Here is a 144,179-nt window from a genome sequence, read left to right as displayed (position 1 = left end):
GCGATTTAAACTGGGACTGGTTATCTCCAACGTTGAGACCATGTCATTTGTTATATTTCACCCAATTGATAAAGGAAGCTAGAAGGCTGAACCCAGAAGACAACTTTAAATCAACACTTACTGATATTATCCTAAAATCCTTTCACTCATATTGTTGTGTCTCTTTGTTCAACGGACGTCGGGTAGCCTGTGATATTAATATTGTAGCAAACAGCGGGGCAGGGCAGTGAACCCAGGTCGCTGGCCAAAACTAGGTTAACCCTATTGCTGCGATGGGAATTGTAACCTGTCTCTTACTGCCCCCTATAAAAGCAAGTCTCGTGCTTCGACTACTCAGACCCCTCACACATCCGGGCCGTGCAATCTGATGGCCTCACAGACACCATACTACTTCTGACACCAATGTAGCAAACAGCGGGGCAGGGAAGTGAACCCAGGTTGGACTTGTAAAAAGGCAAACAACCTACGCATCGCGCCACTGGCGCCAATTGGGTTACTTGGTTGGAATTGCATCATAGTACATGGGAATAATGATGCATTTTATTTAGTAAAGTGGTTTCTTGCATCAAACACAACAACATTTTCAGTCACCTCCTCCTTGTTTGAAGGACAAGTAGATAAACAGGTTAATGTCAAGCTCTGCATGTTTTTTGGAATGTCTCATGGAATGTAGGCTTACATTGAACACCACACATTGGCTGCTACTGTAGGCTGAATGATAGAACAGCTATTTCCATGTTAAATGTTATTGGAGGCCTTTTTTACATTATGATCAAATAGCCTACTTGGTCTCTGTTAAAACTGTAACTTAAAGTGGGTACAGCCTCAGTGTTCACAGTAAACTCACGCCGGAAGTTGCACAGATCGCTACACTATAGTAGAACTATGATACAATTACATTTATCATACGAAATGTGAAATGTAGAACTATGACGAATGAATATTGATGTATTGAATTCACAGGAGGTTGGTGGCACCTTAATTGGGGAGGACGGGCTTATGGTAATGGCTGGAGCGGAATAGGTGGAATGGTATCATTAATATGAGCCGTCCTCCCCTCAGCAACCTCCACTGATTGAATTTGACTTGCCCACGTCCAGTTAGCGCCATTTTGTATGATTAAACTGTCAAGTCATTATATATTTTCAGTTCTGAGAGCACCTTCCTGATGACTGGCACTCTGTACATTCCTATGGAGGAGGCCTGAGCTGGAATGTGAAGCTAACTGAAGCTAACTTTAGAAAACCAGTATATCTAGCTAGCATCATAGTCCACCCCTCAGGCTAAGTTCAGGTTTCAGCATGAGGCAGACATCAACAGCCGAGTTGTAGGCTACAACCTGGGTCGTATTCATTAGTTTACTCCGCAGCCAACAGTTTTAAAATGTTGCATAAACAGTTTACTCCAAACGCTGTACAACGTGACCTAAACGATGTCTGTTGCCAAACGTTTTGCTACGGTGGGCACTAATGAACACACAGTCTTTCCACAGTATTTATTTGTCTCTCTTTCACACAAAATACCTTCCTGAGTGAAAAGAGTTAACAGTAGATTAGAAAGAGAAAATGTTGTTGCTTGTTGTGTTTTAAGCCTGTTTTGAGAAGACAAGTCTATAGACCTATGATACAGTACACTCTTAGAAAAAAGAGTTCCAAAAGGGTCCTCTGGCTGTCCCCATAGGAGAACGCTTTTGGGTTCCAGGTAGAACCCTTCTGGCTTCCATGTAGAACCCTCTGTGGAAAGGGTTCTACCTAGTACCAAAAATGGTTCCACAAAGGGTTCTCCTATGGGGACAGCCAAATAACCCTTTTAGATTCTAGATACTGTAGGAGTGATCACCCTGGGGCACACAATGGGCACAGAACGAATTCACATCCCGCATCTAATTTATATTTAAAACATGTTAAGGAGAGTAGGCCTATTATAACACTATAACAATATCATCAACTATATGAATACACATAACAATATCATCAATTATATAATTACACATAACAATATCATCAACTATATTAATACACATAACAATATCATCAACTATATTAATACACATAACAATATCATCAACTATATGAATACACATAACAATATAATCAACTATATTAATACACATAACAATATCATCAACTATATTAATATCATAACAATATCATCAACTATATGAATACACATACCAATATCATCAACTATATGAATACACATAACAATATAATCAACTATATTAATACACATAACAATATCATCAACTATATTAATATCATAACAATATCATCAACTATATGAATACACATACCAATATCATCAACTATATGAATACACATAACAATATCATCAACTATATGAATACACATAACAATATCATCAACTATATTAATACACATAACAATATCATTAACTATATTAATATCATAACAATATCATCAACTATATGAATACACATACCAATATCATCAACTATATGAATACACATAACAATATCATCAACTATATGAATACACATAACAATATCATCAACTATATTCATACACATAACAATATCATCAACTATATTAATACACATAACAATATCATCAACTATATTAATACACATAACAATATCATCAACTATATTAATATCATAACAATATCATCAACTATATTAATACACATAACAATATCATCAACTATATGGATACACATAACAATATCATCAACTATATTCATACACATAACAATATCATCAACTATATTAATACACATAACAATATCATCAACTATATTAATACACATAACAATATCATCAACAATATTAATATCATAACAATATAATCAACTATATTAATACACATAACAATATCATCAACTATATTAATACACATAACAATATCATCAACTATATGAATACACATAACAATATCATCAACTATATGAATACACATAACAATATCATCAACTATATTAATACACATAACAATATCATCAACTATATTAATACACATAACAATATCATCAACAATATTAATATCATAACAATATAATCAACTATATTAATACACATAACAATATCATCAACTATATTAATACACATAACAATATCATCAACTATATTAATACACATAACAATATCATCAACTATATTAATACACATAACAATATCATCAACTATATGAATACACATAACAATATCATCAACTATATTAATACACATAACAATCGTCGTCTTACCTTTTATATGTCTCTCAATAGAAGCAGAGTCTGGAATGATCATTCGGTCACTGAAAGTTACTTTCGTTTGCTGAACTCATTTACATATCTGGTTCCTCCCTCTCACTCTCACTCTCACTCTCATTCACACCCACACTCACACTCACACTCACACTCACACTCTCTCACACACACACACGCACACGCACACGCACACGCACACGCACACACACACACACACAGCCAACCAATGGAACAAATAACTAATTGACTAAATAAAACAGACATGTACAGAAACATATCGTTGGCTCAAAAGTTCCAAGAAATATTATATTGTATTACTGTTGTGTCAATTCCTGACTACAAGCTATACCGAGCACTCAAGCCTAAATCCACCAAGGGTGCTCAAAGCACTCCCAACCTGCAGGGGGCAACCATGCAACCGGAGCTGTTAAAACCAACCACCAGGAAGTGCTCTGGGGACCATATTAACCTGCGCACCCACAAGCAGTGCATGTGCATGGCATCGAAATGTTTGGTAAAAGCTTACTTGGCTCTCACTCATTCCTGAGAAGAGATACCAATGACCACAGCTCCTGATCATCCAAAGACGCAACTGGTAGGACAGAATGTGTTGTGAATTCATGCTTCTATATGCCCTTTTGGTTTGGTTGTAACATACAATACAATTATTAATTAAATTAAATAGTGAAGACTTCATTATGTGAACGTAGAACTTGACAGTAACGCTACTATAATCATGTGTATTGTTAAATGTTTAATTATGATATTGATATTTAATTATTAACTTGCAATGATCCTAGGTTAATCTAAATGATGAAATGATTGTTTGGTTAGGTTTGAGGATTCAGTAACATTAGTTTATGCTTATTTTTGAGAAAGGGAATTGAGAGTTATTTGTAACTAATCCATGGTTTTTTGTTTGTGTGGTTTGAAGGTTATCAACCTATTCTGTTCCATCTTTATGACAATAAAAAATCATAAAGTGAACAGTTTTGAGTTGTCCTTTGCGTTCATCAAGGATAAAGCCGTTTTCAAGTTTGGGCAGAGCTGTGGTCAGCCAGAAATCACGCAGAACTTGACAGTTGATAACCAGCGCGGCAGTGAAGACGAGGATCAAAGGGCTGAAGTCAAGCTGTCGACGCAAAGGAAGAATTGCCTGTGAAACTCTACACCATGGCCAAGGAAACTTTTGGGAACAGTCAAGCAACTGAAGCAAGAGCGGACCTTAGCCAAATCTGCTTTCACCAGACAAGCGAACTACCTGAGTAAAGCTGCAGCTGGTATGATTAAGCATGAACTACAAGAGGAGTTCAGCAAGCTCAGTTCCCTGGCTAGAAGTGTCAGTGATTCAAATGATGACTACGCGGCTGGCCTACTGGCTGAAGCGGGAACTAAGGGAGATGAAGAGGTCAAGCTCGACAAGGACCAGCATGCTGATCTTGAAAGGACGATTGAAGAGTGCAACATGAAATTGGAGGAAATCCGAGAGGCAGTCCAATTCAACCTCTGGCCAAGATACGGTAAAGAGGAGGTAGACTTTGCAATCCAAGAAGCGGAGAAAGCCTGTGACAGAGCCAAAGAAACCCCCGTCACTGCTATTAACAGGGACGGCTATGAACTACAGCTGGAAAGAGCGAGGAAGCTAATCCATGATGCAAGTGAAAGCCTGAAAGACTGGGAAAAATGGGTCCCACACGATGAGACTGCAGATCTGAAAGGCAGAGTAAAAGATCTGAGAATATTCGGCAGTAACCTCGAGGCCAAAAGAACAGAATTCCTCATCGCACAGAGAATTGCAGAAGAGGACAGAAGACCTACAGAGCTTCAACCAAGAGCAGTCCCACAACCAGTGGTGAGAATAAAACCAACCAGTCTACCTAAATTCACTGGGCTTAGGAGGAATTTCCACAGATGGAGGAAAGACTGGGAGAGCCTGCAAAAGCAGGGAGAGCAGACTGGTTCAGTGGAGGTGAAGAAGTTTCAACTTCTTGACAGTGTGGACGAGAGAATATGTAGAGACCTGCGCCTGTCATCATATAACAGTGCTGAAGACATGTTTAGAGTACTCCAAAACCGGTATGGAAACAAGCCAACCATTGCTTTGGAGATAATTGAGGACCTGGAGAGGATCCCTCCTTTAAAGTCACACCAACCAAGGAAGGTTATTGACCTGATTCAAGCTGTGGAAAAGGCCCTGAATGACCTCACGGAGCTCGAAAGCAGTGGAGCCATAAAGAATCCCCTTGTCATCAGATCCATAGAGAGCAAGCTGCCGGATAACATGAAGAGGGACTGGCTGACATTCATGGTCAACCCAAGAAATGGAGTCACACCTGACAATCACTTCGACAGCCTTCTAAGATTTTTAAAGACACAAGAGGACATACTGGAGAAACTAGACCAGTTGGGTGTAAGTGAAAACCCTGAAAAGAAAGCTACGTACCCGGAGAAGCGGTATGCTTCCACAAGGTCCACGAGAAAGGGAGGATGCGTTGTGTGTGGAGATGAAAAGCACCGTGAGAAGATTTTCTTTTGTAAGCAGTTCAAAGAACTAAAGCCTAGTGAGAAGCTGAATGCTGTCGAAAGACTGGGAGCATGCAGAAGATGCCTCAGATGTCATGGAGAGGATGAGGAATGTACGGACACTTACCTTTGCAGAAACAGAGACTGCAAAAGAGGAAGCTCCTCGGATCACCATTTCTTTCTCTGCCTTAAAGGAGGGGCTAAGAGGAAAGAATACGTGAAAGTGGAAAAACCCAGCACCAGGAGGCAAACATTCACAGAGGAGCAAGAGAGATTAATACGTGAGCTCACCCCGGACGTGGCAGAAAAATTCAGGAATGCTTTCACCAACATGGCAAAATCACACTGCACTGGAGGAAGCCTTCCTGGGGTAATGGACTCAAGCACACGTGAATTACCAGTTATTCTTATGCTTCTCGAAGTAACTACTAACGCAGGGCAGAAAATTGGAACTCTCATTGACTTAGCATCAGACACCAACTACATCACTCACACAGCCGCCAGGAGACTGAAGCTTCAAGTGAAAGGATCACACTAGTCGTCCATGGAGTTGGAGGCATGGCCATGAGGGTGAAGACCAAAAGATACTTACTCAAGGTGAGAGTCAAGACACCAAGAGGCACGGAGAAAGCTCATGAGCTGATCTGTTATGGGTTGGATGAGATTGCAAAAGTTCACAGAGCAATCAAAGCACAACACCTCAAGAAGTTCTTCCCCGATACCAACCTGGAAGACCTTCACAGACCAGAACATGTTGAGCTTCTCATAAGCCACCGGGAAGGAAGACTTGCTCCACAGAGAGTAAAGGTAGTAGGAGATCTTGTCCTGTGGGAGAGCCCTTTAGGAAAGACCGTTGGAGGAGCACATCCAGACCTCTGTGAAGTAGTGGACATGGCCCTGCACAATTCTGAAACTCATTTTGCACGATCTATGAGAATCACAGCAGTAAAGTATCAAGAAATTGCTGAGATGCAAGAATCTAGAGCTGAAACTAAAACCACTGTTATTGGCAAAGAGTTCTTGGACTGGTGGAAGTGGGACAGCATTGGTGCGGCCTGTGAACCCATGTGTGGAGGATGTCGTTGTGGTAACTGTCAACCAGGAGGCAAAGACATGACTCTTAGTGAAGAAAGAGAGCTTGAGATAATCAAGCAAGGTCTCAGTTACGTGGAGTCAGATGTGCATAGTCAGGAGCCTCACTGGGACACAAAATACCCTTGGATTGAAGATCCAAGTTCCCTGCCCAACAACAGAAGCGCAGTGGAAGCCACGTTTCTGAGGACGGAGAAACAACTCAAGAGAGAACCAGATTGGCGTGCAGCATACACAACTCAGGTTCATGAGATGGTGGAAAGGAAGGCAGCAAAGAAACTCACTAGAAAGACCATTGCCGACTGGAAAGGTCCAGTATGGTACGTCAGTCACTTGATAGCACCAAACCCACACTCTATAACTACACCTGTCCGACTGGTATGGAACAGCAGCCAGAGGTTTAGAGGAAGCAGCATGAATGACCTTCTTCTGAAAGGGCCTGATGTACTTAATCCTATTCGAGCGGTACTGCTAAGGTTCAGGAGAGGAATCCATGCTGCTCTCGGCGACATCAAAAAGATGTACAATTCTGTGTGGCTCGAAGACCTGGAGATGCACCTCCATAGATTCCTCTGGAGAGACGGTGATGATGGGGACATTGAGGAATATGCCATCACCAGGGTCAACATGGGCGATCGACCAGCAGGGTGTATCGCACAACTAGCCATGAGAGAAACAGCGAAGTTGCCCATGTTCACACATCTGAAAGAGGAACGGAGGGTCCTTGAAGAGGATTCCTACGTAGATGACATCCTGACATCCCATAATGACCTGGAAAAGCTAGACGGAACCACCAAAAAAGTCGAAGAAATCCTAAAGGCAGGTGGATTCTTCCTCAAGCCGTGGGTCCGATCAGGCCAAAGTGGGAGGCAAACATCTACATCAGAACATCCAACATCATCAGATGAAGTCTTCATCCTCCCTAACCAAGTGAGAGAAGGAGACAACAGAGCCCTTGGAGTTGGTTATTTAGTCGAATCAGACAAATTGTACCTCATGACCTCGATAAACTTCTCAAAGAGACAAAAGAAGATGAGGATCAGTCAAGATCTCGTTGGAGAGGAAGTGAGAATGAAAACTCCAAACCCACTGACCAGAAGGCAACTGCTTAGCCAAGTAGCTAGTTTGTATGACCCAATAGGCCTTGCAACACCTGCCAAACAGAAAGGAGCCATTTTAGTCAGAAAAGCATTCCAAGAAACTGGAGGCAAAGCTCTAACAAGAGACACATGGGACACACCTCTGTCTGAGAAACTTAGAGGAGAAGCAATCCGCCTGTTTGAGGAATACAGACACCTCAACCAAATTACCTTCCATAGAAGCCTGACTCCAGTCAAAAGGATTGGAGAACCCTGGGGAATAACATTCTCAGATGGGAGCGACCAGAGTTATGGAGCAGTGGCATACTTCAGGTGGGAGACCGAGCAAGGCATCCTGGTCCGTCTTGTTGAGTCCAAAGCCAAGCTTACACCACTTGACCAAAAGGGAGAACCAGTGAAGGCTGAAGTCTGTGGTGCTGTGTTCGCTGCAAGACTCAGGAAATACATTGAAAAGCACAGTCGGATGCAAGTAGGACGTTGGATCCATCTGTTAGATAGTCAAACTGTGCTGGGTGCAATCCAAAGGGACAGTTATGGGTACCAGACCTTTTTGCAAACAGAGTGGGAGAGATCCAGAAGTCCACATCAGTTGAGGACTGGAGATGGATTCCAGGTGAGCAAAACATTGCTGACCTCATGACAAGAGGAGCAACCCCAGAGGACCTCAGAGAACTCTGTGTGGCAGAACGGCCCAGAGTTTCTGAAACGACCTGTAGAGGATTGGCCGACAAAGTCAGCCAAAGAAGTCGCTGCAGATGCCAAAGAAGGCATAAACAAGCTCCAAAGGAAATGTTTTACAGCAGCACTGACCCGAGCGCAGGTGGGGAAAAAGATCCAACATGCTCCACGTATACCAATATCTCCAACCTCTGACAAAGGTAAAGACCTGCAAAGCAGCCCTAATGGAAGAGGGCAACAAATCCAAGTCCAAAGACCACCTTCTGGTTATTCAGTGGGGAATATCCTTAACATCAGCAAGTTCAGCAGTTTAACCAGGTTGACAAGAGTCATTGCCTGGGTGTGGAGAGCTGCCACAAGGTGGAAAGAAATGCTAGCCAATACCACCACCACAAGCAAGCCAAAGAAAAAGGAAATTCCTTCAGCTCTTGAGATCAAGTCCAGAATCAAGAAAGCTACACTTACCATCATGGAGTGTGAAGATGCACTCAGGGATCTCTTCCTTGCAGCCCAAAAGGATGTAACCTGGCCAGACACCACACTCAGCAGGCTTGCTGTGGTCAAAGAGGAAAACACTGGACTCTTGCTCTGTGGAGGAAGATTCCAAATCTTTAATGAAGAAAAAACTGCAGTACCAATCTTGCCCTGCACGTCATGGGTATCCTCCCTTCTAGCTCAAGAAGCCCACAAGACAAATCATGAAGACATCGCAGGCACACTCCTCCGGATGAGAAGGAAAGCGTGGGTGGTAAGAGGCCGGAAACTAGCTCAAAAGATCGTGGATAACTGTGTGACATGCAGGAAACTTAAGGCCCGGAGATGCCAACAGATCATGAGTGACCTTCCATCGGAGAGAATAACACCAGCCAATCCCTTTGAGTACACCACAGTGGACTTATTTGGACCTTATGAAGTGAAGGATGAGGTGAGAAGGAAGGTGAAACTTAAGGTGTGGGGAATTGTCTTTTGCTGCATGGTGTCAAGAGCTATGCACACAGACCTTGTCAGCGACCAGTCAGCTGAAGGCTTCCTGTTAGCCTACCAAAGATTTACGGCACTGAGAGGGCATCCAAGGAAATTGTGGTCGGATCCTGGAAAAAACTTTGTCGGAGCCAGACCTGCCCTCAAAGAACTCTACATGTTTCTGGACCGGCTGGAGAAGTCGAAGCTTGAAAACGACGTTTCCAAGCATGGCACAGAATGGAGCTGGAGGATCCATCCAGCAGACTCACCTCACAGAAACGGAGCTGCTGAAGCCGCTGTCCGAACTGTGAAGCGGGCTTTACACAATCTGGGAGGTAATGGAGTCCTCACATGGGGTGAATTTCAGACTTTCCTTTATATGGCTTCCAACCTTGCCAATGAGCGGCCTATTGATGCCAGGACTCAGAGCAGAGAGGACTGTGTAGAATACATTAGCCCAAATTCACTTCTACTCGGACAAACCGGACCCAGAGGAGATCCAGGGACATTTGACTTTGAAGGTTACTCCTACAAGAGATTAAGAACCATCCAAACAGAAGTTGACCGATTCTGGGGGAAATGGAGTCAGTTAGCCGGACCAAACCTGTTTGTCCGGACCAAGTGGCACACCGCTCACAGGAATGTGGCAATTGGAGATGTCGTCTGGCTGGCCGACCAGAACGCCTTGAGAGGTCAGTACAGGCTTGCCAGAGTTATTGACGTTAACACTGACAAGAAGGGAATTGTGAGGGATGTATATCTCCGATCCTTCCCAAGCTACCCAGTCGCAACTGTGAAGCCCACTAAAAAGATGGAAAAACATTCAATCAAGATACCAGCAACAGTTCTTCACAGGGATGTCAGACGGATAGTTGTCTTGCTTCCAGTTGAAGAGCAGCAGCAACAGGATCAAAAATAGAGTAACTGAATCCAACACATCGCAGTTCTGTGTGACCTCCTTGGGTTGAAGAACCAGGAGGTCAAGTGGGAGGTGTTGTGTCAATTCCTGACTACAAGCTAAACCGAGCACTCAAGCCTAAATCCACCCAGGGTGCTCAAAGCACTCCCAACCTGCAGGGGGCAACCATGCAACCGGAGCTGTTGAAACCAACCACCAGGAAGTGCTCTGGGGACCATATTAACCTGCGCACCCACAAGCAGTGCATGTGCATGGCATCGGAATGTTTGGTAAAAGCTTACTTGGCTCTCACTCATTCCTGAGAAGAGATACCAATGACCACAGCTCCTGATCATCCAAAGACGCAACTGGTAGGACAGAATGTGTTGTGAATTCATGCTTCTATATGCCCTTTTGGTTTGGTTGTAACATACAATACAATTATTAATTAAATTAAATAGTGAAGACTTCATTATGTGAACGTAGAACTTGACAGTAACGTTACTATAATCATGTGTATTGTTAAATGTTTAATTATGATATTGATATTTAATTATTAACTTGCAATGATCCTAGGTTAATCTAAATGATGAAATGATTGTTTGGTTAGGTTTGAGGATTCAGTAACATTAGTTTATGCTTATTTTTGAGAAAGGGAATTGAGAGTTATTTGTAACTAATCCATGGTTTTTTGTTTGTGTGGTTTGAAGGTTATCAACCTATTCTGTTCCATCTTTATGAAAATAAAAAATCATAAAGTGAACAGTTTTGAGTTGTCCTTTGCGTTCATCAAGGATAAAGCCGTTTTCAAGTTTGGGCAGAGCTGTGGTCAGCCAGAAATCACGCAGAACTTGACAATTACTAACTGACTTATAAAATAAACTTTAATTTGAGGCATTAGAATGTATGTAAGAGACATGATTGTGTGAAATCTATGTCAATGTAGAGCAGCATAAAGTACAAGAACAGATGGATTGCAGTGATGAGTGACATACACCTCCAGGTAACTGCCAAAATAAAGGAGACACCAACATAGTGTCTTAACAGGGCGTTTTGCCTCCAGGAGCCACCAGAACAATACTCCTTGGTGTAGATGTGTCTTGGCATACATTCTACAAGTGTCTGGAACTCTATTGGAGGGATGTGACATCATTCCTCCACAAGAAATTCCATAATTTGGTGTTTTGTTGATGGTGGTGGAAAACGTTGTTTCAGGCGCCACTCCAGAATCTCCCATACGTTTTCAATTGGGTTGAGACCTGGTGACTGAGACGGACATGGCACATTGTGAAACATCAGCAAGTTGAGCAGTCTTAATCACTGAAGCTCCTGCCAAACGTGCCCCAACCATCACCAATCGTTAAGCTCTTCCCGAGCAGGGTTGCAGTCTCTCCTGGTTGCAGCCCCTCTCTTCCCAGGGGTAGCAGCTCCTCTCTCCCCAGGGGTAGAAGCTCCTCTCTCCCCAGGTGTAACAGCTCCTCTCTCCCCAGGGGTAGCAGCTCCTCTCTCCCCTAGGATGTGAAGACATTGGTGGCTTAGCCCATAGCAGTAGGAGGGTCCGGGAAGGAATTTCAACAGCTAAATCCATGAATACATCACTAGTGTATTGCCAAAAAACACTCAAGAACTTCAAATATAGACTCTGACCTGTCCAATGGGCCAAACTGATTAAATAATCCCACAGTACCTAAACACCCTCTCTCTCTCTCTCTCTCTCTCTCTCACACACACACACACAGTGCAGTAATTCGAATCCCTATATCAGCTTTTAGTGATAGTCTACTGTGTGTTCTCCCCTCCTCCGTCTCTCTCCATCACTTTCTCTGTGTCATCTGTTGATGTCTTTCATCTTGTCTGGTGTCTCTCTCCATCATATCATATTCTTCTGTTGCTGTCTCTATGTCTTGTCTGGTGTCTCACTCCATCACTTTCTCTGTGTCGTCTATTGATGTCTCTCATCTTGTCTGGTGTCTCTCTCCATCAACAGAAATATTGGTGAGGGTTAGGCCAACTCCAATACAACATTGAAAACATGGAAACACGACTCCATAACACCATTAAATACAGTTGGAATATAGTTAAAACACTCCAACTGTTTCCATCAAACAGAAAAACAACAAGAAAGCTGGATAAACACATTTAGATTTTCTACATACTGCACTTTGCTTCTGCATTACCCATACAGCTGTTTAAGGTCATACAAAGGCAGAGTGCAGTATCAGCATTTAAGGGGTCATAGGTCAGATCAGTGGTCATGGTTGATATGATTGGACAAAAAACCCAACTTTAAAGTCATTTTTCTTAGATTCACTGTTTGCGTAGACTGCTCTTTGCCTTTGTAGGGCAGTAGTTCAGGTGGCTTCCCTTGCCCTTAGTCTGCCTCCTGTCCCTCCTATCGCCATGGAGACACCTTCCTGAAAACAATGACTCCATACTTTGCTGAAACCTGTTCTGCCAGTTCATGTCCTTAAAGATGAATGTTGGAATGTTCCAATGTGGTTACCCCAAAAAGATGCCAAGATAGATCACACATCCATACCTTGTTTCCTGCTTGTAGCAGGCCGCGTTCACAGGAATCCTTTTCTCTAACTATGAGTCATATGATTTCATGAGAATATTTTTCTGGAGTGAGAGTGTAATGCAAGTCAAGGTGTCCTTGGATGAATGTCAACAAGATTTATAACCAGCATTGTTAAATGAACTGTTGTAATAAATAAATAAAAATATTTGTAAATGTATTGTCACAGACACCGGATAGATGCAGTGAAATGTGTTTGTCAAGTCCTCCTCTTGTTCACCATCCAAAGGACACAGGGACAACTCAAATTTCTGACTCAATCTTTTTTATTTTTAAATGAACTTAAATTAGTTTAAACATTTAAATAAACATTCTAAATAACTTAAGTGAATTAACAATTTACCATTGGCGTCTTTGGACTGAACCTTTGAGTGAACTTGGAGTCTTCTCTCTGAAGTTTGTTCTTCTGAATGACTGAGCCCTGCCATGCCTTCACAGGTGCTCCAAATTAGTGAAAATGACTGATCAGGTGACAAGCAGCTGGTTTGCTGCTGCTGGTGCACTCTGGGAAGTGTAGTTCTTTGACTCACTCCTTAGATTCAGCTCAACACCTCCCACTTGAGCTCCTGGTTTTTTCAAATCCAGAGAGGTCACACAAGCCCTTCCCACCTCTGTTTGTTCTTCAATGGGAAGTAGAATGACAAGGCGTCTGACATCTCTATGAAGAATTGTGGCTGGGATTTTGGTTTGAAGCCTCTTCGTTCTTTCACCGTTTGCTCTTGTGGGCCCTTTTTTGCTGTATGACTTTGTGATGTGAACAGGATAGCTGGGAAAAGTCTTCACCAGCACATCTCTTACGATGCCTTTGCTGTCAGCATTGGCACCGACCACTCTAGCCAGCTTGTACTGTCCTCTTAGGGCGTTTTGGTCAGCCAACCAGACCACATCTCCAACAGCAACATTTCGCTCTTTGGTGTGCCATTTGTTCCTTATGAACAGATTAGGTCCAGCCAATTGGCTCCACTTCTTCCAGAAATGGCTTACCTCTGCTTGAATATGTTTAAGTCTTTTGTAAGGGTAGCCATCAAACTGGAAATCTCCAGGGTCTCCCTTTGGATATGGTACATCCTAAAAGCAGAGAATTCGGGGTGATGTACTCTACACAGTCTTCTCTGCTTTGAGTTCTTGCATCGATGGGTCTCTCATTAGCAAGGTTGGCTGCCATGAAGAGAAAAGTTTGGAATTCTCCCCACGTGAAAACACCATCTCCACCAAGGTTGCTCAACGCCCGCTTCACTACTTTGACAGCTGCCTCTGCGGCACCATTCCTATGGGGAGAGTCTGCAGGGTGGATCTTCCATGACCATTCTGTACCATGCTTGGCAGCTGTGTCTTCAAGTTCAGACTTGTTTAGTTGGTTAAGGAATTTTTGAAGTGCGGGTTTGGCTCCCACAAAGTTAGTGCCAGGGTCTGACCAGAGTTTCCTGGGGTGTCCTCTCAGTGAAGTGAACCTTTGATAGGCTAGCAGGAATCCTTCAGATGACATGTCACTCACCACTTCAGTGTGTATGGCTCGGGAAGCCATGCAGCAGAAGACTATTCCCCATACTTTGAGTCTAGTTCTCTTCTTGACCTCATCTTTCACTTCATAAGGGCCGAACAGGTCCGTGGTGGTGAATTCAAAAGGTGCAGCTGGGCCTGTTCGCTCTAGAGGCAGGTCAGCCATGATTTGTTGACACTGTTTTGCCTTGTTTTTCCTGCAGACCACACAGCTGTCAACCATTTTCTTGGCAAGTCTACGGACTTTTATTACCCAGGCTTTCTTCCTCATCCGGAGAAGGGTTCCCGCCACTCCCTCGTGGTTTGCTTTGTGGGATTCTTGTGCCAGCAGTGTAGACACCCATGCTTCAAAGGGTAAAACTGGCACTGCTGTCTTATCTTCGTTGAATGTCTGAATTCTGCCTCCACAAACTAGCAGCCCAGAGTTCACATCTTTGTACACTGTCAGTCTGCTTAGAGTTGTGTCTGAAAAATCTGTACCTTCTTGAGCTGCGAGGAAAAGGTCTTTGAGTGCATCTTCATGTTCTTTGACAGTCAGCACAGCTTGCTTGGGTGATCTTACCTCCCTCTTTGCCTGTTTAGGGGCCTGGCCCTTCCTCTTCAGCCACTGCTTGGCTGCTAGACAAACCCAGGCAACGACTCTCACCAGTTTGGACAGGCTACTGAATCTTCTTACTTCCACAAGATCTTTAACCCAGCCAGTGGGCTTCCTTCTAAGAAGAATTGGGTTTACCACAGGTATTCCCTCTTGAGTCTCACTCTTTGGACATTCCTGAGTGCCTTGTAGGTCTTCTTTCTGCTGACTACTTCTTGCTTGAGCTCTTGTTAATGCACCTGAGAATGCCTTCCTCTGGAGCTTGTCTTCATCCATTTGGTAGCCGATACCCAAGGCTTTGTTGTCTTCATCCCTCATTTGATTTGGTAGAATTAAGGTTTTACTTTGTGTCTTTGTTAGAACCTCCATCTCCATTCCTTGCCTCCCACTTTGCCCTGACCGGACCCATGGTTTGAGGAAGAACCCTCCAGCTTTCAAGATCTCCTCGACCTTTGCTGTGATCTTGTCAAGTTTATTCAGGTCATTTTGGGAGGTTAAGAGGTCATCCACATAACTGTCCTCTTCAATGACTCTGCGCTCATCCTCCAAGTGAAGAAAGTTGGGCAGGCGTGCTGTTTCCCTCATAGCCAATTGAGCAATGCAACCAGCAGGTCTGTCCCCAATGTTGACTCTGGTTATTGCATATTCACTTATCTCTTCATCTGGGCTGTCCCTCCAGAGGAACCTGTGAAGATGCATCTCACGCTCCTCCAGCCATACAGAGTTGTACATATTTTTGATGTCTCCTAGAGATGCATACGTCCCTTCTCTGAACCTCAGCAAGACAGCTCTTATAGGGTTGAGAACGTCTGGTCCCTTCAGAAGAAGATCATTCATACCCACGCCTTTGTATTTCTGGCTACTATTCCATACAATACGAACCGGTGTTGTCACCGAATGAGGGTTTGGTGCCACCAGGTGGCTTACGTACCACACTGGTCCGTTCCACTCGTCCATGATTTTGTTGGTGAGTTTTATGGCTGCGCCTCCCTCGACCATTTCATGGATCTGGGTAGCATATGCGACTTTCCAGTCTGGCTCTCTGCTTAGTTGCTTTTCCATCCTTAAGAAACAAGCCTGGACTGCACTTTTGTTGTTCGGGAGAGAGGCTGGATCTACCGTCCAAGGATACTTCGCATCCCAATGTGGAGCCGGTGTGTGAGCATCCCCCTTCTTGTAGGTGAGGCCTTCTTTAATGATCTCCAGTTCCCTCTCCTCTGCCAGGGTCATTTCTTTTCCTCCTGGTGGACAGTTTCCACATCGGCATCCTCCACATCTTGGCTCACATGCAGCTCCGATGCTGTCCCAGTGCCACCACTCAAGGAACTCACGGTTACTGGCAGCTGTAAATTTGGTCTGAGTCACATCCTCCTGCTGTAGCTGGGCTGTGTCAGTTGTTGGACTTGTGATTTCTTGATATTTGACAGCTGCTGTCCTCATGGAGCGAGCGAAGTGTGTTTTGGACTCATATGCTGCAACCTCCACTTCTTCAAATAAGTCGGGATGTGCTCCACCCACTGTTTTCCCCAATGGACCCTCCCACAAGACGAGGTCTCCGATGATTTTTACCCTCTGGGGAGCGAGTCTTCCCTCTCGGTGGCTAATGAGAAGTTCAACCTCTTCTGGCCTTTCCAATTCTGTAAGTTTGACTTCTGGGAAGAATTTTTTCAACTTCTCAGGTTCAATTACTTGATGCACTCTGGCGATTTCATCCAAGCCGTAGCAGACCATTTCATGAGCTCTCTCTGACCTTTAGGTGTCTTGCAGTTTGTTACGGATACAGGTATCCTGTGTTTTTGTGTGTTTCTCTCCTTCTGCCCTAATCACAGGTGTCCTGTATGTTCCTGATTGGTGGTCGTTGAGGTGTCTGCTGATTGGACCAATCAGGGAACATTCCTGTGCATTGCACCACCTGTTACTCGTTTGTTCAATCACACATCCCATTATATAAAACCAGTCACTTGTGTTTGTTGAGAGAGAGAGACTTTTTGCCATATGTGAGTATGGACACGGTGGTGTCCTGTGTGTTGTGTACGCACTAAGTTGTTGGTTACCCTATTGGTAACGTTATTAGAATATATTTCTTTACCTGAGTGTGGATACTGTTGTATCCTGTGTACTTATTTAATTGCTGATTACCCTGTTTAGTAGCTTTGTGTGTTTTTGGGAAAAGGGGAGTTTAAGCTAGTTGCCCTTGGGCGTACATTACCCGTAGGAAGAAATCTGTCTATAAACACCAGTTAGACCTGAGCGGACCACCCACTGTATTTTTTGTATGGTAGCAGTAGCCTAGCGGTTCTTCAGGCAGGCTAGATCAGTTTAGGGGGTTTTACACTATTGTTTCATTTCTTGGGTCCTGCTCAGCCCTTTTTCCCAAACCTTTACCGTGTGTTTAGCAATAAACCATTTAAGTTTGACGGTAGTTCATGGTTGTTGTGTCATTTTTGGTTCTCACTGTTCCATGTCACACTTATAATTTGCATAATTTATGTTACGGGTCTCATGTCCATCCACCCTAGACGTTTAGAGCCACGGGGTTCGTAACATGAAGTGGGGGTTCGTCCGGGATCTATCCCATGCTACTCGTGCAAATTAGTAAGTGTCTGGTTCAGTGTTGAGCTTGGCAGCTGTACTACCTGTTTTTTGTGTGTTCAGTAGTCGACGGCTCGTGTTGCTAGTAGAATGGCTACTTTTGAGTTGGAAGCATTTTTGGAAAACCCTACGTGGGAGATTTTTGAGATTTGTCGTAGAGTGGATCTACAGGCTTTGGCTGACCACTTTTCTGTACCCATACCGAGGGGTTTAGTGAAAGCAGAAGTTAGGGAAGTAGTGTTAGCGATATTGTTAAACGAGCGAGTGCTTGAGTTACCGCCGCCTGAGTCTGCTGCTCCTGTAGGGGATGTGGTTGATGTTCCTGTAAGCCCATCAGTGTCTGAGGACGAGACTAAGGCTCCAGCCACATTGCCCCGTTATGACCCCCTCTCCCCACTGACTGACAGTGATGCCAGGATGGATGTCCGCTCGACACGGCTCCAAATAGAGGCGGAAGAGCGGGCACAAATCAGGCAAGACAAGCTGGAGATGCGTAAAATGGAGCTAGAGGCAGAACAGGAGACGCGTAAGACAGAACAGGAGACGCGTAAGATAGAACAGGAGACGCGTAAGATGGAACTGGAGACGCGTAGGCTTGATCAAGAACTGGAGACGCGTAGGCTTGATCAAGAACTGGAGACGCGTAAGATGGAACTGGAGATGCGTAAAATGGAACTAGAGGCAGAAACAGCGAGGTTAGTCTCTGCTAATACTATGCCTGCTAGTGAGCCATCCTCACCAGCTGTGTCATCTGCTACGTTTGATATTAGTAGGCAGATCACCTTGGTACCTGTGTTCAGGGAGTCAGAGGTTGATTCCTATTTCAGTGTTTTTGAACGTATAGCGGTAGCATTGAAATGGCCCGACGAGGTATGGTGCCTATTACTTCAGTGTAAGCTAACAGGTAAAGCCCAAGAGGTTCTGGCAGCGCTACCTCTTGAAGACAGTTTGAATTATGAAGTGGTCAAAGCTACTGTTCTTCGTGCCTATGAGCTTGTTCCTGAGGCATATCGACAAAGATTTAGGTCTCATAAAAAGTCTCCTACTCAGACTTATGTGGAGTTTGCTAGAGACAAAGGAAATCTGTTTGACAAATGGCACAGTGCTAGTAAGGTAACTGATTTTAACTCTCTACGGGAGTTAATCTTGTTAGAAGAGTTTAAAAATTGTTTACCGGAACGCATTGTAGTTTATCTGAACGAACAGAAAGTATCCTCACTGTCGGAAGCGTCTGTATTGGCAGACGAGTTTGTGTTGACGCATAAGAGCGTGTTTTCGGCTCGTACGGAGAGCAGGGCTGCGGAGTTGCTAACTTTTAATCCTAGTCGACCAGCAGTACATCCAGCACGCCCAAAAGATGTGCGTCACTGTTTCTATTGTCATAAGGTGGGAGGTCATGTTAATGATGTGGACGGAGATGGTTTGGAGTTGCGCAATACTCAGCAGCAGTGTGCTAGATTGCCCAATTCAGAGATGCTGCTGTCTCTCCCGGCAAGCCTGATTCATTTAACGGACAGACAGTCAGATGATATTGTGAGACTATTACACAGCTTTCCATGTCTTTTTAATGATGTTCCTACATGTACAAATGTGTTAGAACATGACATTAATGTTGGAAACGCTGCACCTATCAAGCAACATCCTTATCGTGTCAACGTCGCTAAGAGAAAGATAATGAGGGGTGAGGTCGGTTATTTGCTGGAGAATAACCTGGCTATGCCAAGTTCAAGTCCTTGGAGTTCTCCGTGCATTCTGGTTCCTAAACCTGATGGGACATCCAGATTATGTACGGACTATCGGAAAGTCAATGCGGTCACAGTGCCCGACTCGTTCCCGTTACCCAGACTGGATGACTGTATTGATACTGTTGGTGCTGCTACTTATGTAACCAAATTAGATCTTCTAAAAGGTTACTGGCAGGTGCCGTTAACCCCACGTGCCTCCGACATCTCTGCATTTGTGACCCCAGATCACTTCCTACAATATGCTGTCATGGCATTTGGGATGCGGAACGCACCAGCCACTTTCCAACGCCTGGTTAACACAGTATTGGCTGGAGTTCCTAATTGTAGTGCTTACCTTGATGATCTGGTAATTTATTCAACTGAGTGGTCTGATCATGTTAACACTCTAAGGGTAGTGTGTGAACGTCTAGCAACCGCTTCTCTAACCCTGAACTTAGCAAAGTGCGAGTTTGGGAAGGCTACTGTTACTTATCTTGGTAAACAGGTCGGCCATGGTCAGGTGCGCCCTGTAGATGCCAAGGTTTCAGCTATAAACGCATTTCCCGCACCTACCACCAGAAGAGAGCTACGCCGTTTTTTAGGGATGGTTGGCTACTACCGTAGTTTCTGTAAAAATTTCTCTGCGGTAGTTGCTCCATTAACGGATTTGCTCAGTCCGGCGAGAAAATTTGTATGGTCTGAAGATTGTTGTACTGCTTTCAACACTGCTAAAGCACTCTTGTGTAGTACTCCTGTTCTTGCTGCGCCAGATTTTGAGCGGCCGTTTAAACTGGAGGTAGATGCAAGTGCCAGAGGTGCTGGTGCTGTTCTACTGCAGCAAGACCAGAGTGGAGTGGACCATCCTGTCTGTTATTTTTCACGGAAATTTAACAAATGTCAGACAAACTATTCCACCATTGAACAAGAAGCTCTAGCTTTGTTGTTAGCTCTGCAGTACTTTGAAGTTTATGTTGGTTCCAGTGCATTACCAGTGGTAGTGTATACTGACCATAACCCCTTAGTTTTTCTCCACCGGATGTACAACCAGAACCAACGCCTTATGCGTTGGGCACTTGTCGTGCAAAATTATAATTTAGAGATCCGCCACAAAAAGGGGTTAGATAATGTGTTGGCAGATGCTTTGTCTCGTGTGTAATGATCTAGGTTTTTTTTGTTATCCCGGTAGGATGATTTGTGAATTTGGGTGTTGTGATAGTACGTGTGTCGCAAACCATTGTGGTTTGCTCTTTTAAGGGTGGGAGTGTTACGGATACAGGTATCCTGTGTTTTTGTGTGTTTCTCTCCTTCTGCCCTAATCACAGGTGTCCTGTATGTTCCTGATTGGTGGTCGTTGAGGTGTCTGCTGATTGGACCAATCAGGGAACATTCCTGTGCATTGCACCACCTGTTACTCGTTTGTTCAATCACACATCCCATTATATAAAACCAGTCACTTGTGTTTGTTGAGAGAGAGAGACTTTTTGCCATATGTGAGTATGGACACGGTGGTGTCCTGTGTGTTGTGTACGCACTAAGTTGTTGGTTACCCTATTGGTAACGTTATTAGAATATATTTCTTTACCTGAGTGTGGATACTGTTGTATCCTGTGTACTTATTTAATTGCTGATTACCCTGTTTAGTAGCTTTGTGTGTTTTTGGGAAAAGGGGAGTTTAAGCTAGTTGCCCTTGGGCGTACATTACCCGTAGGAAGAAATCTGTCTATAAACACCAGTTAGACCTGAGCGGACCACCCACTGTATTTTTTGTATGGTAGCAGTAGCCTAGCGGTTCTTCAGGCAGGCTAGATCAGTTTAGGGGGTTTTACACTATTGTTTCATTTCTTGGGTCCTGCTCAGCCCTTTTTCCCAAACCTTTACCGTGTGTTTAGCAATAAACCATTTAAGTTTGACGGTAGTTCATGGTTGTTGTGTCATTTTTGGTTCTCACTGTTCCATGTCACACTTATAATTTGCATAATTTATGTTACGGGTCTCATGTCCATCCACCCTAGACGTTTAGAGCCACGGGGTTCGTAACACAGTTACTACGGTTTTCCTTGGTATTCTATCAGGCTCTGAGTTCAGGCCATCCCGACCATGACACTCACCCTCACACACTCCATGAGACAGCCAGTGATCCAGTTATTGTCACGCCCTGGCTCTGGGACTCAGTCAGAGGCAACGAGTATCAGCTGATGCTTGTTGTCTCTGATTGGGAACCATACTTAGGCAGCCTGTTTTCCACAGTGTTTTGTGGGATCTTGTTCCGTGTTGGTTTTGTGTTGTAAACCAAGGACTTCACGTATCGTTTTGTTGTTTTGTTTGTGTGAATCTAAATTAAAAGTATGTTCGCAAATCACGCTGCGCATTGGTCTACTGTATTCGACGATCGTGACAGAAGATCCCACCAAAACTGGACCAAGCAGCGTGTCCAGGAGCCAACACCAGAGGTAACTCTAGCGGATATCCACCTCGACTGGGTCAAGCCGCGTGAGGAGGAGAGAGGTTGGACTTGGGAGCAGAGGATGGAGAGTCTGGCGAGAGCCATGGAGGCCATATCCACGGGGGAGAGACAAACCCAAAAACATTTTAGGGGGGGGGCTCACACCATGGACGACGGGGCTGCTGGAGGCAGATAAGGGGCGAGTTAGTGGACGAGGAGAGAAGGCCACCGGGTTACGGGAGCCATTGGAGAGTAGAGGGAGGGAAAATGTAGAGGCACGGCGAGAGGTACTGAGGTGTGTTGCCAGTCCGGTCCGGCCCGTTCCTGATCCCCGGGTAAGACCAGTGGTGTGTGTTCCCAGTGCGGTCCGGCCTGTTCCTGTCCCTCGCACCAAGCCTGTGATGCGCGTCGCCAGCCCGGTCCGGCCTGTTCCTGCTCCCCGCACCAAGCCAATGGTGCGCGTTGCCAGTCCGGCCCGGCCTGTTCCTGCCTCTCGCACCAAGCCTATGGTGCGCGTCACCAGCCCGGCCCGGCCTGTTCCTGCTCCGCGCACCAAGCCAATGGTGCGCGTCACCAGCCCGGCCCGGCCTGTTCCTGCTCCCCGCACCAAACCAATGGTGCGCGTCGCCAGCCCGGCCCGGCCTGTTCCTGCTCCCCGCACCAAGCCATTGGTGCGCGTCGCCAGCCCGGCCCGGCCTGTTCCTGCTCCCCGCACCAAGCCTGTGGTGCGCATCGTCAGCCCGGTTCGGCCCGTCCCTGCTCCCCGCACCAAGCCTGTGGTGCGCATCGTCAGCCCGGTCCGGCCCGTTCCTGCTCCCCGCACCAAGCCAATGGTGCGCGTCGCCAGCCCGGCCCGGCCTGTTCCTGCTCCCCGCACGAAGCCATTGGTGCGCGTCGTCAGCCCGGTTCGGCCCGTCCCTGCTCCCCGCACCAAGCCAATGGTGCGCGTCGCCAGCCCGGCCCGGCCTGTTCCTGCTCCCCGCACGAAGCCATTGGTGCGCGTCGCCAGCCCGGCCCGGCCCTTTCCTGCTCCCCACACCAAGCCTGTGGTGCGCATCGTCAGCCCGGTTCGGCCTGTCCCTGCTCCCCGCACCAAGCCTGTGGTGCGCATCGTCAGCCCGGTCCGGCCCGTTCCTGCTCCCTGCACCAAGCCTGTGGTGCGCTTCGTCAGCCCGGTTCGGCCCGTCCCTGCTCCCCGCACCAAGCCATTGGTGCGCGTCGCCAGCCCGGCCCGGCCCGTTCCTGCTCCCCGCACCAAGCCTGTGGTGCGCATCGTCAGCCCGGTTCGGCCCGTCCCTGCTCCCCGCACCAAGCCTGTGGTGCGCATCGTCAGCCCGGTCCGGCCCGTTCCTGCTCCCCGCACCAAGCCTGTGGTGCGCTTCGTCAGCCCGGTTCGGCCCGTCCCTGCTCCCTGCACCAAGCCTGTGGTGCGCGTCGTCAGTCCGTCACAGCCCGTGCCTGGGTCACCGGTGCCTGGTCAGGTACCGGTCAGCTGCTCCACATCGGAGCCTAAGCATTCCGCTCCACCGATGTCCAGCTCCAGCCAGCGGGGCCAGACCGGACCAGGGGCGCTACGGAGGGTGGTGGTCAAGCCCGGAGCCGGAACCGCCTCCGAGGAGGAATGCCCACCCGGCCCTTCCCTGTTCGGTTTATGTTTGGTGCGGTCGCAGTCCGTGCCTTTGGGGGTGGGTACTGTCACGCCCTGGCTCTGGGACTCTGTTATGTTGAGCCAGGGTGTGTAGTTTCTATGTATTTGTGTTCTAGGTTGATTATCTAGCTCATGTGTTTCTGTGTTGGCCGGGGTGGTTCTCAGTCAGAGGCAACGAGTATCAGCTGTTGCTTGTTGTCTCTGATTGGGAACCATACTTAGGCAGCCTGTTTTCCACAGTGTTTTGTGGGATCTTGTTCCGTGTTGGTTTTGTGTTGTAAACCAAGGACTTCACGTATCGTTTTGTTGTTTTGTTCATGTGAATCTAAATTAAAAGTATGTTCGCAAATCATGCTGCGCATTGGTCCACTGTATTCGACAATCGTGACAGTTATCACCAGCATAAAAATGGCACAATCACGCGGAAACATTATGGTTTAAGTCGCATTGAAATGCAAATACCCAGATAATGGTAAGAAAGATAGCAAACAAAATATTGAAACGCTCGCTAACATAAAGAAAAGGACAGCATTGACAGTAATACAAAGTCACATAAGGATAAACATTCTCCGTGATTAAATAGTTCTTACCTTATGGATAAAAACAGCTTGAGGGTTGCTACAATACAACATTCAAAACATGAAAACACAACTACACAACACCATTAAAAACAACAAGAAAGCTGGATAAATACATTTAGATTTTTTAGATACTGCACTTTGCTTTTGCATGACCCATACAGATGTTTAAGGTCATACAAAGGCAGAGTGCAGTATCAGTATTTTAGGGGTCATAGGTCAGATCAGTGGTCATAATAAGGTGATACATCAGTGCATTTACACTTATCTACCTACGACATATTTGGCTAGACAGCAAAAACAACTTTTATAGCCTTTTTTGTCTTCAGTTGGACTGTTTTCTAGTTGATGCTCTTTGCCTTTGTAGGGCCGTTTATTCAAGCGGTCAACGGACAACAACTCTTAATGCAATCACGGGGAAAACACTTTTGAAAGCAGTTTTGACCTTTGTTAAAAAAGAGGGGGATCCAAGCTTTCCATTGATAACACGTTTATTTTCTATACTCCTACAATCGCGCTAATGCATTGTTTTAAAAATGCAGTTACAACCGGAGTGTCAAGCATGGTTTAGGAACATTCACAACAGAGCTCTTAAAGGGGCAACAGCATCTTAAAACCGGAGTATCAAGCATGGTTTAGGAACATTCACAACAGAGCTCTTAAAGGGGCAACGGCATCTTAAAAGGGCAATTGCACACTTTGTAATAGAAACCCCCCCAACAACAATTCTGAGTGAATAATAATAATAATAATAATAATAATAATAATAATAATAATAATAATCAGGAAGTTGTGTCCAATGGGGTAAATGCAGATGGACAAACCCCATGCTTCATTTATAGCCACTATGCTGCATCCGTTGGGCTACAGGTGATCACGCTTATTGCTAATAGAACATCTGATAATAGACCATGAATATAGGATATATGGTTCAATATGTTAAAATCATTTACCGTCTGATAATAGATCATGCATACAGGCTATATGGTCCAATATGTTAAAATCATTTAACATAATCTTTACCAATATCTTATAGGGCTCATTTTTAGAGGTGGAAATTATATTTTAGATGGTGTCAGCATCATTGTATTTCCATTCATTCTGGAGTAAAACTGCCTTTTTCTTGTCACCAGAACTGAGCTTGTTAGAACTGAGCTTCTCAAGAAGTTTCCCCAGGAGCACCCTGGGAACCCTGGGCAAGGGGACTGGAATTGGTCACATTTGCAGTTTTAATACATTTACAGAAATGATCCTCTTTTCCTAAAAGCATGACGGTTGTGACTTGTTTACGTGAAAGGGGAGATTAATTTAGCACAAGACAATCAATCTGAGATTGACGTAAATATATATTTTTTGGTTTAACCCCTGAGATTTGGCTGTTCTATGAGTACGAATGGTCTGAGGCAGGCGTTAGATTATAAGCGTTTTCAAGTGTAACGTTAATAACGATGGTTTTGGGGAACTGCTCAGATATTTAACGATGCTCCTACAAAGGTTCTAACGATGAACTTAGCCTTAAGATGCTTTTGCGAAACCGGATCCTGGATGAGACCATCTGCTAAATTACTAAAATGTAAAATGTAAGGTTTTAAATACAAATATCATATTGCTGTATTTTTTGAAAACATTTTTTAAATATTGATTTCACAAATATAATATTTGTACAGTTCTTTATTAAAATGTTTGTTATTTTTACATTTGGCTGTGTAAAACCTAGCAGTACTACTTATTTCTCTGAGAGTGAGGCAGATATATTATTACTGTGTAAAACCTAGCAGTACTACTTATTTCTCTGAGAGTGAGGCAGATATATTATTACTGTGTAAAACCTAGCAGTACTACTTATTTCTCTGTGAGTGAGGCAGATATATAGCATTTTGCAAAAAAACATGATTATTTGTCTCTCTGAAATGAAAGCATCAAGTGATAGATTTTAAACAAATACATTTCTGTCATTGAACAACCCCATACCATGATTAGATAGTGAAAAAACACACCAATCTCTTTCATAATTTCTTTAAAACAATAAAGGCTAATTTACCAAAACTTCTGAAAAGTGATATGTAGCGTTTTGGAATGAAACTCTTCTCATGTTTCCCCATCTGAGCTCAGAGTAGATGAGAGACTGAGGGGCGGTTTCCCAGACAGAGTTGAATTGAAGTCAGGACCAGGTAAATTCTACTGAAGTATCTCCACAATATCCCCACACGTCTTATTACCTGTTCTGTCTGTGTCCCGTATACTCCCTCTCCGGCGTTCCAGGTCACCAGTCTGCTCATTATTATGCACACCTGTCACCATCGTTACGCCCCCTGCAACCAATCAGACTCCCCTGGACTCCATCCCCTTCCTGATTACCTCCCCTATATCAGTCACTGCCTTTGGTTCCTTCCCCAGGCGTTATTGATTCTGTTTCAGTGTTTCATGTCTGTACGCTACTCCTGTTTCTTGTTTTGTTCTATGTATTATTAAATTCACTTCCTGTACTTGCTTCCTGACTCCCAGCATACACGTTGCAGTCTGGCTCTAGCAGGCTGCCTAGTAAATTACATGTCTTTGGCCCCATTACACTAAAACATGTAGGCACAATGTTGTCCTCATCAATGTAATTTGCAAGAACAAAATATTCAAACCGTTCTGTATATGAGCTCCACTACTCAATACTTTCATCAAACTGTCCAATGTTTCCAACAATTCCAGCCATTTTACATTTCTCAATAAGCTCCTGATTGTCACTCACTTCAGGACTGTCCTCAACCACAGCAATATTTTCCTCAGTCACGTGATCTTCATTCACTTCACTCACTGACGTTTCCTCCTAAGTTAGCTCATAAAGGCAGTTTTAATTAAAACGTTTTGTCACAGTTTAATAAATGTCCTTTCCTTTAATCAAATGTATATTGCTCCCTTTTAATCACGTTGTTTTCCCGCTCCAACGTCCGTCTCAAGTCCTTTTCTGCCGTCCATGACGATGCTAACTCTCTCTTAGCTAGCTCGACTATGCACTTGCCTCTGCTAGCAATACACTGTGCTAATATTAGCCTAGACTGGACCACAGAAAATAACTGTTTTAAACAGTTGTAAAAACCCACTTCTTCCAGACAGAATAGTTCCTGTAGATTCAGACTTACTCATCGCCAATCTGTTGTTATGTCTCGTGGGTTTCATAACCACGTCTGTATAACAATTCAATAATGATGAGACAGGAGACAGGAATCAGTTCAACCATTTATCTGGAACGTGATCATCTCAACACATACAAACCCCCATGATGCTCTGCAGCACAACCCCAATATACAACAAATACATAGATAAGTAAATGGACACTAAACAAAACTCATAGAGGAATTTAAATGTTCAGTTGTAGAAAGTAGGGCCATGGGATAGGGTCAGAAAGGTCAGTATGTTTGATAACTGGTTACAGAGGTGACATAACAAGCATAAGGTCCATTATAACACAGTGAAGTAGAGGTGGGAGCTAAAAGCAGACATGGACAGTGAGACGGTGTGAGGAGGTCAGGGGTGAAACACTAGATCAGGACAGGTAGAAATGGCAGGGCTGGTTGTGTTCAGTGTGTGTGTCCAGTGTGTGTGTGTGTGTCCATGTGTGTGTGTGTGTGTGTGTGTGTGTGTCCAGTGTGTGTGTGTGTGTGTGTCCTGTGTGTGTGTGTATTCAATGTGTGTGTGTCCAGTATGTGTGTGTGTAGAGTGTCAGTGTGTGTGTGTGTGTTCAGTGTGTGAGTGTGTGTGTTTCCAGTGTGTGAGTGTGTGTGTTTCCAGTGTGTGTGTGTCCAGTGTGTGTCTGTCCAGTGTGTGTGTGTGTGTGTGAGTCCTGTGTGTGTTTGTCCAGTGTGTGTGTGTGTCCAGTGTGTGTGTGTGTTCAGTGTGTGTGTGTCCAATGTGTATGGATGTGTGTGTCCAGTGTGGGTGTGTGTGTGTGTGTGTGTGAATCCAGTGAGTGTGTATGTGTGTGTGTGTCCAGTGTGTGTGTGTGGATGCTTGTCCAGTGTGTGTGTGTGTGTCCATTGTGTGTGTGTCCATTGTGTGTGTGTTCAGCGTGTGTGTGTTCAGTGTGTGTGTGTATCCAGCGTGTATGTTTAGTGTGTGTGTGTCCAGTGTGTGTGTGTGTGTGTGTGTGTGTGTGTGTGTGTTCAGCGTGTGTGTGTTCAGTGTGTGATCAGTGTGTGTGTGTCCATTGTGTTTGTGTATCCAGTGTGTGTGTCCAGTGTGTGTGTGTCCAGTGTGTGTGTGTCCAGTGTGTGTGTGTGTGTGTCCAGTGTGTGTGTCCTGTGTGTGTGTGTGTGTGTCAGGTGTGTGTGTCCAGTGTGTATGTGTGTGTGTGTCCAGTGTGTGTGTGTGTGTGTGTCCAGTGTGTGTGTGTGTCCAGTGTGTGTGTGTCCTGTGTGTGTGTGTGTCAGGTGTGTGTGTCCTGTGTGTATGTGTGTGTGTGTCCAGTGTGAGCGTGTGTGTGTGTGTGTGTCCAGCGTATGTGTGTGTGTCCAGTGTGTGTGTGTGTTTGTGTGTGTCCAGTGTGTGTGTGTCCAGTGTGTGTGTGTGTGTTCAGTGTGTGTGAGTGTGTGTTTAAGTGTGTATGTGTGTGTGTCCAGTGTCTGTGTGTGTGTCCAGTGTGTGTGAGTGTGTGTGTCCAGTGTGTGTGTGTGTCCAGTGTGTGTGAGTGTGTGTGTCCAGTGTGTGTGTGTCCTGTGTGTGTGTGTGTCAGGTGTGTGTGTGTCCTGTGTGTGTGTGTGTGTGAGTGTGTGTCCAGTGTGTGTGTGTCCAGTGTGTGTGTGTCCAGTGTGTATGTGTATGGGTCCAGTGTGAGTGTGTGTGTGTGTGTGTGTGTGTGTGTGTGTGTGTGTGTCCAGCGTATGTGTGTGTCCAGTGTGTGTGCAGTGTGTGTGTGTGTGTGTGTTTGTGTGTGTCCAGTGTGTGTGTGTGTGTGTGTGTGTGTGTGTCCAGTGTGTGTGTGTGTCCTGTGTGTGTGTGTGTCCAGTGTGTGTGAGTGTGTGTCCAGTGTGTGTGTGTGTGTGTCCTGTGTGTGTGTGTGTGTTTGTGTGTGTCCAGTGTGTGTGTGTCCAGTGTGTATGTGTATGGGTCCAGTGTGAGTGTGTGTGTGTGTGTGTGTGTGTGTGTGTGTGTGTGTCCAGCGTATGTGTGTGTCCAGTGTGTGTGCAGTGTGTGTGTGTGTGTGTTTGTGTGTGTCCAGTGTGTGTGTGTGTGTGTGTGTGTGTCCAGTGTGTGTGTGTGTCCTGTGTGTGTGTGTCCTGTGTGTGTGTGTGTCCAGTGTGTGTGTGTGTGTGTCCAGTGTGTGTGTGTGTGTGTGTGTGTCCAGTGTGTGTCCAGTGTGTGTGTGTGTGTGTCCTGTGTGTGTGTGTGTGTGTGTGTGTGTGTGTGTGTCCAGTGAGTTTGTGTGTCCAGTGTGTGTGTGTGTGTGTGTGTGTCCAGTGTGTGTGTGTGTGTGTCCAGTGTGTGTGTGTGTGTGTGTGTTTGTCCAGTGTGTGTGATCAATGTATGTGTGTCCTGTGTGTGTGTGTGTGTGTGTGTGTGTGTCCAGTGTTTGTTTGTCTGGTGTGTGTGTGTTCAGTGTGTTTGTTCAGTGTGTGTGTGTGTGTGTGTGTGTACAGTGTGTGTGTATCAAGTGTGTTTTTGTGTCCAGTGTGTGTCAGTGTGTGTGTCCAGTGTGTGTGTGTTCAGTATGTGTGTGTGTGTGTCCAGTGTGTGTGTGTGAGTGTCCAGTGTGTGTGTGTGTCCAGTGTGTCAGTGTGTGTGTGTGTGTGTCCAGTGTATGTGTGTGTGTGTGTGTGTGTGTGTCTAGTGTGTGTGTGTGTGTGTACAGTGTCCAGTGTGTGTGTGTCCAGTGTGTATTTAACATAGGGACACCGACTCCCAAACCTTAAACCCTGGATAGAGGAGCTCAGTGAATGTGGAGTGGAATGTGTTCAGGTGGGTCAGTGTGTCAGAGGAGACTCTGTAGAAGGACAGAGTGCCGGCTGGCCAGTCCAGATACACTCCTACTCTGTGGGAGCTGGAGGGGCGGACGTCTATGGTAGTGGACTTATTATTGTGACAGGCAGAGTAACTGTTGTCAGAGCAGTCCAGACTCCAGGACTTGTCATTGTATCCAATCCTACTGTCACTACCCCCTCCTCTCCTGCTGATTCCTTTATATGCCACTCCTATAACAGCCCCTATCCCACTCCACTCTACCTCCCAGTAACAGCGCCCAGTCAGACCCTCTCTACACAGCACCTGTCCACAGACCTCAAATCTCTCTGGGTGATCAGAATGCGGCTGCTCCTCTCTCCTCCATGTCACCTTTCTGTTCTCCTCAGACAGAGAGAGGAATCTGTGTACTGTGTTTAGGTCCAGTGTGAGATCACAGACATCTGATGGATGAAACCAGACACAATATTAGAAATCATCATCATTCACTTTAGAATGTTAACTCGCTTTTCACTAATTCATTTAATGTAGATGTTTCTAGGTATCAAAAGGAGAAGTTAAGGTAACTTGAGACTTGTTGAATGATCATATGTTATAATGTATGGTAATATAAAACACACTTATTCCCATTAATTACACACACACACACACATCTTGAACACACACACACACTGGACACACACACACACACACACACACACACACACACACCTTCATGCATGCATGCATGAACACACACACACATTTCTAAAGTAACACAAACACATCACACACACACAGACACACACATTGTCAAAGCAACTCTTTGTAAACTTTGGTGTCCCTGATTTGTGCTTCTGTAGAACTACAGCTGATATTTAATATGACCAAGTAAGTAATGATGGTGGTCTTTGACTTTGACTTCACTTGAATTAAGACTTATTCTTAGTCATATTCTTCACAGCAGTCAACACTCACATTTTCTAAGTCCAGGTTTCATTGTGTTCTCTCCACCATGTTCCACACTGTAGCGGTAAGCAGAAGAACAGACAGTCATTGAGGGATACACCTGAACTCTCACACACACACACACACACACACACACACACACACACACACACACACACACACACACACACACACACACACACACACACACACACACACACACACACACACACACACACAGTCAGCATATAACTTAGTCCAAGTGGTGGTCAGAATGTTTGTCTTAACTAGCCTGATAACTCCAACATGTCTGATATGAACATTGACATAAACCCTCTACATACTTGAGTTTCTCCAGTCTGCAGTGTGGATCCTCCAGTCCAGCAGAGAGCAGTCTGACTCCTGAGTCTCCTGGGTGATTGTAGCTCAGGTCCAGCTCTCTCAGGTGTGAGGGGTTTGACTTCAGAGCTGAGATCAGAGAAGCACAGCCTTCCTCTGTGACTAGACAGCCTGACAGCCTGCAAAGAGTCAAATCATATTAAAACCACACTGCTATTCTTTGGTGGCCAAAATAGTGGCAGTATATTTTTTCAACATATTCAGATACATCAGTGTCCTGAAACCTGCCATATCTATTAATATATTAATGTATCATTATTAGAAATTATCAGATTATTGCTTCTAGATAGAAACATGTACAGTGAGGGAAATAAGTATTTGACCCCCTCTCAACCAGAAAGATTTCTGGCTCCCAGGTGTCTTTTATACAGGTAACGAGCTGAGATTAGGAGCACACTCTTAAAGGGATTGCTCCTAATCTCAGCTTGTTACCTGTATAAATGACACCTGTCCACAGAAGCAATCAATTAATCAGATTCCAAACTCTCCACCTTGGCCAAGACCAAAGAGCTCTCCAAGGATGTCAGGGACAAGATTGTAGACCTACACAAGGCTGGAATGGGCTACAAGACCATCGCCAAGCAGCTTGGTGAGAAGGTGACAACAGTTGGTGCGATTATTCGCAAATGGAAGAAACACAAAATAACTGTCAATATCCCTCGGCCTGGGGCTCCATGCAAGATATCACCTCGTGGAGTTGCAATGATTATGAGAATGGTGAGGAATCAGCCCAGAACTACACGGGAGGATCTTGTCAATGATCTCAAGGCAGCTGGGACCATAGTCACGAAGAAAACAATTGGTAACACACTATGCCAGGGTTCTTCAATTCCGGTCCTGGAGGGCCGAAACACCTCTGTTTTTCATCATCTCCTTCTAATCAGGGGCTAATTCAGACCTGGGACACCAGGTGAGTGCAATTAACTACCAGGTAGAAATAAAAAACAGAAGTGTTTCGGCCCTCCAGGACCGGAATTGAAGAACCCTGCACTATGCAGTGAAAGGACTGAAATCCTGCAGCGTCCGCAAGGTCCCCCTGCTCAAGAAAGCACTTATAAAGGCCCGTCTGAAGTTTGCCAATTAACATCTGAATGATTCAGAGGAGAACTGGGTGAAAGTATTGTGGTCAGATGAGACCAAAAACTAGGTCTTTGGCATCAACTCAAATCGCCGTGTTTGGAGGAGGAGGAATGCTGCCTATGACCCCAAGAACACCATCCCCACCGTCAAACATGGAGGTGGAAACATTATGCTTTGGGGGTGTTTTTCTGCTAAGGGGACAGGACAACTTCACCGCATCAAAGGGACCTTCCCTCAGTCAGGGCATTGAAAATGGGTCGTGGATGGGTATTCCAGCATGACAATGACCCAAAACACACGGCCAAGGCAACAAAGGAGTGGCTCAAGAAGAAGCACATTAAGGTCCTGGAGTGGCCTAGCCAGTCTCCAGACCTAAATCCCATAGAAAATATGTGGAGGGAGCTGAAGGTTCGAGTTGCCAAACGTCAGCCTCGAAACCTTAATGACTTGGAGAAGATCTGCAAAGAGGAGTGGGACAAAATCCCTCCTGAGATCTGAGCAAACCTGGTGGCCAACTACAAGAAACGTCTGACCTCTGATTGCCAAAAAGGGTTTTGCCACCAAGTACTAAGTCATGGTTTGCAGAGGGGTCAAATACTTATTTCCCTCATTAAAATGCAAATCAATTTATAACATTTTTGACATGCGTTTTTCTGGATTTCTTTATTGTTATTCTGTCTCTCACTGTTCAAATAAACCTATCATTAAAATTATGGACTGATCATGTCTTTGTCAGTGGGCAAACGTCCAAAATCAGCAGGGGATCAAATACTTTTTTCCCTCACTGTATATTTTCCCGATTAGAAATGAAAGTACTTTATTATGTTGTAGAAATTATCATATATTGATTGTAGAGAGAAACATGTATAGTACAGATATTTGAGTAGACTGACCAGAGCAGTTTAAAAAGCAGTATCAGTCAAAAGACAGACGGTGAGGTATCAGATTTAGATTGTATGAGTATACAGTCCACACCATATCTATTTTGACAGAGAAGCCTATTTGAAGAAGTCAAAAGTATTCTGACCAATTCACTTATAGTGTATTAAAGTAGTCAAAGTTGAGTATTTGGTCCCAAACTCGTTGGTTGCATTTGCAGTTTGTTTTGGTTGTGTTATGGGTTATGTTTTGCCCAATAGTAACTGAATGGTGGATGATGACTGGAGTAATTTTCTGTCTAAGTGAGTAGATAACATGTTTCTAAACACTACTGAATGAATCCTGATAATGCCATGATTAAGAAAAATCATGAATGAATCATGAATAATAATGAGTGAGAAAGTTACAGAGGCTACAACAAAACATGCTAACCTCTCACCATTACCAATAACAGAGGGGGTATGATCCTTGTTCCTCTGTAACTTTCTCATTCATCATCATTCACGATTCATTCATGATTATTCATAATCATGGTAGCGTCCACATGAATGTGGCGGCAGGTAGTCTAGTGGGTAAGAGCGTTGTGCCAGTAACCGAAAGGTCGCTGGTTCTAATCCCTGAGCCGACTAGGTGAAAAATCTGTCGATGTGCCCTTGAGCAAGGCACTTAACCCTAATTGCTCCTGTAAGTCGCTCTGGATAAGAGCGTCTGCTAAATGACTAAAATGTATGTAAATGTAATGTAGAAGTGTTCAGAAACATCTTCTATTCTTACTGACAATACAAGTGAAGTGACTCCAAAATGACAGGACATTATTCACCATTCAGTTTCTATTGGGAAAAACATAATCCAAAACACAACCAAAACAAACGGCAAATGTATTCAAGAAGTTTGTAGAATCACAAGCTTGATGTAATCACTGCAGGTAAGGAATATTGGACCAAATACTAAACTTTGGACTAAATTAATTTGTCCAAATACTTATGACTTTTTCAAATGGGAGAACTAGATACATTAAGTGCTTTCATTTCTAAACAGTAAAACAGGTATGTGTGAATACCTTCAAATAAAAAGTGACATTCTGTACGGTCGCCTAATATGAAACAATTTCATATAAAAAATTATGGAGCATAGCGCCAAATTTAAAACGGTAAACTTCACTGTCCAAACACATATGGTGTGGACTATGTGTGCCTGGTAAACACATGTGGATCTGGTGAACAGTTATCACTTGTTGACCAACTACAGGAATACTGACCTCAGAGTCTCCAGTTTACAGTGGAGATTCCCCAGTCCAGCAGAGAGCAGCTTCACTCCTGAATCCTTCAGGTCATTGTTACTCAGATCCAGCTCTCTCAGGTGTGAGGGGTTTGAACTGAGAGCTGAGGCCAACAGTTCACAGGATGTGTCTGTGAGTTTACAGCCAGTGAGTCTGTCAACAGAGTAAATACCATGAGGGACAGGTTGTATTAAAATGTTACATTTAGCTTTTCCTGCTTACAGTTACCCCTGCACTAATAATGTGAACACTGTGTATAGATGTCTCAATGCTACAACTTTTCTGATCCGTTTGTATTACAGTTTAAGACTTTTCAGCTGATAGAAAGTTTAGTCAGCCAATGAAAATATTGTTGTTCTTACATACAGTAAAGTTTGGTCTGAGGGATAGTCACATGAGTACTTACAGAGCCAGTCAGCCAATGAAAATGCTGCTGTAACTACAATGTATTTGGTGTGGGATATTTCCATGAATACTTACAGAGCTTTCCTGCAGCCTCTCACAGCTGGGAGCAGTCTCCTACGACCCTCCTCTGATGTCTTGTATACCTTCGGGTCAAACACATCCAGAACCTCCTCTGATATCTGTAGCATGTAGGCCAGTGCTGAACACTGAGAATGTGTGAGGTTTTTGGATCTCTTCTCTGACCTCAAGTACGCTTGGATTTCCTCCTGTACTGAATGGTCTTTCATCTCTATCAGACAGTGGAAGAGATTGATGCACCTCTCAGGGGAGATGTTCTTCCTCTGCATCACCTTAAGGGATCGGATTGTTTTCTGGACGCTGTCTGGACTGCTTTCTGTCTGTGTCACCAGACCTCGTAGGAGTTTCTGATTGGACTCCAGTGACATGCCATGAAGGAAGCGGACAAAGAGGTCCAGGTGTCCGTTCTTGCTCTCCAAGGCTTTATCCACGGTACTCTTCAGCAGCTCATGCAAGGTTAGCTCTTCAGATGCAGCTCTAGACTTTCTCTTGAGGAAGGGCTTCAGTGCATCCATGTTCTTGGTTGTGTAACAATGGTACATGTAGACAGCTGAGAGAAACTCCTGAATGCTCAGATGAACAAAGCAGTACACCACTCTCTGAAATAACACAGACTCTTCTTTAAAGATTTGTGTGCACACTCCTGAGTACACTGAGGCTTCTTTGACATCAATGCCACACTCTTTCAGGTCTTCTTCATAGAACATGAGATTACCCTTCTCCAGATTTTCAAACGCCAGCTTCCCCAGCTTCAGAAGAATTTCCTTATCTGACTCCATGAGCTCCTGTTGATCCATCTCATCTCTTCCATGATATTTCTGGTTCTTCAGGCTGGTCTGAATGAGCAGGAAGTGTATTGACATCTCAGTCAGAGTCGTGGGCATCTCTCTCCTCTTGTCTGTACTCAACATGTGTGCAAGGACTATTGCAGAAATCCAACAGAACACTGGCATGTGGCACATGATGTGGAGGCTCCTTGATGTCTTTATGTGTGAGATGATTCTGCTGGCCAGGTCCTCATCACTGAATCTCTTCCTGAAGTACTCCTCCTTCTGTGGGTCATTGAACCCTCGTACCTCTGTCACCTGGTCAACACATTTAGGGGGGATCTGATTGGTTGCTGCTGGTCGGGAGGTTATCCATAGGAGAGCAGAGGGAAGCAGATTCCCCATGATGAGGTTTGTCAGCAGAACATCGACAGACGATGTCTGGGTGACATCAGACACCTTTTCATTGTGCTGGAAATCCAATGGAAGTCTGCTTTCATCCAAACCATCAAAGATGAACATAGCTTTACAGGCAGTGAGTTTCTTTGCATTGCCTATGTCTAGTTCTGTGTGGAAGCCATTTAAAAGTCTGAGAAGACTGTACTGGAGATCTTTAATCAAGTTCAGCTCCCGGAAAGGAAGCACAAATATGATATCCACATCTTGGTTCGCCTTCTCTTCAGCCCAGTCTAGGATGAACTTCTGCACAGAGACTGTTTTTCCGATGCCAGCGATGCCCTTCGTCAGCACAGTTCTGATGCTTCTCTCTTGGCCTGGTAAGGGTTTAAATATGTCATTGCAGTGGATTGCTGTGTCATGTGAGGTTGGTGTCCTGGATGCTGTCTCTAGCTGCCACACCTCATGTTCATTGTTAACCCCTTCACTCTCTCCCTCGGTGATGTAGAGCTCTGTGTAAATACTGTTGAGGGGAGTTTGATTCCCTGCTTTTTCCATGCCTTCTATCACACATTCATACCTCCTTTTCAGACTGTCTTTATGGTTTACTATAGCTCTCTGCAGGCTGTCATCCACTACAAGGGAAGAGGAAAAATGATGTGTATCAGAAACATTCATTGACAGGATGAAAAGTAGGCCTTCCACAACTACAGTAACTTCTATTATCTCATAATATTGTAGTTACCTACTGTAAATCATATTAAGGTATTGACTTGGCCCACGTGTGCAAGTGGTCTTACTGTTTTCAGAGCCTCTTGTTTTATTGGGTTGACTCAGCTGCTGTAGTACAGGACGTGTTCTGGATCTCTTTCTACACTGAGGACAGTCATAGTCTCCTGAAGGAGCAGGTTTCTCCCAGTATCTGGTGATGCACTGTCTGCAGAACCTGTGTCCACAGGTGATAGAGACTGGATCCCTCAGCACCTGCTGACACACTGCACACATGGACTGATCCTTTAACAGAGTAGACCTTCCACTACAGAGATAAAGGAGAGAGAGAGATTGTAGATGTTAATACTGATCCTCTAACAGAGTAGACCTTCCACTACAGAGATACAGGAGAGAGGGATTGTAGATGTTAATACTGATCATAGACAGACAGCTGGGAACAGAATACTCTGCTCTCTGAGTGTGGTAATAGCCTCTGGAATGGATAACATGTCCACAGTGGTATTACTAAACTATATGAACTCAGAAGGTTGTAGAAACATGTCCACAGTGGTATTACTAAACTATATGAACTCAGAAGGTTGTAGAAACATGTCCACAGTGGTATTACTAAACTATATGAACTCAGAAGGTTGTAGAAACATGTCCACAGTGGTATTACTAAACTATATGAACTCAGAAGGTTGTAGAAACATGTCCACAGTGGTATTACTAAACTATATGAACTCAGAAGGTTGTAGAAACATGTCCACAGTGGTATTACTAAACTATATGAACTCAGGTTGTAGAAACATGTCCACAGTGGTATTACTAAACTATATGAACTCAGGTTGTAGAAACATGTCCACAGTGGTATTACTAAACTATATTAACTCAGAAGGTTGTAGAAACATGTCCACAGTGGTATTACTAAACTATATGAACTCAGATTGTAGAAATCTTCAAAAGTATATAAAGTACACACTAAGAAAAGAGGGTTCCGCAAGGGTTCTTTGGGAAGGGTGATGGTTCTATGTGGAACCATAATGACTCAAAGAACCCTTCAAGCCATTCAATGGTTCTTTGCAGTTCACAAAAAGGGTTATTTGCGTTTTAGTGATAATTAAAATGTAGGGGCTGTCACGCCCTGGCTCTGGGGACTCTTAAATGTTGAGCCAGGGTGTGGATTTGCTATGTTTAGTTTTTCTATGTTTTTGTTCTAGATCGTTTGATCTATGTTGGCCAGGGTGGTTCCCAATCAGAGGCAGCTGTAGCTCGTTGTCTCTGATTGGGGACCATACTTAGGCAGCCTGTTTTGCACTAGTCTTTGTGGGATCTTGATCCGTAAAGGTTTGTTGTGTTATAACCTCAGGACTTCACGTATCGTTTGTTTGTTGTTTTTGTCGTTAAGTACGTTAAATAAAAGTATGTACGCTTATCACGCTGCGCCTTGGTCCGTGTCTTCAGTCAACGACCGTGACAGGGGCAGTGGCTCATTAGAATATGTGTGTGGTTTGTGGTTTGTTCAAAGCTCTTTTTGTGTAACAGTGAGTGAATGCCATTGATGTTTATCTAATGTGTTGTGTTATGCAATGACTGTTAATAAACACAGTTATGTAGGACTATGGCCAGTGACTGTGTCTTGTGAACGACTCACGTATGGCCTTGTGTCAATTGAGAACGGTTGACTAAGTCAGTGGTTCTCAATTCTCTCCTCAGTGATCTAGTGATGTTACGTTTCATACTGAAGCTCCAAGGCATGCGTTGAAATCGCTAAGCAGCTAACTTCGAATCAATGTGCCGATGCGTGTATCACATTATCAGAAGTACGTCATCAATGATGTCCGAAGCTTCGTTTGATCACATGCTTTTTCAAACCGTGTGTTGCAAAATGCGAGATCCCACTGATTTCACCGTGGTTCCGATGCTTTCTTCGATTAAGCTGCTTTCATACACCGACCGCTACTGGATACCATACTTATACATTTAGTTAGGATTTTGTACAAATAATTTCACCTGACTGGTGTCTTAGCTGGTAGAGTAGGGAACTATGGAACATTCCAGGATGTGGGGGTATGAGTTCGAATCCCGTTGAAGAGACACTATTTAGAAAATAGTTTTGCGAAACCACACTTTCTGCACTGTTCAAATCATTTGTTTTATTTAGTATAGTATAAGCTTCTCTCTTAAGCATCCTCAATAATGCCATAGATTCCATTTTTGAAAAATAGTCAACTTGAAGGCAGAGAAATAAGCATGTGTCACGCCCTGACTCTGGGGACTCGTATTTGTTGAGTCAGGGTGTGTATTTTCTGTGTAGTATTTTCTATGTTGCATTTTCTATGTTTAGATCTAGAATGTGTAGATCTATGTTGGCCGGTGTGGTTCCCAATCAATTGCCCTATGTTGCTCTGCATAAGAGCATCTGCTAAAATGTTAAATATAACACCTATGGAATTTTAACAATATAGTATATGGCTAACCAGAATACAAAAAAAACCTGTAATGTAAAATTTAGATGGATAACTCCTTCCTTCTGTCACTACAGATTTAGATGGAGAACTCCTTCCTTCTGTCACTACAGATTTAGATGGAGAACTCCTTCCTTCTGTCACTACAGATTTAGATGGATAACTCCTTCCTTCTGTCACTACAGATTTAGATGGATAACTCCTTCCTTCTGTCACTACAGATTTAGATGGAGAACTCCTTCCTTCTGTCACTACAGATTTAGATGGAGAACTCCTTCCTTCTGTCACTACAGATTTAGATGGATAACTCCTTCCTTCTGTCACTACAGATTTAGATGGATAACTCCTTCCTTCTGTCACTACAGATTTAGATGGAGAACTCCTTCCTTCTGTCACTACAGATTTAGATGGAGAACTCCTTCCTTCTGTCACTACAGATTTAGATGGAGAACTCCTTCCTTCTGTCACTACAGATTTAGATGGAGAACTCCTTCCTTCTGTCACTACAGATTTGGGTAAAACAGCTTTTCATTTCTTTGCACCTCACTTATGGAACAATCTTCAAAATACCGTACAGTTTGATGCATGGGGGCCTTTCGGTCAATTCAGATTGTTAGTAGAGGACCTCTTCACTGAGGAATGTGGTTGTTTTTTATCATGGGGTTTTTTATCATGGTGTTTTTTATCATGGGGTTTTTTATCATGGTGTTTTTTATCATGGTGTTTTTTATCATTGGTGTTTTTTGTATTTTTCTTTTTGTGTTTCCTGCCTTGATTGTAGCATCTGTCTCTCTAACTTGTATTGTGTGATTACTGTAATTCATTTTATTGTGTAATTGCTGTAATTACTTTTGTGTAATTGCTGTATTTCCTTGTATTGTGTAATTGCTGTAATTACTTGTAGTGTAATTGCTGTAATTACTTTTATTGTGTAATTGCTGTAATTACTTTTATTGTGTTCTTGCTTGGTCTTGTCATGCAGGTCTCCATTTAAAAAGACCTTGGTCTCAATCAGACTACCTTGCCTTAAATAAAGGTTAAAAGGTGCAATATGTAACTTTTTGGGTGACCCGACCAAATTCATATAGAAATGTAAGATCTGGCATTCAAAGCAGGTCTAGGAAGCGGTACATCTGTTCTATGTGAGCTATTTCTTTGCTTCCCGGTCGTAAGTTTCGGTTTTGCGTCTTTTAATTTCGGTTTTGTACACCAGTTGAAAATACAATATTTTTGTTTATGGAAAATATATTTCATATCGGTTTTGATGATACAATGATTCTCTACACTATACTTGCTTGTTTTGTCACATAAACTGAAATAACGTGAACAATTAGAATTTTAGCAACCAGCAACTGGCAGAGCGATTTTTGCAAAACATATGATGTTTTGATTTAGTATCAAGGCGATTGGATTTGTCTCGTTTCCACAAGAGCTACTGTATCTGTGTTATATCAATAAAAAAGGGGGGGGAATAAATAAACCACTATGAAACAACATGTTAAAATATACACTGATTGGACAAAACACACAAAGCCCCCTCCTGCTTTACAGTATATACTCAGATACACAAAATACATCTGGTTTCAGATCTAGAAGATTCTCCTCTTCAATAGTAATATCATAAATTCTGACCAGTAACTTACCTGGGGTCAAAGGTCACTGGTCCATCACTAAAATGTATAGGACGATCAATAGAGAAGTCACTCTTCATGGACAGATGACTGGGTACTGGAGAGACTGATCTCCGAATTTGGTTGGAGATTCTGAAAAACATAATAAATCACCATTAAACTACATTTTAAAATATATCAAAACTATATCTCAATAGGTAAAATACATTACATGAAGTGACATCAATAAGAGATCATAGCTTTCACCTGGATTCACCTTGTCAATCTATGTCATGGAAAAAGCAGGTATTCATAATGTTTTGTACACTCAGTGTATTCAAATATATTACATAAACAACTAATTATAAGCAGATGCCTTATAGTATATACTCAGATACACAAAATACATCTGGTTTCAGATCTTGAAGATTCTCATCTTCAATAGTAATATGATACAATTTTACCTAGGGTCAAAGGTCACTGGTTCATCACTAAAATGTATAGGTTGATGCATAGAGAAGTCACTCTTCATGGACAGATGACTGGGTACTGGAGAGGCTGATCTCAGAGTTTGGTTAGAGATTCTGGAAAACATAATAAATCCCCATGAAACTACATTTTAAAATATATCAAAACTATATTTCAAAAGAAAAAATACATTACATGAAGCAATAAAATATATGCCATTACATAAAGCAAAAAACATACACTGAGTATACAAAACATTAAGAACACCCTCCTAATATTGAGTTGCTGCCCCCCCCCTCCCTTTTCACCCTCAGAACAGCATCAACTCGTCAAGGCATTGACTCTTCAATGTGTCGAAAGCGTCCAACAGGGATGCTGGCCCATGTTGACTCCTATGATTCCCACAGTTGTGTCAAGTTGGCTGGATGTCCTTTGGGTGGTGGACCTTTCTTGAGACACACAGGAAACTTTTGAGCGTGAAAAACCCAGCAGCGTTGCAGTTCTTGACAAAAACCTGTGTGCCTGGTACCTACTACCATACCCCGTTCAAAGGCACTTAAATATTTTGTCTTACCTATTCACCATCTGAATGGCACATTTACACAATCCATGTCTCAATTGTTTCAAGCCTTAAAAATCATTAATTAACCTGTCTCCTCCCCTTCATCTACACTGATTGAAGTTGATTTAACAACTTACATAAATAAGAGATCGTATCTTTCACATGGATTCACCTCATCAATCTATGTCACAGAAAAAGCAGGTGTTCCTAATGTTTTGTACACTCAGAATATTAAAATATATTACATAAACAAATAATTATAAGCAGATGCTTTACAGTATATACTCAGATACACAAAATACATCTGGTTTCAGATCTAGAAGATTCTCCTCTTCAATAGTAATATCATCAATTCTGACCAGTAACTTACCTAGGGTCAAAGGTCACTGGTCCATCACTAAAATGTATAGGTTGATGCATAGAGAAGTCACTCTTCATGGACAGATGACTGGGTACTGGAGAGACTGATCTCAGAGTTTGGTTGGAGATTCTGGAAAACATAATAAATCCCCATGAAACTACATTTTAAAATATTTCAAAACTATATTTCAATAGATAAAATACATTACATGAAGCAATAAAACATATGCCATTACATAAAGCAAAAAACATACACTGAGTAAACAAAACATTAAGAACACCCTCCTAATATTGAGTTGCACCTCCCCTCTCTTTTGCCCTCAGAACAGCCTCAACTCGTCGGGGCATGGACTCTACAAGGTGTCGAAAGCGTCCCACAGGGATGCTGGCCCATGTTGACTCCAATGCGTCCCACAGTTGTGTCAAAATGGCTGGATGTCCTTTGGGTAGTGGACCACTCTTGATACACACAGGAAACTTTTGAGCGTGAAAAACCCAGCAGCGTTGCAGTTCTTGACAAAAACCTGTGTGCCTATATTTTTTTTTTTTCACCTTTATTTAACCAGGTAAACCAGTTGAGAACAAGTTCTCATTTACAACTGCGACCTGGCCAAGATAAAGCAAAGCAGTGCGATAAAAACAACACAGAGTTACATATGGGGTAAAAAACATAAAGTCAAAAATACAACAGAAAATATATATACAGTGTGTGCAAATGTAGCAAGTTATGGAGGTAAGGCAATAAATAGGCTATAGTGCAAAATAATTACAATAGTATTAACACTGGAATGCTAGATGTGCAAGAGATTATGTGCAAATAGAGATACTGGGGTGCAAAAGAGCAAAATAAATAACAATATAGGGATGAGGTAGTTGGGTGGGCTAATTTCAGATGGGCTGTGTACAGGTGCAGTGATCGGTAAGGTGCTCTGACAACTGATGCTTAAAGTTAGTGAGGGAGATAAGAGTCTCCAGCTTCAGAGATTTTTGCAATTCGTTCCAGTCATTGGCAGCAGAGAACTGGAAGGAATGGCGGCCAAAGGAGGTGTTGGCTTTGGGAATGACCAGTGAGATATACCTGCTGGATCGCAGACTACGGGTGGGTGTTGCTATGGTGACCAATGAGCTAAGATAAGGCGGGGATTTGCCTAGCAGTGATTTCTAGATGGCCTGGAGCCAGTGGGTTTGACGACGAACATGTAGTGAGGACCAGCCAACAAGAGCGTACAGGTCACAGTGGTGGGTAGCGTATGGGGCTTTGGAGACAAAACGGATGGCACTGTGATAGACTACATCCAATTTGCTGAGTAGAGTGTTGGAGGCTATTTTGTAAATGACATCGCCGAAGTCAAGGATCGGTAGGATAGTCAGTTTTACGAGGGCATGTTTGGCAGCATGAGTGAAGGAGGCTTTGTTGCGAAATAGGAAGCCGATTCTAGATTTAACTTTGGATTGGAGATTCTTTATGTGAGTCTGGAAGGAGAGTTTACAGTCTAACCAGACACCTAGGTATTTGTAGTTGTCCACATACTCTTGGTCAGACCCGTCAAGAGTAGTGATTCTAGTCGGGTGGGCGGGTGCCAGCAGCGTTCGATTGAAGAGCATGGATTTAGTTTTACTAGTGTTTAAGAGCAGTTGGAGGCTACTGAAGGAGTGTTGTATGGCATTGAAGCTCATTTGGAGGTTTGTTAACACAGTGTCCAATGAAGGGCCAGATGTATACAAAATGGTGTCGTCTGCGTAGAGGTGGATCTGAGAGTCATTACATAAAGCATTAAATTATATGACATTACACAAAGCATTTAAATATCTGCCATTACATAAAGCAACAAACAAACAGTGTAAAAAACATTAAGAACACCCTCCTAATATTGAGCCTCCTGATTCACTTCCTCATCTCAGTTCCACTTTAATCCTTAAGAGTCTATTCATGCACATACTGTATAATATGTCCATATATAGTTATAATCTGTTCTAGGAACATCTACCCAAAATATTACACCTTCTTTATTACTTCACCAAACAGACACTACATGATCAAAAGTATGTGGACACCTGCTGGTCCAACATCTCATTACACCTGCTGGTCCAACATCTCATTACACCTGCTGGTCCAACATCTCATTACACCTGCTGGCCAACATCTCATTAAACCTGCTGGCCAACATCTCATTACACCTGCTGGTCCAACATCTCATTACACCTGCTGGCCAATATCTCATTACACCTGCTGGTCCAACATCTCATTACACCTGCTGGTCCAACATCTCATTACACCTGCTGGCCAACATCTCATTACACCTGATGGTCCAACATCTCATTACACCTGCTGGTCCAACATCTCATTACACCTGCTGGTCCAACATCTCATTACACCTGCTGGCCAATATCTCATTACACCTGCTGGTCCAACATCTCATTACACCTGCTGGTCCAACATCTCATTACACCTGCTGGCCAACATCTCATTACACCTGCTGGTCCAACATCTCATTACACCTGCTGGCCAACATCTCATTACAGCTGCTGGTCCAACATCTCATTACACCTGCTGGTCCAACATCTCATTACACCTGCTGGCCAACATCTCATTACAGCTGCTGGTCCAACATCTCATTACACCTGCTGGTCCAACATCTCATTACACCTGCTGGTCCAACATCTCATTACACCTGCTGGCCAACATCTCATTACACCTGCTGGTCCAACATCTCATTACACCTGCTGGTCCAACATCTCATTACACCTCCTGGTCCAACATCTCATTACAGCTGCTGGTCCAACATCTCATTACACCTGCTGGTCCAACATCTCATTACACCTGCTGGTCCAACATCTCATTACACCTGCTGGCCAACATCTCATTACACCTGCTGGTCCAACATCTCATTACACCTGCTGGTCCAACATCTCATTACACCTCCTGGTCCAACATCTCATTACAGCTGCTGGTCCAACATCTCATTACACCTGCTGGTCCAACATCTCATTACACCTGCTGGCCAACATCTCATTACACCTGCTGGTCCAACATCTCATTACACCTGCTGGTCCAACATCTCATTACACCTGCTGGCCAACATCTCATTACAGCTGCTGGTCCAACATCTCATTACACCTGCTGGTCCAACATCTCATTACAGCTGCTGGTCCAACATCTCATTACACCTGCTGGCCAACATCTCATTACACCTGCTGGTCCAACATCTCATTACACCTGCTGGTCCAACATCTCATTACACCTACTGGTCCAACATCTCATTACAGCTGCTGGTCCAACATCTCATTACACCTGCTGGTCCAACATCTCATTACACCTGCTGGTCCAACATCTCATTACACCTGCTGGTCCAACATCTCATTACACCTGCTGGTCCAACATCTCATTACACCTCCTGGTCCAACATCTCATTACAGCTGCTGGTCCAACATCTCATTACACCTGCTGGTCCAACATCTCATTACACCTGCTGGTCCAACATCTCATTACACCTGCTGGTCCAACATCTCATTACACCTGCTGGTCCAACATCTCATTACACCTGCTGGTCCAACATCTCATTACACCTGCTGGTCTAACATCTCATTACACCTGCTGGCCAACATCTCATTACAGCTGCTGGTCCAACATCTCATTACACCTGCTGGTCCAACATCTCATTACACCTGCTGGTCTAACATCTCATTACACCTGCTGGCCAACATCTCATTACAGCTGCTGGTCCAACATCTCATTACACCTGCTGGTCCAACATCTCATTACACCTGCTGGTCCAACATCTCATTACACCTGCTGGTCCAACATCTCATTACACCTCCTGGTCCAACATCTCATTACAGCTGCTGGTCCAACATCTCATTACACCTGCTGGTCCAACATCTCATTACACCTGCTGGCCAACATCTCATTACACCTGCTGGTCCAACATCTCATTACACCTGCTGGTCCAACATCTCATTACACCTACTGGTCCAACATCTCATTACAGCTGCTGGTCCAACATCTCATTACACCTGCTGGTCCAACATCTCATTACACCTGCTGGTCCAACATCTCATTACACCTGCTGGTCCAACATCTCATTACACCTGCTGGTCCAACATCTCATTACACCTACTGGTCCAACATCTCATTACACCTGCTGGTCCAACATCTCATTACACCTGCTGGTCCAACATCTCATTACACCTGCTGGTCCAACATCTCATTACACCTGCTGGTCCAACATCTCATTACACCTCCTGGTCCAACATCTCATTCCAAAATCATGGCCATTAATATGGAGTTGGTTCCCCCTTTGCTGCTATACCAGCCTCCACTCTTCTGGGAAGGCTTTCCACTAGATGTTGGAACATTGCTGCGGGAACTTGCTTCCATTCAGCAACAAGAGAATTAGTGAGGTTGGGCACTCGCAGTAGGCATTCTAAGGATCCTGGGACTAAACACCTCCCTCTGCAACTGGATCCTGGACTTCCTGACGGGCCGCCCCCAGGTGGTAAGGGTAGGTAACAACACATCTGCCACACTGATCCTCAACACGGGGGCCCCTCAGGGGTGCGTGCTCAGTCCCCTCCTGTACTCTCTGTTCACCCATGACTGCATGGCCAGGCACGACTCCAACACCATCATTAAGTTTGCAGACGAGACCTGGCCGTGTGGTGCCAGGACAACAACCTCTCCCTCAACGTGACCAAGACAAAGGAGATGATTGTGGACTACAGGAAAAAAAAGAGGACTGAGCACGCCCCCATTCTCATCGACGGGGCTGTAGTGGAACAGGTTGAGAGCTTCAAGTTCCTTGGTGTCTACATCACCAACGAACTATCATGGTCCAAACACACCAAGACAGTCGTGAAGAGGGCACGACAAAGCCTATTCCCCCTCAGGAGACTGAAAAGATTTGGCATGGGTCCTCAGATCCTCCAAAAATTCTACAGCTGCACCATCGAGAGCATCCTGACTGGTTGCATCACCGCCTGGTATGGCAACTGCTTGGCCTCCGACCGCAAGGCACTACAGAGGGTAGTGCGTACAGCCCAGTACATCACTGGGGCCAAGCTTCCTGCCATCCAGGACCTCTATACCAGGCGTTGTCAGAGGAAGGCCCTCAAAATTGTCAAAGACTCCAGCCACCCTAGTCATAGACTGTTCTCTCTGCTACCGCACGGCAAGCGGTACCGGAGTGCCAAGTCTAGGTCCAAAAGACTTCTCAACAGCTTCTACCCCCAAGCCATAAGACTGCTGAACAGCTAATCATGGCTACCCGGACTATTTGCACTGCCCCCCCACCCCATCCGTTTTACGCTGCTGCTACTCTGTTAATTATTTATGCATAGTCACTTTAACTCTACCCACATGTACATATTACCTCAACTACCTCAACTAGCCGGTGCCCCCGCACATTGACTCTGCAACAGTACCCCCCTGTATATATAGCCTCCCTACTGTCACTTTATTTTACTTCTGCTCTTTTTTCTCTCAACACTTTTTTTGTTGTTGTTTTATTTTTACTTTTTTTGTAAAAAATAAATGCACTGTTGGTTAAGGGCTGTAAGTAAGCATTTCACTGTAATGTCTGCACCTGTTGTATTCGGCGCATGTGACCAATAAAATTTGATTTGATTTGATTTGATTTGAATCATGTAGTAACCAAAAAAGTGTTAAACAAATCAACAAATATTTTATATTTCAGATTCTTCAAAGTAGCCACCCTTTGCCTTGATGACAGCTTTGCACACTCTTGAGCAATTTCCAAACGCCTGAAGGTACCACGTTCATCTGTACAAACAATAGTACGCAAGTATAAACACCATGGGACCATGCAGCCGTCATACCGCTCAGGAAGGAGACGCGTCCTGTCTCCTAGAGATGAACGTACTTTGGTGCGAAACGTGAAAATCAATCCCAGAACAACAGCAAAGGACTTTGTGAAGATGCTGGAGGAAACACGTACAAAAGTATCTATATCCACAGTAAAACGAGTCCTATATCGACATAACCTGAAAGGCCGCTCAGCAAGGAAGAAGCCACTGCTCCAAAACCGCCATAAAAAAGCCAGACTACGGTTTGCAACTGCACATGTGTCACGATCGTCTAAAACAGGAGACCAAGGCGCAGCGTTGCGGGTGAACATGATGACTTTAATTAGACAAGCACGTCAATACAAAACAAAAGACGAAAGTGAAGTCCAACAGTGAACAAAATACTGAACCTGGAACAAAAACCCACAATTCCCACAAGAAAACATACAGAATAAATATGGCTCCCAATCAGAGATAACGAGCCGACAGCTGACACTCGTTACCTCCGATTGGGAGTCATTGACCAAACCTAGAAATACAACCACAGAACTGCAAACATAGAAATACAAAACCAAAACCCAACAAAACAAAATACACCCTGGCTCAAATACAAAAGTCCCAGAGCCAGAGTGTCACAGTACCCCCCCCTAAAGGTGCGCACTCCGGGCGCACCAGCATACCGTCTAGGGGAGGGTCTGGGTGGGCGTCTGTCCACGGTGGCGGTTCTGGCCCTGGTCGTGGTCCCCACCCCACCTTAGTCACTATCCGCTTCCGTAGCCTCCTCCACATGACCACCCCCCAACTAAACCCCACTGGATTAAGGGGCGGCACCGGACTAAAGGGCAGCACCGGACTAAGGGGCAGCACCGGACTAAGGGGCAGTACCGGACTAAGGGGCAGCACCAGGATAAGGGGCAGCACCGGGCTAAGGGACAGCACCGGACTCAAAGGCAGATCCTGGCTGGCTGGCTCTGGCGGGTCCTGGCTGGACGGCTCTGGTGGATCCTGGCTGGACGGCTCTGGCGGATCCTGGCTGGACGGCTCATGGCTGGCTGAAGGATCTGGCTGCTCATGGCTGGCTGACGGATCTGGCTGCTCATGGCTGGCTGACGGATCTGGCTGCTCATGGCTGGCTGACGGATCTGGCTGCTCATGGCTGGCTGACGGATCTGGCTGCTCATGGCTGGCTGACGGATCTGGCTGCTCATGGCTGGCTGACGGATCTGGCTGCTCATGGCTGGCTGACGGATCTGGCTGCTCATGGCTGGCGGAAGGCTCTGGCTGATCCTGTCTGGAGGAAGGCTCTAGCGGCTCCGGTCTGGCGGACGGCTCCGGCTCATGGCAGACGGGCGGCTTAAGCGCCTTTGGGCAGACGGGCAGTTCAGGCCCCGTTGGGCAGACGGCAGACTCTGGCCGTCTGAGGCGCACCGTAGGCCTGATGCGTGGTGCCGGAACTGGAGGTACCGGGCTGAGGACACGCATCTCAGGGCTAGTGCGGGGAGAAGCAACAGGGTATGCTGGACCCTGGGGACGCACATAAGGGCTAGTGCGGAGAGCCGGAACAGGGCATACTGGACCCTGGGGACTCTCATAACGCCTAGTGCGGAGAGCAGCAACAGGACGCACAGGACTCGGGGGACACACAGGAGACTTGGTGCGTGGTGTAGGCACTGGTGGTACTGAGCTGGAGCGGGGAGGTGGCGCCGGAAATACCGGACCGTGCAGGCTTACTGGCCCCCTTGAGCACTGAGCCTGCCCAACCTTACCCGGGTTGATGCTCCCCGTCGCCCGACCAGTACGGGGAGGTGGAATAACCCGCACCGGCCTATGTGGGCGAACCGGGAACACCATGCGTAAGGCTGGTGCCATGTACGCCGGCCCGAGAAGACGCACTGGTGGCCTGATGCGTTGGGCCGGCTTCATGACATTCGGCTCAATGCTCACTCTAACCCGGCCGATACGTGGAGCTGGAATGTACATCGTGGACCTGGTGCGTGGAGTAGGAACAGGCCGAGCTGGGCTGGCGACGCACATCGTGGACCTGGTGCGTGGAGTAGGAACAGGCCGGTCCGTACCGGGAACACACACCACTGGCCTTAACTGGGGATCAGGAACGGGCCGGACCGGACTGGTAACACACCTCAGTCTCTCATGCCGTGCCACAACAACTTCCCTCCCTCTACTCGCCAATGGCTCCCGTAATCCGATAGCCTTCTCTCCACATCTCCCTGTGGCAGCCTCCTGCTGCCCAACCGCCCGCCATGTGCCCCCCCAAAAAACTTTTTGGGGTTGCCTCTCGTCCCTCCGACGATGGCCCTGCCGACGCCGTTGTTCCTCTCTCCGTCGCCTCTCCACTGTCTCGCTCCATGGACGGCAATCCATCCCCTCCAGGATTTCCTCCCAAGTCCAGGACCCTTTTCCGTCCAAAATCTCCTCCCATGTCCAGACCTTTGGAGCTGGGTCCTGTTGCCGCTTGACACGCTGCTTGGTCCTCTTATGGTGGGTTTTTCTGTCACGATCGTCTAAAACAGGAGACCAAGGCGCAGCGTTGCGAGTGAACATGATGACTTTAATTAGACAAGCACGTCAATACAAAACAAAAGACGAAAGTGAAGTCCAACAGTGAACAAAATACTGAACCTGGAACAAAAACCCACAATTCCCACAAGAAAACATACAGAATAAATATGGCTCCCAATCAGAGATAACGAGCCGACAGCTGACACTCGTTACCTCCGATTGGGAGTCATTGACCAAACCTAGAAATACAACCACAGAACTGCAAACATAGAAATACAAAACCAAAACCCAACAAAACAAAATACACCCTGGCTCAAATACAAAAGTCCCAGAGCCAGAGTGTCACAACATGGGGACGAAGATCATACTTTTTGGAGAAATGTCCTCTGGTCTGATGAAACAAAAATAGAACTGTTTGGCCATAATGACCATCATTATGTTTGGAGGAAAAAGGGGGTTGCTTGCAAGCCAAAGAACACCATCCCAACCGTGAAGCACGTGGGTGGCAGCATTATGCTGTTGGGGTGCTTTGCTGCAGGAGGGACATCTGCACTTCACAAAATAGATGGCATCATGAGGAATTAAAATTATGTGGATATATTGAAGCAACATCTCAAGACATCAGTCAGGAAGTTAAAGCTTGGTCACAAATGGGTCTTCCAAATGGACAATGACCCCAAGCATACTTCCAAAGTTGTGGCAAAATGGCTTAAGGACAACAAAGTCAAGGTATTGGAGTGGCCATCACAAAGCCCTGACCTCAATCCTATAGAAAATTTGAGGGCAGAACTGAAAAAGCGTGTGCGAGCAAGGAGGCCTACAAACCTGACTCAGTTACACCAGCTCTGTCAGGAGGAATGGGCCAAAATTCACCCAACTTACTGTGGGAAGCTTGTGGAAGGCTACCCTAAACGTTTGACCCAAGTTAAACAATTTATAGGCAACGCTACCAAATACTAACTGAGTGTATGTAAACTTTTGACCCACTGGGAATGTGATGAAAGACATTTCACATTCTTAAAATAAAGTGGTGATCCTAACTGACCTAAGACAGGGAATTCTTACTAGGATTAAATGTCAGGAATTGTGAAAAACTGAGTTTAAATGTATTTGGCTAAGGTGTATGTAAACTTCCGACTTCAACTGTAGATTGTAATATGTATTTTTCTGGCTGGTCTTCCCCAGTGATTTGACCCACGCACTCCTACTGCTTATTATGTGACTTGTTAAGCCCATTTCTACTCCTGAAACTTTTCAGGCTTGCCATAACAAAGGGGTTGAATATTTACTGATTCAAGACATTTCAGCTGTTCATTTTTAATTACATTTGTAAAGACTTCGTAAAACATAATTCCATTTTGACATTATGGGGTATTGTGTGTAGGCCAGTGACCAAATAAATCTGAATTTTATGCATTTTAAATTCAGGCTTTAACATAACAAAATGTGGAAAAAGTCAATACTTTCTGAAGGCACTTTATATACCTAAAATCCGGCAAATTGAGAGCTCTCCACTAAAGTTTTACAAACAATAAAAACCTTGGGGCGCCCAAAAATATTATTAAAAAGTTTGGTCCTTGGACACAGAGGGGTTAAACACTAAAGTTACCGTCCATCTAGTGAAGAGGAGAACCGGACAGAGGGATGGTAGGTAGCCAGCATCCGTCAACGAGAGAGGGAGAAGCCCTCCACGGTATTTAACAGGTGGAAAAAACAACCAGGGAGCTCCATCGGTCCACAAGAAATGCAGGCAGCCGGTGATGATGTAGTGGTAGCCAGGATAACTAGGATGCTGCTGGTAGAGTAGCTAGCTTAGCTAGCTGTACCGACTAGCTTGATAGCTAGCAGGTCGTTCGTCTGTCCCTCGAGGATGATGACGAATCCGGTGAACCACACAATTAAACAAGAATAGCGATTGAAAAGGATCTGGCTACACTCATACTGTCACTGACCATTACGCAAAAAGCAAATTGAACAATAAACTTCGGTGTCTCAACACTGTAACGAACTCCGTCGTTATTCCCCAAGATCACCTCAGACCACTCTGCGCGTAACTGGACAATATGCTTGGCGCCAAACCGTACGTGGACCCGGACATTTTCAGAACGAGGACATGAGCAGAGCCACACAATAAACTAAACCCAGTCTTTAAAGTCGGGTACATTAGTAATATTCTTTTTTTATTATGTCGAACAAAAATTATTCGTTTTTTAAAACAATATTTTGAGATCTGGGCCCATATCCAAAAAGTGTCTCAGAGTAGAAAATTGGTCCTCTCTCTCCCCAGACAGACTCATTTTAGACCACTAACCCCTAAACAGAGATACAGCATGTTGGTTGTGGTTAACACAGTGACAACTAATTCTTGAATGTACATCTGCCTCACTCTCAGAGAAATAAGTAGTACTGCTAGGTTTTACACAGTCAAATGTAACAAATAACAACATTTTTTATAAAGAACTGTACACATGATACATTTGTAACATCAATATTAAAAATTGTTTAAAAAAATAAATCCAGTAATATGAGATCTGTATGTAAAACATTTACCTTTGAATTTAGCAGATGTTTTTGTCCAGGGCCTGGTATCCCAAAAGCATCTTAAGGCTAAGTTCATCATTAGAACCTTTGTAGGAGCATTGTTAAATCTCTGAGCTGTTTCCCAAAACCATCGTTATTAACGTTGCACTTGAAAACGCTCATATTCTAACACCTGCCTCAGACCACTTGTAGAACAGCCAAGTACGTCGTTAGATGCTTTTTTGCCCTCTCGCGTCACTTTATACACAGAAGATCTCCGCTAAACATAGAATCACATGGTTTATCCGTCTCTCTGTGACCGCCGATAAATTCAGAACAAAGTTGACTACAAATACAAAGTTGCAAATGTCTTTGCAATTAATGCAAACAAGCGACGTATAAAATTATGCTTAGTTCAAATTGATTAGTTCAAATTGACAGATTAATTTATTTAACATGAATAACAAGACGATTTTGAGGTAGGAAGTGCTTCTGTTACCATGTAACCTGCTGGAATAGGCTACTGAGAATGGGGTCGTAATTTCAATCAATGAATCAAATATTAATAATATGGATATGAACTGATTAGGACAATGCTTGTCAACAACAGCCAGGTAAAAAAATTTTTTTACCTGTTGCCTAATCTCTCTCTCTCTCTCTCTCTCTCTCTCTCTCTCTCTCTCTCTCTCTCTCTCTCTCCTCACACACACACACACACACACACACACACACACACACACCTGCTGTCTCAAGGCAACTGACATTTACTCCTGAGATGCTGACGTGTTGCAACCTCTATAACCACTGTGATTAATATTTGACCCTGCTGGTCATCTATGAACGTTTGAACATCTTGAAGAACGATCTGGCCTTAATGGCCATGTACTGTTATAATCTCCACCCGGCACAGAAAGAAGAGGACTGGCCACCCCTCAGAGCCTGGTTCCTCTCTAGGTTTCTTCCTAGGTTCCTGCTTTTCTAGGGAGTTTTTCCTAGCCACAGTGCTTCAACATCCGAACATGCGCTGTTCGGCACGAGACGACCGTTAGAGCCAATGACCTTCAAATCAAATTGTATTTCTCACATGCACTGAATACAACAGCTGTACACTTTACCGTGAAATGCTTACTAACGAGCCCTTTCCCAACAATGCAGTTAAAAAGTAAGAAAAATTAGCTAAATAAAAAAAGGAAATAGTAACACAATGAAATAACAATAACGAGGCTATAAGGAGTACCAGTACTGAGTCAATGTGCAGGGGTACCAGGTAGTTGAGGTAATAACTAGACTATATACAAGGAGTACCAGTACTGAGTCAATGTACAGGAGTACCAGGTAGTTGAGGTAATAACTAGACTATATACAAGGAGTACCAGTACTGAGTCAATGTGCAGGGTACCAGGAAGTTGAGGTAATATGTACATGTAGGTAGGGGTAAAAGTGACTAGGCAATCAGGATAGAGATTACATCTCCTCATCCAGGGAGTGCACACACACACACACACTCACTGACACACAAACACACACACACACACACACACACACAGGGAATGTTGTGTTTGTTTGATAATGTTTCAGGACTATGAAAATGGAAAAAAAGGATTAGCCTATGGATTATGAAAACAACAAAAATAAATGGGAAAATGGGAGAGGAGAAATGACTAGAGACAGTGTTGTTTAACTCACTGACCATGACCCATGAGTTCTTCTTACCTTTGTTCAGTAGAAAAGTCTCCCTCTCTAAACTCTATAAAACGACCCATAGACCGGTCACTCTTCATGGACACACAGCTGGGTACAGGGGAGGCTGGTCTCTCCTGCTTGATTGGGCTTCAACACAACAGAGACAAACATTACGTCTCTCATCTACTCTGAGCTCAGATGGCGAAAAAATAGTTTCATTCCAAAACGCTATATATCCATTTTCAGAAATGTTGGTCAATTAGCTTTTATTGTTTAAAGAAATTATTAAACCACTACAAGGCTTTACAAAGGTGTCTGAAGTGTAATTTCCTCTTTAAAATGTCAGACTTGATTTTCCCTGATGAAAAATGTATGAACCCCTACAGAAAATATCCCTTAATTATAATCCACATAAAAATGCACATTTGCTATTGCTGCAGGATTATTTTCCTGCTGTGAGAAACTGGATCAAATGAAGATATGGCATCTGTAAATGCATTCATCTTAAGGTAGCTAGGTGAGACAACCACGTATCACAGTCAAATATACAGGATACGAACATTACATTCCAGCTAAACAATGGTTTTAAATCACATCTCAAATCTACAATAGTTACATTGAAGGTACCTATTAGTAATCATTTCTGATGAAAAAACACAAATGTGATTTTCTTTCTCCTATATAGCACTTTGGAATATAAATTCTTAAACAATATTTTCAGCTCACCTCTTAGTTTTGGTGTCATGTCCCCCAAAGAGATTCATTTTAGAGGCAGGGCCCCCCTCCTCTCTCTCCCCAGAGAGACTCATTTTAGAGGCAGGGCCCCCCTCCTCTCTCTCCCCAGAGAGACTCATTTTAGAGGCAGGGCCCCCCTCCTCTTTCTCCCCAGAGAGACTCATTTTAGAGGCAGGGCCCCCCTCCTCTCTCTCCCCAGAGAGACTCATTTTAGAGGCAGGGCCCCCCTCCTCTCTCTCCCCAGAGAGACTCATTTTAGACCACTGACCCCTAAACAGAGATGCAGCATGTTGGTTGTGGTGAACACAGTGACAACTCATTCTAGAATGTCCATTGTTCTCTTTTATTCATGATCTCTCAGAAATAAAACAGTTTACTAACAGACATATCCAAACAGTGAGGTTATTTAATGCAATTACTTTTTCTAGCCCAATGACTACTCAAAACCCACCAACAAGGCCTGAAAACTAGGCCAAAACATAGCCCCTGATAGCCTGGGCAACATGTAGGCAAGATGTAAACTAAATGATTTAGCAGCTTGCTTAGTTCAAATTGACAGATTAATTTATTTAACATGAATAGCAAGGCGATGTTGAGGTAGGAAGTGCTTCTGTTGCCCAGTAGCCTGCTGGAATAGGCTACTGAGAATGAGGTCATAATTTCAATCTGTATTAAATATTAATAACATGGATATTAACTGAATAGGCCCATGCTTGTCAACAACAGCCAGGTTATTTCTTTACCTGTAGCCTAATCTGGCTGACTGTTACCTTCAATCTAATGCATTCTAACATCTGATCAGCAATTGAAATAGAACTGTGACCATGGTGACACTTGATAACTTCCAATTGAATTAACTAAACATGGCCATTAATAATTACACAATAACACAAGGCTACAACAACAATAAACTGAAGTTATAGGCTTACTTTAATGACAATGATAATAGCCTACCTCATAACATGTAGGCCTACTGATTAGTTTCCACTTTGAAAACTGCTGTCTGTCAGCAACTCAGCTCAAGTAGCAGTTCTACTAACTAGTAATATCTCATTCCAGGTATTCATTCTTACTCTGTCCTTTAGAATAGACTATTATTCAGAAATACTTAGAAATACTCACTTTATTTTTTAGTTCTCTCCATATCGTGTTTTCTGCTCTGTCGTCTCAAAATGGATCCTGTACAAAAGAACAACTTTACTTTCTGTTTCATCTCAGCCGTCTCCCCATCCTGATAATAAAGTGTTTTATTGGTATCTTCCACTAGATGGCAGTAAACACCTGCTGTAACTAGACTTTACAACAGTAAGTGTTCGGTTTCTTGGTCCTGGTGACTCCTGGGAAGTGTCTCAGAGGAGGAGTGCTGACCTAGGATCAGGTCCCCCTGTCCATGTAATCTTATTATTATGATTGTTTTGTCTCATGTCTCTTTATGTTCATATACCCTGGGGACCATGTAGCTGTATTGAAATCACCTTGTTTTATAACCTTCTTGTTGCTCAGTGGTACTTCAATTGGCCGGACCATGCCCAATTCTTTCACACAGTAATGCTCCAGCATCCACTCAGAGCTTATGCATCTAATGCATTCCTCAAATACTGCAGAGTTGTTAAGCAAGTCCATGAGATCGTCATGTTCAACCACATTTATTTGCTTATTTGTAAGATGAAACCTGAGGGGATCGCTGTAGTGTGTCATAAATGCATCAAAAATGGTTCTGAGGTCCTCAACAATGCTATTCTGTACCGTAGCTGGGATGCAGTGTTCTTTCCTGATTTCCAAAATCAAAAAATAGATATTCTTTTTGAGACCTTCAATTAGCTGCTCAGTGTTGATCTCTGTGGCTTGAACATATTCAGCCTCTGGCAGACTCTCTACATCACTCATGTCATCTTTAATGGGATCAGTCCCAGTCTCAAATTCATCATGAGGGCAATTCTCATCTAAGTTGGGGCTTAAAAGCTCTGTGGTTTTGGAAGATGTGTGACCGATAGGCGCTGAAACATCTATTTGTTTTCCCACACCCATTAAGTCCACAGGTAATTAGACAATGTGGTTCATGCTGGTGATAGAGGCCAATATGTGTGAGTCGTCTGGACACAAAGACAGTATGCTCGTTGCAAAGTGGACAATTGAAGAGAGTTGGCATTCTTCAGAAAGATTGTGAACCTTGGAATGATGGGATGGAATCATGGAGATCATTGGTACTCAGCCACTTGGAGACATCATCACGGGACCAGTCTTCCACAGCCACACTCAAATTAAAGTTGACACATGAAGCAAAAGTGAGAAAAAAAATGTGTCTTTCCAGACAACCACCTTTCCTGCTCATTTGTATTTATGGTTGTTCCATAAAGAAGCAGAGCTTGTCAGGAAAGGTGAAGATGTCTGTCTCTTATTTATCTGACGCCATATTTCTTAGTATGGGACATTATGGGATTCTGCAGTCCCACATTTAAGTGTTGACTCAGATAATATGATGGTCCAAATGGGGCATTAAGTTCTTCTTCCATGTCAACCCAAATTGGCCTATTAGAGTTCTCAATAAAGAGAGTCTATTTGGGCAGTTATAAAGGCTTCTTGCTATAATTACATGTTAGGGAGCTTTAATCCTCCCTTCTAAGTCTTTACCTGTAATCTAGCTTGGTTCATCCTCGCCCTTTTAATAGTCCAAATGAATCATTTTGTCTATGGTGTTAAAGGTGTAGGCAGGTATGGACAGTGGAAACATTCTGATGATGTAATTCAGTTTAGGAGCTTTAACCATCTTCATAACATGTGGCCTACCCCACAATGAGATTTGTAGCTTGTCCCAGTCCTTCAACTGGAGTTGAATTTTGTTCAAACACTGTATTGATTGATTGATTGATTGACTGCAAATACATTGATTCACCATTCAGTTAGTGTTGGAAAAGATGAAGGAATGACATAAAAAATACAATAATCAAACTGTATTGATTGATTGATTCACTATTCAGTTAGTATTGGATTGACAAAGGAGTAACACAGAACACACTATAATCACACTTCAAATACATCCAAATACTTTATAGAGGCTAACCTGTTAGTAGATCCATAGTGAGCATTAAACATTGTCTTGCTTTGGTCTGAAATACAGAGGACAGAACAATCCGCCCCAATACACCAACCTGAAAGACATCAATTAGACACTAACACAACATAAACAACATGAGTATTCAATATCAAATGCATCTAACTAATCTGATCTGCTTTATGTATTCTTATTTTTGTCAAGTCGAACATAATCTACATTGGGTCATCTGTGTGTGTGTGTGTGTGTGTGTGTGTGTGTGTGTGTGTGTGTGTGTGTGTGTGTGTTACCTGTTCGTGGTGGTTGATACATTTCTCTATCAGAGCTCACAGCTCCCAAACTCTCCACCACTTAACTGGACAGGGGCAGGATAAGCCAGGTACTAAAGGGAGGAGGATGGAAGGAGATGGTGAGAAAGTATATCATGGGTTTAAATGACTACAATTTCTCAATATTGAGTCTAGCTAGTGTTGGGTTTTATTTTTCTCATAATTGGATCTGTATGTGATGGATAGCTTGGAAGGAATGCATTAATGAGGAGCAATGTACTGATATGGATTGTTTCACATAACAGGGTGGGGAACATTGGGGGTAGGACAGATAAGACTTGTGTTTCTTGCAGATGCGAACACTCTCTCTTTGTATTCTGTGAAACTGTCCTTGAACATGGAGTACAGTGGGATGATGTCTTTCTGGGTGCTGACTTCCGCAGGTTATCATAGCAACTATGTCTAGTAACAAATGGAGTGCCGAGGAGTTGGGCCCACCCCTGCGCCAACGGATTGGCTGAACTACACTCAGTCCTTTGCTCTGGTTGGCCAACAGAAGAGGTGGAGGCTTTCTGTCAGAGTACTTGAGAAATTTCTGTAAACAATAATTCTAGTTCTCTGTCGGCCCTGCGTGGTTTGTCAGTGAGCCCGTATACGAACTTTCATACTTATCATACATACATTTTGCATATAATAAATTAAGCTTGGATTGAAGATCTCTTGATTCTTATTCCAATACCAGATTTGAATTACGCAATTTCTAACAATTGGTGACCTCCGACTGTGATCTGGTAGCGGAACTTCACTTCGCTGGAATTCACCCAGCCTATTGGACATCACTGTCATCGAACCGTGTTTCACAAATTGCCCGGGCTTCTATAAAGGTAAGCAAAACACCTATTGTAATATAACTGAAGTTTTGCACATTGGCTTTATCCAAATTAATTTTGTGAAACACCTGTTTGATGTAAGTGAACCCTATTCTACTTTAAATAACAATTACAGTATACTACTTCGATTTCATAATGTATTATGCAAATGTTTGATAATTGTGATGGTTAAACCCATGGGAAATAGAGGAGGCTGTGTGCCCAAATAGAGGAGGCTGTGTGCCCAAATAGAGGAGGCTGTGTGCCCAAATAGAGGAGGCTGTGTGCCCAAATAGAGGAGGCTGTGTGCCCAAATAGAGGAGGCTGTGTGCCCAAATAGAGGAGGCTGTGTGCCCAAATAGAGGAGGCTGTGTGCCCAAATAGAGGAGGCTGTGTGCCCAAATAGAGGAGGCTGTGTGCCCAAATAGAGGAGGCTGTGTGCCCAAATAGAGGAGGCTGTGTGCCCAAATAGAGGAGGCTGTGTGCCCAAATAGAGGAGGCTGTGTGCCCAAATAGAGGAGGCTGTGTGCCCAAATAGAGGAGGCTGTGTGCCCAAATAGAGGAGGCTGTGTGCCCAAATAGAGGAGGCTGTGTGCCCAAATAGAGGAGGCTGTGTGCCCAAACAGAGGAGGCTGTGTGCCCAAACAGAGGAGGCTGTGTGCCCAAATAGATTGTGTGTCGATTGTAAGTGTGTCATTTATGACTGTGTGACATATTTGACTGTGTGATAGGATTATGACTGTGTATTGTGAGTGAGTGTGATAACTGTATACTACGTTTAACTGTGTAATAACTGTGTACCATTTTGGCTGAGAATACAAACAATCTTTTAAAACAGTAAATAATGAGAATTACAATTAGGAAATAAAGTTTAAATTGTGCAAACATTAACAAAAGACACCCATAGGAGATACTTTAAATAAATAGGCAGTGAATAGATAAATAGATTAAAATACTTTAAATAACGGCAGAATATTTAGAACACTAAAACGAAAAACAGCTCTTCAAAAGAGCCAGCTCCTCAAAAGCTGAAGAGAGAGAGTTGCGAGGGGAGGGGCTGGAGAGAGCGAAAGTGTGGCTTTTGGAGCGAGGAAAGACTGGAGTTGGCTGGGAACACCACGGGGTGATTATTTGAGAGGTGCCTGTGGGTTTCTGACGAGGGATGAGATGGGTGAGAAAGTAGAGAATATTTACATTTGCATTTTTGGTGATTTGGCAGACACTCTTGTCCAGAGCGACTTGCAGGAGCGATTGGGGTTGAGTGCCTTGCTCGAGGGCACATCGGCAGATTTTTCGCCTGGTCGGCTCGGGGATTGGAACCGGCGACCTCTCGGTTGTTGGCGCGGCGCTACTGATCACTAAGCTGCCTGCCGCCCCATATGAGTTTAAGGTTGTGGCGTTGTTTGATCATGTGATAAGGTTTCATTTGTAATCGGACCATAACTAAAGTGGTTGTAGAAGTAATGTATAGGTAGGGGAGAGCCAATAGGGGGCTCCATTGAACTATTATGGTTTATTTGGCATTTCAATGGCATAAGGTGAAATCTGTATGCATGAGGGGAATTCGATTATGTATTATTATAGTATTATGGACACTCCGTAATAAATAAACTGAACCAAACAAGACGTTACTACAGCAATAGAGAATAGTTAATGTTGTTACGTTAGTTCTTAAACCCGATGATAGAGGAAAATGCAGAACGCTGTTAGAGTGTGTTTTATTTAGGCTACTAGGGTGTTTGAGACGGAAGGGCTGGCTAGACGGGGGTGATGACGTGGCTGGATGTGCGACGTAAAAGTATTTACTTTGAGAGAATCGTAGATGGTGTGGAGTGACTGGCGATGTCCCTGGTTCAAACACAGGTAGGGACAGTAGACAAAGCTTTCGCAGTGGGGCTATATACCTAGATTACTATGTGAAAGGTTGAATTAGATAGCTTAAATAGAAGTATTCTAGACAAGTCTATGAAAATATGTTATATGGTTACCATGCGCTCTCCCCGAAGGAGCAAGGGGAGGGTGAGAGACAGTACAGTTCAGATGGTAGGAACATCATTAAATGTATGCTAATCAACGATAGCAAGTATTTGTTTTATTAATTAGGGCATAATCAGAGAGAACAGTTAAATAAATTGAATAGCGAACTGAAATGGTTTAGCGGGAAAATATAAATGTTTGGTACATGTAGCAGAGTTAGGGTAATCAATTAAATAATAATTGTATACTCGATGAATTTTGAGTGGTTTTATAGATTAGTTATGAGGAATTAGATTGATACAAACAATTATTGATGGGTTAAGACTGGGGATAACCAGGAGAAAGAGATTAGCTCATCTCGTTGGAATGTTGCCAAGGGCTAGGGGAGCAGTAGTGAAGTTAGGCCGTATTTAGGTCATAAAAGTGAACTACCAAATTAAGGCCTGGCTATTTGTGGTTGTTTTTCAAATTGGGTTTTCAAATAAAAAACAACACACCTAGTATGATGTTTATAAAGCCTTGTTGTTTCAATTTTGGGGGTTTCAGCAGGTCAAGGGTGATAGGTCTTAGAGGAGGACACAGTGAATTTTATGGAGTTTTTTAGCTTTTGGCTGAGTTTGGGGTATATATGATTTCTTATGAGAATGAATGTCATGAGGATTTAATGAACACTTGGGATAGCTAACATTTATGAAATATTTAGAATAATGGTAATGTTTAGTATACTATGGGATAAAACAGTTCGTTAAATTATTTCAATGGCCTCTGAACTCTGTTTTAACATTCTGGTGTTATTTTAATCATCCACACTAGTAAATTCTAAAGGCATGAGAGGAGGACTTTAAGATAGTTTATTTTACTAAGTTGAGGGTAATTTATAGTACTGTGAAAATTGTGAAGAAGATTATAATTTGGTAATAATATATTTGATTTGAACCATAAAATAACAGAAGAGAGAGTGGAGGAATGGCAATTGGATAATGAATTACCAATATTAACTAAAGTGATTGTTTAGATAGGTGGTAATATTGACACATGGCCAAATCATGTGTCAAAAAGGGGGATGGTTGGATTAAATATTAAATATATACGAAGGAGAGGACAAAATACTTAAAAAAAAAAAAAAAACATGTATGATAGTTTATTAACCACACCTGTATGTCAGAGGTTTTGTGCCCCACAGGTGAACTAAAGGAGAAGGTGACCCACTCTATCTAACCAGGAGACTGAATCAGGCCTGGCGGGAAGGGCCCTACCAAGTACTGCCTTTGCCAGCAGAATAGCTGAGAGATCCATCTGGGTGCATGTCACACACTGTAAAAAGGCAAAACCAGCTACACCTGACGAACAAACACAGAGTTAGGAGAAAGATCCGATAACCACAAGGGTCCGGGGGTTGGCTCCTTAACGAAGATTCCCTTACCCTGTCTGATCATCCCTGTGTGAGTTCGATAGAAGGTAAAGCAATGGGTTGGCCTCTGGCATCTGACATGTTCTCAGGGCAAGGGTGGGGATTCACAGGTCTCCCGACGGTAGGTAGCTGTCTGATTGTGGGGGCCATATTCCTAACACACACGGACCCTCCTGTTTCAGCCAGAAGTAGTAGTTAACCTAACACAAGTTGAAAAGGCATAGGAGACAGCTAGACGTAGGGAAAGGGGAAATTCTAGAGTAAACCTCTCTGAGGGAGGTAGTGAGACCGGGGCTGTGGTAAAGATAGTGCAAAACTATAGACCTGGAGGAAGTAGTACAGGTGGGAACGGGGTATAGAAATCTTAACCTGTGGTTGGAATGGATTCAGTATACGGCAAAAAACTATGTCTAAAGAGGACTGTTTTGCCTGTGGGACAGCCAAACCAGGGTTGACAACTACTCCGTTCCCCTTGACAGGCTTTGACTCTCTGTCAGGTTTATCCTCCATGCAAGCCCGATAACGGGGTCGTCCCGACCTGGGTTGCCTCAATTTGAAGTCACAGGGGATTCTAAATTGTTTTTCTAGTCTAATCTCTCCTCTTTGTTGCAGCCAGAGGATTTTAGGAGCCAAAAACCAGACCCGTGCTGACATCTGATGGATGTGTGGTGATAACTGATTGTGAACTCACCTACATACGCAAACAATCAAACGTGTCGGAGACTGGTGAGTTGTCACATAGAAAGTAGGACCTCCTCCCGGGATCCTTTGATGAAAGGATATATATTGATGGGATCCACAATCAGATCGCAGCTGGGTTTGAATCAAGTATTTTCTGGTGGTCAACAATTAATAAAAATGTAGATTGGATAAATTATATTTAATATAACCAGCAAAGTATTTATAAACCACACTCGTGATGCAATAAAGGGATTAGCTGAGCAGACAGCGGCAACTAGCTTAATGACATGGCAGAATAGAATAGCTTTAGATATGCTTTTGGCTGAGCAGGACGGGGTTTGTGTTCTGTTTGGATATATGTGTTGTACTTTCATCTCCAACAATATAGCACCGGACGGGCCCGTGACCAAAGCGCTTGAGTGACCATCACCACGCTGGCGAAACGAACTGGTTGAGAACTCTGGTATTGATAGCTCCATAAACGGTTGGTTTGATAACATATTTGGTAAATGGAAAACTATTGTTGTGACTATTCTGGGTGAAGTTATAGCTTCTATGGGTATACTTGTTCTTTGTGGATGTTGTCTTATTTCCTGGCTGAGTGACTGGTTTGGTGAGTACTCTTCTATGGTGGTTACTGGATTTCTGACCCTAGTAATTGTGTTTTTGCTGTTAATGTGTTGTGCTGCTTGCATCGTCCCCTGTCTCAGGAGGTCAGTGGTAGGAGTGGTGCAGGCGTCGGGTATGATGCTGTTGTTACCGGCCCAGGATGATGCAGGTGACTCTGCTACTGACTCTGAGACCAAGCTGGATGATCCATGGTTTGCCTAGTAAAATACATACACGCATTTATTTTCAGTTCTTGCTCATTTATTACCTTATGTTTTTACTAACCACTGTGATTGTTTATTCTTCCTGATGTGAAGGTAAAGGATTCCTGGGTGGCTGGTAGCCAACTCAGTACATGTTAGGTGTAGTGGAGGAATAGAGGGTTACAATTATTATTTTTTATTTTTTATTAACATTAAATGTTGTGATTTAATTTCCATATCCTGTTATTCTTAAGGGTGATTATACTCTGTTTAGAGTGACACCATAAATGGTGTCAAAAGAGGGAATTCTAAAATGTCCCTTTAAAAATCTTTAATCACACCCTAGAGTTCAATAATCTTGTGTTTTGTGTTCACTCTAGGGATAATCCTGTGTTTTATGCTTTATTAATCAAGTTAACCATGTGAATGTTTGTCTTTCCTTATGTGAAGGTTTGAACTTCTTTGATGACTGGTAACAGTTTGCAAGTTGGGTGTAGATGGAAGGATTTTTATTATCAAATTGTCTATTAATAAAAGTGTTTATTTTTGTTTGTATTGTATTTTAATGAGTGACACCCTAGAGGGTGTCAAAAGAGGGAATTGTTGGGTTTTATTTTTCTCATAATTGGATCTGTATGTGATGGATAGCTTGGAAGGAATGCATTAATGAGGAGCAATGTACTGATATGGATTGTTTCACATAACAGGGTGGGGAACATTGGGGGTAGGACAGATAAGACTTGTGTTTCTTGCAGATGCGAACACTCTCTCTTTGTATTCTGTGAAACTGTCCTTGAACATGGAGTACAGTGGGATGATGTCTTTCTGGGTGCTGACTTCCGCAGGTTATCATAGCAACTATGTCTAGTAACAAATGGAGTGCCGAGGAGTTGGGCCCACCCCTGCGCCAACGGATTGGCTGAACTACACTCAGTCCTTTGCTCTGGTTGGCCAACAGAAGAGGTGGAGGCTTTCTGTCAGAGTACTTGAGAAATTTCTGTAAACAATAATTCTAGTTCTCTGTCGGCCCTGCGTGGTTTGTCAGTGAGCCCGTATACGAACTTTCATACTTATCATACATACATTTTGCATATAATAAATTTAGCTTGGATTGAATATCTCTTGATTTTTCTTATTCCAATACCAGATTTGAATTACGCAATTTCTAACACTAGCTAAAGTTAGCTAACGTTACAGTAACTTTAACTAGCTAGCTACTGTAGCTAACGTTAGCTAAAACGTACCAACATTTATACAACAATTACCAGCTAACATTACAGGCTATGTAGCTTGGCTAGCTAATGGAAAACCAAGAGTACATTACATGATGTATTGTTTTTAAGTTATTTGATAGTAGTTTGATGAATTATTATCTTAGCTAAGCGAATAGCTAAGGTTCACTCACCTTTCACGTCAATCCGTTGCAAGTCATCTCTTATTGGTCGCGTCTCTCCAACCATCCGCGCGCTTCCCGCTTCCAGTTGTCTTTTGACCAACGGTCTCAATTTGAATTCTGCGCTGGAGCGGCCTTAACTCACGAGGGCGCTGCTGGTTCCAAAACGAACCCCTCTTTTGAAAAGGCTTCTTCAAAGAACCCCTGAAGTCTACAACGGTTCAACAACGAGCTGATGGCAGAGTATAGGCTTGGAAATTCATCTTAAGGTATATTTTTTACCTTATATTATCCTAAAGGATCCTACAGGAAGCTTTTCTTTTAAGAGTGTAGTTCACTTTTACTCATTTATCTGCAAAACCATGCCTTCCGAGTTGTAAAGGGGTGGCCAGCCACATAATTAGTTTTAAAAGTCTACCATGACAACAACTATCCCATTGACTATATCCAGTAATAGTTTCTTATTGTTCTAGTTAAAATCTCACAACACAGTTACGCTGCTACAATTAAGGCATAAGCCATAAGTATATATCATATCAAAATGCAGACAAAATTGCCTTTAACTTGTCATGTAATACCATTTTTGAAAAACACTAAAAAGGTATTCTCCCAAGGTCAATAAAAAAATAATGAATCATAAAATGTTTGTCCTCTGTAGTTGCGTGTCTTTCTTTAAATACTCGTTGTCCAATCAAATCACACAATCTACAGATGGTGCTTCAACCAAAGAAAACTTTATTGATTGGCACATTTTCTGTTTAGAGATACTCAGAAATAACAACCAGGAAAGATAAATCATAAAAATATATGTTTATTTACATATTACAATAATTGTATAGCCTAGGTTTCATTTACAAACAGACATATTCACTACATTTGTTAAATTATTCACTTAATTACTTATATTATTTTCAGTAAACTCTTATTCTATAACATTTATTGTTTTAACATTCACACTGCTAGTTTTACACATTATATTTATATATATATATATATATATATATATATATATATATATATATACGCACACACTACCGTCATTTATATAAATATAATATATAATGATCAATATATAACCATATAATATATATATAGCATTTACTATATAGACACACACACACACACACACACACACACACACACACACACACACACACACACACACACACACACACACACACACACACACACACACACACACAGCTAAGGTGAAGAAGGTAGGATTGGCTGAAACACCAGCTAAGGTGAAGAAGGTGAGATTGTCTGGAAGACCAACAAAGTCCCCTGTCCCCGAGGTGAAGAGGACACCTCCAGTCTATGGGTCTGGTCCCCTTGCCAGGGCCAGATATTACCTGGATTGCCATCAATACCTCCATGCTTTGTTTATGAGGTCACATGTGAAGAAGTAAAAAGAGGACATCATCAAGAGGTAAGGTAGTAGAAGTATGTGATAAGAGTGATTGTTTTTTAGACTTGAGATTATAATTCAGTTGATATGCCATACAATATCTCAACAAAGTAGGATAATAGGTTTGTGTGATTTCTATGTACTTTCAGAGAATGGAGTTAGTGCAGGAAAAAGATGGTCCCTTGTCCCAACCGGTGGAGACATAGGTCTTTCAGACCTTTTCCTGGAGTGAGACTCTGGCGTGGGGCAGAGGAGAAGGCACCTTTGATGACCACCTGTTAGAGGGCAACCCTTCCCCAGGCCAGAAACCTCAAAGTAGACCTCATCAAAGGTAGAGAAATCACCACAATGTGAGGATTAACCCAATATCATGTTCACACTAGATGTCCAATATCAATCATTTCACAATTGACATGTTGTATATAGTACCGTTTCTACAAGTAAATTAGTAAAGTAAAGTAAATTAGTAAAGTAAAGAAAATCCTTTACACAACCCCATTAAAATGACCATAAAGTATATATAGTACCTTTAAGTTAAGACGTCACAGATCTGTTCATGGCAAAGCAGTTCAATTAATGATATTAATTGACTCTTAAAGAATATAACTTATATATCATGAGCCTCATCTTGAGGAGTCACCTGTGACAGTATTCATAAACAGTAGGAGTACTGATCTGGGATCAGTTTAGCCTTTTAGATCATAATGAAACAGATTAAATGGACAGGGGGGACCTGATCCTAGATCAGCACTCCTCCTCTGGGAAACTGCATGTATGAAACCGAACACATAGTCGTAGTCTAGTTACAGCAGGTGTTTACTGCCATCTAGTGGAAGATACCAATAAAACACTTTATTATCAGGATGGGGAGACGGTTGAGCTGAAACAGAAAGTAAAGTTGTTCTTTTGTACAGGATCCATTTTGAGACGACCGCGCCGAAAACACTATATGGAGAGAACTGAAAAATAAAGTAAGTATTTCTGAACAATAATCTGAACAATAGTCTATTCTAACTGACAGAGGAAGAGAATGAATACCTGGAATGAGATATTACTAGTTAGTAGAACTGCTGCTTGAGCTGAGTTGCTGACAGACAGCAGTTTTCAAAGTGTTATCACATGTTATCAGTCAAACGTCTGGTAAAGATGGTGGAGGAGCTTTTAAATGATAGGGTTTTATGTTTATCTCAGGGTTTCTCATTCCTTTTGTTCTTGCCCAGCATTTACACACCTGATTCAACTAATCATCAGATATTTGAAGACAGTTTAATATTTGAGGCATACAAATGAACATTCTCAAATTAAAACCTTTTGGATTTGTAGGCCTGTTTACAATTATTATAGGCCTACAGTAAATCACATTTTGGAGGAAAAAAACACAGCTAAACCTGGTTTCAAGCAAATTACATGTTTATCAAAAATAATGTAAGAGAAATGTCTTGAAGAAGGACTATAAGAAAAAAAAACTGAAGCAAGATTCGGTACAATGTGATGAGTTACTGCTGTGGCATGCAACTGACTGTTAGCGCCAGCCTCTGGTTACTGTTGTAAAGGGGAGACACCTTGAAGCGTTCCCTGAAGTCTAAACGCCTCTGGGTTCAGAACTCTGTCTCAGTGCCCTGCTACAGTGGTACTGTTCGTTTTGCATGGCCCGGTGCTACGGGGGAGTGGACATTTAATTTAAGGACCAATGGAATGGTCTAAAACGTGCCAACTCTGCTCACCCGGGGAGCCGGACAATGCAAAACTAATTTACCCAGTCACCGTTATAACTTCATTTCCTTATTTGAAATTGAAAGTGACTTTGTAGCCTATGCAGTTACAAAATGTCTGTTCAAACTGTGGCGCATATGGAACATTAGAACAGTGGTGGAAAAAGTAAAGATACCTTAATAGAAAATGACTCAAGTAAAAGTGAAAGGCACCCAGTAAAATACTACTTGAGTAAAAGTCTAAAAGTATTTGATTTTAAATATACTTAAGTATCAAAAGTAAATGTAATTGCTAAAATATACTTAAGTATCAAAAGTAAAAGTAAAGTAGGAATAATTCAAATTAAAATTCCTTATATAAAGCAAACCAGATGGCACAATTTTCTTGTTATTTTCATTTACAGATAGCCAGGGTCACATTCCAACACTCAGACATCATTTAAAAAAAGCATTTGTGTTTAGTGAGTTTGCCAGATCAGAGGCAGTAGGGATGTTCTCTTGATAAGTACGAATTGGACCATTTACTGAATGTAACGAGTACTTTTGGGTGTCAGGGAAAATGTATGGAGTAAAAAGTACATTATTTTCTTTATGAATGTAGTGAAGTAAAAGTAAAAGTTGTTAAAAATAGAAATAGTAAAGTACAGATACCTAAAAAAAATGACCTAAGTAGTACTTTTAAGTATTTTTACTTAAGTACTTTACACCACTGCATTAGAAGACGGATAAATGTGTTGATTTTGAAAGAAAGACGGGCAGATTCTGCTTGGTAGGCTACGAACTATTATAAAGTTAGGTCGTCATCACAGTAGGTTTGAGCTACAGTATGATGACTTACCAACCTGATGGTCTCCGTTGGAAATGTTGTGGAAAATGTTGTACACTCAGTGTATTAAAATATGTAACATAAACAACAAATGATATGCTCAGATACACTAAATACATCTGGTTTCAGATCTAGAAGATTCTCCTCTTCAATAGTAATATCATCAATTCTGACCAGTAACTTACCTGCGGTCAAAGGTCCCTGATTTATCACTAAAATGTATAGGATGATCCATAGAGATGTCACTCTTCATGGACAGATGACTTGGTACTGGAGAGACTGATCTCAGAGTTTGGTTGGAGATTCTGGAAAACACAATAAATCACCATGAAACTACATTTTAAAATATATCAAAATTATATTTCAATAGATAAAATACATTACATAAAGCATTAAAATATATGCCATTACATAAATCAACAAACATGCAGCTCTAAGAGGGCAGGAATTTGACGAACTGACTTGTTGGAAAGGTGGCATTCTATGACGGTGCCACGTTGAAAGTCACATATGCATCGTTTTTCAAAACATAGTGAACCTGGAGGCAAAAAGCGAACCCCACATTCTAACTAAATGTTGTTTATTAGCACTCAAATCTATCCATGGCATTTTTGGCACAATTTGGTGAAAGCCCCAAAGCGTTCAGAAAGCCTCTGTTTCCCACCACTAGTGGACACCCGCGTGAGTGTCTTTCAGAACCCCTCCTAAAACCACCTGTTTCGTTTTGGTCGTTGTTAGTGACTCTTTGTTAGTTCCTTCTTCTGTTTGAGAGACAATGTTTTATTTAATGTTGAGGAATGTAACAATGTTCATGTGATGAAATTAAATCACCTGACTGTTTGGATATGTCTGTTAGTAAATGTTTTATTTCTAAGAGATCATGAGTAAAAGAGAACAATTGACATTCTAGAATTAGTTGTCACTGTGTTCACCACAACCAACATGCTGCATCTCTGTTTAAGGGTCAGTGGTCTAAAATGAGTCTCTCTGGGGAGAGAGATGAGGGGGTCCCTGCCTCTAAAATGAGTCTCTCTGGGGAGAGAGAGGAGGGGGGCCCTGTCTCTAAAAGGAGTCTCTCTGGGAAGAGAGAGGAGGGGGGCCCTGCCTCTAAAAGGAGTCTCTCTGGGGAGAGAGAGGAGGGGGGCCCTGCCTCTAAAATGCATCTCTCTGGGGAACATGACACCAAAGCTAAGAGGTGAGATGACAATTTTATGAAGAATTTATTACGTTTATTTCTAAAATAAATAGCTATCTTAAGATGAATGCACTTACTGTAAATCACTCTGGATTAGAGTATCTGCTAAATCAGGAGTTCTCAATCTGGGGTCAGTGGAGGTACTGCAGGGGTTCTGCAGCACCCTGACTGGACTCGTTGCAATGGAAGACATTTGATAGAATTTTCACACGACACGACCACTTTGCCTACTCTTCATTATTGCCTAATATAATGGAATGTATATATTTTTAACCAATTCTGATGGTTGTTACAAGCGGAATTTTGACAATATTACCGTTATACCAACACACTCTTCACACCCGTTTAACAACTCTAAATAGCTTTGGCATCGTAGGCATCAAGTCCCTTGCCAATAATGTTGCCTACTATGTTGCATACAATGTTCATTTTCATCGAACACATATTTCGCCCTAGATGCCTTCAATTGCCCAATTTATAGCCATGGCCAATTTAGGAAGATTTTTTAACAACGTGATTGTCACGATCGTCTAGAACAGGAGACCAAGGCGCAGCGTTGCGAGTGAACATAGTGTATTTATTAAATGCTCACACGAGCAAAAAACAAATAAACAACGAATCCGTGACGTCTGTGGTACAACACGCACACACACGAACAAAATCCCACAAACACAAGGTGAACACAGACAGTTTAAATATTGCTCCCAATCAGAGACAACGAGCCAACAGCTGACACTCGTTACCTCTGATTGGGAGTCACTCAAACAAAGAAATACAACAACCTAGAAATAGACACAACAGAACTACCAACCTAGAAATAAACACATAGAATGCACACACCCTGGCTCAACATAATGAGTACCAGAACCAGGGTGTGACAGTACCCCCCCCTAAAGGCGCGGACTGCGACCGCGCCTCAACTAACCAAAACAGGGGAGGGCTGGGCGGGCATACCTCCTCGGTGGCGGTTCTGGCTCCGGCCTTGACCACCACCCTTCAATACCCACCCCAATGCGCCCCTGGTCCAGTCTGGCCCCGCCGGCTGGAGCAGGACTGGACTTAACAGGAGCGGTCCTTTCCAGGCTGTCGACTCGCACCCCTGGCTTGGTGCGTTGAGGAGGAATGGGCCTTACCAGGCTGACTTCTCGCACCCCTGGCTTAGTGCGAGTGGCAGGAACAGGCCGGGTCGGGCTGGCGACGCGCACCGTAGACTTAGTGCGGGTGGCAGGAACAGGCCGGACCGGGCTGGCGACGCGCACCGTATGTTTGGTGCGAGTGGCAGGAACAGGCCGGGTCGGGCTGGCGACGCGCACCGTAGACTTAGTGCGGGTGGCAGGAACAGGCCGGACCGGGCTGGCGACGCGCACCGTATGTTTGGTGCGAGTGGCAGGAACAGGCCGGGTAGGGCTGGCGACGCGCACCGTAGACCTGGTGCGGGTGGCAGGAACAGGCCGGACCGGGCTGGCGACGCGCACCGTAGACTTGGTGCGGGTGGCAGGAACAGGCCGGGTCGGGCTGGCGACGCACACCGTAGACTTGGTGCGGGTGGCAGGAACAGGCCGGACCGGGCTGGCGACGCACACCGTCCATTTGGTGCGAGGGGCCGTAACAGGCCGGACCGTAACAGGCCGGACCGTACTGGGGACACACACCACTGGCTCTACTTTGACCAGTAGCCCCCGTAACCTGGTGGCCTTCTGAATACGCCCCTTTTCTGCCTCCGTCAGCCCCATCTTCCATGCCGTGTGCCCCCCCTACAAATTTCTTGGGGTTGCCTCTCGACCCTCCGACGCTGCTCCCACGTCCAGGTTGCCTGTTCCTGGACACGCTGCTTGGTCTTGGTATGGTGGGATTTTCTGTCACGATCGTCTAGAACAGGAGACCAAGGCGCAGCGTTGCGAGTGAACATAGTGTATTTATTAAATGCTCACACGAGCAAAACAAATAAACAACGAATCCGTGACGTCTGTGGTACAACACGCACACACACAAACAAAATCCCACAAACACAAGGTCAACACAGACAGTTTAAATATGGCTCCCAATCAGAGACAACGAGCCAACAGCTGACACTCGTTACCTCTGATTGGGAGTCACTCAAACAAAGAAATACAACAACCTAGAAATAGACACAACAGAACTACCAACCTAGAAATAAACACATAGAATGCACACACCCTGGCTCAACATAATGAGTCCCAGAACCAGGGTGTGACAGTGATGTTGCGCTCCAAAGGGATAACTTGAAAAAACATGATGTAGGTAATTAAATAATGAAAAGAAAACGTGTTTATTATACACTTAGAAAAGAAGGTTCCTTATAGAACCAAAAAGGCTTCTATCACTTCCTTAATATATGGAACCACTAAAAGTTAGATATATTTTTGGGTTCAGTGAAGAAGAACCTCTAGAGTTCTGATCAACGAAAGGTGAATGTTTTGAGGATGTGAACCCAGCAGCCCTCCAGTGGTCAGATCAAGCCCACCCGTTTTTTCCAGCGCCCGGCACGGGATTCGAACCAGCCACCTTTCTGCCATAGGTCCAACTCCTGCCACTGCTCCAACTCCTTAGCCGCTGGGCGAAAACCTGAGTTAATCTTCAGAAATAAGCATGAGTTAATCTATGAAGACATACATGGTATCATTTATACATAATTATTATACATAAATCATTGCCAAAAGCACAAGACATATCTATATTATTTATGGATTGATCATATAGAAATATATGACCTACTCCAAAGCAATTACATGTGGCGCAGGAACCACTGACTTACTGCAATATTCTATAGTATTATCAAGACACCTTCTGTTAACTCTTAACTGGTTAGGACAGCTCATGAGGTGTCCTAAATATCTGCCGACTAGGTGGGACTAGAGGCTTCATGCATAGCTTTAATTTATACCCATAAGAGTAGAAGTCTTTATTCTCAGCACTTAAATGACCAATTTTCTACTCTGAGACACTTTGTGGATATGGGCCCAGATCTCAAAATATTGTTATAAAAAAAAACTTAGAATGTTTGTTTTACATAATTAAAAAAATGCAAGCCACTGTAAAGACTGGGTTTAGTTTATTGTGTGGCTCTGCTCATGTCCGCGTTCTGGAACTGCCCGCGTCCACGTACAGAACTGCCCGCGTCCACGTACGGTTTGGCGCCAAGCATATTGTCCAGTTAGGAGCAGAGTGGTCTGAGGTGATCTTGGGGAACAACAACGGAGTTCGATACAGTGTTGAGACACCGACGTTTATTGTTCAATTTGCTTTTTGGTTTACGGTCAGGGACAGTATGAGTGTAGGCAGATCCTTTTCACTCGCTATTCTTGTTTCATTTTGTGGTTAACCAGATTCGTCATCATCCTCGAGACAAGGGACAGACGAACGACCTGCTAGTTAGCCAAGCTAGTCGGTACAGCTAGCTAAGCTAGCTACTCTACCAGCAGCATCCTAGTTACCCTAGCTACCACTAAATCATTACCGGCTTCCTGCATTTATTGTGGACCGATGGAGCTCCCTGGTTGTTTCTTCCACCTGTTAAATACCGTGGAGGGCTTCTCCCTCTCTCGTTGACGGATGCTGGCCTACGCTCCCTCTGTCCGGTTCTCCTCTCTTCACTAGATGGACGGTAACTTTAATGTTTAACCCCTCTGTGTCCAAGGACTGAACTTTTGAATATTATTTTCGGGGCGCCTCAATTTTTTACAACGTTTTTTTTCTGATAAAAGTAGTTAATTGCATCTGCCATGGAGCCTTGTTTCATAATATTACCTTCTGTCCCTGGTTATGAAGTAATCGCGAAAAAACAGGCCTTATGTTTCGTCATTTTTCACCCTACCAGCTCCTATTAGTTCTATTGAGCTCCGTGACACCGACTCGCCTTCAGAACGTTCTATTCCCAGCCCATTGTTCTGCGTCACAAAGCCAGCTTCACTATTGTTATCAATGAGACCTGCCTGCGTTAACACTGTAGGTTTACCTCAGGTAACTTATTATTAACAAGGTTACGGCTACTTGGTGAGCGTTAACCCTGTAGGTTTACCTCAGGCAACTTATTATTAACAAGGTTACGGCTACTTGGATATTCAATCCAAGCTAAATTTATTATATGCAAAATGTATGTATGATAAGTATGATGGTTCGTATACGGGCTCACTGAAATACCACGCAGGGCAGACAGAGAACTGATCCATTGTTACAGGTTCTTCATTCCTTCTAAGCTATTCATCACATACAGATCCAATTATGAGAAAATAGAACCCCACAAAGGTTACGGCTACTTGGTGAGCGTTAACCCTGTAGGTTTATGTCACGAGGTGAGGTGTATGTGTGGTGGAAGTCAGGCGCAGGACACCGAGGCTCAGTCCAAAAGAGTTTACTCAAAAATTCCAAAAGGAAACGGTAAACAAACGACCTCAAACAAAAAGAGGCGAGCATTTACGCACAATGCGTAAAACACTAAATAACAAACAAGAAACAAAACACGCAGCACAAAGACAGGCGAACAACAACACACAATCCTACCAAGCAAAAAGACGGAACTTATAGGACAGGTGATGAATACACAATAGGACACAGGTGTGACAGACAGACAAAAGCAATCACACACAGAAACATAGATCGGTGGCAGCTAGTACTCCGGGGACGGCGACCGCCGATGCCTGCTCGTACCAGGAGGAGGAGCAGCCTCGGCAGAATCCGTGACAGTACCCCCCCCTTGACGCGCGGCTCCAGCCGTGCGCCGACCCCGGCCTCGGGGACGGCCAGGAGGACGCGGACCCGGGCGCGTGGGATGCCCACGGTGGAAATCAGTCAGGAGGGATGGATCGAGGATGTCCCTCCTGGGCACCCAGCACCGTTCCTCCGGACCGTACCCCTCCCACTCCACGAGATACTGGAGACCACTCATCCGGCGCCTCGAGTCCAAGATGGTCCGGACTCTGTACGCCGGGGCCCCCTCGATGTCCAAAGGGGGCGGAGGGGTCTCTCCTATCTCATTATCCTGGAGTGGACCAGCTACCACCGGCCTGAGAAGAGACACATGGAACGAGGGGTTGATATTTTTGTACTCTATAGGCAGTTGTAACCTGTAACACACCTCGTTCAACCTTCTCAGGACTTTAAAGGGCCCCACAAACCGCCGACCCAGCTTCCGGCAGGGCAGGCGGAAGGGCAGGTTTCGAGTCGAGAGCCAGACTCGATCTCCCGGTGCGTACACCGGCCCCTCACTGCGGTGGCGATCGGCGCTCGCCTTTTGTTGACGGATGGCACGCTGCAGATGGACATGGGCAGCGTCCCACGTCTCCTCCGAGCGCCGAATCCACTCGTCCACCGCAGGGGCCTCGGTCTGGCTCTCGTGCCACGGTGCCAGGACCGTCTGATACCCTAAAATACACTGGAAAGGTGTTAATCCGGTGGAGGAGTGGCGGAGAGAGTTCTGGGCCATCTCTGCCCAGGGGATATACCTCGACCACTCCTCCGGTCGGTCCCGGCAATAGGACCTCAAAAACCTACCCACATCCTGGTTCACACGTTCAACCTGCCCATTGCTCTCTGGGTGGTACCCCGAGGTAAGGCTAACCGAGACCCCCAGGCGTTCCATGAAAGCCCCCCAGACTCTGGAGGTGGACTGGGGACCTCGGTCGGACACAATATCCTCGGGGACCCCATAGTGCCGGAACACGTGGGTAAAGAGGGCCTCGGCGGTCTGTAGGGCAGTAGGGAGACCCGGCAGTGGGAGGAGACGACAGGCCTTAGAAAACCGATCCACAACGACCAAAATGGTGGTATTACCCTGGGAAGGGGGTAGATCGGTCACAAAATCTACCGAGAGGTGGGACCATGGTCGTTGTGGAACGGGCAGAGGATGTAACTTACCTCTGGGCAAATGTCTAGGTGCCTTACACTGGGCACATACCGAGCAGGAGGAGACATAAACCCTCACATCCCTGGCTAACGTTGGCCACCAGTATTTTACGCTAAGGCAGTGCACCGTCCGACCAATACCAGGATGTCCAGAGGAGGGTGATGTATGAGCCCAAGAAATAAGCCGATCACGAACCTCGAGCGGAACGTACGTCCGCCCCACAGGACACTCGGGGGGAGTAGGGTCGGTACGCAGCGCCCGCTCGATTTCCGCATCGACCTCCCATACTACCGGAGCCACCAGACAAGACTCCGGCAGTATGGAAGTAGGCTCAATGGACCTCTCCTCTGTGTCATACTGCCGGGACAGGGCGTCTGCCTTACCGTTCTGGGACCCAGGGATGTATGTGATCTTAAAAACAAACCGGGTCAGGAACATGTTCCACCTAGCCTGACGAGGGTTCAATCTCCTAGCTGCCCGGATGTACTCCAGGTTACGGTGATCAGTCAGAATGAGGAAAGGGTGTTGAGCCCCCTCAAGCCAATGCCTCCACACCTTTAGGGCCTGGACTACAGCTAACAGCTCCCTGTACCCAACGTCATAATTGCGCTCCGCCGAGCTGAGCTTCTTAGAGTAGAACGCACAGGGGCGGAGCTTAGGTGGCGTGCCGGACCGTTGTGACAGGACTGCCCCAATACCGGTCTCGGACGCGTCCACCTCTATTTGGAAAGGCAAAGAGGGATCCGGATGCGCCAGCACCGGGGCCGAGGCGAACAGGTTCTTCAGCTTGACAAATGCCCTGTCCGCCTCAGCTGACCACTGCAAGCGCACCGGACCCCCCTTTAGCAGGGACGTAATGGGAGCTGCAACCTGTCCAAAGCCCCGGATAAACCTCCGGTAGTAATTAGCAAAACCCAAGAACCGCTGCACCTCTTTTACGGTGGTTGGAGTCTGCCAATTACGCACAGCCGATACCCGATCTACCTCTATCTCCACGCCAGACGCGGACAACCGATAACCCAAAAAGGAGACGGACTCCTGGAAGAACAGGCATTTCTCTGCCTTGACATACAAGTCATGCTCCAACAGTCATCTCAATACTCGGCGCACCTGGGCTACATGCTCGGCTCGTGTAGAAGAGTACACTAGAATGTCGTCAATGTACACCACTACACCCTGCCCATGCATGTCCCGGAAAATCTCATCAACAAAGGATTGGAAGACTGAAGGAGCATTCATTAACCCGTACGGCATGACGAGATACTCGTAATGACCCGAGGTGGTGCTAAATGCTGTTTTCCATTCATCCCCCCCCCTAATGCGCACCAAATTGTACGCGCTCCTGAGATCTAACTTTGTGAAGAACCGCGCTCCGCGTAATGATTCCGTCATCGTCGCAATCAGTGGAAGTGGGTAACTGTATTTTACTGTGATCTGATTGAGACTACGGTAATCAATACACGGGCGCAATCCCCCGTCCTTCTTCTTCACAAAGAAGAAACTCGAGGACACCGGAGAAGTAGAGGGCCGTATGTATCCCTGTGCCAAGGACTCGGCTATGTAAGTCTCCATAGCCGCAGTCTCCTCTTGAGACAGGGGATACACATGACTCCTGGGAAGAGCTGCTCCAGTCTGGATATTTATCGCACAGTCCCCCTGTCTATGAGGAGGTAGCCTTGCTGCCCTCGATTTACTAAATAATAGTGCTAAATCCTCATACTCGGGGGGAATGCGCAGTGCGGGCACTTGGTTCGGACTCTCTACCGAGGTCGCCCCTATGGAAACACCTAGACATCTCCCTACACACTGGGCAGACCACTCCATAAGAGCCCTCTGTTGCCACGCTATGGTAGGATCGTGGGTACTTAACCAGGGAAGCCCCAACACCACTGGGTACGCAGGAGAGTCAATCAGATAGAACTGAATGATTTCCTCATGACCCCCCTGCGTAGTCATCGTCAGCGGTGCTGTGACATCCCTGATCAGACCCGACCCCAACGGCCGGCTGTCTAATGCATGGACAGGGAATGGAACTTCTACCGGCCGAAGGGGAATTCCTAACCTAGCACAAAATGCCCGATCAATAAAGTTCCCAGCTGCGCCTGAATCTACTAGCGCCTTATGCTGGGAATGAGGTGCCACCTGTGGAAAACGCACAGGAATACTCATGTGACCAACAGAGAGCTCTGGGTAAGTGGGGCGCCTACTCACCTGAAATGACTCCCCAGTGCGTGACCTGTTGTCCCCTCTCTCAGAAGACCCTCCCCAGCACCTGGCCGTGGTGTGTCCTCCACGGCCACAGTTGGTGCAGGGGTTGGTCCTCCTCGGGTTCTCCCTCCTCCTCTCTCTAGCGCCAGCACCCCCGAGCTCCATAGGAATAGGCTCGGAGGTGCTGGAGGATGAAATGGACGACCCCCACTCGGGACGTCCGCGGGTAGCCAGCAGGGTGTCTAGACTGATGGAGATGTCCACCAGCTGGTCGAACGACAGGTTGGTGTCCCTGCAGGCCATCTCACGACGAACGTCCTCTCGTAGGCTACACCGATAGTGGTCAATGAGGGCCCTCTCATTCCATCCCGCATCCGCTGCTAGTGTCCGGAACTCCAGTGCGAACTCCTGTGCGCTCCTCTTCCCCCTGTCGGAGGTGGAATAGACGCTCTCCCGCCGCTTTCCCCTCAGGTGGATGATCGAAGACAGTCCTGAAGCGGCGGGAAAACTCCGCGTAGGTGATGGTGGCGGCGTCTATTCCCCTCCATTCGGCGTTGGCCCACTCCAACGCCTTCCCGGAGAGACAGGAGATGAGGGCGGAGACGCTCTCGTATCCCGAGGGCGCCGGGTGTATGGTGGCAAGGTAAAGTTCTACCTGTAGGAGAAAGCCCTGACACCCGGCTGCAGAACCGTCATATGCCCTCGGGAGCGAGAGCCGAATGCCACTGGGTTCCGGTGCTGAGAGAGGAGGACTGGCCGTTGGTGCTGGGATGGTGTGAGAAGGCGTGGGCACCTCCCGATTCATCAACCGGCGCAGTCTGTTGGACACCTCGTCCATGGCGACCCCGAGTTGCCGGATCATGGCGTCCTGGTAATTAATCCGGTCTTCCAGGGAATCGGGTATCGCCGCTGTTCCTGCTGACTCCATGGAGATGGTGTGTTGTTCTGTCACGAGGTGAGGTGTATGTGTGGTGGAAGTCAGGCGCAGGACACCGAGGCTCAGTCCAAAAGAGTTTACTCAAAAATTCCAAAAGGAAACGGTAAACAAACGACCTCAAACAAAAAGAGGCGAGCATTTACGCACAATGCGTAAAACACTAAATAACAAACAAGAAACAAAACACGCAGCACAAAGACAGGCGAACAACAACACACAATCCTACCAAGCAAAAAGACGGAACTTATAGGACAGGTGATGAATACACAATAGGACACAGGTGTGACAGACAGACAAAAGCAATCACACACAGAAACATAGATCGGTGGCAGCTAGTACTCCGGGGACGGCGACCGCCGATGCCTGCTCGTACCAGGAGGAGGAGCAGCCTCGGCAGAATCCGTGACAGTTTACCTCAGGTAATATATTATTAACAAGGTTACGGCTACTTGGTGAGCGTTAACCCTGTAGGTTTACCTCAGGTAACTTATTATTAACAAGGTTATGGCTACTTGGTGAGCGTTAACCCTGTAGTTTTACCTCAGGTAACTGATTATTAACAAGGTTACGGCTACTTGGTGAGCGTTAACCCTGTAGGTTTACCTCAGGTAACTTATTATTAACAAGGTTACGAATGCTGCGCAGGTTCACTGAGTTGCAAACCAAATGGGTATAATGGGGTGATTGTTGTCTAATCGGGTGGTCTAGCTAATGGATTTGTAGATCTGACACAGTTGCTACTTCAGATTATGAGCCTAGAAAGTGTCATGAAGTGTCAGGTCTCCCGAGTGGTGCAGTGGTCTAAGGTGCCACTAGAGATCCTTGTTGTCGTAGCCGTCCGCGACCAGGAGACCCGTGGGTTCGCTACCCACTGCGGGCCAGTATGAAAAAATAAATAAATAATGTATGCACTCACTAACTGTAAGTCGCTCTGGATAAGAGCGTCTGCTAAATGACGTAAATGTAATGAATTAGTTATGTAGTACCCACATCCGGCCACAAGGATGCGCAAGAGTGCCATAAACCCATACTGTTTTTTGCCATATAAACCCTAAACCTAACAATCAATCAAATGTATTTATAAAGCCCTTTTTACACCAGCAGATGTCACAAAGTGATATACAGAAACTCTTACCCTACTTATAACCTATTTTAGCCGTAACCCTAACCCCTAATTCTAGGGTAGGGTAGCCTAGAACACTTTTATAAACTATTTTAGTAATAATATTATCTTAGTAAATACAATTATAGTATTAAATAGCGTTTTGATTATTTTGTTGTTGTTTTATTATATGTATAATTGCAAGACAGAACAGTTGATAAATAAGACACATTTGTTTTATTTTTCAAATGTGGTTTGAATTGGGTGACCTAGTAACCTCTGTGTGAAAGTCCAGCAATTGGCGTGGGGCAGGTTTGAGACTGATCTAATACACTTTATTTCTCAGCTGCCTCACCAATGTCTGTACGTGAATTAATAACTTGTAATTGCTAAATATTTCCAATAGATCGCAGCATAAGACAACGAAGCATCAGTTATAGGCTACAAGCAGCAATATGATTGACATAAAATATTATGCCTCCAAATACTATATGTCCCATGATTTTCTAAGATGGTCACTCATTACTTTAGCTAGCTATATATCTCGTATTAGGCCTGTGATGCTTTTGGAAGAGCAATTAAATAGTGACTATAGCAGGTGTTGAACCCCTGGTAAATAATCACTAGTCAGATGCTTTAACCTCAACCCTAGTATTCATGTATTATAAAACATGATCTTAATATCTGATATTGGGAGTAAATAACCTCAGAATAGAAAAGACAAGAGTGCATCTTCCAGCCCGCCAATAAATTACATCAAATCAAATGTTATTTGTCACATACATGTGTTTAGCAGATGTTATAGCGGGTGTAGCGAAATGCTTGTGCTTCTAGCTCCGACAGTGTAGTAATATCTAACAAGTAATATCTAACAATTTCACAACATATACACACAAAATTAGTAAGGAATATAATTTAAGAATATATACATATATGGACAAGCAATGACAGAGCAGCATGGACTAAGATACAGTAGAATATTATAGAATGCAGTATATACATATGAGATGAGTAGTGCAAGATATGTAAACATTATTAAAGTGTACAGTGATTTCAGTAGGCAGCAGCAGCCTCTAATGTGCTAGTGATGGCTATTTAACAGTCTGATGGCCTTGAGATAGAAGCTGTTTTTCAGTCTCTCAGTCCCAGCTTTGATGCACCTGTACTGACCTCGCTATTGGATGATAGCGGGGTGAACAGGCAGTGGCTCGGGTGGTTGATGAATCTGACAATGAATGTACTAGGAAAATACGTTTTTCTCGACCAGAGGTGACTAAATTAATGTTCAGGCTTATTGATAATCGTTATAGTAATGAAGTATAATTTCAAAACATGAGCATAAAAACAGGTAATAATAAACATGAATCATCATTATATTATTTCACAGTAATCTGTTAAATGCTTTTTCAGTCGTTCCTCTTGCGTTAGCAGTGTGGAAAGGGACAGTAAAAAGCGTGTGCAGGATTTTTCCTGTGAGGGGGAGTGGTGGTGTATCCAGGGAGAAAACTAAACCAACCTTCTAAAATGTAATTAATGGTCTTATGCTGCCATCTATTGGAATTATTTAGCAACTGCAGTAGTACTGAATAAAGTGTATCCTTACTAAGGTAGCAATTACTCAGAATTACAAAATATGACATTTTCTAGTTCATTTTACCACTTACGACCATAAAATAACCATTTATAGTATAACAAACAATGAAACTGACATAAACCAAAAACACCATACATTTAGTTAACTATATATATATATATATATATAACTATTTATTTAGATGGGTGACATTATCTGCCAAAGTAACACCACTGTAGATAAAGAAGAGCTCTCCAGTAGGTGAACCAAAACATTCAAAGGACATTTTCTCAAAATTGAGGTTACAAGTTTATCATCTTTAAAAGCAGAATAACTTTCCCATTGTTCCTCAACTGTAGTGTATGATATACCTTTTTCTAGCTGAGTCTCTACTTTTATCCAATGTAAAAAACACCATTTCAAATTTTGCTACATAAGACTAAATCGAGCCGGTCGGCCACATTTGACTGTGTAAAACCTAGCAGTACTACTTATTTCTCTGAGAGTGAGGCAGGTATATATTATTACTGTGTAAAACCTAGCAGTACTACTTATTTCTTTGAGAGTGAGGCAGGTATATATTATTACTGTGTAAAACCTAGCAGTACTACTTATTTCTCTGAGAGTGAGGCAGATATATATTATTACTGTGTAAAACCTAGCAGTACTACTTATTTCTCTGAGAGTGAGGCAGATATTATTACTGTGTAAAACATAGCAGTACTACTTATTTCTCTGAGAGTGAGGCAGATATGTAGTATTACTGTGTAAAACCTAGCAGTACTACTTATTTCTCTGAGAGTGAGGCAGATATATTATTACTGTGTAAAATTAAGCAGTACTACTTATTTCTCTGATAGTGAGGCAGATATATATTATTACTGTGTAAAACCTATCAGTACTACTTATTTCTCTGAGAGTGAGGCAGATATATTATTACTGTGTAAAACCTAGCAGTAATACGTATTTCTCAGAGAGTGAGGCAGATATATATTATTACTGTGTAAAACCTAGCAGTACTACTTATTTCTCTGAGAGTGAGGCAGATATTATTACTGTGTAAAACATAGCAGTACTACTTATTTCTCTGAGAGTGAGGCAGATATGTAGTATTTAGCAAAAAACATGATTAGAGTAGATGAGAGACGTAATGTTTGTCTCTGTTGTGTTGAAGCCCAATCAAGCAAGAGAGACCAGCCTCCCCTGTCCCCAGCTGTGTGTCCATGAAGAGTGACCAGTCTATGGATCAACCTATATTCTTCAGAGAGGGAGACGTTTCTACTGAACAAAGGTAAGAATAACTCATGGGTCATGGTCAGTGAGTTAAACAACACTGTCTCTAGTCATTTCTCCTCTCCCATTTTCCAATTTATTTTTATTGTTTTCATAATCCATAGGCTAATCCTTTTTTCCATTTGCATAGTCCTGAATCAATATTAAACTAACACAACATTCCCTCCCTGTGTGTGTGTGTGTGTGTGTGTGTGTGTCTGTGTGTGTGTGTGTGTGTGTGTGTGTGTGTGTGTGTGTGTGTGTGTGTGTGTGTGTGTGTGTGTGTGTGTGTGTGTGTGTGTGTGTGTGTGTGTGTATGAGTGTGAGTGCACTCCCTGGATGAGGAGATGTAATCTCATGTTTTGTCCACAGAAACCAACAGGAGAGATCAGAGTCAGAGATTCTCAGTGGTCAGTCTTCCCAGAGTCATCAAACAGACCTGACCTCCATATTCAGTGTATGTGGTCCTGTTATGTACATTTGTTTTTGTTTATCTCAAGTAATGTTGATCTGTCAATCATTCATTAATGTGTTAATGAGAAAGCATTTAGTCTCTTGCTTAACTTATTTACTTGATTTATTTCAGTTGCTTGAAGAGAATATTATGACATTTGTGAAGAACGAGCTGAAGATGTTCAAAAGGATTCTTAGTCCAGAACTCCCAGAAGGCTTTGAGAGTCAGAAGCAGGATAAGGAAGTGGTGGATGCTGAAGATGAGAAGCAGGAGAGCAGTGCCAGAGAGGGGGCTCTGAAGATCACACTGCACGTCCTGAGGAAAATGAACCAGAAGGAGCTTGCTGACACACTGGAGAAAAGTAAGAGTTGTCTGCCTCATGTTGAAAGCTGTTTTATAACAAACATTTAAAAGCTGTAGCTGGACCTCCATCACTTAGGACTTAACACAGATTAAATAGAGTAATCAAATCTCACATTGTTGTCAATTTCTGCTCAATCTTGCATGCTTTCTCAATCAGCTGTAACTGTATATGCATTCGTAAATCAGGTTCTTTCTTGAGTTGGGCTCTGAGATGTAACAACCGTTGAGCATCTGATTTTATGGTTGATTGTGGAGGAAAGGGGTTGAGTGTGTGTATATTCCACATCTGTTGCAAGGGGATGTCAGGGAGAATATAGGATGAACCACAATAACTGTTTGCTAAAATAATAATTGCTTGTTAAAAATGAAATGTAATACAATGGCAATCGGGGTTATATGTTAAAATCCTACGCATGAACTGCCAACATTATTACGCATATTAATTGATAATGATGGAAAATAAGATATGAAAGATATTTGAATAGATATATATGTTTTAAATTTATTAATTTAAATATTTGTATATATATATATATATATATATATATTTATATATATATATATATTGAGGTGACAGCATTGGAAATGCTTTTGGCGGTTAACCTGCTTCTGTTTTGTGGGTGGCACTGTGTGCTGTTTTTGATGGATGGCTCCTGGCCTCTCGAGGCCCTAGGGATCCGGAGGGACGGGGGTGGGATGCCGATCACTGGGTTGACGGCTCAACTTGGGATGGGGAGGTGCTTTAGTGGGGGAATTAGTGGAGAACAATTGGAGGGTTACTTAGTAGCAATGCAAATATCATGGTACAGCAATGGATGGACACTCAATCATTACAGTATTTTTTATTGGTAAATTTACAAACATACAGTGGGGGAAAAAAGTATTTAGTCAGCCACCAATTGTGCAAGTTCTCCCACTTAAAAAGATGAGAGAGGCCTGTAATTTTCATCATAGGTACACGTCAACTATGACAGACAAAATGAGGGAAAAAAATCCAAAAAATCACATTGTAGGATTTTTTATGAATTTATTTGCAAATTATGGTGGAAAAAAAGTATTTGAAAAATACAAGCCTCTCTCATCTTTTTAAGTGGGAGAACTTGCACAATTGGTAGCTGACTAAATACTTTTTTTTCCCCACTGTATATAATGATAAATGATAAATGGACTTGAAACGTGTATCTCATTATGGTGTATGGTGAAATAAGTATACAGTGAGGGAAAAAAGTTTTTGATCCCCTGCTGATGTTGTATGTTTGCCCACTGACAAAGAAATGATCAGTCTATAATTTTAATGGTAGGTTTATTTGAACAGTGAGAGACAGAATAACAACAAAATAATCCAGAAAAACGCATGTCAAAAATGTTATAAATTGATTTGCATTTTAATGAGGGAAATTTGTATTTGACCCCCTCTCAATCAGAAAGATTTCTGGCTCCCAGGTGTCTTTTATACAGGTAACGAGCTGAGATTTGGAGCACACTCTTAAAGGGAGTGCTCCTAATCTCAGCTTGTTACCTATATAAAAAGAAACCTGTCCACAGAAGCAATCAATCAATCAGATTCCAAACTCCCCACCATGGCCAAGACCAAAGAGCTCTCCAAGGATGTCAGGGACAAGATTGTAGACCTACACAAGGCTGGAATGGGCTACAAGACCATCGCCAAGCAGCTTGGTGAGAAGGTGACAACAGTTGGTGCGATTATTCGCAAATGGAAGAAACACAAAATAACTGTCAATCTCCCCTTGGCCTGGGGCTCCATGCAAGATCTCACCTCGTGGAGTTGCAATGATCATGAGAACGGTGAGGAATCATCCCAGAACTACACAGGAGGATCTTGTCAATGATCTCAAGGAAGCTGGGACCATAGTCACCAAGAAAATAATTGGTAACACACTACGCCATGAAAGACTGAAATCCTTCAGCGCCGGCAAGTTCCCCCTGCTCAAGAAAGCACATATACAGGCCAGTCTGAAGTTTGCCAATGAACATCTGAATGATTCAGAGGAGAACTTGGTGAAAGTGTTGTGGTCAGATGAGACCAAAATCGAGCTCTTTGGCATCAACCCAACTCGCCGTGTTTGGAGGAGGACGAATGCCGCCTATGACCCCAAGAACACCATCCCCACCGTCAAACATGGCGGTGGAAACATTATGCTTTGGGGGTGTTTTTCTGCTAAGGGGACAGGACAACTTCACCGCATCAAAGGGACGATGGACGGGGCCATGTACCATCATATCTTGGGTGAGAACCACCTTCCCTCAGCCAGGGCATTGAAAATGGGTTGTGGATGGGTATTCCAGCATGACAATGACCCAAAACACACGGCCAAGGCAACAAAGGAGTGGCTCAAGAAGAAGCACATTAAGGTCCTGGAATGACCTAGCCAGTCTCCAGACCTTAATCCCATAGAAAATCTGTGGAGGGAGCTGAAGGTTCGAGTTGCCAAACATCAGGCTCGAAACCTTAATGACTTGGAGAAGATCTGCAAAGAGGAGTGGGACAAAATCCCTCCTGAGATGTGTGCAAACCTGGTGGCCAACTACAAGAAACGTCTGACCTCTGTGATTGCCAACAAGGGTTTTGCCACCAAGTACTAAGTCATGTTTTGCAGAGGGGTCAAATACTTATTTCCCTCATTAAAATGCAAATCAATTTATAACATTTTTGGCATGCGTTTTTCTGGATTTTATTGTTGTTATTCTGCCTCTCACTATTCAAATAAACCTAACATTAAAATTATAGACTGATCATGTCTTTGTCAGTGGGCAAACTTACAAAATCAGCAGGGGATCAAATACTTTTTTCCCTCACTGTAGCCAGTTATAATTGTAATGGCTTAGCTGATAATAACAAAAGAATAACAATATTTACATGGCTCCAAGAGAAGGAATATAAAATCTATTGTTTACAGGAAAGTCATTCAACAATTCTAGATGAAGTTGCGTGGAAAAAGGAATATACTTCTCCCATGGGCAAAGAAACTCAAAAGGGGTGATGATATTAATGAATAGTAATTTCGATCCGAATGTGCAAATTGTCCAAATAGATATGCAAGGTAGATGGATTATTTTAAATATGTTATTGGACCATAAACATATATGGCTCATTAACCTTTACGGACCAAATAATGATGATCCACACATCTTTGAGAATATATATAATAAATTATCAACCCTGCAAGCAATTCAAGACAATATTATTATGGTGGGGGATTATTATACTGTTTTAAATAGCTCAATGGACCGTAAAGGAAATCACACCACAAACAATCATCCACATGCTCTTAAGGAAATCGTGAATAGATGGATACATTAGAACTAGTAGATACAGTGGGGGAAAAAAGTATTTAGTCAGCCACCAATTGTGCAAGTTCTCCCACTTAAAAAGATGAGAGAGGCCTGTAATTTTCATCATAGGTACACGTCAACTATGACAGACAAATTGAGGAAAAAAAATCCTCCATGATTCACCAAATTGTTACCCATGATTCACAAAATTATATTTTGAAGGAGGAAACAAAGTACTTTAAGCATACGTTTTCGTTTCAGTCGCCTCCATCTCCTCTAACTGAAGCTAATTGTAGAGATTTTTTTTCTATTGATAATGTAAAATTAACAGCCATACAGAAAGACTCATGTGAAGGTGAAATTACAGAGGAGGAACTTCTGGATGCAATTAAAGACTTTAAGTCCGTGAAAACTCCAGGGTTGGATGGCATACCAGTCGAGGTATACCAAACCTTTTTTGATATACTAAGAGGACCGTTATTAGCATGTTTTAACCACTCCTATGTAAATGGTAGATTATCAGACACTCAAGAAGAAGGTCTGATTTCATTATTACTGAAACAGGATACAAGTGGAAAATATAAAGATCCAGTCCATTTAAAAAATTGGAGGCCCCTTACACTTCTGTGTTGTGATGAAAAAATTCTAGCAAAATGTATAGCGCATATAATTAAAAAGGTATTGTCGGACATTATTCATTCTAATCAGACAGGTTTTTTACATGGAAGATACATTGGAGATAATGTAAGGCAAGTACTGGAAACAATAGAACACTATGGAAAATCTGGGAAACCTGGCCTGCTATTCATAGCAGACTTCGAAAAAGCATTTGATAAAGTACGACTGGGGATTATATATAAATGCCTGGAGCATTTCAATTTTGGAGAATCTCTTATAAAATGGGTCAAAATCATGTATAGTAACCCTAGGTGTAAAATAGTAAATAATGGCTATTTCTCCGAAAGTTTTATACTGTCAAGAGGAGTGAAACAAGGTTGTCCGCTATCGGCATATCTATTTAATTTGGCCATCGAGATGTTAGCTATTAAAATCAGATCCAACAATAATATCAAGGGATTAGAAATCCAGAGCTTAAAAACAAAGGTGTCATTGTACGCTGATGATTCATGTTTTCTTTTAAATCCACAACTAGAATCCCTCCACAGCCTCATAGAGGTTCTAGATACATTTTCTAACCTCTCTGGATTACAACCAAATTATGACAAATGTACTATATTACGTATTGGATCACAAAAAAATACAGTTTTTACATTACCATGTAGTTTACCAATAAAATGGTCTGATGGTGATGTGGATATACTCGGAATACATATCCCAAATGAAATAAATGATCTCACTCCAATACATTTTAATAGAAAGTTAGCAAAAATAGATAAGATCTTGCTACCATGGAAAGGTAAATACCTGTCAATTTGTGGAAAAATCACCCTGATTAACTCTTTAGTATTATCCCAGTTTACCTATTTGCTTATGGTCTTGCCTACGCCTAGCGAACAGTTTTTTTAAATTATATGAGAATATAAAAATATTCCATTTTATTTGGAACGGCAAGCCAGACAAAATTAAACGGGCCTATTTATATAATGAATATGAATTCGGAGGACAGAAATGTTTAAATATTAAAGCATTAGACCTATTACTAAAAGCTTCAGTCATACAAAAGTTATACTTAAATGCGAACTGGTTCTCTAGCAAATTAGTAAGATCGTCTCACCCAATGTTCAAGAATGGCCTTTTTCCCTTTATTCAGATTACAACCTCTCACTTTCAGTTATTTGAAAAGTAAATCATCTCTAAAAACATCACTATTTCTAAATTTCTAAAAAGATATTGAAAGTTGGTTACAATATCAATTTAGTCCTCCAGAAACTACAGAACAAATAATGCAACAAATATTGTGGTTAAACTCAAATATACCAATTGACAAAGAACCTTTTTTTTTGACAGAATGTTTAAAAAAGGTATAATCTTCGTAAATGATATAATCTGTAGGACTGGTGGAGTTATGTCGCACAAGCAGCTAACAAAAACATATGGAAATGTCTGCTCTACCCAAAATTACAACCAAATAATTGCAGCCTTACCGCAAAAATGGAAGAGGAAAGTGGAAGGGGGAGAAAGTAAGGAACTAGTGACCTCATCAAGTAGCAGCAGGGATGTGTTGTGATGATTAATTTAGACAGAGAGAAGAGGATAGACAGAGACAGAAGGAGACAGAGAGAGATATAGACAACATTAATGATACCATCAGTAATACCAAATAATAATAATAATATAATCAGTCACTCCAGTGTGGAATGCATTAAACATTTACACATGTATACAGTCAGTTCATAACACAGTCCTATAATACTGTAGGCATTAAAACAGACATATTATTAATATCCTCTGTGTTATTTCTTCATTCAGATGAGCTTGCTGTGATTTGCCAACGTGAACTCAAATCTAATCTAAAGAAGAAGTTTCAATGTGTATTTGAGGGGATCGCTAAACAAGGAAACCCAACACTTCTCAATAAGATCTACACAGAGCTCTACATCACAGAGGGTGGAAAAGGAGAGGTCAAGACTGAATATGAGATTGAGACAACAACCAGGAAACAAGCAAGACCAGAGACTTTAATCAAATGTAACAACATCTTCAAACCCTTAACTGGACAAAACAAACTTATCAGAACTGTGCTGACAAAGGGAGTCGCTGGCATTGGAAAAACAGTCTCTGTGCAGAATTTCATTCTGGACTGGGCTGAAGGAAAAGCAAATCAGGATGTCCAATTTGTATTTTCATTCCCTTTTCGGGAGCTGAATTTGATGAAAGGGGAAAAACACACTTTCATTGAACTTCTCAATCACTTCTCAATGGAAACCAAAGAATCAAGAATCTCCAACTACGACAAGTACAAAGTTCTGTTCATCTTTGATGGTCTGGATGAGTGCCGACTGCCCCTAGACTTCCAGAAGAACAAGATCTGTTGTGACGTTGAAGAGTCAACCTCAGTGGATGTTCTGCTGACAAATCTCATCAAGGGGAATCTGCTTCCCTCTGCTCTCCTCTGGATAACTACCCGACCTGCAGCAGCCAATAAAATCCCCTCAGGGGGTGTTGACCAGGTGACAGAGGTACGAGGGTTCAATGACCCACAGAAGGAGGAGTACTTCAGGAAAAGATTCAGTGATGAGGACCTGGCCAGCAGAATCATCTCACACATAAAGACATCAAGGAGCCTCCACATCATGTGCCACATTCCAGTCATCTGTTGGATTTCTGCAACAGTCCTTGAACACATGTTGAGTACAAACAAGACAGAAGAGATGCCCAAGACTCTGACTGAGATGTACTCACACCTTGTGGAGTTTCATACCAAACAGAAGAATGAAAAGTATCTTGGGAAAGAAGAGACAGGTCCACACTGGAAAAAAGAGAGCATTCTGTCACTGGGAAAACTGGCTTTTCAACAGCTTGTGAATGGCAATCAAATGTTCTATGAAGAAGACCTGAAAGAGGCTGGCATTGATGTCAATGAAGCCTCTGTGTACTCAGGATTGTGCACACAGCTCTTTAAAGAGGAATGTGTGCTGTACCAGGACAAGGTGTACTGCTTCGTGCATCTGAGCATTCAGGAGTTTCTGGCTGCTGTATATGTGTTCCTCTCATTCATCAACAACAATGAGAATCTAATGGCCGAACCGCAAGTTACTGAAGTTACTGTCTACAAGAGTGCTGTGGATAAAGCCTTACAAAGTGAGACAGGAAACCTGGACCTTTTCCTCCGCTTCCTTCTGGGCCTCTCACTGGAGTCCAATCAGAAGCACTTACGAGGTCTACTGACAAAGACAAGAAGCAGCTCACCGAGCCATGAAGAAACAGTCAAGTACATCAAGGAGAAGATCAGGAAGAATCGCTCTCCAGAGAGGTGCATCAATCTGTTCCACTGTCTGAATGAACTGAATGACCATTCTCTAGTGGAGGAGATCCAAAGCTACCTGAGCTCACAAAGTCTCTCAATGGCCAAACGGTCACCTGCACAGTGGTCACCTCTGGTCTTTGTGTTGCTGACTTCAGAAAAGGAGCTGGATGTGTTTGACCTGAATAAATACACCAGATCAGAGGAAGGTCTTCTGAGGCTGCTGCCAGTGGTCAAAGCCTCCAGAGCTACTCTGTGAGTACATAAAATTACATTTAAATACTACTCATCAGGAATAAATATTAAGTTTAGAGAAAATATGTATTATTGAATAACATAATGAATCAATGCATTGATGTTCACATTAGTATTACAATATGACCATACAATTCTAGGAGATGGAAGATGAATCTGTATATTGTTTAAGAGAATAAACCAAATGCATCTGCCATTGTCCATCTACACTACTGGTGTTAAAATAACAGTTTGTTTGTGAAATCATGATGATCTCTTTGTCAGGCTGTCAGGCTGTGGAGTCACAGAGAAAGGATGTGCTTCTCTGGTCTCAGCTCTGAGGTCAAACCCCTCACACATGAGAGAGCTGGATCTGAGTAACAATGTCCTGAAGGATTCAGGAGTGAAGCTGTTCTCTGCTGGACTGGGGAATCCACACTGTAAACTGGAGACTCTGAAGTCAGTATTCCTGTAGTTGGTCAACAAGTGAGAACTGTTCACCAGATCCACATGTGTTTACCAGGCACACATAGTCCACACCATATGTGTTTGGACAGTGAAGCTTATAGTGTTACATTTGGTGCTGTTCTCCAGCATTTTGGATTTGAGATAAAATGTTTCATATTAGGTGATATTACAGAATATCACCTTTTATTTGAGGTTAATGGTCAGAGGTTAGCATGTTTTGTTTTAGCCTCTGTAACTTTCTCATTCATTATTATTCATGATTCATTCATGATTTTTCTTAATCATGGCATCATTAGGATTAATTTAGTAGTGTTTAGAAACATGTTATCTACTCATTTAGACAGAAAATTACTCACCACCAAAGAATAACAGTGTGATTTTAATATGATCTTTACTCTTGCAGGCTGTCAGGCTGTCTAGTCACAGAGGAAGGCTGTACTTCTCTGGTCTCAGCTCTGAAGTCAAACCCCTCACACCTGAGAGAGCTGGATCTGAGTAACAATGACCTGAAGGATTCAGGAGTGAAGCTGCTCTCTGCTGGACTGGGGAATCCCCACTGTAAACTGGAGACTCTGAGGTCAGTATTGCTGTATCACTCAATGAACACACACACACTGGACACACACTGGACACACACACACAGGACACAAACACACAGGACACACACACACACTGGACACACACACACACACACACACACACACACACAGGACACACACACACACACACACAATGGACACACACACACATACACTGGACACACACACAATGATTAATTTAGTAGTGTTTATCTGCTGTTAATAAAGATACATTATAATAATAAATAATAATAATTGGTCATTTAGCAGACGCTCTTATCCAGAGCGACTTACAGGAGCAATTAGGGTTAAGTGCCTTGCTCAAGGGCACATTGACAGATTTTTCACCTAGTGGGCTCGGGGATTAGAACCAGCGACCTTTCGGGTACTGGCACAACGCTCTTAACCACTAAGCTACCTGCCCACATTAATTCATTTATATACAGTACCAGTCAAAGGTTTGGACACACCTAGTCATTCAAGGGTTTTTCTTAATTTTTTACTATTTTTTACATTGTAGAATAATAGTGAAGACATCAAAACAATGAAATAACACATATGGAATCATGTAGTAACCAAAAAGGTGTTAAACAAATGAAAATATATTTTATATTTGAAATTCTTCAAATAGCCACCCTTTGCCTTGATGACAGCTTTGCACACTCTTGGCATTCTCTCTACCAGTTTCACCTGGAATGCTTTTCCAACAGTCTTGAAGGAGTTCCCACATATGCTGAGCACTTGTTGGCTGCTTTTCCTTCATTCTGCCGTCCGACTCATCCCAAACCATCTCAATTGGGTTGAGGTCGGGGGATTGTGGATGCCAGGTCATCTGATGCAGCACTCAATCACTCTCCTTCTTGGTCAAATAGCCCTTACATAGCCTGGAGGTGTGTTGGGTCATTGTCCTGTTGAAAAACAAATGATAGTCTCACTAAGCCCAAACCAGATTGGATGGCGTATCGCTGCAGAATGCTGTGGTAGCCATGCTGGTTAAGTGTGCCTTGAATTCTAAATAAATCACAGACAGTGTCACCAGCAAAGCACCCCCACACCATAACACCTCCTCAGCCATGCTTTACGGTGGGAACTACACATGCAGAGATCATCTGTTCACCCACACCGCTTCTCACAAAGACACGGCAGTTGGAACCAAAACTCTCCAATTTGGACTCCAGACCAAAGGACAAATGTCCACCGGTGTAATGTCCATTGCTTGTGTTTCTTGGCCCAAGCACGTCTCTTCTTATTATTGGTGTCCTTCAGTAGTGATTTCTTTGCAGCAATTCAACCATGAAGGCCTGATTCACACAGTCTCTTCTGAACAGTTGATGTTGAGATGTGTCTGTGACTTGAATTTTGTGAAGCATTTATTTGGGCTGCAATTTCTGAGGCTGGTAACTCTAATGAACTTATCCTCTGCAGCAAAGGTAACTTTGGGTCTTCCATTCCTGTGGCGGTCCTCATGAGAGCCAGTTTCATCATATCGCTTGATGGTTTTTGCAACTGCACTTGAAGAAACTTTAACAGTTCTTGAAATGTTCCGTATTGACTGACCGTCATGTCTTAAAGTAATGATGGACTGTCGTTTCTCTTTGCTTATTTGAGCTGTTCTTGCCATAATATGGACTTGGTCTTTTACCAAATAGGGCTATCTTCTGAATAGCCCCCCTACCTTGTCACAACACAACTGATTGGCTCAAACGCATTAAGAAAGAAATAAATTCCAAAAATTAACTTTTAAGAAGGCACACCTGTTAATTGAAATGCATTCCAGGTGACTACGTCATGAAGCTGGTTGAGAGAATGCCAAGATTGTGCAAAGGGTGGCTATTTGAAGAATCTAAAATATAAAATCTATTTTGATTTGTTTAACACTTTTTTGGTTACTACATGATTCCAAATGTGTTATTTCATCGTTTTGATGTCTTCACTATTATTCTAAAATGTAAAAAAATAGTTTAAAAAAAACAAAACAAAGACTTGAATGAGTAGATTTGTTCAAACTTTTGACTGGTACTGTATATACACATACATGAATAGATATTGCAGGTTTCAGGACTCTGATGTATCTGAAAATGTTGAAAAAATATATTTTCAACACTGAAGAATAGCAGTGTGATTTTAATAATATTTTTACTCTTGCAGGTTGTCAGGCTGTCTAGTCACAGAGGAAGGCTGTGCTTCTCTGGTCTCAGCTCTGAAGTCAAACCCCTCACACCTGAGAGAGCTGGCTCTGAGTAACAATGACCTGAATGATTCAGGAGTGAAGCTGCTCTCTGCTGGACTGGGGAATCCCCACTGTAAACTGGAGACTCTGAGGTCAGTATTGCTGTATCACTCAATGAACACACACACACTGGACACACACTGGACACACACACACAGGACACAAACACACAGGACACACACACACACTGGACACACACACACACACACACACACACAGGACACACACACACACACACACACACACACACACACACACACACACACACAATGGACACACACACACATACACTGGACACACACACAATTATTAATTTAGTAGTGTTTATCTGCACACATAGTCCACACCATATGTGTTTGGACAGTGAAGCTTACAGTTTTACATTTGGTGTTATGCGCCAGCAATTTGGATTTGAGATAGAATGTTTCATGTTAGGTGACATTACAGAATGTCACATTTTATTTGAGAGTATTTTCATACATATCTGTGTTACTGTTTAGAAATGAAATATCTTTATGCATCTAGTTCTCCCATTTGAAAAAGTCTTAATAATTTGGACATATTCACTTATATTGTATTAAAGTAGTCATAAGTTTAGTATTTGGTCCCATATTCCTTACCTGCAGTGATTACATCAAGCTTGTGATTCTACAAACTGGTTTAATGCATTTGCAGTTTGTCTTGGTTGTGTTTTGGATGATGTTTTTCCCAATAGAAACTGAATGGTGAATAATGTCCTGTCATTTTGGAGTTACTTCACTTGTATTGTCAGTAAGAATAGAAGATGTTTCTGAACACTTCTACATTCATGTGGATGCTACCATGATTATGAATAATCATGATGAATCATGAATGATGATGAATGAGAAAGTTACAGAGGAACAAGGATCATACCCCCTCTGTTATTGGTAATGGTGAGAGGTTAGCATGTTTTGTTGTAGCCTCTGTAACTTTCTCACTCATTATTATTCATGATTCATTCATGATTTTTCTTAATCATGTCATCATCCGGATTAATTCAGTAGTGTTTAGAAACATGTTATCTACTCACTTAGACAGAAAATTACTCCAGTCATCATCCACCCTTCAGTTACTATTGGACAAAACATAACCCAAAACACAACCAAAACAAACTGCAAATGCAACCAACGAGTTTACAACCAAATACTCAACTTTTGACTACTTTAATGCACTGTAAGTGAAATTGTCAAAATACGTTTGACTTCTGCAAATAGGGGGACTAGATACATAAAGTGCTTTCATTTCTAAACGGTGAAACAGATTTGTATTAAAATACCCTCAAATAAAAGGTGACATTATATACTGTCACCTCATATGAAACATTTGATCTCAAATCCAAAATGCTGGAGTATAGAGCCACATTTAAAATGTTAGCTTCACTGTCAAAATAGATATGTTGTGGACTGTATACTCAATTCAATCTAAATCTGATACCTCACTGTCTGTCTTTTGACTGATACTGCTTTTTAAACTGATATGGTCAGTACTCAAATATTTGTACTATAAAATATTTTGTTATTGTTAATAATGATACATTCATTTATGAATAGATATGGCAGGTTTCAGGATGCTGATATATCTGAAAATTTTGAAAAAACACACTGCCACTATTTTCACCACCAAAGAAAATCAGTGTGGTTTTAATATGATTTGACTCTTTGCAGGCTGTCAGGCTGTCTAGTCACAGAGGAAGGCTGTGCTTCTCTGGTCTCAGCTCTGAAGTCAAACCCCTCACACCTGAGAGAGCTGGACCTGAGCTACAATCACCCAGGAGACTCAGGAGTCAGACTGCTCTCTGCTGGACTGGAGGATCCACACTGCAGACTGGAGAAACTCAAGTATGTAGAGGGTTTATGTCAATGTTCATATTAGTTATCAGGCTAGTTAAGACAAACATTCTGACCACCACTTGGACTAAGTTAAATAAAGACTGTGTGTCCGGTGTGTCCAGTGTGTGTGTGTGTGTGTGTGTGTGTTTGTGTGGCTCCAGTGTGTGTCCAGTGTGTGTGTCTGGTGTGGACACACGCGCACACACACTGGACACACACACACACTGGACCCACACAAAAACACACAAACACACACACACACACACACACACACACACACTGGACACACTCACACGCTAGACACACACACACACACATTGGACACACACACACACACTCACACACACTGGACGCACACACTAGACACACACATAAACACACATACAAGATGCACACACACACACAACACACACACAGACACGTACACTGGACACACACACACATTAACTGGACACACACACACACACACACACACACTGGACGCACACATACACAAACACACAGACTGGACACACTCACACAAACACACGCTGGACACACACACACACACGCTGGACACACACACACACACACTGGACACACACACACACACACCAGACACACACACACACACACACACACACACACACACACACACACACACACACACACACACAGACAAGTACACTGGACACACACACACACACACTGGACACACACACACACAAACACACACACTGGACACACACACACACACACACACACACACACACTGGACACACACACACACACTCACACTGCACACACACACACTGGACACACATTCTGGACACACACACACACAGACACACACTGGACACACACACAGACACACACTGGACCCGCATACACACTGGACACACACACACACACACTGGACACACACACACACACACACACTCACACACTGGACACATATACACTAGACACATACACACATACACACACTCACTGGACACACACACACACACACACTGAACACACACACTAGACACACACACAGAGAAACTTACCCTGAACACAAACACACACACACAGGACACACACACGCACACACACAAGCACAAACTGGCTACACACAATAGACACACACACACACACTAGATATACACACAATAGACACACACACACACAATAGATATACACACACTAGACACACACACACACACACGCACACACTAGAAACACACACACACTAGACACACACACTAGACACACACACACACACTGGACACACACACACACTGGACATACACACACTGGACAGACACACTGGACACACACATACACACTCGACACACACACACACAAGTTACACACAGTTATTACGACCGCTTGGACAAAGTTATATAATGACTGTGTGTGTGTGTGTGTGTGTTTGTGTGTGTGTGTGTGTGTGTGTGAGTGTGTGAGTGTGTGTGTGTGTGTGTGTATGTGTGTATGTGTGTTTGTGAGTGTGTGTGTGTGTGTGTGTGTGAGTGTGAGTGTGTGTGTGTGTGTGTGTGTGTGTGTGTGTGTGTGTGTGTGTGTGTGTGTGTGTGTGTGTGTGTGTGTGTGTGTGTGTGTGTGTGTGTGTGTGTGTGTGTGTGAGTTCAGGTGTATCCCTCAATGACTGTCTGTTCTTCTGTTTACCGCTACAGTGTGGAACATGGTGGAGAGAACACAATGAAACCTGGACTTAGAAAATGTGAGTGTTGACTGCTGTGAAGAATATGACTAAGAATAAGTCTTAATTCAAGTGAAGTCAAAGTCAAAGACCACCATCATTACTTACTTGGTCATATTAAATATCAGCTGTAGTTCTACAGAAGCACAAATCAGGGACACCAAAGTTTACAAAGAGTTACTTTGACAATGTGTGTGTGTCTGTGTATGTGTGTGTGTGTGTGTGTGTCCAGTGTGTGTGTGTGTGCTCAGGATGTGTGTTTGTCATGCATGCATACCGGTGTGTGTGTGTGTCTGTGTTTGTGTGTAATTAATTAGAATAAGTGTGTTTTATATTACCATACAGTATAACATATGATCATTCTGCAATTCTCAAGTTACCTTAACTTCTCCTTTTGATACCTAGAAACATCTACATTAAATGAATTAGTGAAAAGTGAGTTAACATTCTAATGTGAATGATGATGATTTCTAATATTGTGTCTGGTTTCGTCCATCAGATGTCTGTGATCTCACACTGGACCTAAACACAGTAAACAGACACCTCTCTCTGTCTGAGGAGAACAGAAAGGTGACACTTACGAAAGAGAAGCAGCCGTATCCTGATCACCCAGAGAGATTTCAGTACTGGCATCAGGTGCTGTGTAGAGAGGGTCTGACTGGGCGCTGTTACTGGGAGGTAGAGTGGAGTGGGAGTAGGGCTGGTATAGGAGTGACATATAAAGAAATCTGCAGGAGAGGAATGATTGGTGTCTGTAGGATTGGATGGAATGACAAGTCCTGGAGTCTGAGCTGCAATGACAAGAGTTACTATGCCTGGCACAATAATAAGTCCACTACCATAGACGTCCCCCCCTCCAGCCCCCACAGAGTAGGAGTGTATCTGGACTGGCCAGCCGGCACTCTGTCCTTCTACAGAGTCTCCTCTGACACACTGACCCACCTGAACACATTCCACTCCACATTCACTGAGCCCCTCTATCCAGGGTTTAGGGTTTGGGATGATGGCGCCTCAGTGTCCCTGTAAATAATAACCAAGGTAACACTGACACACACACACACACACACACTGGACACACACACATACACACTGGACACACACACACACACACTGGACACACACACACAGACACACTGGACACACACACACACTGGACACACACACAGGACACACTGGACACACACACTGGACTCACACACACACTGGACAAACACACACACACTGGACACACACACACACTGGACACACACACACACACGTGAACACACACACACACACACTGGACACACACACACAACACACACACTGGACACACACACACACACACACACACACACTGGACACACACACACTGTACACACACACACACACACACACACTGACACACACACACACACACACACACACTGGACACACTCACACTGGACACACACACACTGGACACACTGGACACACACACACGACACACTGGACACACACACACTGGACACACACATTACACACACACGGACACACACTGACACACACACACACACACTGGACACACACACACACTGACACACACACACACACTGGACAAACACACACACACACACACACATACACTAGACACACACACACACTGTACACACACACACTGGACACACACACACACACACACACACACACCGGACAAACACACACTGGACACACTCACACTGGACACACACACACACTGGACACACACACACACACCGGACAAACACACACTGGACACACTCATACTGGACACACACACACACTGGAAACACACACACACACACGCACACACAGACACACTGGACACACACACACTGGACACACACACTGGACAAACACACACACACACTGGACACACACACACACACACTGGACACACACACACACACACTGGACACACACACATACACACTGGACACACACACACACACACACACACACACACACTGAACACACAAACACACTGGACACACACACTGGACACACACAAACACACAAACACACACTGGACACACACACAAACACACACACTGGACAAACACACACACACTGGACACACACACACACACACACTGGACACACACACACTGGAAACACACACACAGACACTGGACAGACTCACACTGGACACACACACACTTGACACACTCACACACTGGATACACAGTGGACACACACACTGGACATATTTCCATGTTTTGGATTTTGATGAAAGGAAATCCCATATAGCCTACTGGACAGGACTTTGCTATGGCATCTTCTGTTTGGGTGTCTCAGGTCAGGTCTGAGCCATGATCAGAATGTGTCTCTGTGTCTATTTCCAGCCCTGCCATTTCTACCTGTCCTGATCTAGTGTTTCACCCCTGACCTCCTCACACCGTCTCACTGTCCATGTCTGCTTTTAGCTCCCACCTCTACTTCACTGTGTTATAATGGACCTTATGCTTGTTATGTCACCTTTGTAACCAGTTATCAAACATACTGACCTTTCTGACCCTATCCCATGGCCCTACTTTCTACAACTGAACATTTAAATTCCTCTATGAGTTTAGTTTAGTTTCCATTTACTTATCTATGTATTTGTTGTATATTGGGGTTGTGCTGCAGAGCATCATGGGGGTTTGTATGTGTTGAGATGATCACGTTCCAGATAAATGGTTGAACTGATTCCCGTCTCCTGTCTCATCATTATTGAATTGTTATACAGACGTGGTTATAAAACCCACGAGACATAACAAAAGATTGGTGATGAGTAAGTCTGAATCTACAGGAACTATTCTGTCTGGAAGAATAGTGAGTTTTTACAACTGTTTAAAACTGTTATTTTCTGTCGTCCAGAATAGGCTAATGTTAGCACAGTGTATTGCTAGCAGAGGCAAGTGCATAGTCCAGCTAGCTAAGAAAGAGAGTTAACCAGTGGTGTAAAGTACTTAAGTAAAAATACTTTAAAGTACTACTTAAGTAGTTTTTTTGGGGTGTCAGTACTTGACTTTACTATTTATATTTTTGACTACTTTTACTTTTACTTCACTACATTCCTAAAGAAAATAATGTACTTTTTACTCCATACAATTTCCCTGACACCCAAAAGTACTCGTTACATTTTGAATGCTTAGCAGGACAGAAAATGGTCCAATTCACACACTTATCAAGAGAACATCCCTACTGCCTCTGATCTGGCAGACTCACTAAACACAAATGCTTTGTTTGTAAATTGTCTGAGTGTTGGAGTGTGCCTCTGGCTGAATGTACATATATAAAAAAAAGGCTAATGTTAGCACAGTGTATTGCTAGCAGAGGCAAGTGCATAGTAGAGCTAGCTAAGAGAGAGAGTTAACATCGTCATGGACGGCAGAAAAGGACTCGAGATGGACATCGGAGCGGGAAAACAACATGATTAAAAAGGAGGAATATACATTGATTAAAGGAAAGGACATTTATTCAACTGTGAAGACAAACCTTTTAATTAAAACTGCTAAATGAGCGAACTTAGGAGGAAACGTCAGTGAGTGAAGTGAATGAAGATCACGTGACTGAGGAAAATATTGCTTTGGTTGAGGACAATATTGAAGTGAGTGACAATCAGGAGCTTATTGAGAAACGAACAATTATTGGAATTGATGGAAACATTGGACAGTTTGATAAAAGTATTGAGCAGTGGAGCTCATATACGGAACGGTTTGAATATTTTGTTCTTGTAAATGACATGGATGAGGACAACATTGTGCCTCCATGTTTTAGTGTAATGGGGCCAAAGACATTTAATTTACTAGGCAGCCTGCTACAGCCAGACAGAACAGGTAATAAGACGTATGGGGATATTGTGGAGATACTTAAAGGACATTTTTCACCAGAACCACTAGTTACTAAGACTTTTCCTAGCTCGTTTGTGAGAACCAGTTATAGCCTTCAGTCCTAGTTTTGATTCACCTGCCTGTTTGCCTACCTGTGTATGACCATTGCCTGCCTGTGACCACGATTCCTGTCTTCTGTAAAGGCGTAATACACACCTGCCGCTCTGCGCGTGAATCTACACCTTTTTCTCCCTGAGTATTCAGTACAGTACCCTAATGTTAAGTGTAATAAATATATAGTTATTAGGAGCAGACATCTTTAAAGATAATAAGAAAGAGGAAAAAAGATAGAAACTAAATGAAATGATGAAAGTATAAAATAGTAACCATCTGGTGAGCTAATACCCTGACCCTACCCCAAACCCACCAACCCCCTCCCCAACTGAGGGAGTTAATAAACCATACCCTTAGACGCTAGTCTTTAAGATAGATGTACCTGCTATGCATAGCATCGCCCCAAAGAGGTTCATTCTAAATTATATGGATATGGCATTAGAAGTGCATTGACTGTTCCCTGTAACATGAATATATTGTTAGTCGAGTCACAAAATACGATTTGAATCAAAGCGACAAACATCGGCAACAATAATGACTGGACTATTTAGCCCCACTTGAGCATGTCTCAACAACAACAACAACAACAACAACAACAGAGGATGTGTTCATAGTCACCAACAGCGCCTACCCGCACACACAAACGTCAACCAATCGGCATTCCTCAAGGCGCCCTGAAACCTGCCCCGCGCGGCGACAAAAGTGAACCAATGCACCCAAGCAGCACAGGAAAAAAGACATCAAGCTATGATGAATAAATGGAAACCTTTACCAGACGATAACTATCCCTCTGATAGAGGAATTATGATTATGACTAAAATTGTTCCACCCCAATACTGATGATGACTGTGTGAACTGTGTCATTTTGAACCCACTAACAGAGGGGGTGAGGTAGAAACTGATGAGACAAACATTCCAGGAGGGACTTAGAAACTAGTTGTGGAAATGTACAGACCGCCTAGAGGTGGGCGGAGCAAAGTTCCTTTGGATATAAAGGCTGGATATGTGTTTTGGCGGCAGAGCTCTCCATGATTAAATAATACAAATAATTTGTGCTGGTTGTGGACCTTTGTTTAATTCATGATTAAAACCAGAGCCTTACACCCTCTGGGAATTATTCCAAGCATTGAGTTTAATTAGAGATAGAAATTCTCGTGACATTTTACATTTACATTTACGTCATTTAGCAGACACTCTTATCCAGAGCGACTTACAAGTGACACCCTCAAATATAAAATAGAGACAATTAGTTACACAACCACCATCCTCCTGAGTTCACCCCCCTCCCCCCCATTACATATATTTATATACACATGTACACACACACACAACTGTCCAGCTATCAGCTAGCTGGCAATTAGGTGTCCAGCCAGTGAGTAGCTTCTCCCTGCCTCGGTATCACTAACGCAAGCATACATCTCTAACAAGAAACAAGCCAGCAAACGTAATAGTAGCTAAAAATTCCCTGAAGTAATATAAACTATATAGTTAGGCTTGAAACCAAGTCAAAAGCCACATCACTATTTAACCAAACCCCACTGGACCTCTATGGGTAAAGTAAAAGTATCCAGAAAGAAAATGTAATTACCTGGCATAGTGTGGCTGTAGCTATAGTAACACCCTGGTAAACTTAGCGAGCTGGCAAAATAGCGCAGTCAACATTAGCTATGATCCAACTTTACCTGGCCTGTCATTATGGCGCTAGCCATCTAGCCAGCCAGCCAGTCAACATTAGCTATGATCCAACTTTACCTGGCCTGTCATTATGGCGCTAGCCATCTAGCCAGCCAGCCAGCCAGCCGATCCTATGAGTCATTTGGTTGTATCCTCATGTTCTAACAGTTCACTATCCACTGTATCCAAGTTCAAAAGACAGTTCCTCCTGATGTAGTAGACGGGAACAAGTCAGGGAGTTCTTTCCTCATGTATGTTTCAGCCGTCTTCACAGAGTCAAATGTGCGCTCACCATTCTTGGTTTCCATCCACAAAGTCGTCGGGTAGCAGCAGGCCGTATGCCGAGCCAGCCTGCCGCAGAAGCCTCTTCAGTGGGGAGAAAGCCATCCTCCTCTTGTGTAGTATGGGAGAAAGATCCGGAAAGATCATGATTCTGGCATCTCCGTACTTGAGCTCTCCCTTTGCTCGGGCAGCAGAGAGGATGCGGACAGTATCCTGGTACCGTAGAAATGTAACGACAAATGCCCTGGGTGCAACCTGGCCAGGCAGCCGCCTCCGTAGGGTGCGATGGACCCTCTCCATTTCCAGTGGGTGAGCAGAAGGGGGTAGATCCAGAATTTTGGGAATCCATTCCTGTAGAAAGGAGATGGCGTCTCTTCCCTCCACGGCCTCCGGGAAACCTGTGCCCCTGTGACAACAAGCTTGGACCCACTTGTGGCCCCTCTAAACGCGGAGTCTGAAATAATTAACACAGAATTAATTTTATTTAATTCATAGAATACATTTTTGCCATCATGTTCTTTTTTTATTTTGTTCTTTTTTACATCCGTTATTAGACTGTGGTGAAGTGGAACACGAAAGTAACCCAATACATTTTCTAGTGGGACTCCTTTAGGCGGAACACAACAGTATCGTACCACATGGATCTACAAGTTTTTTTCTATTCAGAAGTTGAAGTGGTCCTCTGTAGCTCAGCTGGTAGAGCACGGCGCTTGTGACGCCAAGGTAGTGGGTTTGATCCCCGGGACCACCCATACACAAAAAATAAATGTATGCACGCATGACTGTAAGTCGCTTGGGATAAATGCGTCTGCTAAATGGCATATTATTATTATAGAAGTTGAAAGAAATTTGGCGCGAATAATATCATTCAAGCAAGAAGAAGGAAATAAAGAGAGGTGAGCAACATGTTGAATATGTTGTATTTGTAACATAGTTAACTATTAAATGCATTACAGAAGTGTAAAGTTAGATCAGCTAATGTTAACCTGTCCGTTTGTTACTTTCTTTGTGAATTAATTAACGAATTGGCTTGAATCCTGGGCTATGTATTCGTTTGCATTGTTTTTGGTTTAGTTTTGTAGCTAATTCTAACAGTCAGGCATCGAAAATGTATGGCAATATGAAAAAGGATATAATATTTGATCAAAAACGCATGTTGCATACATGAAAGCTAGCTACCTAGCGAGGGGCGGCAGGTAGCTTAGTGTTTAAGAGCGTTGTGCCAGTAACCGAAAGGTCGCTGGTTCTAATCCCAGAGCCAACTAGGTGAAAAATCTGTCGATGTGCCCTCGAGCAAGGCACTTAACCCTAATTGCTCCTGTAAGTCGCTCTGGATAAGAGTGTCTGCTAAATGACTTAAATGTAAACGCATTGTAACGTTAAAAGGTTAGACATGAAAGCTAGCTGCCTAGCGAGTCAGTTATTTTCTGTAAATGAATGAATAAGCTTGGTCCCCATTGCTTTTGCTCTATAGTTGTCACCAACATGAAGAGAAAAAAGGACTTCATGTTTCTTCCAAAGAAAAGACAAGGCAGAAAGTCAAATAGAGCCAGAGGGTTCAGGTGTGGAGAGAGCAAGAGAGAGCAGAGAGAGAGACAGCAGGAAGACCATTGGAGAGACTGAGAGTGATGTCAGCCAATCCCGGGAGGAGCCACCGGTGCAGCCAGTGATGAACATGGACCCAATAACTCTGATGGGGGACAGAAGGAGGAGCATCAAGGCGGCCTGGTACCACATCCACCCCTGGCTTCAATATTCAAACAAATCAGACTCTTGTGTTTTGTTACGCCTGTCTCAGAGACTGGATTGGATTCAAAATTGGGTTTTAACAACTGGAAGAAGGCAACTTACAAAGACGGGGGGATTTGCAATTCATGCAAGGTCTGAGTGGCACAAACAAGCAATGATTACACGGAGAGTCTATCAGAAAGCTGTAAAAAGTAATGCAACACTGGTAAATGCCCTAAACAAGGAACACAACAAACAGGTTCAAGAAAATCAGGACTATATTAAAACAATAGGAGAAGTACTACTACTTACAGCCACACAAAACATTGCACAAAGAGGACACGATGAGTCTGCAGAGTCTGATAATAAAGGGAACTTCATGGCAATCCTAGAAACAATAGCTAAGCATGACACAACTGTGGAAAAAAGGTTGACTTCCATTCATAATGCAAAATACACAAGCAAAGGGATTCAGAATGAGGTTCTGAGTTGTTTGGCAGACATGGTTCCAACAGAGATGATAGAAGAAGTGGAAGACAGTGAGGTCTTCAGCATAATGGCAGACGGAAAACAAAGGATGTTAAAACAAAAGGATCAGATATCTCCAGTACTCAGGTACTATTTCAGTGGAGCTGTCCATGAGAGCTGTCTCCACTTTGAATCGGCTGATCCACTAGATACAGCAGGGCTTACTGACTAAATCATACACATATTAGAAAGTCATGGTCTTGAATACAAAAACAACCTAGTAGGCCAAGCATATGACGGTGCTTCAGTTATGAGTGGCAAGCATTCAGGCGTCCAGGCAACGCATTAAAGAACAAGCAAAGCCTTTTACCTCCACTGCAGTGCACACTGTCTAAACTTAGTTTTAGCGGATACAGTCAAAGCTGTCCCTGAGGTAGGACAGTTCTTCTCCTTACTAGAAAGACTGTATGTCTTCACATCTGGGTCATACATGTGCATCAAAAATGGCTTAGCGTACAAAGAGAGATGTACCCAGGTGCACCTAGAGAGCTTCAGAGACAAAGTGACACTCGCTGGGCATGTCGATATATGGCTCTACATACTATTATGGATAGATTGCCTGCCGTTAAGCGAGTCCTGCAAGACATAGTCCAAGAACACAACGGTGACAGATCTGTTGAGGCACGAGGTCTGCTTGCACAGATAGATTTACAATTCATTGTGTTCCTTGTTCCACTCCATAAAGTTTTTGGAGAAGCAACATTTCATTCAGATATGCTACAGTCTTCATCACTTGACCTGTCAAAGGCTGTTGATTTAGTTGAAGCCTTAGTTCAAACTTTGAATGACTGCAGGGATGAGTCATTTTCTGATGACCAATGGAATGAAGTGTTGAACACAGCTGAGCAATGTGATACTGCAATACAGCCCCCTGCAAAACCACCAAAAAAGCTAAGCTCTCAATTTAATGGAGACTGTCTACTCAGTACAGTAGGTCAGAGGTCAGATTCAGAAATAGATCAAGACAGTTTTCCTACAACCTTTTTCTACCCTGTCTTAGATCAGATGCTCAATGAGCTCAACAGATGATTCTCTAGCAAAAACTGTGACATAATGAATGGCATCCAAACTGTAAACCCCAAAAGTGATGCATTCCTCAAAGAGAAGTCCCTGTTTCCATTTGCTAGAATGTATGAATCAAATATTGAGGACTTGGGGCATGAACTACATCAGTTCAGAAGAATTTGACAAAGGAACATCCAGAGTGGCATGCAGAGACCCTCCAGTGTAGTAGAGAAAGCATTATTCATTCAGCCTTATAAAGAAGTTTTCTTTCAGCTCTTTAAACTGTGCAGAATAGCTGTTTCAATCCCTGTTAGTACTGCTTCTTGTGAACAGAGTTTTTCTGCTCTAAAGCTGGTGAAAACGTATCTTAGGTCCACAATGTTAGATGAGAGATTAAGCAATTTAGGTGTATTAAGTATTGAGTCAAGGAGGGCAAAGGCCTTGAATCTAGATTAATTTGCGGATCTTTTTGCAAGAAAACACAAAAAACGTAGAATACAGTTGATGTAGCTGATAGTGAATATGTAATGCAAATGTAAAAAATGTAAATGCAAATAATAAATAGTTGAATGATTATAAACATGGTCATTTGTCTATTGATGCCTGCAATGCAGTGAAGAAAACGACATGACAACAATAATGTGTGATGTAACTGGCCCCTCTAACAGTACAACTGGCCCCAGCCTGGCCCCTCCCACTGGGAATGTTCTAGAACCACCACTGCTGCTACGGCTACATTGGCCCAGTTATTGTTGAATAATAATGAAGCTAGGTCAATTCAATTCAAATAATATAGCTAGTAACTTCAAAATACTTACAGCTGAAATACACTGCCGTTTTCTTTGTGAACGTGGTGAGATGGAGGAAGCCGCATCCACATGTAGAGTTGTGGGGGAGGGGACAAGTTTCCCAAATAGACACTGGCTTTGGATCAGGTTTATATTCCTCCCACTAATGATCCTTGTTAGGTTTGGGGGAGGGGAAGCTGAACCTAGATCTGTATCTAGGGGAAACTTCACCCCAGCAAAGAGAGAATGTCACGCTCTGGCTCCGGGACTTTGTATGTTGAGCCAGGGTGTGTTCGTTTCGTTGTGTTCTGTTTGGTTGGGTTGTTCTATGTGGTTGTATTTCTTTGTTTGGATGAGTGACTCCCAATCAGAGGTAACGAGTGTCAGCTGTTTGGCTCGTTGTCTCTGATTGGGAGCCATATTTATACTGTCTGTTTTCACCTTGTGGTTGTGGGTTTTTGTTCCTTGTCAGTCATTGTCTGAGGACGTTACGTATCGTTTATTGTTTTGTATTCGTGTGTGCTCTTTACTATTAAAGTATGTTCGCTCAACACGCTGCGCCTTGGTCCTCTCTAACCAACGATCGTGACAGAAAAACCCACCTTAACCAGATCAAGCAGCGTGACGAGGAGAGAGGATGGACATGGGAGGAGATGATTGCGAGTCTGGCAAGAGGGAGAGAGGCCTGGGCCACGGGGAGGAGAGACCCCCAGGACATTTTTAGGGGGGGGCTCACGACGTCGGGGCAGCAGGTGTACGGGTTAGAGCGGTGCAAAGCGTTGGCAGAGAAGGCCGCCAGGTTAGGGGGGCCACTGGGCACAGAGGAGAGGGAAAGTGTGGAGGCACGGCGAGAAGTACTGGGGTGTGTTACCAGTCCGGTCCGGCCCGTTCCTGATCCCTGCGTGGGGCCAGTGGTGTGTGTCCCCAGTACGGTCCGGCCTGTTCCTGCCATTCCCACCAAGGCAGTGGTGCGCGTCGTCAGCCCAGCCCGGCCTGTTCCAGCCATTCCCACCAAGTCTGTGGTGTGCGTCGACAGCCCGGCCCGGCCTGTTCCTGCCATTCCCACCAAGTCAGTGGTGCGCGTCGTCAGCCCAGCCCGGCCTGTTCCTGCCATTCCCACCAAGTCAGTGGGGCACGTCGTCAGCCCAGCCCGGCCGGTTCCTGCCATTCCCACCAAGTCAGTGGTGTGCGTCGACAGCCCAGCCCGGCCTGTCCCTGCTCCACGCACCAAGCCTACGAGGTGCGTCGCCAGTCCAGCCCGGCCTGTCCCTGCTCCACGCACAAAGCCTATGGTGTGCGTTGCCAGTCCAGCCCGGCCTGTTCCTGCTCCACGCACAAAGCCTACGGTGTGCGTCGCCAGCCCAGCCCGGCCTGTTCCTGCTCCACGCACAAAGCCTACAGTGTGCGTCGCCAGCCCAGCCCGGCCTGTCCCTGCTCCATGCACAAAGCCTACGGTGTGCGTCGCCAGCCCGACCCGGCCTGTTCCTGCCACTCGCACCAAACCAGGGGTGCGAGTCGCCAGCCTGGTCCAACCCGTTCCTGCTACTCGCACCAAGCCAGGGGTGCGAGGCGTCAGCCTGGTCCAGCCCGTTCCTGCTACTCGCACCATACCAGGGATGCGAGTCGTCAGCCTGGTCCAGCTCGTTCCTGCTACTTGCACCAAACCAGGGAATGGTGTCGTCAGTCCGGTGAGGCCCGTTCCTGTTCCACGCACCAAGCCAGGGGCGCGTGTCGTCAGTCCTGCTCCGACCAGCGGGGCTAGACAGGACCAGGGGTACTTTGGGGGGTTGGAGAGGAGGTGGGGATCAGGGCCGGAGCCAGAACCACCGCCGAGGAGGTATCCCCACCCAGCCCTCCCTTGTTTAGCCCTTATTGAGGCGCGGTCGCAGTCCGCGCCTTTAGGGGGGGGTACTGTCACGCTCTGGCTCCGGGACTTTGTATGTTGAGCCAGGGTGTGTTCGTTTCGTTGTGTTCTGTTTGGTTGGGTTGTTCTATGTGGTTGTATTTCTTTGTTTGGATGAGTGACTCCCAATCAGAGGTAACGAGTGTCAGCTGTTTGGCTCGTTGTCTCTGATTGGGAGCCATATTTATACTGTCTGTTTTCACCTTTTGGTTGTGGGTTTTTGTTCCTTGTCAGTCATTGTCTGAGGACGTTACGTATCGTTTATTGTTTTGTATTCGTGTGTGCTCTTTACTATTAAAGTATGTTCGCTCAACACGCTGCGCCTTGGTCCTCTCTAACCAACGATCGTGACAGAGATGGGGGAAGAGGAGGAGAGAGAGCGTTGCTCTCAGGATTGACAGATCATGTACAAAATCTACCAGTAGGAAATTGGTGTCAGAATATAATATGTGACCTTTAGCAGTTCTAATGTCTTCATTTGCTCCATTTCATTAGTCTTGTTGATTGATTTGTGACATCTAGTTTCACAGGTGAAATGGTGTTGATGAAGAGCATCCATCCGTTTTAGTACTGCATTAATAGTAATGCATTCATAGACATATAGTTGATACTGGTGATCCTACCCATCCCCCACTTCACTCCATTAACCCTACACTTGCTGCTCACATGGTGGTTTGTCTAAATGTATCTGACTTTAGGTCCGTTTTTAAGGTTCATATGGTAAAGATTGTGTTCGGCTGTGTCAGGAGCACTAGTGGTAGTGCTGCCGCTCCCAGATCACACATTGCCCTATATAAGTATATACTGTAGCAAGCTGAACCCAACACCTACCAATTACCACCTTCTGATCTCTTGGTGTAATGGATAAGGTGTTGGCTTGATAGTCGCTGGACCTGGGTTCGTGTCCCGGTTGGAGCTACCCCCTAATTCGTTACATTGGTGTCAGAAGTGGGATAGTGCCTGTGAGGCCATCAAAGAGGCGTGTACACATGAGAGACTTGCTATAAAGAAGTGTGGGGACATGCTCTCCCCAAGGAAGGGCGTAATGTAGCGACCTTAATCCAACACCTAGCCACATCATCGAGAGGTTCGGACCTCTTGGCGTAGCGCTTGTTGGGTTCTGACTTCTAAACATGAAATAGACTTATTCATGTCATTGAGGGAGAGAGGGGAATGTATAACGTTTCCATTCTGTCAGGATATGTTATTGTTAGCCATCAGGGATCCTATTGGAGGAGAAGAGACACAGTCTGGTACAAGTCAACATGACAGCCTTGAGTTGGGGAGGAGTGAGCAATTTGGGCAGAGGTCAGGTTAGATGAAGTGAGGAAGAACATATATCACTAATCTTCTGGATAGCAACATAGGTGTATTGGCTGTTCAGATGTGTAAGGAGGGGCTCAGCATAGGAGAAAGGGTTAAATAACAGTGCTTGTGTGAATATGTTCTTTGTCTTATGCAGCTGTATGATCCAATGGGTGAATAAACTTGGTTTGAGCTTTACTAATCGTCCCTGAGTTTCCCTGAGTAAAATTTCCCTCATTAAAATGCAAATCAATTTATAACATTTTTGACATACGTTTTTCTGGATTTTGTTGTTGTTATTCTGTCTCTCACTGTTCAAATAAACCTACCATTAAAATCATAGACTGATCATGTCTTTGTCAGTGGGCAAACGTACAAAATCAGCAGGGGATCAAATACTTTTTTCCCTCACTGTAGACTGGTGTGTGCCTTTCCAAATAATATCCAATCAATTGAATTTACCACAGGTGGACTCCAATCAAATTGTAGAAACATCTCAGGGATAATAAATGGAAACAGGATCAACGTGGATGAGCAACACAACGTGCCATTGGAACACAGGACTGATGGTTGCTGATAATGGGCCTCTGTACGCCTATGTAGATATTTCATTAAAAATCAGCCATTTCCAGCTACAATAGCCATTCACAACATTCACAATGTCTACACTGTATTTCTGATCAATTTGTTGTTATTTTAATGGACAACAAAATTGCTTTTCTTTCGAAAACAAGGAAATTCTTAGGTGACCCCAAACTTTTGAACGGTAGTGTATATTTTATCAAACAGGCACTCAGGACGCGTGCCCCGGAGTCGCTTACTACGACGGTTGGTTTACTGTCTCAATGTTAGATCCCTTACTACGACGGTTGGTTTACTGTCTCAATGTTAGGTCCCTTACTACGACGGTTGGTTTACTGTCTCAATGTTAGGTCCCTTACTACGACGGTTGGTTTACTGTCTCAATGTTAGGTCCATTAATACAAGGATTGGATTACTGTCTCAATGTTAGGTCCATTAATACAAGGTTTGGTTTACTGTCTCAATGTTAGGTCCATTAATAAAAGGTTTGGTTTACTGTCTCAATGTTAGGTCCATTAATACAAGGGTTGGTTTACTGTCTCAATGTTAGGTCCATTAATACAAGGTTTGGTTTACTGTCTCAATGTTAGGTCCATTAATACAAGGGTTGGTTTACTGTCTCAATGTTAGGTCCCTTAATACAAGGTTTGGTTTACTGTCTCAATGTCAGGTCCATTAATACAAGGTTTGGTTTACTGTCTCAATGTTAGGTCCCTTAATACAAGGGTTGGTTTACTGTCTCAATGTTAGGTCCATTAATACAAGGGTTGGTTTACTGTCTCAATGTTAGGTCCATTAATACAAGGTTTGGTTTACTGTCTCAATGATAGGTCCCTTAATACAAGGTTTGGTTTACTGTCTCAATGTCAGGTCCATTAATACAAGGGTTGGATTACTGTCTCAATGTTATGTCCCTTACTACGACGGTTGGTTTACTGTCTCAATGTTAGGTCCATTAATACAAGGGTTGGTTTACTGTCTCAATATTAGGTCCATTAATACAAGGTTTGGTTTACTGTCTCAATGTTAGGTCCATTAACACAAGGTTTGGTTTACTGTCTCAATGTCAGGTCCATTAATACAAGGTTTGGTTTACTGTCTCAATGTTAGGTCCATTAAAACAAGGGTTGGTTTACTGTCTCAATGTTAGGTCCCTTAATACAAGGGTTGGTTTACTGTCTCAATGTTAGGTCCATTAATACAAGGTTTGTTTTACTGTCTCAATGTTAGGTCCATTAATACAAGGTTTGGTTTACTGTCTCAATGTTAGGTCCCTTAATACAAGGGTTGGTTTACTGTCTCAATGTTAGGTCCCTTACTACGACGGTTGGTTTACTGTCTCTAAAAAATAAGTGTATTTTGAACAGAAAAGGATTTAATCCCTATGACAAGGTCCAAAAATACACAAACCTCTTTGCAAAGGTATTTGGCCTTGCTAAAACAAGGTGAGAGAGAGACCAACCATTTATCGCTTTCCCTACCGGAACTCTTAAAGGAGGAAGAGCATAGAGAGAGGCCTGCCCTGGTAATGCCTGGACCGGAGACCTTACAGTTTGAAGATCAAATACATGTTGAAGATAATGTTCTGCATGACATGTTGACACATGTTCCAGCACGTAACCGGAGAAATGTTAGATACATTATGAACAAAATAAAAGACTCACCAGTCGTGGGGTCTATGTATTCCATAGAAGCTCCAGCAGTATCCTCCAGTCCTTGGTTTCCACCAGTCGTGGGGTCTATGTCTTCCATAGAAGCTCCAGCAGTATCCTCCAGTCCTTTGTTTCCACCAGCCGTGGGGTCTATGTCTTCCATAGAAGCTCCAGCAGTATCCTCCAGTCCTTTGTTTCCACCAGTCGTGGGGTCTGTCTTCCATAGAAGCTCCAGCAGTATCCTCCAGTCCTTTGTTTCCACCAGTAGTTGGGTCTCTGTCTTCCATAGAAGCTCCAGCAGTATCCTCCAGTCCTTTGTTTCCACCAGTCGTGGGGTCTATGTCTTCCATAGAAGCTCCAGCAGTATCCTCCAGTCCTTTGTTTCCACCAGTCTTGGGGTCTATGTCTTCCATAGAAGCTCCAGCAGTATCCTCCAGTCCTTTGTTTTCACCAGTAGTTGGGTCTATGTCTTCCATAGAACCTCCAGCAGTATCCTCCAGTCCTTTGTTTCCACCAGTCGTGGGGTCTATGTCTTCCATAGAAGCATCCAGCGGTATCCTCCAGTCCTTTGTTTTCACTAGTCGTGGGGTCTATGTCTTCCATAGAAGCTCCAGCGGTATCCTCCAGTCCTTTGTTTCCACCAGTCATGGGGTCTATGTCTTCCATAGAAGCTCCAGCAGTATCCTCCAGTCCTTTGTTTTCACCAGTCGTGGGGTCTATGTCTTCCATAGAAGCTCCAGCGGTATCATCCAGTCCTTTGTTTCCACCAGTCTTGGGGTCTATGTCTTCCATAGAAGCCTCCAGCAGTATCCTCCAGTCCTTTGTTTTCACCAGTCGTGGGTTCTATGTCTTCCATAGAAGCTCCAGCGGTATCCTCCAGTCCTTTGTTTCCACCAGTCGTGGGGTCTATGTCTTCCATAGAAGCTCCAGCAGTATCCTCCAGTCCTTTGTTTTCACCAGTCGTGGGGTATATGTCTTCCATAGAAGCTCCAGCGGTATCCTCCAGTCCTTTGTTTCCACCAGTCGTGGGGTCTATGTCTTCCATAGAAGCTCCAGCGGTATCCTCCAGTCCTTTGTTTCCACCAGTCGTGGGGTCTATGTCTTCCATAGAAGCTCCATCAGTATCCTCCAGTCCTTTGTTTCCACCAGTTGTGGGGTCTATGTCTTCCATAGAAGCTCCAGCAGTATCCTCCAGTCCTTTGTTTCCACCAGTCGTGGGGTCTATGTCTTCCATAGAATCTCCAGCGGTATCCTCCAGTCCTTTGTTTCCACCAGTCGTGGGGTCTATGTCTTCCATAGAAGCTCCAGCAGTATCCTCCAGTCCTTTGTTTCCACCAGTCGTGGGGTCTATGTCTTCCATAGAAGCTCCAGCAGTATCCTCCAGTCCTTTGTTTTCACCAGTCGTGGGGTCTTTGTCTTCCATAGAAGCTCCAGCGGTATCCTCCAGTCCTTTGTTTCCACCAGTCGTGGGGTCTATGTATTCCATAGAAGCCCCAGCGGTATCCTCCAGTCCTTTGTTTCCACCAGTCGTGGGGTCTATGTCTTCCATAGAAGCTCCAGCAGTATCCTCCAGTCCTTTGTTTTCACCAGTCATGGGGTCTATGTCTTCCATAGAAGCTCCAGCAGTATCCTTGCTAAACAGCCCAGCGCTGAACTGTGTCTTCAAAGTGTCTTCGGAGTAGTTTAGTAAACATTCCAGGATAGCCCTGTAAGGATAGGTGGCACTGCTTTGACTGATAAGGCGTTCACCCAAAGTCACATCCACTTGGGAGAAGATGGTAGCCAAGGGGTAATTAATGAGGCTCACCTTGGTATCATTTGCAATATTGGTCCCATCTCTTTAGGCCACTCTGAGACGTAAATGTAATAAGGTGTTGTTGAGGTCCAGGTAGTTGTCACCATGGCCTGGGATGGACAACTCTATAGGTCCATTGTCTGTGTTGTTGAGGTCCAGGTAGTGGTCACCATGGCCTGGGGTGAACAACTCTATAGGTCCATTGTCTGTGTTGTTGAGGTTCAGGTAGTTGTCACCATGGCCTGGGGTGAACAACTCTATAGGTCCATTGTCTGTGTTGTTGAGGTCCAGGTAGTGGTCACCATGGCCTGGGATGAACAACTCTATAGGTCCATTGTCTGTGTTGTTGAGGTCCAGGTAGTTGTCACCATGGCCTGGGATGAACAACTCTATAGGTCCATTGTCTGTGTTGTTGAGGTCCAGGTAGTTGTCACCATGACCTGGGATGAACAACTATATATGTCCATTGTCTGTGTTGTTGAGGTCCAGGTAGTTGTCACCATGGCCTGGTTTGGACAGCTCTATAGGTCCATTGTCTGTGGTGTTGAGGTCCAGGTAGTTGTCACCATGGCCTGGGATGAACAACTCTATAGGTCCATTGTCTGTGTTGTTGAGGTCCAGGTAGTTGTCACCATGGCCTGGGATGAACAACTCTATAGGTCCATTGTCTGTGTTGTTGAGGTCCAGGTAGTTGTCACCATGGCCTGAGATGAACAACTATATAGGTCCATTGTCTGTGTTGTTGAGGTCCAGGTAGTTGTCACCATGGCCTGGGATGGACAGCTCTATAGGTCCATTGTCTGTGTTGTTGAGGTCCAGGTAGTGGTCACCATGGCCTGGGATGAACAACTCTATAGGTCCATTGTCTGTGTTGTTGAGGTCCAGGTAGTTGTCACCATGGCCTGGGATGAACAACTCTATAGGTCCATTGTCTGTGTGTTGAGGTCCAGGTAATTGTCACCATGGCCTGGGATGGACAACTCTATAGGTCCATTGTCTGTGTTGTTGAAATCCAGGTAGTTGTCACCATGGCCTGTGATGGACAACTGTATAGGTCCATTGTCTGTGTTGTTGAGGTCCAGGTAGTTGTCACCATGGCCTGGGATGAACAACTCTATAGGTCTATTGTCTGTGTTTTTGAGGTCCAGGTAGTTGTCATCGTGGCTTGGGGTGAACAACTCTATAGGTCCATTGTCTGTGTTGTTGAGGTCCAGGTAGTTGTCACCATGGCCTGGGATGGACAACTCTATAGGTCCATTGTCTGTGTTGTTGAAATCCAGGTAGTTGTCACCATGGCCTGGGATGGACAACTCTATAGGTCCATTGTCTGTGTTGTTGAGGTCCAGGTAGTTGTCACCATGGCCTGGGATGAACAACTCTATAGGTCCATTGTCTGTGTTGTTGAGGTCCAGGTAGTTGTCATCATGGCCTGGGGTGAACAACTCTATAGGTCCATTGTCTGTGTTGTTGAGGTCCAGGTAGTTGTCACCATGGCCTGGGATGGACAACTCTATAGGTCCATTGTCTGTGTTGTTGAGGTCCAGGTAGTTTTCACCATGGCCTGGGATGGACAACTCTATAGGTCCATTGTCTGTGTTGTTGAGGTCCAGGTAGTTGTCACCATGGCCTGGGGTGAACAACTCTATAGGTCCATTGTCTGTGTTGTTGAGGTCCAGGTAGTTGTCACCATGGCCTGGGGTGAACAACTCTATAGGTCCATTGTCTGTGTTGTTGAGGTCCAGGTAGTTGTCACCATGGCCTGGGATGGACAACTCTATAGGTCCATTGTCTGTGTTGTTGAGGTCCAGGTAGTTGTCACCATGGCCTGGGATGGACAACTCTATAGGTCCATTGTCTGTGTTGTTGAGGTCCAGGTAGTTGTCACCATGGCCTGGGATGAACAACTCTATAGGTCCATTGTCTGTGTTGTTGAGGTCCAGGTAGTTGTCATCATGGCCTGGGGTGAACAACTCTATAGGTCCATTGTCTGTGTTGTTGAGGTCCAGGTAGTTGTCACCATGGCCTGGGATGGACAACTCTATAGGTCCATTGTCTGTGTTGTTGAGGTCCAGGTAGTTGTCACCATGGCCTGGGATGGACAACTCTATAGGTCCATTGTCTGTGTTGTTGAGGTCCAGGTAGTTGTCACCATGGCCTGGGATGAACAACTCTATAGGTCCATTGTCTGTGTTGTTGAGGTCCAGGTAGTTGTCATCATGGCCTGGGGTGAACAACTCTATAGGTCCATTGTCTGTGTTGTTGAGGTCCAGGTAGTTGTCACCATGGCCTGGGATGGACAACTCTATAGGTCCATTGTCTGTGTTGTTGAGGTCCAGGTAGTTGTCACCATGGCCTGGGATGGACAACTCTATAGGTCCATTGTCTGTGTTTTTTGAGGTCCAGGTAGTTGTCACCATGGCCTGGGATGGACAACTCTATAGGTCCATTGTCTGTGTTGTTGAGGTCCAGGTAGTTGTCACCATGGCCTGGGATGGACAACTCTATAGGTCCATTGTCTGTGTTGTTGAGGTCCAGGTAGTTGTCACCATGGCCTGGGATGAACAACTCTATAGGTCCATTGTCTGTGTTGTTGAGGTCCAGGTAGTTGTCACCATGGCCTGGGATGGACAACTCTATAGGTCCATTGTCTGTGTGTTGAGGTCCAGGTAATTGTCACCATGGCCTGGGATGAACAACTCTATAGGTCCATTGTCTGTGTTGTTGAGGTCCAGGTAGTTGTCACCATGGCCTGGGATGAACAACCATATAGGTCCATTGTCTGTGTTGTTGAGGTCCAGGTAGTTGTCACCATGGCCTGGGATGGACAGCTCTATATTTTTTTTTTTTTTTTTTTTAAGTTTATTTTTACAGGGACAGTGCACATTAATCAACGTTTCAGTAAAAGTGCCGGTTTTAGCCAGCCGGCTAATTTTCAACCGCAGTCCCTGGGCAGGTTATTAAAAACAATTACAATATAGACAATAACAACATAGAACAAGACATAGCATACAGACATAGCAACATAGGACAAGCAAGACGTAGCATACAGACAGAGCAACATAGAACAATAAGCAGCAAGACAAAATTCATAAAAGCAACAAAGTGTTTCCACACCTCACAAGTTACAGACAACAGACATGGAAAGCGGCAACACACAGCTAGGGACCATGTTCACAAATCTGATTGACCTTTAGCCATGTCTTCAAGCATTTTGTGAAAGTGTGATATGTGGTGCAGTTATGTGTGTCTGATGGCAGTGTATTCCAGACATGGGAAGCTCTCACAGAAAAAGCGGATTTACTAAAGGTGCTTTTCCTTAGGGGAACTACACAGTCACCTCTCATGGCAGACCTTGTGGATCTGCTGCCATATGTTTGGGTTTTCTGTTTAACAAAAATACTGAGTGGAGGGGGGGAGCCAAGCCATTTAGGATCTTGAATACAAGACATGCATCGGTGTATTGCACAAGATTTTCCCAACTCAGGAGCTCATGCTTTCTAAGGATGTGACAGTGATGATGGCTATTGGGCTTCCTATCAAGCACTTTGAGAGCCTGTTTGTAGACAGACTGAATAGGTCTTACTGTTGTACAGCAAGCTTGGGCCCAACTAGCCAAACAGTATGTTAAGTGGGGGAGTATCATAGATTTGAAGTACAGTTTTGCTACCTCTGTAGTCAAACAATTTCGTATAAATCGGAAATTAGCTAGGTTGAATTTGGTTATTTGAATTACCTTTTTCACATGCTTTTTAAAAGAGAGGTTGGAATCAAGTATGATGCCAAGGTACTTAAAATCAGATACCCCCTGGAGCTTCTCCCCTGACACATAGACTTCTGGCTCAGTAGCATCTGTTGCCCTCTTTGTGAAGAACATGCAAACAGTTTTTTTCACATTGAGATGCAAACACGAGTCACTGAGCCACTTTGTAACCTGGACCATTACAGTAGTGAGTTCTTGTGCAGCTTGTTGTTTGCTCTTTGCATGCACATATATCACTGTATCATCTGCATACATTTGAACTTCAGACCCAGTACAGACAGAAGGCAGATCATTAATGTACAGGCTGAACAGGAGGGGCCCCAGTATTGACCCTTGGGGCACACCCACATCATAGCTAAGAGTGGGCGACAGCTCATTGCTCACTCTGACACACTGAGTTCTGCCTTCAAGGTATGATTTCATCCATCTCAAGGCATCGGGGGAAAAGTTGAACTTGGACAATTTTGTGATGAGAATCTCATGGTTAACAGTATCAAAAGCCTTCCTTAGGTCCAGAAACACAGCCCCAACAACGCCCCCTTTGTCCATCTTGGACTTCACATTTTCCAGAAAAAAGCAGTTGGCCATTTCTGTGGAGTGTTTCGCTCTGAAGCCAAACTGCATGCAATGTAATGTGAAGGGGCTGTTGTTGAGGTGGGCAATCAGTTGTTCTGCTACACACTTTTCAACAACCTTTGACACCACAGGTAGTATACTAATGGGCCTGTAGTTACTCACGTCAGCAGGGTCGCCTGATTTAAAGATGGCCGTTATTATGGCCGACTTCCATACCCTTGGAAACACCCCGAGACCAATAGATGTGTTGGTGACCTTAGTAATGGGGCCAATGAGTGACTCTTTGTAGTTTTTAAGAAAGGTAGAGTCCATCCCAAACACATCTTTGGCTTTAGAGTTCTTTAGTGAGCTAATCACCTTGTCTACCTTTGACTCAGAAACCTCCCTTATGATGAAGACAGGTTGAGCATCATTTACTAGCACTGAGCCCAAGAAACCAGTGGAGGGGTTCTGTGTCAGTACCCTGACAGAGTCAATAAAGTAGGAATTGAAGGCTATTGCTATTTCGACTGCATCCTGTGTTAGATTGTTATTCACCATGATTTCTAGTCTTTTTGCAGTGTTACTATGGTCTTTCCCTGTTAACTTTTTTAGATTCTCCCAGATCAGTTTAGAATTTCCCTTTGCTTCACCAATTATGTTAATAAAAAAGTTTGCCTTGGCCTGTCTGATTTCTTTCATCACCTTATTTCTCAACATGGTAAACCTACGTCTGTCATGCTCTAATTTGGATCTTAGGGCTATTTTTAGATAATAATCTCGTTCTTTCATCAATTTCCAGATTTCTCCATTTAGCCAAGGAAGAGTGCTCTTTTGGCCAGGTTTGGATTTGATTTTCTTTAGGAAACCATTTAATGTAGTCTGGATTGTGGATAGAAAAACTTGACTATCAGCTTCCACGTCTGCATAGGACAAGAGATCATTCCAGTTAATTCCCTTAATTGCATTTTCAAAATGGCTTAATTCACTCTTAGGTATTCTTAGTTGATCAGGCTTTCTAACAGTAGAGAGGTTAAACCTGCTCTTAGACAGCTTTCTGGCTATAAGTGTCAGATTATGATCAGATAGCCCAGTAACCATATTGAATGATTTAGTCACTCTCTCTGGTTTATTACTGAACACCAAATCAATCTGTGTTTTAGAGCAACAAGTCACCCTGGTTGGCCCTTTAACTAGCTGTGTAAGGTCAAAGGTATTAGTGATCCGTTTGAGGGTTTTCCTACAACACTAGTCATTGTGTTCAAGGAATATTGGACCAAATACTCAACTTTTGACTACTTTAATACACTATAAGTGAATTGGTCAGAATATGTTTGACTTCATCAAATGGGGGGACTAGATACATAAAGTGCTTTCATTTCTAAACGGTGAAACAGATATGGATTAAAATACCCCAAAAAAAAGGTGACATTATATACTGTCACCTCATATGAAACATTTGATCTCAAATCCAAAATGCTGGAGTATAGAGCCACATTTAAAATGTTAGCTTCACTGTCAAATTAGATATGGTGTGGACTGGATACTCAATACAATCTAAATCTGATACCTCACTGTCTGTCTTTTGACTGATACTACTTTTTAAACTGCTCTGGTCAGTCTACTCAAATATTTGTCATATGCATTTGTCTATCTACAAGCAATACTTTGATAATTTATAATTTCTAATAATGATACATTCAATTATGAATAGATATGTTAGGTTTCAGGACACTGATATATCTGAAAATGTTGAAAAAATATACTGCCACTATTTTCACCACCAAAGAATAGCAGTGTGATTTTAATATGATTTGACTCTTTGCAGGCTGTCAGGCTGTCTATTCACAGAGGAAGGCTGTGCTTCTCTGGTCTCAGCTCTGAGGTCAAACCCCTCACACCTGAGAGAGCTGGATCTGAGTAACAATGACCTGAAGGATTCAGGAGTGAAGCTGCTCTCTGCTGGACTGGGGAATCCCCACTGTAAACTGGAGACTCTGAGGTCAGTATTCCTGTAGTTGGTCAACAAGTGATAACTGTTCACCAGATCCACATGTGTTTACCAGGCACACATAGTCCACACCATATGTGTTTGGACAGTGAAGCTTACAGTTTTACATTTGGTGCTATGCTCCAGCATTTTGGATTTCAGATAAAATGTTTCATATTAGGCAACAGTACAGAATGTCACCTTTTATTTTATGTTAATGGTGAGAGGTTAGTATGTTTTGTTGTAGCCTCAGTAACTTTCTCACTCATAATTATTCATGATTCATTCATGATTTTTCTCAATCATGGCAGTCACAGGCTTGATGTAGGCATTGCATTCAAAGAATATGGGACCAAATACTAAACTTTTGACTACTTTAATACACTATAAGTTAACTGGTCAGAATACTTCACTTCTTGAAAAAGGGGGACTAGATACATAAAGGGCTTTTATTTTTCTAAATGGTGAAACAGATATGTATAAAAATTCCCTCAAATTAAAGGTGACATTATATACTGTCACCTCAAATAAAACATTTTATCTCAAATCAAAAATGCTGGAGTATATAGCCACATTTCAAATGTTATCTTCACTGTCAAATTAGATACGGTGTGGACTGTATACTCAATACAATCTAAATCTGATACCTCACTGTCTGTCTTTTGACTGATACTGCTTTTTAAACTGCTCTGGTCAGTCTACTCAAATATTTGTACTTTATATTTTTCTCTCTACAAGCAATATTATGATAATTTCTAATAATGATACATTCATTTATGAATAGATATGGCAGGTTTCAGGACACTGATGTATCTGAATATGTAGAAAAAATATACTGCCACTATTTTCACCACCAAAGAATAGCAGAGTGGTTTTAATATGATTTGACTCTTTGCAGGCTGTCAGGCTGTCTAGTCACAGAGGAAGGCTGTGCTTCTCTGGTCTCAGCTCTGAAGTCAAACCCCTCACACCTGAGAGAGCTGGACCTGAGCTACAATCACCCAGGAGACTCAGGAGTCAGACTGCTCTCTGCTGGACTGGAGGATCCACACTGGAGACTGGAGAAACTCAAGTATGTAGAGGGTTTATGTCAATGTTCATATCAGACATGTTGGAGTTATCAGGCTAGTTAAGACAAACATTCTGACCACCACTTGGACTAAGCTATATAAAGACTGTGTGTGTGTGTGTGTGTGTGTGTGTGTGTGTGTGTGTGTGTGTGTGTGTGTGTGTGTGTGTGTGTGTGTGTGTGTGTGTGTGTGTGTGTGTGTGTGTGTGAGAGAATTCAGGTGTATCCCTCAATGACTGTCTGTTCTTCTGCTTACCGCTACAGTGTGGAACATGGTGGAGAGAACACAATGAAACCTGGACTTAGAAAATGTGAGTGTTGACTGCTTTGAAGAATATGCCTAAGAATAAGTCTTAATTCAAGTGAAGTCAAAGTCAAAGACCACCATCATTACTTACTTGGTCATATTAAATATCAGCTGTAGTTCTACAGAAGCACAAATCAGGGACACCAAAGTTTACAAAGAGTTGCTTTGACAATGTGTGTGTCTGTATGTGACGTGTTCGTGTGACTTTAGAAACGTGTGTGTTCAGGGTGTGTGTGTGTGTGTAATTAATGGGAATAAGTGTGTTTTATATTACCATACAGCAGAGGTGGGACAAAGTCATTGTTATGCAATTCACAAGTAAGTCTCAAGTCTTTGCCCTCGAGTCCCGAGTCAAGTCGAGTCAAAGATGAGGCAAGTCCCAAGTCGAGTCAAAAGTCAAAGCCATCAAGTCTCAAGTCGAGTCCAAAGTCCTACCATTTTAGTTTCGAGTCATTTCAAGTCCTCTTACCACAGAAATAAAATGTATACAAATCATGTATGTCTGTAAGATTTGTATTTATTTAAACCTTTTTATACAATAACATTAATCAAATACAGCAAAAAACATAACATTTAATTTTCACAAAAAAAATGCTTGTATTTGAACAGCATATTGCACTAGAACAATGCAGAGAGAGAGAGAGAGAGAGAGAGAGAGAGAGAGAGAGAGAGAGAGAGAGAGAGAGAGAGAGAAAAATGGTTTACGGGGAAGGACAAACACCAAAGCTCTGGAAGTAAAAACAGTGTGGGAACCTGCACTGCAAATGAACAGATCTTACTCCATGTGAAACTCCTACCACAGGAGAGAGAGACTGTGTGGACAGGTGATGAGCAGAGAGTGAGTGTGTGTGCGCGCATGCGTGCTGTGGACAGGTGGAGGGAGGCCCCTATACTGCATTGCATTTGCAAAAGATCAAATTGGCCAAAAGTCTGTCAGTCATTTGTGCACGATGGGGACGCAGAATGATGCCACCATGGCTGAAAACTCGCTCCACTGGAGCACTAGAAGCAGGCACTGCCAAGACTCGGATGGCTACTTGAAAGAGTGAAGGAAGAGTCTTACTGTTCAGTGCCCAGAACAAAAGGGCATTCTGTCCTTCTGCCATGTCAATGTAGTGACTTAGCTGTACTGCTGGTGGGGTCCCAACATCCCTTTTCTGCCTCTTATGGTATGCAGCAAACAGCCCTTCTCCTTCCATGTCCTCTAGTTCTTCTTCAGCAGGCACCGGCACAGGCTGCTCTGTCTCTGCAGCATCTTGCAGGATCAATTCTAAAAATAAAAATAAAAACGTGTCACAACAGCAGAAACAAAAGAGCCCTTATTTCTGATGTTGATGATACTGTTCAAGACTGAATTTTTTATTATTGTTAAAGTCAGATTAATATCACATTAGATCCTATATCAGATTAAGATCAAATTATTGTACGTTGCATTTAAGTTGCATTGCAAGTCAATAATATTTACCTTTAACTCGTTGTGCCACCTCTGCCTTGATGTCACGGTTGACCAGCACATGGGGCTCAATCCACAGCAGACAAAAGGCTGGATCCAAGGCAGCTGCTTTCAGGTAGACTGTGTCTGAAAAGGGGGCAGTGATCCCTTCTTGAGACTGGGCCATTTTTACATTAATGAAGATCCCAAGAAATCTTTTTTTCAGGGATGCCTGCAGACCTCTGACCAGGCCACTCAGGAAACGAACTTGAGGCTTCAGCTTCTCAAGATGGTGATTGAGGGACAAGATGGATGGAACAACTGCACTGATTGTAATGACTTTCTCCCCCTGTGTCAAATCAGTTGCTTCTCCGAACGGTTTTAAGATGTCCACCAACTCCTTCAGCAGATTCCACTCTCGTGGTGTGAATGACAGTTCTTTATGCCCGGCCTTCTCAAGAACTGCGCAGAGCTTTTGCTGATCACAATGAAGGACTGCTTTTACCTGCCGCAGTGTGGAATTCCACCTCGTGCTCACTGCAGCAGGGATGCCTCTGTGCTCCCCAAATTCACCATCGAAGATGTCTTTAAACGTTGTGCTTGTGTGGAGCAGGGAGCTAAGTTTTGATAACTTGGAGAGAGAAGGACATGCCGCTTTTGTTTCTTTCAAACCGTCTCCCACAACCAGCTGCAATGTGTGTGCAAAACACTGCAGGCGCTGTTTCTTTGCCATAGCAGCATCGACGGTTTGCTGGTCTTCTTGGGTTAAGTCATGCCATAGCTCAGGATCATCAAGATTATCTCCAGCATCTTCATCTTCCTCCTGTTCGCTGGGGAAGCAGACTGTAAATGCCTTGCGCATGTTAGCAGCATTGTCACTAATTATATAGTCCAATTTAGCTTTGATGTTGTATTCATCACATATTGCCTCAAATTGGTCACAGATTTGCTCTGCTGTGTGAGAGCCTTTGAAGCGGTTGCAGGCCAAGAGATTAGTCTTTAGCTGTACCCTCTCTGCATCTCGCTCCATCCAGTGCACAGTGACACCAAGGACTCCCCTCATCTTTCGATCAGACCAAATGTCCACAGTGACTGAAACATGGTCAGTGTTGCTCAATTGAGTTTTTAACTTTGACCGTCTCTCCTCAGCAAGGCTCTCTGTTTTTGTGGTCAGCATTCGGCGACATACTGGGGTATACTTGCTGTCCAGCACAGCCAGAAAGTGACGAAAGCTCTTATTTTCCACAATAGACAGAGGGAAATTGCAATCAATAATCAAGTCAGACAGTATCGCATTGGAGATGGCCTTCTGCTGTGGGTGGGTCAGGCTGTAACGCCCTACACAAGTGTCAAGGAATTGTGAGATTGAAGGCTGTTGTGGTTAATCTACGATGATTTTGTTCATCTGGTATTCTTCATACCTGTAACAGAGAAGAATATGAAACAGATGTCAGAAAATCCTTTACAGCCACACATGTTGTATTTGAAACTACTCTTTACTCATATCAATGTTGTTGTGTTAATATTCATTGCCTATTGTACACTACGGTTTACGATAATACATTTCAGTGTCAGTGTATGCAATATTAAGAATATTTTCACTGCTTCAAAATTCATAAGAAAGCCCTTTCCCTCAAGAAACTGAAGTCATATGCTTTATAGCAGTGGTTTTCAAAGTGGGGACGGGGACCCTTGGGTGCCGCGAGGGGGTTCTAGGGGGGCCATGGCAAGTTGGCATGAAAAGTATAGAAAAACAAAATAATTGAATAAATTAAATAACTAAAGTAAACCAAATTAAACCAAAAATAAGCTAAACAATATCCCCATTAGTTAAGAACTGCACTATAATAATCTATTGCATCTCTGAACATTACTACTATAATCGTTATTATTTTATTATATACTGTATATATCCCAGTGGTGCGCTGCCTCACAGACCTACTGTAGACTACGGTAGCACTCTGTCCATGCGCTGTCTGCTGTTTGGGCATGATATGAAAAGGGAAGGCTAATGGTGGATCTACTGTGACTGTGTTATCATTTTCCTCTTTACAATGTATACGTCTTACTATGTTTCCTGTTGTACTTGGATGGGTTTAGGGATGCACCAACTACATCCGAGTTGTGAAAGGGGGTGCATTCATTGTTTAATTGTGATATTTTGTCTTCAGCGACAGTTCAGCTTAGTTGTGATTAACCAAAATTACATAAACGACCTCAATGAGGCAGCACACCAGCAACTCTGAAACTGAATTCTAAAACGCTTAACGTGAAAAACGCTTAACGTTGCTTAATGCTTAATATACTAAGACAGTAATATTATAAGACCACTCTGCAAATATCATATTAATAAAGCATACTATGTACAAAACATCAGATGAGCCCAGAATACATAGTAGCCTACATAAGACATGTTAAGCCTTTTCTTATAATGGTTTTCTATGGGAGGAAAACACTTAACGTGTTGTTAAACGTGTTTGCGTTCATATTCTGGCCTCATCTGATGTTTTGTACATTTAGTATACTTTATTAATATGATATTTATAGTTTGGTCTTTTAATATTACTGTCTCAGTATATTAAGACACGTTAAGCCTTTTCTTATAATAGTTTTCTATGGGAGGAAAACGCAACGTGTTATTAAACGTGTTTGCGTTCATATTCTGGGCTCATCTGATGTTTTGTACATAGTATACTTTATTAATATGATATTTACAGAGTTTGGTCTTTTAATAACACTGTCTTAGTACATTAAAGAACGTTAAGCGTTTTTCACGAAAGCGTTTTAGAATGTCCATATAATAGCAGTTCAAAAATCCATATTTTTGTAAGCATGAACCAGCAAGTTTGTCTCGTTGATACAGTAAATATGCAGCAGCTAGCTAGTAAGTTACCGTACATCCGATAAGGTGCGTAGCATTCGTTCAAAACTTACCTTTCTTTGTGCAACTTCAGGTGTCGAACAAAGTTGGACGTTGTGGCAGCTCCGTCTGTAATCTTCGATCCGCATGTTTTGCAGATTGCAACTCGTTTTTTGTCGACTACCTCGTAATTTTTATAGCCAAACCAAACTATCTTCGGTATCATTTTGACAACTGGCGCGTTGTTGCTTGATGTGCTTCATTGGTTGTCTTGCAATGTGCCTGCTTAGATGCTGTCGAATCAAAACAACGTGGGACTACAGTGATTGGATAACGTGCAGGCAGCGCGCGCTCTCTGTATGCATACAGGTGGATGGTGCAAATTTTTTTCACAGATGCAGATAAACGGAGAGCGGCGCGGCCGTGTGAAAAAAATTTTCCCCAGTTTTCATGGGAAGTAGCAAGTCTTCTCGAGTCATAAGGCGCAAGTCCAAGTGAAGTCACAAGTCATTGATGTTAAAGTCCAAGTCGAGTTGCAAGTCTTTGTACATTTTGTCGAGTCGAGTCTGAAGTCATCAAATTCATGACTCGAGTCTGACTCGAGTCCAAGTCACATGACTCGAGTCCACACCTCTGCCATACAGTATAACATATGATCATTGAACAAATCTCAAGTTACCTTAACTTCTCCTTTTGATACCTAGAAACATCTACATTAAATGAATTAGTGAAAAGTGAGTTAACATTCTAATGTGAATGATGATGATTTCTAATATTGTGTCTGGTTTCATCCATCAGATGTCTGTGATCTCACACTGGACCTAAACACAGTAAACAGATTCCTCTCTCTGTCTGAGGAGAACAGAAAGGTGACATGGAGGAGAGTGGAGCAGCGGTATCCTGATCACCCAGAGAGATTTGAGGTCTGTAGACAGGTGCTGTGTAGAGAGGGTCTGACTGGGCGCTGTTACTGGGAGGTAGACTGGAGTGGGAGTTGGGCTGGTATAGGAGTGACATATAAAGGAATCAGCAGGAGAGGAAGGGTTAATGACTGTTGTCTTGGATACAATGACAAGTCCTGGAGTCTGTTCTGCTCTGGCAACAGTTACTCTGCCTGTCACAATAATAACCCCACTATCATAGACGTCCCCTCCTCCAGCTCCCACAGAGTAGGAGTGTATCTGGACTGGCCAGCCGGCACTCTGTCCTTCTACAGAGTCTCCTCTGACACACTGACCCACCTGAACACATTCCACTCCACATTCACCGAGCCCCTCTATCCAGGGTTTGGGGTTGATGTTGACTCCTCAGTGTCCCTGTAAATAATAACCATGGTAACACTGGACACACACACACACTGGGAACACACACACACTGAACACACAAACACTGGACACACACACACAGGACACACACACACACACACACACACTGGACACACAAACACTGGACACACACACACACACACATACTGAACACACACACACACTGACACACACTGGACACACACACACAGGACACACACACATTGATCACACACACACACACACTGGACACACACTGGACAAACACACCCATACACTGGACACACACACACACTTGACAAACACACCCACACACTGGACACACACACACACACTGAACACACACACACTGGACACACACACACACACAGAGAACACACACACACTGGACACACACACACACACTGGACAAACACACACACACACACAGGACACACACACATACACACTGGAAACACACTGGACACACACACACACACACAGGACAATCAGACACACTGGACACACACACTCACACTCACTGGACACACACACTCACACACACTGGACAAACACACACACCTGACACACACACACACACAGGACACACACACAGGACACACACACACTGGACACACACACCTGACACACACACACACACAGGACCACACACAGGACACACACACACACACACTGGACACACACACACACACACACCTGACACACACACACACACAGGACACACACACACAGGACACACACACACACTGGACACACACACACACACTGGACACACACACCTGACACACACACACTGGACACACACACTCACACACACTGGACACACCCAAACACACAAACAAACACACACTGGACACACACACACACACACACTGTACACACACACTCACACACACTGGACACACCCAAACACACACACACACACACACACTGGACACACACACACACACACACTGGACACACACACTCACACACACTGGACACACCCAAACACACACACACACTTACGCTGGACACACACACACCCACACACTCACACTGGACCCACACACATACACACTGGACACAAACACACACAACACACACACATACACACTGGACACACACACACTTGACACACACACACAGACAGGACACACACACTGGACACACACACACACTGGACACACACACACACACACACTGGACACACACACACCTGACACACACACAGGACACACACACAATGGACACACACACACACACTGGACACACACACTCACACACACTGGACATTGGACACACACACACACACACACACCTGACAAACACACACACAGGACACAAACACACATGACACACACACACACAGTACACACACACACAGGACACACACACACACAGGACACACACACACACTGGACACACACACACATACACACTTACACACACACTCACACACACTGGACACACCCAAACACACACACACACACACACACTGGACACACACACACACACACACTGGACACACACACTCACACACACTGGACACACCCAAACACACACACACACATACGCTGGACACACACACACCCACACACTCACACTGGACCCACACACATACACACTGGACACAAACACACACAACACACACACATACACACTGGACACACACACACTTGACACACACACACAGACAGGACACACACACTGGACACACACACACACTGGACACACACACACACACACACTGGACACACACACACCTGACACACACACTGGACACACACACACCTGACACACACACAGGACACACACACAATGGACACACACACACACACTGGACACACACACTCACACACACTGGACATTGGACACACACACACACACACACCTGACAAACACACACACAGGACACAAACACACATGACACACACACACACAGTACACACACACACAGGACACACACACACACAGGACACACACACACACTGGACACACACACACATACACACTTACACACACACTCACACACACACTGGACCCACACAGATACACACTGGAGACACACACACATACACAATGGACACACACACATACGCTGGACACACACACACTGGACACACACAAACATACACACTGGACACACACACACACACAGGACACACACATTGGACACACACACACACACACACACACACACACACACACACTGGACACACACACTCACACACACTGGACACACACACACACACACACACTGGACACACACACACACACACACACAGGACACACACATACAGGACACACACACACACTGGACACACACACACACTGGACACACACACCTGACTCACACACACTGGACACACCCAAACACACACACAAACACACACTGGACACACACACACACACACACTGGACACACACACTCACACACACTGGACACACCCAAACACACACACACACACACACACTGGACACACACACACACACACACACACACACACACACACACACACACTGGACACACACACTCACACACACTGGACACACCCAAACACACACACACACACATATGCTGGACACACACACACACCCACACACTCACACTGGACCCACACACATACACACTGGACACACACACACACAACACACACACATACACACTGGACACACACACACTTGACACACACACACAGACAGGACACACATACTGGACACACACACACACTGGACACACACACACACACACTGGACACACACACACCTGACACACACACAGGACACACACACAGGACACACACACACTGGACACACACACACACTGGACACACACACTCACACACACTGGACACACACTGGACACACACACACACACACACCTGACACACACACACACACAGGACACACACACACACAGGACACACACACACACTGGACACACACACACTGGACACACACACACACACTGGACACACATACACACTTACACACACACTCACACACACTGGACACACACACATACACACTGGACACACACACACATACACACTGGAAACACACACATACGCTGGACACACACACTGGACACCCACACACAGGACACACACATTGGACACACACACAGACACACACACACACACACACTGGACACACACACTCACACACACTGGAGGCACACACACACACACTGGAGACACACACACACACAGGACACACACATTGGACACACACACACAGACACACACACACACACACTGGACACACACACTCACACACACTGGACACACACACACACACACTGGACACACAAACTGGACACTCACACACACACACTTACACACACACTCAAACACACTGGACACACACACACCTGACACACACACACACACACAGGACACACACACACTGGACACACACACACACACACACACTGGACACACACACAGACACTGGACACACACACACATACACACTTACACACACAATCACACACACTGGACACACACACACACACACTGGACACACACACACACTGGACACACACACTCACACACTCACACACACTGGACACACACAAACACACACACACTGGACCCACACACATACACACTGGACACACACACACATACACACTGGAAACACACACATACGCTGGACACACACACTGGACACCCACACACAGGACACACACATTGGACACACACACACACACACAGACACACACACACACACACTGGACACACACACTCACACACACTGGAGACACACACACACACACACACTGGAGACACACACACACACTGGAGACACACACACACACTGGACACACACACTGGACACACACTCTGGACACATTTCCATGTGTAGGATTTTGATGAAAGGAAATCCCATATAGTCTACTGCACAGGACTTTGCTATGGCATCTTCTGTTTGGGTGTCTCAGGTCAGGTCTGAGCCATGATCAGAATGTGTCTCTGTGTCTATTTCCAGCCCTGCCATTTCTACCTGTCCTGATCTAGTGTTTCACCCCTGACCTCCTCACACCGTTTCACTGTCCATGTCTGCTTTTAGCTCCCACCTCTACTTCACTGTGTTATAATGGACCTTATGCTTGTTATGTCACCTCTGGAACCAGTTATCAAACATACTGACCTTTCTGACCCTATCCCATGGCCCTACTTTCTACAACTGAACATTTAAATTCCTCTATGAGTTTTGTTTAGTGTCCATTTACTTATCTATGTATTTGTTGTATATTGGGGTTGTGCTGCAGAGCATCATGGGGGTTTGTATGTGTTGAGATGATCACGTTCCAGATAAATGGTTGAACTGATTCCTGTCTCCTGTCTCATCATTATTGAATTGTTATACAGACGTGGTTATGAAACCCACGAGACATAACAACAGATTGGCGATGAGTAAGTCTGAATCTACAGGAACTATTCTGTCTGGAAGAAGTGGGTTTTTACAACTCTTTAAAACTGTTATTTTCTGTGGTCCAGTCTAGGTTAATGTTAGCACAGTGTATTGCTAGCTGAGGCAAATGCATAGTCGAACTAGCTAAGAGAGAGTTAACATCGTCATGGACGGCAGAAAAGGACTGGAGACGGATGTCGGAGTGGGAAAACAACGTGATTAAAAAGGGAGGAATGTGATTAAAGGAAAGGACATTTATTCAACTGTGAAGACAAACCTTTTAATTAAATCTGCTAAATGAGCGAACTTAGGAGGAAACGTGAGTGAGTGAAGTGAATGAAGATCACGTGACTGAGGAAAATATTGCTGTGGTTGAGGACAATATTGAAGTGAGTGACAATCAGGAGCTTATTGAGAAACGAAAAATGGCTGGAATTGTTGGAAACATTGGTCAGTTTGATAAAAGTATTGAGCAGTGGAGCTCATATACAGAACGGTTTGAATATTTTGTTCTTGTAAATGACATGGATGAGGACAACATTGTGCCTACATGTTTTAGTGTAATGGGGCCAAAGACATTTAATTTACTAGGCAGCCTGCTACAGCCAGACAGAACAGGTAATAAGACGTATGGGGATATTGTGGAGATACTTAAAGGACATTTTTCACCAGAACCACTAGTTACCAAGACTTTTCCTAGCTCGTTTGTGAGAACCAGTTTTAGCCTTCAGTCCTAGTTTTGATTCACCTGCCTGTTTGCCTACCTGTGTATGACCATTGCCTGCCTGTGACCACGATTCCTGTCTTCTGTAAAGGCGTAATAAACACCTGCTGCGCTCTGTGCGTGAATCTACACCTTTTTCTCCCTGAGTATTCATTACAATACCCTAATGTTAAGTGTCATAAACGTATAGTTATTAGGAGCAGACATCTTTAAAGATAATAAGAAAGAGGGAAAAAGATAGAAACTAAATGAAATTATGAAAGTATAAAATAGTAACCATCTGGTGAGCTAATACCCTGACCCTACCACAAACCCACCAACCCCCTCCCCAACTGAGGGAGTTAATAAACCATACCCTTAGACGCTAGTCTTTAAGCTAGATGTACCTGCTATGCATAGCATCGCCCCAAAGAGGTTCATTCTAAATTATATGGATATGGCATTAGAAGTGCATTGACTGTTCCCTGTAACATGAATATATTGTTAGTCGAGTCACAAAGTACAATTTGAATCAAAGCGACAAACATCGGCAACAATAATGACTTGACTATTTATCCCCACTTGAGCATGTCTCAACAACAACAACAACAACAACAACAACAACAGAGGATGTGTTCATAGTCACCAACAGCGCCTACCCGCACACACAAACGTCAACCAATCGGCATTTTATTTATTTATTTATATTTCCCCTTTATTTAACCAGGTAAGAAGCCAGTTGAGAACAAGTTCTCATTTCCAACTGTGACCTGGCCAAGATAAAGCACCAAGGCGCCCTGAAACCTGCGCTGTGAAACAACACACCCAAGCAGCACAGGAAAAAAGACATCAAGCTATGATGAATAAATGAAAACCTTTACCAGACGATAACTATTATCCCTCAAATATAAAATAGAGACAATTAGTTAAACAATCACCATCCTCCTGAGTTCACCCTCCCAACCCCCCATTATATATATTTATATACACATGTACACACACACAACTGTCCAGCTATCAGCTAGCTGGCAATTAGGTGTCCAGCCAGTGAGTAGCTTCTCCCTGCCTCGGTATCACTAACGCTAGCATACATCTCTAACAATAAACAAGCCATCAAACGTAATAGTAGCTAAAAATTCCCTGAAGTAATATAAACACCATAGTTAGGCTTGAAACCCAGTCAAAAGCCACATCACTATTTAACCAAACCCCACTGGACCTCTATGGGTAAAATAAAAGTATCCAGAAAGAAAATGTAACTACCTGGCATAGTGTGGCTGTAGCTATAGTAACACCCTGGTAAACTTAGCGAGCTGGCTAAATAGCACAGTCAACATTAGCTATGATCCAACTTTACCTGGCCTGTCATTATGGTGCTAGCCATCTAGCCAGCCAGCCAGTCAACATTAGCTATGATCCAACTTTACCTGGCCTGTCATTATGGCGCTAGCCATCTAGCCAGCCAGCCAGCCGGTCCTATGAGTCATTTGGTTGTATCCTCATGTTCTAACAGTTCACTATCCACTGTATCCAAGTTCAAAAGACAGTTCCTCCTGATGTAGTAGACGGGAACAAGTCAGGGAGTTCTTTCCTCATGTATGTTTCAGCCGTCTTCACAGAGTCAAATGTGCGCTCACCATTCTTGGTGTACGTCCACAAAGTCGTCGGGTAGCATCAGGCCGTATGCCGAGCCAGCCTGCCGCAGAAGCCTCTTCAGTGGGGAGAAAGCCATCCTCCTCTTGTGTAGTATGGGAGAAAGATCCGGAAAGATCATGATTCTGGCCTCTCCGTACTTGAGCTCTCCCTTGGCTTGGGCAGCAGAGAGGATGCGGACAGTGTCCTGGTACCGTAGAAATGTAATGACTAATGCCCTGGGTGCAACCTGGCCAGGCAGCCGCCTCCGTAGGGTGCGATGGGCCCTCTCGATATCCAGTGGGTGCGCGGAAGGGGGTAGATCCAGAATTTTGGGACTCCATTCCTGTAGAAAGGAGATGGCGTCTCGTCCCTCCACGGCCTCCGGGAAACCTTGAAATCTCAAATTCAAGCACTTTTGGAAATTTCTGTAAGAATCTAATTTCTCCTCGAGTTTAGAGATGGCATCTTCCAACTTCTTGTGCTTTTGATCCACTTCCTTGCTTGAATCCTGTATTTGTATTGTTGTTGGTTTAGTATTGTAGCTAATTCTAACAGTCAGGCATTGTAAATGTATGGCAATATGAAAAAGGATATCATATTTGATCAAAAACGCATGTTGCAGAGTGCTTTTACTTAAACCACACTCAGTAAACGCATTGTACCGTTAAAAGGTTAGACATGAAAGCTAGCTACCTAGCGAGTCAGTTATTTTCAGTAAATGAATGAATAAGCTTGGTCCCCATTGCTTTTGCTCTATAGTTGTCACCAACATGAAGAGAAAAAAGGACTTCATGTTTCTTCCAAAGAAAAGACAAGGCAGAATGTCAGACAGAGCCAGAGGGTTCAGGTGTGGAGAGAGCAAGAGAGAGCAGAGAGAGACAGCAGGAAGACCATTGGAGAGACTGAGAGTGATGTCAGCCAATCCCGGGAGGAGCCACCGGTGCAGCAAGTGATGAACATGGACCCAAGAACTCTGATGGGGGAAAGGAGGAGGAGCTTCAAGGCGGCCTGGTACCACATCCACCCCTTGCTTCAATATTCAAACAAATCAGACTCTTGTGTTTTGTTACGCCTGTCTCAGAGACTGGATTTGATTCAAAATGGGGTTTTAACAACTGGAAGAAAGCAACTTAAAAAGAGGGGGGATTTGCAATTCATGCAAGGTCTGAGTGGCACAAACAAGCAACGATTACATGGAGAGTCTATCAGAAAGCTGTAAAAAGTAATGCAACACTGGTAAATGCCCTAAACAAGGAACACAACAAACAGGTTCAAGAAAATGGGGACTATATTAAAACAATAGGAGAAGTACTACTACTTACAGCCACACAAAACATTGCACAAAGAGGACACGATGAGTCTGCAGAGTCTGATAATAAAGGGAACTTCATGGCAATCCTAGAAACAATAGCTAAGCATGACACAACTGTGGAAAAAAAGGTTGACTTCCATTCATAATGCAAAATACACAAGCAAAGGGATTCAGAATGAGGTTCTGAGTTGTTTGGCAGACATGGTTCCAACAGAGATGATAGAAGAAGTGGAAGACAGTGAGGTCTTCAGCATAATGGCAGACGGAAAACAAAAGATGTTAAAACAAAAGGATCAGATATCTCCAGTACTCAGGTACTATTTCAGTGGAGCTGTCCATGAGAGCTGTCTCCACTTTGAATCGGCTGATCCACTAGATGCAGCAGGGCTTACTGACTAAATCATACACATATTAGAAAGTCATGGTCTTGAATACAAAAACAACCTTTTAGGCCAAGCATATGACGGTGCTTCAGTTATGAGTGGCAAGCATTCAGGCGTCCAGGCAACGCATTAAAGAACAAGCAAAGCCTTTTACCTCCACTGCAGTGCACACTGTCTACACTTAGTTTTAGTGGATACAGTCAAAGCTGTCCCTGAGGTAGGACAGTTCTTCTCCTTACTAGAAAGACTGTATGTCTTCACATCGGGGTCATATGTGCATCAAAAATCCAGAGTGGCATGCAGAGACCCTCCAGTGTAGTAGAGATAGCATTATTCATTCAGCCTTATAAAGAAAGTTTTCTTTCAGCTCTTTAAACTGTGCAGAATAGCTGTTTCAATCCCTGTTAGTACCGCTTCTTGTGAACAGAGTTTTTCTGCACTAAAGCTGGTGAAAACGTATCTTAGGTCCACAATGTCAGATGAAAGATTAAGTAATTGGGATGTATTAAGTATTGAGTCAAGGAGGGCAAAGGTCTTGAATCTAGATAAATTATTTTTGCAAGAAACCACAAAAAACGTAGAATACAGTTGATGTAACTGATACTGAATATGTAATGCAAATGTAATTTTTTTTAATGTAAATGCAAATAATAAATAGTTGAATGATTATAAACATGGTCATTTGTCTATTGATGCCTGCAATTCAGTGAAGAAAACGACATGACAACAATAATGTGTGATGTAACTGGCCCCTCTAACAGTACAACTGGCCCCAGCCTGGCCCCTCCCACTGGGAATGTTCTAGAACCACCACTGCTGCTACGGCTACATTGGCCCAGTTATTGTTGAATAATAATGAAGCTAGGTCGATTCAATTCCAATAATATAGCTAGTAACTTCAAAATACTTACAGCTGAAATACACTGCCGTTTTCTTTGTGAACATGGTGAGATGGAGGAAGCAGCATCCACATGTAGAGTTGTTGGGGAGGGGACAAGTTTCCCAAATAGACACTGGCTTTGGATCAGTTTTAAATTCCCCCCACTAATGATCCTTGTTAGGTTTGGGGGAGGGGAAGCTGATCCTAGATCTGTATCTAGGGGAAACTTCACCCCAGCAAAGAGAGATGGGGGAAGAGGAGGAGAGAGAGCGTTGCTCTCAGGATTGACAGATCATGTACAAAATCTACCAGTAGGAAATTGGTGTCAGAATATAATATCTGACCTTTAGCAGTTCTAATGTCTTCATTTGCTCCATTTCATGAATCTTGTTGATTGATTGCTGACATCTAGTTTCACAGGTGAGATGGTGTTGATGAAGACATCCATCCGTTTTAGTACTGCATTGATAGTAATGCATTCATAGACATATAGTTGATACTGGTGGTCCTACCCATCCCCCACTTCACTCCATTAACCCTACACTTGCTGCTCACATGGTGGTTTGTCTCAATGTATCTGACTTTAGGTCAGTTTTTAAGGTTCAGAAGGTAAAGATTGTGTTAGGCTGTGTCAGGAGCACTAGTGGTAGTGCTGCCGCTCCCAGATCACACATTGCCCTATATAAGTATATACTGTAGCAAGCTGAACCCAACACCTACCAATTACCACCTTCTGATCTCTTGGTGGAATGGATAAGCTGTTGGCTTGATAGTCACTGGACCCGGGTTTGAGTCCCGGTTGGAGCTACCCCCAAATTCGTTACATTGGTGTCAGAAGTGGGATAGTGCCTGTGAGGCCATCAAAGAGGCGTGCACACGTGAGAGACTTGCTATAAAGAAGTGTGGGGGCATGGTCTCCCCAAGGAAGGGGGTAATGTAGCGACCTTAATCCAACACCTAGCGACATCAACGAGCGGTTCGGACCTCTTGGGTTAGCGCTTAAGGTGTTGGCTTGACAGTTGATGGACCCAGGTTCAAAACCTGTTTGGGGCTACCCCCTGAATTCACTACAATATATTTGTTTGCCTACGGGCAGGGAGACCCGGGTTTGAGACGAAAGGGGCATTACACCGTTGCTGTTTGCAAAAAAACACTACATTGGTGTGATGCACCTGATTGTTTTAATGGTGGGATTGATATGAGTGGAGGCCAACCGGACGATTCAACAGTGAAGATTTTCACACACAGCTGTCTCAACAACCTTTTTCAGCCAATAACCGTGAGTTTTTCTCCTGCGTTTCGCATGAGGGAATGTCTTAAGATAAGCATTGGAAGAGGAAGTCTGTGGGCCAGATGATTTGAAAGTCATACGAATCTCTTCAGTAGCGTAGAGTCCAGACTCCAAAGTGACAATTTTAGGTTGTTCTGAATTCAAAAGCGCAAATGCCACCAAATCTGTTAGTTCGTATGTATTTTCAAATGCTTGCACAGAAGTCAACTATTTTGTGCCTGTCTTTAGCTTCAAGTGGCGAGATTGGTTTAAGGTGCTTGATATGATGAAACAAGTGCAACAGTTTTTCCACCATCATGAACATTTACGAAGATGGTCCCTTCTGTCCTCAAGACAAAACTTGGGCTTATCGGCAAGAAGGTTGATCTATCATGGAAAAGAAAACATGTGAAACCTTGAAGGCCATGGAGAGCCTGGTGGAAGAGGCAACGTCTGAGTCCCTCACAGCTTGAAGACGGGGATTTGGAGACTGATGGGGGTGTCGGGTTACAAAAGGCCCCTGAAAAGGAAAAAATGCTGATTCTGCTTTCTTTCTAAGAAAAACATTATTATAATAATTCTACATTTAAACGTGTATTGTTTAGTAAGGTGTAGTATTGTGTAATAATACAGTTTATGATCCATACAAAGGTTTAGTAGTAAACATTAGTGTCATAGTTTAATATTCAATATTGTATAGTGAACTTTTATCACTTGTATATATATGCTTCCATTTCTGTGGCATCATCCTTGGGTTGTGTGTGTGTGTGTGTGTGTGAGGGTGTGTGGTGTGTCTTTCAAACAACTGTTTTTTAAACCGGTTAAACCTGTTTACCCTTTTAGAAAGAGTTCTCAGCTATCCATATTTGAATGGTCAACAGTTTGCTCATCTAGGGGGTCCCTTACACACAAGGGAACTATAAGTACACATGGGGTCCCCCAAGTGTCTTTGAAACTACTTTTTTAAACCTGTTTAACCTTTAACCTTTTAAAAATAGCTCTCGGGGGGCGTCCGGGAATGTCCGGGAGGCGTCCAAGGATGGAATGTCCAATGGATGTCTCAGTCAATTAAAAACAAAAAAGGTAATTGTATTCTTTAAGATGTCCCGTCTTACTGCTGACCTAAACAGATCCATTTGACCCCATAAAAGAGCGTCCGTGGGATGTCTCAGTCAACCATGAAAAAAGACCCAGAGGACCAGAAGGCCTGAAGACATACATCTTAAAGAGACTCCTTGAATCATTTATTCCTCATGGAGCATTTTGAAGGTGAGTTGAATTTTCAATATGATGAAGGCTTCTATATCTAACTATGCATATATATATATATATATATATATATATATATATATATATATTATTTATGTTGTATATTATAAATGAATGTTTTTAATAATGTATTGTATAAAATGATATAGTATATAATGAATGAGATGTTGTGTTATTGATTTTTTTTAAACGAGAATGGACTCTACCTACATATGTATATATCCTACTGTTTATACCAAACAAATGTCAATTTTATGTGACATGTCTCAAGATGTCTCAGAACCCATGAAAATGCATGCCAAACCAAGTCTCTACCCAAGAGTGGACCACTGGCTCCACCTAGTGGAAATACAGTTACATCACAGTTATAGAAAAACTACTAGTCAATTGAATATGTGTGTGTGTGTGTGTGTATCTAGAATGTTAGTATATTATTATTAGTATACTACCTACATATGTATTTATCCTACTGTTTTTACCAAACAAATTTCTATTTTATGTGAATTGTCTAATCAAGAGTTGACCACTGGCTCCACCTGGTGGATGTTCAGTTACATCACAGTTGTAGAAATAAATTACCCAGCACGATAGTATACTATTCTATATCCCTCTCTCAATGGATAACAATTCACTCAATGTATAACAATGGTTTTTTAAATATTTAACAGTATTTCAATATTTGGTTTTTGCAGACGTTTTAAGACTGGATGACATACAATTTTCAGGTAATTAATATTATTATTTTATTTATTTGTTTTTTTTAAGGGGGGTAGATCAGCTTAATATTGCAGATAGATTGTAACTTCCATCAATGTCTGCATCACTTCCAGTCCCCCATGTTTTTTATATATATACACACACACACATATTTACATTTACGTCATTTAGCAGACGCTCTTATCCAGAGTGAGTGCATACATTATTTAATTTTTTTCTCCATACTGGCCCCCCGTGGGAATCGAACCCACAACCCTGGCGTTGCAAACGCCATGCTCTACCAACTGAGCTACATCCCTGCCGGCCATTCCCTCCCCTACCCTGGACGACGCTGGGCCAATTGTGAGCTGCCCCATGGGTCTCCCGGTCGCGGCCGGCTACGACAGAGCCTGGATTTGAACCACGATCTCTAGTAGACCACTGCGCCACTCGGGAGATAATACACATACATATACATATACACATATAAATATATATACATATATATACACACATACATACACACATACAGTGAGGGAATAAGGTATTTGATCCCCTGCTGATTTTGTGATTGACAGTTCTTTTGTGTTTCTTCCATTTGCGAATAATCTCACCAACTGTTGTCACCTTCTCACCAAGCTGCTTGGCGATGGTCTTGTAGCCCATTCCAAACTTGTCATAATTGAATTATGAATGTTTATAATGTATGTTAATATAAGTATACATTCTGAAAGTTGTAATGGGTGATTAAGTTGAGAGTTTTTTCATTTTCATTGATAAGGATAAAGTGAATAAGAATTGTCATTTTAAATTTGGTTGAGTTCAGTAATTTGGTTGGTTATAATTTATAAGATTAATGAGTGATTTAAGTGAATTATTAGTATGTATAAGGATAGAAATGTTTTCTATAGATATTAGGGGTTTAAACAGTGATACATTAAGGTCATGTCTTAGGATACATTTATATGATTTATTGAATAGACATTGTTGACTCATACTGTTTGAAACATGGAAGTTAAGGTGAGGATTGTGAATGAAATCATGAATATGTTGATTAATTGGGTTAAAGTATTAACATATTAGTCATTATATACATTTGAAGTATGGGGTGATATTGATATGGATGTTTAGGGTGCTACATATCTATGTTGAATGGCAAGTAATTAATTGGTTATTATCATGGGGTTATGATATTTTCATATGATGTGAATTTGGTTGAATTATTGAAGCAGGAATAGTCTAGGGATGTGGTTGATGTAACAGGGAGCGATAATAGAGTGTTATAATGTGTATGTTATATCAGGTATATTAGGAGGACAAAGGCGGAGTTGAACATTGTATATTTTAACAATCATGGGTTGTTAAGCAATTGGATCTGAGATGTTAATCATTAGAATGTGTAATTGATAATCACATAGAATTGGAGGCTATTATATTAAGATTAGGAGGATATGGTAATTTGAATGTTGTTGAAGTTTTTTAAAGGTTGTTTTAGTGGGTAATTCCATAGGAACATGGATGGCAAGTATTCTAGGTCCTCTAGTGGCCATAGTAATCATTACAGCCATAGTTATGGGGTGTTGTTTCCAATTTTTCGGGGATTGATTTTAAGATCTGTACGCCATATTAATAACATGCCTGTGATTACAGTTAGAGATGTATCAGTTAATGTTAATACAAGGAGGGAGAGGAATAATTATTCTGCTATGTTATCTTGTTCCAGTTTAGAGTCCATTGATAATGTTCATTGAGGAATGGGAATGTTAAGTTGGAATTGTATTCCATGGAATTAAGGGTTACAGGAAGAAGATGTGGACAGATGACGATCTTAGTG

General features: G+C 43.4%; 1 protein-coding gene and 1 long non-coding RNA gene across 3 annotated transcripts; one reads left to right on the top strand and one right to left on the bottom strand.

Moving 5' to 3' along the window:
- Positions 1-35,102: 35,102 nt before the first annotated feature.
- LOC121570350 (NLR family CARD domain-containing protein 3-like) lies at positions 35,103-37,158 on the bottom strand. 2 transcript variants are annotated; one of them, XM_041881805.1, is made up of 2 exons: positions 37,073-37,158; positions 35,103-36,907 (listed from the first exon to the last, which is right to left on the bottom strand). In XM_041881805.1, coding segments are annotated over exons 1-2 (1,806 nt in total). In that variant the 5' UTR covers positions 37,074-37,158. The 2 variants fall into 2 exon arrangements, with proteins under 2 accessions (XP_041737739.1, XP_045073314.1); XM_045217379.1 differs by having other exon boundaries at positions 37,055-37,131.
- A 34,140-nt stretch (positions 37,159-71,298) lies between these two features.
- On the top strand, positions 71,299-84,682 carry LOC123486167. Its single transcript, XR_006659270.1, has 3 exons — positions 71,299-71,316; positions 84,174-84,290; positions 84,644-84,682. It is a non-coding gene; the product is annotated as an uncharacterized LOC123486167 (long non-coding RNA).
- Positions 84,683-144,179: the final 59,497 nt, after the last annotated feature.

Source organism: Coregonus clupeaformis, unplaced genomic scaffold (genome assembly GCF_020615455.1).
Source record: "Coregonus clupeaformis isolate EN_2021a unplaced genomic scaffold, ASM2061545v1 scaf1045, whole genome shotgun sequence".
Taxonomy (NCBI): Eukaryota; Metazoa; Chordata; class Actinopteri; order Salmoniformes; family Salmonidae; genus Coregonus; species Coregonus clupeaformis.
Note: the sequence above shows the minus strand (reverse complement) of the source record. Positions and strands in the feature narration are given on the sequence as shown.